This window comes from Agelaius tricolor, unplaced genomic scaffold (genome assembly GCF_023055355.1).
Source record: "Agelaius tricolor isolate 1412-34295 unplaced genomic scaffold, bAgeTri1.0.p SCAF_11, whole genome shotgun sequence".
Lineage (NCBI taxonomy): Eukaryota > Metazoa > Chordata > Aves > Passeriformes > Icteridae > Agelaius > Agelaius tricolor.
The window spans coordinates 9,779,101-9,923,279 of NW_027269271.1; the positions used below are offsets into that span (position 1 = coordinate 9,779,101).

The 144,179-nt window shown below is 39.8% G+C and overlaps 1 protein-coding gene across 1 annotated transcript; it reads left to right on the top strand.

Annotated features, from left to right (window-relative positions):
• The first annotated feature begins 25,321 nt into the window (after nt 1–25,321).
• NR5A2 (nuclear receptor subfamily 5 group A member 2) lies at nt 25,322–108,980 on the top strand. The gene is made up of 8 exons (XM_071435617.1): nt 25,322–25,385; nt 34,873–35,010; nt 37,365–37,483; nt 38,698–38,839; nt 41,545–42,191; nt 73,559–73,678; nt 84,506–84,653; nt 108,733–108,980. Exons 1-8 carry the CDS (start codon nt 25,322–25,324, stop codon nt 108,978–108,980), a joined length of 1,626 nt encoding a protein of 541 aa, XP_071291718.1.
• Nucleotides 108,981–144,179: the final 35,199 nt, after the last annotated feature.

The window sequence follows — 144,179 nt, forward strand, 5'->3', positions numbered from 1 at the left end:
TTTCCCACAAATATCCAAAGTGCCATCAGTACAGGCTAACAGACTTGTGCCAAAATGAACTTGGAACCAAGGCTAAAAATGGATATAAGAGAGGCACTGCCTGCTTATGACACTTTTTGTGTCAAAAGTCTGTACATCTTCTATGTTTAATAAAGGCATTTTATTTCCTTATTGAGACTTCAGCAGAAATGTTCCGGGAATGGGTCACACGACAGGAACCAGTACTTGAGGGGGTTTTTGGCTGTGTCATAGGGCCACTTTACCATCCTAAGCAAGTCATTGGAGCACTTCACACCCTGTTGCACTAGAGTCTGTGACATGACAGTAACGTGCAGGCTCTCTATGATAACTGTTCCTGTTCTACTTGGCTTAGCACAAACAACAATGAAGCAAAGTTATTTTTCTAACTAATTCCAGCCATAGCAAATATTTCCTCCTCCTTTTGAATAAATGTTAATTCCTAACAGTGTAAGATTTACAAGTTACAATCATCAGCTATTCATTAATGAGTTTTAAACCTACGTTAAATCTTGCCTTATATATTAATGTGATTTGACACAAAAATTTTAATTTCCTAAGGCTGTAAGTGGCAGGGGGACAGGTTTTTATTGATAAAGTTTATTTTAGTTTTTATAGTCCTACCCAGAGTAGCAAGCAAGCATTCAAGTGTAATGTGGCCTTCACAGATGCTAGAAGAGTTGAATATATTTCCTTAAAAAAATCATTATAGCAAATGTTTTAAATTAACACCTCTTTCATACTACTTATTATTGTCTATTTCACTGTTTTCCTCTACAACAATCAGAGAGAGTTCTTATAGAAAGAAGAAATGCCTAGTTCACTTTTACATGCCTGTTTAGAGTTAATTTGTAATTTTTATTGATACAAATCCAGGCTTCTGCTTTGTGCATTTACTTTGGTTGCAACTCACCATGTAAAAGCCCAGTAAAGAGTTCTATGAATCAAGCATTTTGTGCTTGAATCTATGGCTCCTAAAGATGCTCAGCATCATGTCACTCCAATAATAAGGTATTTAGCAATAAAGTGCCACCAAAAAAAAAAAAAAAAAAAAACACCAACCAAAAAAACCCCAGAATATTCAGCAGCATTTGGACCCCATTTTAATGGTTTGAGATAAACTCAATGTCATGACATTAACGCCAGTGTCATGGCACCAGCAACAATGACATTGGAAGTTTGGTAGTAAGGTTTAATATCCTTTCCCCTGAGGAATACTTGTTCCTTAGTATATGAAATGGTGTTAAGATGAAAATTATTTTAGGTAGGTAATTTAGTTAATAGTTCATTAAAATGAGTTAGCCATGAAAAAGTTGATTCTGAACTACTAAAAAGTGTTTTCTGCAAAGTAGAATAGCAGTACAGCAAATTATCTGTGGTGGAAACTTGTCTTCTATCTGTGGTGGAAACTTGTGTTCTGTCTGTTCAAAAAGCTCTAGGATGGCTTAAGAACAAAAATACAGCTTCAATTTCTGTATTCAAACACATTATGTTGCAGATCTGTCAATCAACCACCTGTGAATAGCTACTGCTAAGTTGATATCTGACTGCTCATAAACGTTTCTGTTAAAACAAAACCCTAAAAAATGTTATAGGGATGCTATTTGCACACACACCTCATAAACAGGGAGATTATTTAAACACAAAAACTTGATAGTGGACCACAAAGTGGATTTCACTAATAATTTGCCAGGTCCTTTGCCATTATAAGGCTCACCATCGTATTAACCAAGTCATAAAGGCAGGGTGATTCTGACTCAGAGTTCACAGTAGTAACTACACAAAAAGTGTATTTTCAAAAGTGTATTGTCACAAGAAATTCCTGTTTATACAGTTTTTGAAAACTGTCAGCCCTCCTTGGGCTTAGTGGGTGCTTATATGCTGAGATACATTTTCTGCTCATTTGGATTGCCCCATCCCATCACAGTCACCTGCATATGCTCTGCAACATGGTCCAAAATCGATGTGCAGCTAAAAACCAGCAGATTATCATCAAGTCACTTCTGCTTATGTCCTCTCAAACCAGAGATGCTGTCACAAGGTGTGACAGCAAAAGTAATCCATAAACTACAGACTTCCATTGAAGGAAACAAAACCCCATTAAGTAGCAGCATTCACAGCTAAAGACATGCAGGAAGGAAGAGTGATTTGATTGGTGAAAGCCAAGCCTGCAGCAAGAATGCCATGTGCTAGAAAACAAGGTTGGAAACATATCTGTTCTTGAAAAACTGATCCCTAAACTAGATACTTGAGGTTTTCCATACTATTCTGGTTAAAATTTTGCTGCCATCCTGAATAGGCACATCTCTTCATACCAATAACCCATACAGCAAATCTCTCCACACCTGTCTGGTGATTGTTGTAGCTGTGTCACATCCAAGTGCAGAGCTCCTGAAATCCAGATAAAACAGGCAGCATTGCCAGCATTGTTCCTTGTTGTCCTATATTTTGGAGTAATTCTTGCATTCATTTACATGGCCCCAAAATAAGACTCCTCTAGTTACTTTCTGCCTGACCTTCCATTCACGTAGCATAACAAACAAATGAGGGGAAGATGGAAAATTAGAACAAGCATTTTTACAACACAGGGCAACCTTATATAGAAAGCTCTATCCCAATATATCTCTTGTACTGGGGAGTCCTAAGCCCAGGGATACAGAGTCTGAGACATCAGGAGGAAATACTAGCTCATGTGTTGAAATGCAAATGTTTTGAAGAGGAAGCATGTGGCATTTCTGATAGAGTCAGCTTTGGGGAGTGAGGATGCTGTTCCTCTCCCCTACCCTGACTGGCCATACTCTGCCGCAAATGCATTTGATCAGAGCCAAGCAATGTAAAAGTGCTGTAAAATTGCTGAATATTATCAGTCTTTCTTAACAAAATATCAGAAATACATTGTCTTCTAATAAGAATGTCTTGGTTAGAAAGGATGCTTTGGAGCCGAATCAAGCTGAGCACATGGGGATCAGAGTGACCATAATGAGCAACAGAAGGGCATCAGAATAGCTTTGTCCACTGGTAGATTAGAGACAAAACACTAGTTTACAAACAGGGAGATAAGATTTGTTCATTGTGATGCCTCCTCTGCATAGCATTGAGGAACATGGAGTTCTCATCATTTTACATTGTAATTTCCCTCAAGGATACAGTTAAAACAGCATTTAATTTTGACTGTAAGCTACAACCTAAGTCTCCACTGCTTCCTTTGTAATGTCTTAGTTTTATCTTATCAGTGTAGCCAAGTCTCAGACAGTGATTTAAAGAGAACTTGATCACATCTCCCTAATGTCCAAATAAATTTTTCCCTAATCACCGACCCAGCAGATTTTGACAGCTTTCACCTCAATTGCCTCACTGGTGACTTAATGTTCTACACTGCCATCCCATGGCAGAGTACTTGCTCTGTGTATACTTCAGTGAGTCTGATTCATATACATGAATCACTAAAAACTTTCAGATAAATGAAGGTGGAGATAAGAACAGATTCCCAAGGGTGCAGCCCTCTCTACCCATTCACCTCTGGAAAGACAGCCCACTTAGGCTTCAAACCCTTTTGCATGCATCTGATAAGTCCTCTGGAGATTCCAGATGCCCTGGACCACTCCAAAAATCCTGTGAGGAAAAAAGAAAAACACTCTCAGAGCATCTGTCCGGCCTCCCACTCAGAGCAGCTTCAGCACTGAATCCAGAGCAGGTTTCTCAGGGCCTTTCCAATTCCAGAAAATCTCCAGGACTGATTGCACTTGTTCCACTGCTTCATTACACTCCTATTGACTTCTTTTTCATCACACCAAACATCCAGATTCAATTTCTGACCAGTCTTTTGCTTTCTTGCCATGTAGTTCAGTGAGAGCCTGGGTTCATCTTCTGCTGCTGGGTTTCTCCCTTCTTCCATGCTGCCTTCTCTCCAGGCTGAGCAAGTCTTGGGTATTCAGCCTTTCTTCACAGGGCCACTGCTCCAGCAGCCAGAAAGCTTGATGGCCTCCTTTGAACTCACCCTAGTTCAATCCCTTCTTTCCTTTACTGGCCAGGGCCCAAAAATAGATGAAATAATGAGGTGCTCATAGTCATAGCTGCTATTTCTTCACTTTGAGTTATAGTAAAGATTTTAAACCCTTCAGAATCAATTAAACGGGTCAAAGTGTTTTAGCCGAATATTTTGTGATGCTAAATGGACAATGGCTCAAGACTCCATTGTGCTTATGTTTCTGCAGAGCTTAACATCAACAAAAGAGGAGTACAGGCTGCCTGTAAAGGGCTGGCATTTTGACTTAGTTGTATTTTCACATCCTCCTGTTGTAAATGACTCTACAAGGTGATGGTCAATAGCAATTCAGGCCGAGCATCACTATTGCTTTAGAAGCATCTTCTGTTCATCGCACTTGATGGCATCCAGTCTGAATGCTCTCAAAATATGTACAAATTTAATCAAACTCTTGATCGACAGCTTTAAAAGAAATATTGGCTTTGTGTTTGTGGCTTGGTCATGAAAACATTACTCAGTGACAAATATTCTAAAAGTCCCATAAAAAACAATCCTCTAGTATAAATCAAAGAGGGTAAACCTTGCAAAGCAATATCACTGATGTCTATTACCCAGATATGATTGATTAGCTGCTTGCCCCAGCCTCATCTAAGTGCCAATCTGTGGTACCCAATACAACCACATTTGTTCCTAAAAACAGCAAGAAAATTTGCCCAGATAAAACCTGGCACCTTTGTCCTAATAACACTTCACATCTGAATCAGGAATTTCTCCAAAAATAATAGGATAAAAAGAACTCTCTAACAACAGCTATGACTTCTTGCATTGCAATTTAGAATTTGATTAATAAATAGGAGCACAACAACAACGGGATCGTTCCAGACACCATTCAATGGTTTCTGTACTAACTGGACATTAAGAAATCAGAACACTTAACACATCCTCATTTTATCTGCTGAAGCAAAAACAGACTTCTGACTGGAAGTTTCACAGATAGCTAATAGTATCAACATCTATATATTGGAAATGAAGTATTATCCACACATTTGATAATAATCTAGAATCCCAGCAGTTCTGAAGCTGGATCAATGTTATGCACAGTCCCATTCACTCTTGTCCTATCACTACATGACTTTGTAAATATAGGCTTAATGGAAGCAAAAAACCCAAACCAGAGTATATAATATAGTAAATAAAAATAATAGGTAAAGGCTTTTCTGGAAGTCTGACCTCAGTCAATAATACACACACATACCTATATATATATGTATATACACACATGTATATAAATAACAAAAAACATGTCTGAGCACAAATTCACAAAATTTTGTATGAAATTTTCAAGCCAAATTTGAATAAAGTATATCTGAGATATACTGGTGAGAGAACCTTCTCATTCAAAAATGTTGCTATCTCATGACAAGTTAAGGGAACCTGTTTTCCAGACTAACTTTGTTGACTCCTCAAAGTGGAAGAAGAACTGTTTAAAAAAGAGCCCAATCTTTTTAGAGCATGAAAACCTCAGTTATGAAGTGGTGAGACTTCAGTTAAGTGCCTCTAGTCCAGCCTCATTCTCCACAGTGGTAAAATCTGACAGGGCACTTTGGTACAGAATTACACCAGAGTTTGGCACTGCCATGTAGTCAACAGTGTATCAATCAATAGAATTTATATTTTTAAAATAATTATGCTAAAGTAATTTCCTTAATAAAAGTGGTATTATCAAAGTGCATTTTTAAAAAGTTCTTCTTTTAAATTCCTATTTTACCTTCTATGTGATTTTTATCTTAATGTCTTCATAATACCTGTAAAGTGTACAGTACTTTACCAGCTTTGATACACTAAAATGTCCTCATAAATTGTATTAAAATAGGTTTGTTAAGCATTCCTAGTACCATATAATGCTGGTAATGCCAAATGATAAGTGATAGCCTGAATCATAAATGCTTTTCTAAATATGTTAGAATTGGTTTTTAGCATTGGATGTTCTGGTCTGATAAGACACTCCTAAACTAAGGCAATCAGTGGAAATTAGCAATTGGCATGAAAATTACTGTACAAGAAATTGCATTGGGTTTTTCTCCCTGCACTCTCATTATGCCTTTGTGAACTCTGTAAAAACAGATTAAAGTGAAAATTCACCACTAGGACTGATGGAACAGTAGGAAAATATTTTCCAGAATTAACCAGAAGTATTTTAAATTTTGAGATAGGTTTGATACCTAAGAATAATGACATAAAAAGAATTCCTCTTCTTCAATCTTGTATTTCAAAACAGGTTCAGCTGTTATTCTATGCAAGTCACATGAACTCATTGAACATACCCTTTGCAATGGATCCAATCTCTACCAACTTCACTTGGGCCCTCAATTTGCCTTTTTTTATTAATATGATACATGCAAATCTATTTACATATAGGATAATGCAGAATAAGTGAGAGTGAGCTAAGAATGAAAGTTTGGGGATTGTTTCTTTTTTTAACCAAAGCCACTTTGGTCCTGTTACTTTGAAACAGCAAAACCACATACCCCAAGTGAGTTCTGAGACGCTTAATGCTGCTAACCCCACCCTGAATTTATGTTATTTATTGTTTCAACCTCCTTGGGAGTTAAGTGTCATACATATTTTCTGTATCACTACAAGACATACAGGCTGCTGAAGGCATCTGTACTGAGGTACAGTTGTGAATTGAACTATTGATGCCAAATCTAAAATCCATTAATTTTTAATGGCCAAAATAAACTCTTTCTCCCTTGTTTTCTTTCTTAGAACAGATGCACAGTGAACTTACTCTGCATGCTGACAGGTCTTTGGCTGCTTGTAAATCCTGAAAATATTGATCAGTTAAAAATATTCGGACGCTTGCATCCCTCAATTCTGCTTACCACAGCCTTTCTTCCTGGTCAGCTAGGAGAGCACCAGCAATTTTGTTATAATGATAAATGACCCTCATAGACAGGTCACTCTTTTTTACCTAAAGCCACAATTTTCTCCTTCCTTTAGGTCACAACCTGATTTTTCAGGGTGACAGATTTATTACTTTCTTTGTGTGCTAAAAAACAAATCACCAACAATTGCTCAAAATACAGTCCTGTCACAATAACTTTGAGCACTTCCCAGCCAGAATGATGCAACACGAGGTTTTTTCCTGTTTTCAAAGCAGCAAAATCACTTGTGCATTTACCACAGCTATTGTGAAGAGCCATTTGGCTCATTTCATAATATGCAACATGTCCAGGCTACTTGCCAAAAGCTAAAGTATTAAAAACATTATTAAAAGCACCAGTAAGTCTTTCATAATAAGAGATGGCACTTTTGTTTTAAGTGAGGATCATGAAAGAGTAGCTGGCCTGACTATGAATTAAAGACTTTTGGGTGGAAGTAGTGAAACAATATTTGCCAAAAACAAGTGAGCTTAAAGGGTATTTCTAGCACATCCCAAATATCTGGACCACAGGGGCAACTCAGGATTATTATCCAGTAAAATTTGTCTTTCTAGTTCTCCTGTGTCTCCAGGAAGACTTTTTTCCAATGGGTTTGGATAACACAAGGATCTTGGGATGCCAGTCCCATGCAATGTCAAAGATACTAAGACCTCTTTTGGATATGAGAAAAACCCAAATCCTCAGTCCTCCAAACCTTGGCCCAGCTGCAGTTACCCAAAGGCAAACTCAATTTGACTGGAATAAGGAAAGAAAAGAGTACTGCAGCAGAACTGCACGAGGTTCGGTGCCTGCTTCCCACACTGCATGCTGAGGAACACTGCACTGGAAGACACCACAGCTGGCAACTCAAGGACAGTCACAAGCAGCCCTGGACCAGAGACTGACCAGAGCCTATCAACAAATTCATATTTGCCAATATATGAGAGACATTCAGGATCCACAGTACTCTAATGCAGAGTCCACCAATGTCCTCTGTGTACCGTGAAGCCATCACACTGACAGAATTTCATTTCTTATCTTTATTCTCAAAGTATTAAGTCTTGCAATGTGAATATTATGGGGTATATATTTTATAGGAATACAGAAACAACCAGAAAGCAAGCCAGTGTTTGGCCAAAAGTAGGTTTGGGTCATATATACCTGGTACCAGGTAGACCAGCTGTGACAAAAACCAATGTTTGTGACAAAATTGATGCTGTCTAGCAAGAATCTAGGACACAGGACCATAATCAAAAGAACTGTCAGCTTCCCATCTCATATGGTCTTGGTAAATTACTTAATCACTTGGTACCTAGACCTATCCAAGATCCACAGCAATATAGCCCTTGCTTTTACCTTTGTGTCCTAGGATCACAGAAACCTCAGAGAAAATATTAATATTCCTCTTACACACTAACAGCTATCAGAACAGGGACGGATTGGCTTGCATGCCTGGGTGCCAGTTCTGTGCAACCAAAACCAACAGAGAACACCAGAGGCAGACATACATCTCTATTTCCTGATGGAGCTAGCAAATAAATGCATTATTTTCTTATTAACATCCTCTTATGTATCTGCTATCAAGAACAGTTTAGTTGTGTTTCTCAGAGGTTTGTACTACTCAGTCATATAAGAGTCATCATCTGTTTCAGCACCCCTTCATTGTGATGCTGGCAGAGTTATGCTGGCTCCAAAAAGCACCAAAATATTCTTCAAACATCAACAGTTATAAAAATGTTCAAATCATTCCAAAATACATAATTTGGCGCAGGTAAAATTCCATAGTGCTGCCCCTGAGGTCCAGCCCTACAATCCTCACACTGGAAAAGCTCCTGCAGAGCTCAAGGTGCTTCCCCTCATAAAGACAGGGGAAACAATCTGCACTGAGTACATTTTATAGTCTGTAAACTCCCAGAGCTGGTCTATCCAAACTTCACATTTCACACAGAGTTTCAAACCCTGATTAGTTCTGGTTTTCACCTCATAACAATATGCTTTTTACTAAGCTGCTGTCCTCATACCGCGCAGTATTTGTAGTAATATGCCATTAAACATGCACAGTGTAAACACATAGTGCTGGTTAATGCATAATTTAATAGAACAACTTTTGATAACCCGTGTGTAGTACTGTAGAGTTCATAAGGTAACAGATATGAGCACAAGGAAAGAAATGAAGCAGAATTATTTCATTTAGAAACAAGTACATCCTTTGGAATATCTCCAAATAGGGTCACTGGAATGAATAGCATTGCTGACTAAAACTTACATAAAAAGATACTCTGACAGAGCAACTGATAAAATGAGGAAAGCAAGCACTGAGAAGTCCAGAGCTAAAGCAATTAAGTGAGACAAAGAAAAGATTCTTGGGCTAAAAGACCTGCTTCTGTATGTCAATTCAAATATCATTAGAAGTCCAAATACACAGAGCTAGAGAAAACCCCATGTTTGCTGGATAATTAACATGATACCTCAGTCTTTTGGGCACAAATTGAGATGTTGTGGTCCTGTATGGCTTTTTTCTATCTAACTGTGCTTAACGTGCACATGGGGATCCCAAGGTATCTCATGAGATCTCACTTTGTCCTGCTACTTACTTTTAATGAAGATGTTTGCAAACATGAGTCTTTTTCGCCATTCCACAATGTACTTCCCTGCTCCTGAGCTTTACCTTACACAATTTGCAATAAATGCAAGCACCATCTAGTTGCTTTTTAAGGAATTTTGATTGCACTCCCAGCTGCAATCTTGTACATACATATGGCTGCCTCCAGCTGGCAACCCTCCATTTCAGAAGAGCCACATAATCAAACAAGTTATTTCCATTTCCCCCTGATGGTTCTAATGAGTTAATCTCTGAGATGTCTTCAATTAAAAACCAAAACTATATATAACAATAAATAAAATCACACAGTCCTTAGACATGCACAACTTCCACTGATTTCCAGCCTGTTCTGTGTAAGAGTACAGCTTGAGATTCAGATTCTCAGGAACAGAGAGCATCAAGCAAGTTACACACACACCATTCCTGTACTCTTTGCAGGAAAATACAGCCTGGAAAAGGTTGCTTATCTTTACTGATATGTAATGAAGACTATTTTCTCTATGAAGCTTTCTGCATTGTCAAAAGAAATTACTACCTTTTCAAGCCTATCCCCTGAAAGAGTTGGTGATCATTAGCCAGCTTTATTCTATTTACTCAGATAAGGCTTATAGCTCTCATACAAGACAAAACTCTCTCAAACAGCTCACACTAAACTTTTAGCACAGAAATATCAAGACATTAAAAGATGCAGTCTTACCATGACAGCTGCTGAAAGATAGAGGGGCTGACTTACTAGAAGGTAGAGAGATTGACTAAATGAGCAAAATTAACTGAGCTGTGACACTGTTGAGTCAGTTTATTGTCATTAGGTCACAATACTCTTCTTGGCAGACAATTGTTTTGCAAGCTGTAAGAAGACACAAAGTTAAAACTGCTGCTTTCATTTAACCTGTCTTGCCCATATTTGCACAGGTCACATTCTGTGACTATATTTCTCTTTTTTCCCCCCTCATACCTGAGAACTGGCAAAAAACAACCAGTTTAATAAATTAGATTTCTCCCTTTCTTCACATCAGGGTAACATGTGAACCTATACAAGGTGCTTTAAACTGGTAAGTAAACAAACATTCCCACCTGGAGTCATCAGGAGAAGACTTGCAAGCTAGTTTAAACACACAAAACTGGGGGGAGCTTCTCACCAGAGTTGTTCACAAGCATCTCAAAAGCTCATCTGCCAGGCCCTCTCATGATTACGAGCCGGAACGTGCCCATTAGAGCAAAATAAAAATCATACTGTTGTACCAATACAGTGGGAAATGCTAAATTTCCTTGCATGGGTGCCAGCCAGCACAGCTGCTAGAACAAAAGTTAATGTTCAGAACAAAATCACCGTGCTGTAACCTCATTCTGAACATGGCCCTTTCCAAATTGAAGGAATAGATAGACAAAAAAAAAAGTCAAGAGTAGCCATAGGGGCCTGCCCTGCTCCCACCTTTGCTCTGAGTGAAGCAAAACTGTGCCTGCTAATCCAGATTAATCAATGCCACTAAACATATGGACAAACTTGAAAATAGATTTTCCTCAGCTAAACTTATTCCTGTAGAATTTTAGGAATAACTATTGAAAGCAGAAATAATCCTCAGAAACTGCATATGCACCAGCTTTTACCAGTTTAACTTACTTAAACAGAAACCTTGGGAAATGCTGGCATGAGAGAAAAGTGGAATTACAGAAACTTGGGGGCAAGAAAAAATATTTTGGCGCAGTTGCATTTTTGTTTCCTCACAGTAAGTTTTCCCCAATATTTCTGGCTTTTCCCCTTTGACTCTAATTGAGATCACTTCCTTGTAAGGGTGACTTGGTGCCTCTTTGTCTTTAGGAATCCAAAAAAGACAAGGAAGTCCCTAGTTAAAGAAGCCTGGCAGTTAAAATCGTGGGCTTCCTTCCCTGGCTTGTCTTATACATCACTTAATGTTTGACAGTCTTGTTCACTGCTTCCCTTCCTATGATGAAGTTTTCAGCGATTTAATTAAGTGTTCACCAAGCTGTTTACAATCTTCAAATCAAGGCCCAAAGATGTCAGTTAACAACTCTTAATGGTCAGGGTTGACAAGAATTTGTTTCATCTTGCCTCTTTCAATAAAAAACTACATCAGTGCCAAGACAGGTACATTTCCATTCACCTTGCTTTGACTACATTGAAATAAGGATCATGTACATAAATTCTATTTATGATACTATATGCAAATGAAACATTCCCAGAGCATGTTTTTAACTGCAGGTTTTGGTGCACCTTAGGTAAAACAAGCAATTTTGCATTTCTGCAAGAGCCTCTAACCAGTGTGAGGGATTTTTCACTCAGATTCTGTTCTGACTGTATGCACAGGGTTACCTAATGCTTGTTCCATGTTCTAACAATGCCTAACAACAGCTCAGGTGCAATGAGCCACAGACATTTGCACCTACAAATATCTGCTGCTACTTTTAGCTAGAGCACACATTTCTGCCCCTGTCAATCAGCAGGAGCCAGCAGGACACACACTTGAATTGCACAAGACACCTGCACATGCCCTGTGGAGCCAGAATGGTGAAATCCCAGCAGACAGAGATAACCACCAAATGGAAACAGTAGCACATTTAAAGCCCTGCCTGCATACGATGAGGCAGCTTTATCAGGGAAAACTGAGCTTTTGCCAGGACATCCCAGAGCACAGCACTTCCCACCCCCTCATTCCCCAGTTTAACTTCTGCATGCCTACCCTTTAAGGACCTCAGTCAAAGATCACTGATGTCAATAAATTAGAAAAAGAAAATTACTTTTCCATGAAGGATCAAATCACATCAGATATTGAACCACCACAGATTTGCTGTTGGCTTTGTGCACACATAAGTCACTTACCACAGATCAGCTGTTACAGTTTGCTTGTTCCTGAGGTTATGGAGTCATATATGTCAGAAATCAGAGTTTTGGCTTTCATTTAATGGTCTCAAATACAAGTTCTGCACAGTGAACTTAAGCTCCTGAGATGCAGTCCATGTAAATCAAGCAAAATTGCTCAGCTTTTTCCATACCTAAAGCATTATTCTGACACTGGCTCCTTCCACTTGGTCTCTTTCTAGCTTTCACTGTCTCCTCACATGTTACTCAAGAGCCAGTTTTCCTTTTCCCAGGCAGCACAAGCGGGCAATATTTACCCCCTCATCGGTGTAACCCTCTCAGCCTCTTCTTGCTTCAGTGTGTATAGACTAGCAATTACAGCAAGCAAACCTCATTGGAACAACCACACAGATAAATTCACAAGTTATTAAGTAAACAAAACATCTAAGGAAGGCTTGTCCATACCTTTAATGGCACTAGTCATTCAGACCATAATAATATGATGTTAGCCTTTATTCCTGGGCCTTTGAACTCCTTCTTACCCTGTATATCGGATCAGTAAGCACTAAAAAACACCATATTGGGTAGCTCTTTTTTTAATTTTTACCTCCTTAAATCTTCAGTTCTCATCTCTTGGTAAAATCCATTTAAACAGGGCCCACAAGTTAATGGTTAAACTTGTTGTTTGTAGTACCATTAATATAGGTCAAGCAGCACAATAGTTACAACTGCTGAGGGGGAAGGTACATAAAGACACAGTAAGCAGTTCAGGACCTTATTACAACATGTCTATCAAATGCACGGTTACAAACAATGTGCCTGATTCATCAAAAAGATAACTTCTGCTGACAGTACACACTGTTCCCTGGAGTCTCTTACACATGGCTCAAAAATTAAAATTGGAAATGTAAACTACACAGACACATTCTTGCAAACGTGAGAATGTTTCAGCACAGTGAGCGCTTCCATGCAAAATAACAGATACAGGCAATGGGATGAATTCTGCCCTCATTTGCATCACCGAACACTGGAGAAATCAGCAACAGCTATGACTTTACTCTGCATTTTCTCTCAGGTAACCAAGGGAAGAATTTGTCCCACCAGATCCAAGGACACACATTTTTTACCATGGGATGCACATGCATAATGCCTACAAGAGGGATTACCTTATGCTTTATTCAAGAGTATTCAAAAGGACAGACCTCTATGTCTCAAAAAGTTAGTATTTCAGCAGTACTGACAGTAAGTACTGTTTCAAAACTAACAGCACCTTTAAGTTTCACTTAAGCTCAACATCAGTCATTCAATCTCTGCCAGTTTAAATAGACATCATTCCTGATTTGGGTCCCAAGACCCCTGGCCAAGGTTCCCAAATTAAATTCCCAGGTACCTCGTTGGGGCCAAAGCAAACAGAATAGACAAGTTTCAAGACTGACAGAACTCACCACAGGTGGCACTGAGACAGCTTCCTCTTCTCAATGATTAGTGTCATGAGAGCATGTAGAGAGATCAATCCAATTTACAACATGAGGTTAATTCCCCCCAGGAAAACCAAGCATGAAATAAACAGCTTTTCTGACCAAGCATTTGGAAAGTACAAATAGCATTTCAAACAGTTTTTCACTTTTGAACAGAAATACTTCTAATGATTAGACTGAGGCAAAAGAATTTTAAAAACCTCTATTCATGCCCAAAATCTAGTAACTGCAATTCCAAGAGGACAAGTTTGTCTATTGTTAATCTGGAGTGGAGGAACCAGATTAAATTTAAGCAGGATAATTTACTGTGTATAACAAATTACAGAACTGATACCACACAAATGGAAGTCATTGCATATTGACAATGTACACAGTATATTCTTTCAGACTTCTGTGTTTTTCATTGTTGAAAATTGAAGACAATTTTCCTCCATTTATCTCACTGATGGAATACTTTGCATTTTTGTGATACCTGCTATCCCTTATTTCAATGTACTTTATGAACCTTGGACTAGATCTTCAGCAAGTGTGAATCACCGTAGCTCAATACTGAATTTCATAAAAGTGTTTTAAATCATGCTACCTGTAGAGTGATTAAATGATGTTGCACCCTCCTGTAGACAGAGAAGGGACATATCACAATAGCGTGACATTAAAGCAGATCTCAGGCATGAGGTTAAGAATATTTTATAAAAATACCCTGTTGAATTGCAATTTTAAAGCTTAAAACTTTAAAAGTTTTCAACTTAAAACTTTTAGAACTAAAGTTCACCAGAAGTATTTAACAACTTTGTGGATTTTATAGACAGTAACATACGTCTCATCTGGGGTGTTTTCCATTTAATCAAATCATGTCATACAGTTAAAAATGCACTTTTGGCACTTTTCAAATTAACCCCACTGCATTTTATATATACACTACATAATAAAGACAAACCAATAAACTACTCTGCCTTCTCATTGTGTTCATGCTGGTAGGGCAGCCCAGGTTATAAAATTGTTTGCTTCAACACAAATTCCAGCATGATAAAAGGACTTTTATGCATTCATCTGGCCATCTTTTCTATTCCATATTATAGGTTCTCTCTAATAGCTTCATATGTTGCACTTCCCTCAGTGGGATGAGATGTGCTCCACTTTAGCACAGATGTACAGGAAACCCTGCTACAGAATAGTTCCCATTAACAGAGCTGAATCCTTTTTGTACAGAAATTGTTTATATTAATGAAAACACCACTGCCTCACACTATTGTCTTTCCTGAACATCAATAAAGACTTGATTGAATTCATTTGCTAATTTTAAAAAAAGGAGAAATAAAGTAATGCAAGGTAAAAAGAAAGTTCACAGAAAGTTAAGAATAAGAAATGTAAGAGTCCAGAGAATGTGATGTAATTGCCTGTAAAAACACACAACACTGTAGGAAAATGACTGCTTCCTTAGGTACTCAAGGGATCTCTGCCCAGTCAGCCAGGAAGCACAAGGCAGTTGTGCCCTACTGATGTTCAGATTCCTAAGGGAAGAAGGAAGGGGCTTTATCTTCTCCCACAAACCACCACAACTTCACCCGAAGTAGATATCTGCTGAATTTCATCTAACATTTTATTCCATTTAAAATGGGGAAATAAGGCGCTCATAAATGCAGCAGAAACTAATTTAGTTAGACCAATTCTATTAGCCTCTAAAACATTGTTCTGATTACAAAGATCTGTGTTATATTTCAGTGAATTTCCCCTTCTGTTATAGTAACTGTCCTGTTTAAATGCAGTTTTAGGATGGATACAACTTAAGCTGATGATGTTGCTAAAGCATTTGGTAAATGTTGACAAATCAGTACAATTCCACAATAATACTTCCAATTAGGTTAGCTGGGAGGACAACAACTCACTACAGCACTAATTTAACACCACTCTTTCGTGAAACTGGTGTTAAATTCTGAAGACCATTAAGCCCTAGTAAAACCATTTAACAAAACCTAGTACATGTACCCACTTCTGAAACGGGCAGACAGCCCTGGAAATGAGACACTTGGCTGTGAGGAAATGCAGCGCGTACTGGAGCTGCCTTACCCAAAGGCACATGCACACTGTGTGGGGAGGGTCCCAAGGAGTTGCATCTTGAAGTCACAGAGTTTAGTAAGGATTCTCCTCTTGGCTGGCATGCTTGAAATGTGAGAAACCATTCCAAAACTACAAGTAGCAAACTATCCTTTACAACACTTCAGTAATATGGTAGGACAATAGGGCCTTTGTGCTCCAGAGTGACTCTAGGGCTGAATCATATCATCACAGTGGTTCAAAACTCTCTAAATGGCTTCTCAGAACAATGGCATAAAACCATTTGAGGCTTAAGGAGAAGCACAAAGTACCACACACTGCAGATGGCTTTCAACATTGTGAGCAATGAAATCAAATAAGATAAAGTGAGGATCACCTCCCTCACTAGCCAGCCACCTGGGTCTGTCTGCTTTTAGAATGGCTCTTTTTACCTTCCACAAGCAGAAAGCTGCAGACTTTCAGGTCTCTGCCAGATCTCAGTTTCCCTATATATATATATATATATATATATATATATATATATATATATATATATATATATATATATATATATATATATATATATATATATGTCTTGCATGGAAGACTCCACTTTCTTGAAGGTTTCATTTTAACATGTGTAACTTGTATTTTCTAATTAGCTCATCTCAAAGATGATTTGGCAGAATCAAAAACAGCTGTGGTACTTCTGGGGTCCTTAGCTTTTGTACCAGTTGCTCAAACACGCCATTAGATGTATTGACATGGCTGTCTTGAGTTGAAGACTTCCTCAACAACCTTTTGCTAAAGGATCAGGATTAGCTTCAAATCCTATAAAAATCTATTATAAAGCCCCAGAGCTAAAGCTTTCTAGCATTACTGTGGAGTTTGAGGTTTTTACCAACCAAAAAAGTTGTTGGTTATTGTTGAAGTTTTTTTAAAGCAGGCCAGGGCCTTTCTACATTGCAAACCGCTCAGGCTGTAGTGTCACAAACTGTTCTGCTCAAATAGCCCAGACCAGGAATGGGGTCCTCATACCCTCAGCATCCAGAGTAGTCAGAGGGACTTGAAAACCAGAACACTGTGGATTTCATCTTTCCAGCAGAACCAAATGCCATACTGCAATTAAAGCAACCACAGAAGGTAAAGGAATATACTATAAATTCAAAGGTTAAAAGCAATTCTTACTTTTCCAGACTACAGTGCAAGAGCTCAGACCTAGACTGCCAGTACTGCCTATTGTAGTATTGCATATACAGACTATTTACTGTACCCCTTTTTATAGAATCATTTCTACTAACAGCAGCAGTGCTATTACCGCAAGCAGCAAAAAAGTCTAACACAGAAAATCCTCAACATCTGTACAGCAGAAGGTTCTCTGTGCAGGTACCAAGATTTCAGACATATGGGAAGCAGCAGCCAGAGCAAAGCTGTCCACAAGCAGAAATAGTGACAGGCCAGGCAAAGAGTGAAAAATAACATCTACAGCCAAAAGGGAGGGGGAATAAAATCAAACAGCAACAGAATAAAAAAGAAAAGTATTAAAATGTTTGTGTTTGAAGTAACAACCTGTGCTTTTTATTCATGCTGTGGAAACATTGTTAGCTAAAACTATTTCACTTGAATTCTGCAAGTTTCTTAAGTTTGCTGATACTACAGGAGAAATTATATAAGCATTCCACTTAACTTGCTGCCAAAATCCTAGGATCTGTTGCAAAACTACAATAATTTTGCAAACTTTTGAAATCTCAAAACAATATCTCATCTCTTCTCAATATTTTATACAATTATAGTGCCAGTGACTTGACTAAAACAGATCTTACCAGGATAAGTTAGAAAAGGATTCTAGGTCAATATTTCTTCTCATAAAGAAAACCACAGAGTTTGTTGAACTCTCCACCAAATGAAGCCAGTGTCTATCTTTACTTGCCTAAACACTCATCTCCAATCAGAAAGAGCTTCCACTCTATTCCAGCCCTCTTCTGTTATTCATTGCTTGCCATTTCCCTCAGTGTGCTTTGGTCAAATAATTGATAAACATTTATTATGTTGAGCTTAACAGATGCTTGCTCCAAGACAAAAAAAACAAACCAGCAGAAACATACATATATGTTATAGTTTGGTGCTTTAATGAGAGAATCCTATACAAGGTAAGGGTCCAGGGAAGGCAACGAGACTCCTTTCACAGCCAAACAGGAATGTCTACACTAGCATCCTACCCTCACTATCTGACTCAGAGCTTGCCATGCCGTTAATTTGAAATGAAAAATCAATAGCTATTGTTCAGCCACTATCTCCCATCAACTGATGCCCGTGTCAGACATGGCAGTGGGTTAATGGTAAAACAAGGCACAGAGGTTGCTTTTCAGAAGCATGATTGAGCTGCACATTGCAAATGTCCTGGCCCTAGCTTCTCACCTAGCAAGTGCTCTGTCCCCTCTTGGGGGACTAGTGAGCAGCTAGGACGGGCTATGCATCCACACAGCAATCACCTGGCTTGGAGCTACTGCAAGCTTTTCATAGGCAGGATCTTGTGAGGGTCCGTGAGTGCCCTGTCCAGGCTTCACCAGAGGGAAAGAGCACAGCCATCTTAACGGCCTCTCATTGTGAGCTATCAGAGCAAAAACTTCCCCCCTTAGAAAACAAAAGCAATTAATGAAACAGAAAAAACCCCACATAACTATATATCTATAGCAAGAAGCCTAAGACAATCCAACTGCTCTGAAAAGCCTCCACATTCTAACAGAAAAGCACTTCAAGCCCCCAACAAGTCCCTGTGCTTCCTTATAGGAGTACTTATTGCCAGATTGCAGGAAGAGATTAGGAGAGTTCCTACAAAAAGCTTCAGGGTAAAGCAAGAGCCAGTTGCACCCTAAGAGGAGGCAAACTTGGAGCTAAAGGCAGCAAGAACATAGACTGGGTAGGGAGCTCACCAACAGAGCAGAGTCCCGCAGCAGGAGATCCAGGCAAGCAGAGCAGCACCAAGTCCTGTTGGTGCTCCTGTGGTCATTGTGCAGAAGCAATGAAAGCAGCCGAGGTCTGAAGTCACACCAGAAAATCCACAGAACAATTTTGAGAACGTGTCCTCAGGCAGCACAGCTCAGAGAAGGAGCTGCATTCCCAGCCGGAGCTGAAATGAGCAGGTGGCCCCGTGGGCAGGAGCTGTGAGGGGGACCCAGGTGAAAGCGATCAGGGTCATTAAGGCCCATTAGTGACCTGGGGCCCTGACCAAATCTTCCCTTTTTTGTCACCCTACTGTTGCTTTAGTAAAGATCTCCCAAGTGCATACACATCTTTGTAAAACAGTATTTTCCAGAGGCTGTGAGCAGCTCTCCCTCTTAGCTGTTGTCTGGGCCAGTGAAAGCTTTTCAGTCTCACTGGACTGTTGGCAGGAGTGACCAGAGGAAAGAGTAACAATTTGAGAATGAGAATAATGTAAGTTTTTGGTTAATAAGGGTACCTGAACCTCTCTTCATTTTTCTTTCTGAGATAGAAGTATCCAGAAGCCCCAGTCTGAGACACAGAACTTGGTATAGGCACTATACAAACAAGATTTGCATGCCATTGCAAATGCATTAACAGTCTAATTTAAAGCTGGTTTCTGAAAGTCAGGACTTGTCAGAAGTCCCAGGTGCTACTGCTTTCCCCAGGATTATGGGTACTCCAATTCCAGAGCCATCTGCAATTTTTTTACTGTGATCTAAGCACATGAAATGAGTATACTGTCCCACAAACTGTGAGCATATTGTATAAAAGATACAAAAAAATTAATGTTATACTAATCTATTATTCATTTAACTGCACTGGGGAGACGATGTTCTTGAAGGAATTAGTATTTCTCAGATCTTAAGTCTACTTGGTCTGTTTTTTAAGAACTGCAATATTTACCAAAAGTGGTGCCTAGATGACTTGGAAGACAATAAAAAACATGTTATTTCAGTGCTATATATGCTCCTGAAATATATCCACTGGACAGAATACATACAGCCTTCTATTATGAAGTTTACGTGTAAAGTAGTTTTTGTTCAGATTTCAACATGCCTCCAGAAACCAACCACATTAAGTTTCAAATTGCCAAGAGACAGACTAGTGCTCTGTTTAATTATTAGTGCCATAAACCAGAACAATATTTACCTGCTTATAACAGAGCTTAGGAAAATCCACTTATCTCTCCTGCCAGTTGCTACATTTCTCACAGTTATTAATAAAATGATCAGAAATCCTTATTTCTGAATGGCCTTTACCCTACTTTTCTCTCCTGCCCAGTGTCCTTCCTGATGAAAGTCAGCTTGGAAATTGGAACAAATTCTGCACGTGCTCACTGGGAAGACAGAAAGAAGTGGGAGTGCTCCTGTACACCAGATCTGAGGAGCCACTCAAGCCTTGATTTCTCCTCCCTCTGGCTGGAATGTGGCCTGTCAAGTGTATTACACGTGGTTCTGCAGTTCATCAGCCTCCTGACATCCTTCTGTTCCTGGTGCAATAAATGAGTTTCAGCAAGGAGACCCCCTCTGCTTAGACATGAAATGCCACTGAACTGCTCTCCTCTGCCAGTCTTTCACCTTTCAGTAGCATTCAGCTTGCACTTACTTCATGGTCTCAAGCAAAGCCAGTCTGTGTGGTGTAGCACACATGCAGCTTCCTTCAGAAGCAGAAATTAATCAGAAACTCATCAGAGCACTCAGGGTTTTTCACAAATTAGTTTCCTGATGTAAGACTCAGTATTTCCATCCCACCTCCAACTAAGGTTTTGGAAGGTTTTTGTGGTGTGGGAACAGGGGTGGAAACAGAGTTATCCCTATATCCTATGTGTGTATCTTTAAAAAAAAAAAATAATCTAGATACCAAGTTCAGAAGGTTTTAAGTTCCACTTCAGATTCACTTTTAGACTCCCTCGCACCTCTTTCTACTCTCTCCTTTCAAAGTAACAAATTCCTGATATTTTATTAATAGTGTTCTAAGAAACTGTTGTCTGTTCCTGAGTGCTGTGTGAAATGATGGATGAGTTCACAACACCTGTTACTGCTACATACGTGCAAGTCATTTCCCCCTGCCTGTTTCCCTGAAATCTGTTCTTTTCTCACAAACACTCTGCTCCCATTACCAGTAAATATCTCCTAGATAAGCTTTGTAAAGGTCCATAACTATTTTTTAACTTTCTCTTTGTACACCAATAAGATAGATTAGTGGAAAAAAAAGGTGTACAAGAAATTTAAATTGAAGCTACTTACACAGATAGACCAGCAGATGAAACTCCTCAAGCCATGAAAAAGTTTTATCTTTCAGTGCAGAGAGTTAGCACTAAATGTAAGTCCTAACAAAGCTCATGCTATTTCTATAATTAAGACTAAAAGAGAACTTTTGTGATCCACAACTGTATGCTTCCATCTGCACAGAATTGAGTTTTCCTTTTAAGAAATGCTGGAGGTCACCTGATTGCTCAATTAACCTAAAAAAAAAGTGTTCTGTACTTACCTCCTCCTCTAGACATTAATTTATCATCAGAAATATTCACTGAAATAATTTTTGTAATTAGTAAGGAAAAATCACAGGAAGCAATTTTATAATTCCTACATTTCATTATTCATCTCCAAATATGGTTTACATTAAATTGTATTAATCTAAACAGAGAACAGAAACATGAGAGACTAATATATACTGATAAATGTAATCAAGGAAGAAAGTTCATATTTGGACATCCATAAAGAAGGCAGCATGCAGAAGCTTCTGCTCTCCAGAGCTCCTTTCCAATAAGCTGAAAATCCTGAGTAAAGGAGTAGCAGACACTTAAATGTATTTTAATGCAATTGCATTCTACTGAGATGATAAACATCATGTGTAAAATACATACAAGTAAAAAACAAAACTAACAAGAAATTTTAATAGTGCAGTTGTACCATAAGACCAAACAGGAATTAAGGATCAGCTGATGAAAATGCCTTAATAAATTAAACCTTCTATTTCAGTACTGTAACCACTGAAAAATCCAATGGGTAAAGATCATCAGATATATCAGATTCTCACAATTTCTTTTACAGAACTACTAAGGAAAAGGCATAAACCTGTATTTTAATGACTTGGTATTGCATATGTGAAATAAAATTCATGAAGGTGGAGAAAATACACTGAAGCATCCAAAATAATTTTAAATGTTTGTGATAGATATGGAGGAACATTGGAATTACTGAAATAGAGAAAAAAATTTTAAGAGTGATTTCCAGATCAAAGAACAAAGAGCTTGCAAATCTCTTCCCACCTATGCAAAGCTCCAGCTGAAACCAACTGGGCTACTCTCAGGACCAGAGAGCTCATGCCTGGAGGGCACCATGCCAAGATCAATGCCACGTTTCCCTGCACTTTAAGTAGAATGAGAATCATGTCCTTCTTTTGATGAGTGCTGAGCTGAGCACATATCTTTTCTGAGTTGTATGAATAATAAAAACAACAATACATCGAGATGGCATAGAAAATAACAAGGAATATGCTGAATTCAGATAAGCAATATCCAAAATGTTGCAGGAAAATTACAAAATCATGACTGAGCTCACTAAATTTACACTAAGTTATACAAGTCGGGGGAAAAAGCTCTTTGAAAAGGTCATTTTTAATTTCAGTCAGTCCATTTTCAAGGCTTATTTCTTAATATTCTTATGTGCCAAATGAAATGCCACCTGTGGAAATGCCCATGACAAGAGAAACTCATTTTGACTCCATTTTTGTGGTAAATGGTTGCAAAATAATTTGATGTGCAAGAGTCAAAGGAGGGATTGTTGCCAAGCTTTTGAAATCAGGAACAGTTTCTTTGAGGGACATTTGTTAGAGGGACAAACAAGGGACAATTTCATCACACGAGAATTGGCTAAACAAGAAAGAAACTAAAAGTTTATCAATTAATTATCTTCCTGAAAGATCTGAGACAGAAAAGCGTATTTGAAACAAAATTAACTCATCTCACCTTCTCAGGATGAAAACGGGAAGGAAAGAAAGGCAGAGAAAAACAGGGAAATACAAAGTGAGTCTATAATGCTCCAACCACAGCTAGGAAAAGCTGTTCTGGGTGAGGCTGGTGGCTGCCTTAGCAGGGACTTACTCGTGAAAAGTTACAGTTCCAAGCAAAGTAATGAGCCGTGAACTCAGGTACTTCACTGGCACAACTCCTAAGCCTCATTATGGATTCGTTTCACTTGGACTCCAAATGGATCACTGCTAAACACATCGAGCTGCTGGATCACAGGCTGATATAGGCTGTCCTGGAGTTTCCCTAGGAGTTTCTTTTCCCCTACTGGACTAGGTATAAAGAAAGGCAAAGCAAGTCTGTCTGGTTATGCACCTGGCATACATTCCTCTGTCCGTGGAGACAAAGTATCAGAAAGGGAAAAATAGAACATTTTTCAGTGACCCTGACATTTGATACTGATGCAAAAAAGGAAAGGAATTACAGTGTTTGAAGCCAAAAGCATGAAGTTTCTCTATATTTCCTATGATTTAATATCTCTCTCCCCCACATACGGCAGATTCCTTTATAGAAGCTCTTGAAGATGGGCCAACAGCGCTCCAGCAATGTCTCCGATGATACAATGGAAAGTTTCTAACCACAGTATCATTTGCAGCATTTCTCATTTCTTTTATCCCCAGTCCCCAAAGACATGTCTTTTCTGATGGAATAAATGTTTCTTTCCACTTTTTATGAATAAAATTGAAAATCTATTTGATAACCAAACGAAATAAAAGAGACAGAGTCCAACTATTTAGCTTTATATGAAATCTGTTTTAAAAGCTGGCTTCCAGCTTTCACTCAGTCTAAACAGATAAAAAATATCAGTGACACTTTAAAAATACAGTACCTGTTTAAGCAGATTTGTAAGTTAATTTTTTTCCAGTGATAAATATGAAGGTAAGAATTTGAGACATCAGACCTTCCCTCTACAGCTTGTCCTCCTTATTAACAGGGCGTCTACAGGAGGGCAGTACTGTGCAGACCAAGTGATAATTTGGGGTTCCTGGCTGTAAGGCCCAGTCACTGCTTGGTTTGCCACACCAGCCCCATTTTCAGACCAGCTCTCAAGCTCTCATCCTAGCCAAGAGAAGCAGTTCAGTTTGTGCAGGAGCTAATCTGTTTGCCACTGTATTACCAAAATCTAACCACCATGACAAAGTATATAAAAAGGCACATGCTGTTTTACAGCCCTCTGCAAGTATAAAGAGAAAAAAACTCTCACTGACTTCAAGAGGCTTCAGATCTAGCCCACAGTGGAACAGCTTCACTCTATTTTTCAAGAGAAATGAAATGTAAAATATCATCTGATTATTCAGGCTTGAGTCTGATCTCACAAAGAGTATGCAGACTTAATCTATTGGGCTGGAGCTGCAGAGGCTGTCGGTGGCACTGCAGAGCAAGGCACGCTGTGCTCAGGCTGGGAGCTGGCATGCCCTGCCCTTCCTCTGGACAGGGTGAAAGCAGAACCTGACCCACTCCCAGCTGAGCTGAAACATCACCCAGTCATCTGCACAGCTGCCCACTTTTGTAAAAATTGTTTAAAGCCAAACTCTTGACAGCCATTTGACATGCTGTGGGTAGGGTTTGTGCCTCACAGCCTTAGAGGTGAGTCCAATACTCTACGTATCATAATCCTGGGATATCAATGTTTAACCATGTTGTAAAGCTCTTTAGTGAGAAAGTAGTATATGCTTTCAACTAAATGGCTACAACCTGGAGCTACTCTCCAGCCTGAGGACTGGGGCAATAAAATGGTTTTGTGTGACAAACTATCGGGAGAGATTTGCTGGTGCTGTTAGTCAGAGTGTAGAATCCCCAGTACATTCAGAAGCCTCCCTTAAGGAATTAATGCTTGATTATTTTGCCATCCAAAGAGTGTTTACAGAAGCCAAAACAACCATGCTTGCTGTCCACTGTGCAAAGAGGTGATGACATCAAGAAGACAGGTCACAAGTCTGAGTTTATAGACATTACACTCATGTTGGTATGGCTTTTCATCCACTCAGTATGATCTTATGACCCCACAACTTTACAACCTTCCCCTCTCTGGGCTTCATAGCACCTCTCCACTCTAGGTTAATCATTTCTCTGCCATTATCTGCCAACAGTTCTTATCTCTTTTGCTGTCACTTTATAACAGGGTCTCTTATCAAGCTGTACTAAATCACGTGATGGTGCCAAACCTATCACAAGTTGCAATTCTTCTGATTAGAGACTATCATGAAATGGGATACATGGTTTACAGCAGGTCACTAATGCTGGAAAAAGTACAGAGTCCACTCAAAGACATGCTTGTTACTTTCTGAATTCTTGGATATTTTTTTTGTTGTTGTTCATCACGCCGACTTTCACTGAAGGCTATCATAGCCTGGGTCTCAAGGCCAGAAAAGTTTACAGGCTGCACCTCTCCTGTACTCAATGCTGTACCCCTTGTACCCAAGGGTACGGTATATTTACACCTAATAATGTCTTCTGGTTCTCACACAGCCACCATACAGGAATCTATAAAACATGGACTTACATCAGCTGGTAAGTAACAGTTTTCTGTTTTGAAGATTCTGCATAAATATATTAGATTTCTGGGTATCCAAACTGAAAAAATCACCACAATTGGGTGAGTCTATGATTAATTTGCACATATACTTAGGCTAGAGACAATATTACAATAACATGTAAAAATATAAGAAAACAGATGATGATCCATAGAGTAACAATTTTCTCTAGAGATAATGCAATAATCAAATATATATCATTGGATAATTAACAGTATTTTTATCTATTATGATTGATAATAACTGTGAAATTGCGTGTATGCATGTAGAAACATTTGCAAAAATTAAATTTAAATTGCTTCTGGCCTGATAATTCATATTGAAGAAAACCACAGGAATGGTTTCATCTTTTCAGTGATACTGTGGTTTCTGTCAAATGCAGATTCTTTCTTACAGCTGAAAATTAAAATATGTCATTCAGTGGGAGTGGGCTGGGTAATAGAAGTCAGTTAAGACTTCAGAGCAGCAAAGAAGTGAATACTCTCAGTAGCATATGGAAACAGCACCCGCTCCCTGTCAGAACGCCATCAGGCACAGGTTGCTCTGGCTTGCAGGCACAGGGGGCATTGCACAGCCAGATGTCCCAGGGTGTCCCAGGCTGTGGTGGCTGTGGCTGAGCCCCGGTGGGTGCATGTCCTCACCACCTTCCTGCCCTTCTGCACACACTTCCTGTCTCAGGCCATTCTGTCTCTCACCACACACCTGGACTGAGGTGTCTTTCCTTTCCCCTGTCCCACCAGGCTGTGCCCAGGCTGAAACTGGGGCCAAGCAGGGCTGCAGAAGGCTTACCAGAGGAAAACTCTCCGTTATGGAGCAGAAGGTGCTCCACAGGCCAAGCTAGCAGCGCTGCAGGTTCCACAGCCCAGGGTTTTGCAAGGCTGTGCCTCAGCACAGCATTTCCTGGCAGGGATGAAAGAAGGGATCTTTGGCCCACAAGTGGAATCAGGGCACGCTTTCCTCCTCTTGCCCCAAAGTGCGTCATCACAGGGCAGGTGAGGAGTTCACCCTGATGCTGGGTGTGATGTGGGCACCTTGCCATAAAGGGAGGCTTTGGGACCGTGGGGATGGAGAGCACAGCAACAGCTGCAGGAAATAGCCTCAAACATAACTGATCTTTGTCTTCTGGGTAGAGCTGCTGCTTCTCCCAGAGAAGGGCTCCCACCTTGGACCCAACTGTGTTTCACCAGATGTCCCCTCAGAGTCCCTGTGCCACCCTACAGGTGTGGGGTACTCCTCTGCACAGCTCTGTCCCCAGAAACACATGGAAAAGGTGGCAAGTCCAGCTTCCCCTCCAGGTCTTTCTCTAACTTTTCCTCTTTCTGGTTGCCACAGAGGGACCCTCTGGCTCTCTTTCCTGAAGAATAGTAAAATAATTATACATCTCATTTATTTGAAGAGTGGTTACTCAGATAAGGTTTCTTAAGGTGAAAGGATAAAACCCTAGAAGAAAGGAAAATAAGACACTCACCTGTGATGTTTAGACCAATTAAATGCCATTTTCATGCTTTCCAGAAGACTGGCAGTTCTTTCCCAAACTCATGTGGATATGAGAAAACAGATTGCTACAAGGAGTAGCAGAGACTCTTGTCACCATACCACTTATACATGTGCTGCATCACAAAAATACCAGGACAGATTCATAACGCATGGCCCAGAAATAAGCAGGCCTAAATCTTGGGAAACTTTCCAAAATCCTGTGCACTCTGAGTCAGGGGAAGGATTCTGTCCTTCCATGACACTGCTGAGCCAGAGCCCATGGTAGCATCCCTGAAAAACTCACCTAACAGCCTTTTGAACTGATCACCATGTACCCGTAAGGGTTAAATGGAACTCACACCAACCTGAGGGCCTCTGCTTGGAGCTGGGGGAACCAAATAGGAAGTAGCCAGATTCTGTTCTTATTTGCACTGGAGAGTAATTCTTTAGGAGAAAAAGCTGTTCTCCCAGGGTAGAAGTACAATCAGCAGCAGGGTCATAAGCTCGTACAAGTAAATCCTATCCCCAGACTTTTGATTTTGTCCTGTCCCTCCCGGCCTTCTCCTTCCCTTTTCCCCTTCTAACCAAGGCAGAGTGGGTTGGTTTGTGAGGGGTTGTCACAGCCACTGCACCCTCATCCCACCAGCCCCCCAAGGCAGGGACACTTGCTGCTTCCCACCACAGAGGCTGAGTTGCCCTTGTCAGGGAGCACTTTGTGCATTTCCCCACCTGGCAAAAAGTTAGTTTTTGTTATAAACCACTGACATGTCACAGCTTCCTCCCAGCAAGGAGGGCATCTTCCAGCTCCCATGAATGCAAATCAGACTCCACTGATATAAATAGCAGTGCACCTCTCCCTTGGAGGGCAAACACAACCAGCTGGACTGTGAGTGGGCACTACTGGTTGTTGACACCTGCTTTTAGGTTTATAGTCATACAAACAAAGAGACAACCAGAATTCACAAAATCTTAATAGTACATCTTATCTTCCAGATGACAAACACCATATGGACTTATAAATGTTTTTATGGAAGTGCCATGATTTTTTTCTTCTACCAGATTCTGAGGCAATACAAAGATACTTGACTAGTTTTATTTTTCCTCGAATCAGCCTCTTGTCTTAGAGTCATCAGGGACACTTTGCAAATTTTTATAAGCATTAGCTATGACTATTTAACAGAAATAACTGTTTCATTTACTTTTAAAAATGGTTATATAAGAGGAAAAATAATCTACTTGTAGTTTCCAACTGTGATATTTTTCAGTTTGTAAAATACTTACTGCTGTCTTCAGTTTAATGTGTCCTCAGGCAATTAATCGTATTCAAATTAGGGCTCGTGAATTTGGCAAAGTTAGTTTTTATGTTTAGTAGTAATAGGAATAGTAGCATTTTCATGTGATTAACAAAGACAGTATATACTATCTTTAAAAGTTTGGATCAGGATTTTGGCCAGCATTTATGCAGGCAAAACTTTCACAGCAGTGAACAGTTTGAGCTTTGTTAGGACTGTAAGATATGCCATAGGTTATTTTCTTATATCATTGGACTTTTGCTGTTACTCTTTTATTAATTTTCATCCCACTTTTCCTGTCCTCATTTGCTTATACTGCAAATGAGCTATCTACAAAAGGAGCAGTATTTACATTTACATCCAATTTTTTTCTGTTAGTCTGATTTTAAATACCACAATACATGAGGCAAAGATGATGCCTGTGTGAGGGATCTCTCCACTACTGACAAAACGCCTCAAGCTTCTTGTCTGTGAGGGTAATTTAAAGGTCAGCTCTCAAACTTGTCTTATATATATAGGGTGAAAATGAAGAAGTGTCTGCAGGAGGATTTGTGTGCATCTGTCTTGTGGGGAAACCCATTAAAACTTCTCATGACAGATCATTATTAATGTCTAGAGTTTACTCACATATTACATGAGTACATACATATATAACCTTATATATTAATATATATTAATACATTTTTATGTGAAATGAACAGACATGCAAATGTACACAATCCTTATCAAGATTTCTCAAGTGTAAACTATGCCAAGTTTATCTTCTCGTAGTTATTATTTTACATTATGTGTGGATAAATCTTGGGACAGATAGCTGTGTATGGGCTTAAACTTTTTTCATTATAAAGATCAGCAATAAAAATTATTTTTAAATAGAGTTTTCCAAGCTTTGAAACATGAAGGAAGGGGGAGGGAAGAAGCAGACCTAAACCATCTCTTTTTTCCACCAGCAGATCAAGGTCAATTGCCTCAGCAAAAGAAATTTCATTTTTAAGCCTGTCTGTGCAGGATAGAAATCAATTATCTCTTATGATACAGAGACCGGTGCTCAGCCCTGACGGGAGCCTTGCGGTATATACAAATATATTTGGAGTTCTACTCCTAGACTAAGCTCTAGCTTTTTAACCAGAGGTTCCACACTCGGCTCCAAAAGGGCAGCACAGAGAGAAACAAAATCGCCTCATCAGAACCGTAATGATCAGTGCTGGGAAGGGGCGATGGGATGGCGGCGGAGGGGAGCGTGGGGATGGTCCGGGCAGTCCCTCGGCCGCCGCGGGGCAGCGGCTCCGCTCCTGGGCGCGGAAAGGAGCCCCGGTGATGGATTCGCCTCCCCGCCTCCGGTTGCGGGGGAAGCCGCCGCCCCCGCGGCAGACAGCAGCGATCAGCGAGCGCGTTTCCCCGTCGCACCATTAACGGCAACAGGTCCAGGCAGTGCTGAACTAAAGGCGTTTTTCATACAGAATTCATGTCATTTCGGGACGGGAAGGGGAGGGGGGAATTTCTGATAGAGTCCCTGCTTGCAAAACTGGATCTTTAAGTGTTAAATGAAAGAGACCTGATGATGGGATCGATCCAGGGAAGCCGTACCGCCAGCCCTGAGCACGGCTCACCCCGTCCCCAAGGGCGCCCGGGCATGCCTTAGCCCTTCCACGCCCTCCAGTCGGTTCAGCAGAATGTCGGTCGGAAAGCTGCCTTGCAGCAACAAGTGCCGGCCATCCCAGCTGCCAGGCGTGCGAGCCGCCCCGCGGGAGGGAGCGCGCCCCGAGCGGGCGATGCTCCCCGGGGCACGGCGGGGCCCCGCGCCCCGAGCCGGGCGGGACGGAGCAGACGGCGGCGGGACGCGGTGAAGTGTTACGACACCTCACTGATGACTCACTTACCAATAAAAGAAAGGCAATCAGAGCGATGCTTTACCACCCACTTGGCCCTGCTCGCTCCTCTCTCCGAAGTCTCCTGTCATTCTGCATCACGCTGCTGCCAGGTGCTCATGAGAGCAGTGCATTCCGGCGAGCAGCAGGAGCTTGGCCGAGCTTGAAAAATAGCTTTTCGGTCAATAATTGACCGTTTGGAAATGGCTCTGATGCCGGACCAGAGCGGAACGACGTCTCTGTAAAGCAAAAATGAATGATTAGCTGTATAAAATGAAGGCAGCAGGCACAGACGTGGTCCTCTGTGGCGTGCGTTTTACTACAAAAGTATTTCAGTCTGAGGCATCCACTCTGTTTTGCTGAGAGTGATCAAAGCCAAACTAAACTAAACAAACAAACAAAAAAGAAAAAAAAAAGGAAAAAAAGAAGAAAAAGAAGAAAATGAAAAAATGAGGAGGAAGTGAGAAGGGTATTTTTGTGTTTGGAGTGGGTTGATTTTGTAAATTAGGGATTTTTTTTTTTTCTGGGTTGTTTGTTGTTTTGTTCTGGTTTTTTTTAGAAGGGACAGTTTCTTTCCCAAAGCCTGAGTTGGAGGCACTAGCAATCTCCATTTAGTGAATCCCAAGGAACTGAATGCAATATCGCCTGGGCAAAATGATGAGATGAGGAGAGGAGAGGAGAGGAGAGGAGAGGAGAGGAGAGGAGAGGAGAGGAGAACTATATTGGCCACGCTTTTCCTGGTGTAAATAGTCTCGTAAAGTTGGGCGTGACAGGTGTGTGAGGTCAAGCAGCAAAATCGCGTTCTGAACTTTCCCAGCTGCATAGGGATCCCGCGCCTGCCGCACGCTGCCTTCGCCGGGGCGCTTCTCGAGGCAGCGCCACTGCGTGCCCGTGGCAGCGACAGCCTGTGCCCGAGGCTGCGTCCCTATGCCGAGGACAGGATGCGTGATACTGACTCCCTCCCCGAGCCTGGCTGAAGTCACTGTTTTCAATGAGTGATCGCTCAGAGCGGCTCTGCGCCGGAGGCAAACGGGAATGTTCAGCGGGAGAGAAAGGGAGACAAGATGAGGATTTCCCTCCTTAAATACTTCCCTTTAAGTCTTTTTGATCGGTTTTGGATTTAGACTTCCCAGAGGAAGAGTTTCAGTCCTCCGCTTATTTATCTATTTCATTTGTTTCTGGGAAGTTTTTCTTGAACATCTACCTCTCCCCCACCCTCCCCCGCTCATCCCACCCCACAAATGTTTTCTTTCGCTACTTTGCTGGGAAGGTAAATTAAACCTTCTCTGGGACACCTCCCGACACAAAGCTGGAAGAGATCATGCTATTTGTTTCTCATCGAGAGGACCACTCCACGCTGGAAATGTCTCTGCTTAGGGAAAAAGACTTGGAAATCTGCTCAGGTTCTGTGCCCTCTTATAGCCGAAGCTATAAGCAATCAGAGCTTGCCTTGAAATACCATCACACAGAAACCTCTGCCTTGGAAACAAAGAGGTGGAAAAGCTGCAGATTATTTAACATCAGAGAGTGGGGTTTTTTTAAATGTAAATGTACATACATTTAAATAGGGAAGTATAAAGTATTCCAGGTCTTGCTCCTTGTACTAATCAAGGCTGCTGGAAGCTCCCCGAGCCATCATCTTTTATAATTATAATTACACGCGTCAATCAAGACCTTCAGGCAAAGTCAGAACAAGGCAGGCAAACTCAGGAGAGAAATCGCATTAAAAAAAAAGTTTGGAGAACTTGGTAAGGAATGGAGAAGAGATTAGAAGAAAGGGTAATTAAGGCTGCTCAAGGCAATCGTGAGAGCTAGAACTCCATGTTAAATTAAATGTAGCCACAAGGGACCAGGTATCATTTATAATATGTACTGCCCTAAACTGTTACTTCGGAGAAATGTGGATGTGTAATAACCACTCCAAAGTATTTTCATCCATAGCGATAGCTCGCAGAGTCACTTTGCCATGTACAGTTGGAACTCCCTCCAAACAATTCCCTGGCAGAATGACACTAAGCCCCCGAGTAGGAGGGAAGAGCCCGGGACCGGTGCTAGGGCCGCGCCCGCGGGGGAGTGCTGCCGGCTGGGGCGCTTAGCCGCGGTGCCCGCGGGGGCCGTAGCCCGCCTGGGCCCCGCAGGTTTCGGGCTGGTTTCGCCTGCCCTGTCCGGATGCGGCGTTTCTTTTCCCGGCTTTTCCCCAAAACGCAGCTGCCTTCCCGGAGCAGCAGTAACGAGAGCGGCAGCACGGAGCGCCCCGTCGGGGAATCGCCAAGCGGCGTGACCCACCCGGCGGCGAGAGAGAGGGAGGGGACCGGTTGTCCCCGATGGAGCCCAGCGGGCTGCAGGACCCAGGTCCGCAGGTGTCCTGATGGTCTACTGTAAATGCGCTTGGAGCTGTGCCCTGAGGACTCTTCTCCTGCGGGGAAGGGCTGCGAGGAGATGCCGCTCCTCTGCGAGCCGCCCGTCGGGCCCGGGCGGCCCGGTCGCAGCTCGGAAGGCCGGAGGGCCGCGGCCCCGCCGGGAAGCGGAGGCCCCCGACCCGCAGCCCTCTAGGCGGGCGCCCGAGGGAGGGAGCGGAATCGGCGCTGTGCTGCTGTCGCCACCAGTGTTGAGCCGCCCAGCGCAAGGCGATGCTACACGGTGGCGCCTGACAGAGGGAATGTTTGTAACTAATGCACCTGGGAATAACTTCCCAAGGGCCGAGACAGGGTCTTAACACGAGCTACTTCTGCCTAGAAACGGCATCATTCTCTCTAGATGGTTTTCAGCCAACCCGTCTTAGCCGTCGAACTGCTCGGTCCCGCATCTCGCCATGTTGCTGTCCTAAAACTTATTCGCAGAGGACCTGTTTAATTGTGAAACTATAACTTGAGAAATAACGTGTTGGTATCGTTCGCCCGCTCGTGCTCCCGCCCGAAGGCGAATGGCGGAAGGTGAGAGTGGAAGAGACAGAGAAGTCCGGGCCTCTCTGAGCGTTGGATCCATCCCCCAAATATCAAACGCTGCACAGAGAAGAGAAAAAGACTTCTTCTACTCCGGTGGTGCTGATGTTGGGTTGGCTAGGAATCTGCGCTGAGTTAGCAAAGGTGTCACAGCTACTGGTTGCAAAAAGTTAAGAGCACAGCCGAGTTCGCCCTGTGCATGTGGAGCGCCTGTCCCAGCGCGGGTTCACCCTGCGATCATCAGCACTGCTGAATACATTACAACAACAGCCAGTTTTCACTATGACTCTCCCAACCGATGGGAAATGCCATACTCCGCGATGGAGACACTTCCGCGCCTCCCTTTCCATCGGAAGCAGTTTTCACCGCCAAACATTTTCAGCTTCTCCAACACTTTATACAGATTAAAGAGTCAGAGGAGAACGGGCAACTGAGTGCACGGACGAAGGGCTCGGATGCTTTCGAAGGTGCAAATATCGCTCATCCCACACCATCAAACCTATGCGGCGCAGTAGGAACGGCGCGGAACCCCCGGGCCCTCCCGGAGAGCGGGGCGGAAAGGCCAACGAGGGCAGGCAGACCTCCGGCCCGGCTCTCCGGGCGGTCGGCACCCAGTTGCGCCCGGAGCCCCCGCAACGCCGCGCCGCGGGACCGCTCGGCTCTCGCCGCTGAGGCACACACTTGCGAGAAACGAGTTCTTTAGGACAACTTGGAAAATAGTGCCGCTTGCTGCACTGTGAGCCAGGGAAGGGGGGCTCAAGCGATGGCTCTGCCAGGGCTTTGGCTTCTGTGCAAGGGAAGAGACTAGCACTAACCGATTTCGCACGACGCTTAGGGAAGGGAGACCCAAAAAGCCTGAATAAGCACAGCGAGCTCCAACACGGCTCCCGCTTGCTTATTTCAGACTCCAGGGCTGCGCGGCGGCAACGTGTCCGCAAGGGCAGAGGTTTCCGCTGTCCACCCCCGCCCGCCCAGAGGGAAGGCCAGGGCCGGGGTCTCCGCGACCGGCGCTGGCCGGGCGGAGGCATTGCCCCACCGGCCCCACGAGAGATTAAGCGTGGCTGCCCACTGGCAAAGAGGCACGGCCGCTGAAGGCAGTGCAGGCGTAGCCCGGCTTGGTGGGGCTGGTTGCCCGTCGGGCTCCGCTGGGGCTGGAAGGGGAGGCAACAGCCCAGACCCTCACACCGCAGCCCCGTTTAAGAACCGGGTAGGGGTGACTGCACTGGGCCACTGTGTGTGCGCGCTGGGGGTGTTGCTCATCCCGCCTCTGCCTCATTGGCTGCAGCGGCGGTGTCGGGGCCCCCCTCCACCGGAGTCCTCGCTCCCCACAGCCCCCGGGCTCCCGGAGCGCCTCCCCGCGGGCCCGGGGCTAGAGGTCCCGACTCGGCACCTCCGCACTTGTACCGGGGGGAAAAGGGGGAGGAGGAGGGGGAGGGGAAGGAGAAGGAGGAGGGAGGGAGGAAGGGAGGAGGGGGACGGGGGTGGGAACCCTGGCCAGCAGCACCAGCGGCGGCAGAGTGCTCCTGTGCACTGTGCCGCTCCGCATGGATCGGGGCGCCGGGCTGCCGCCGTGCTGAGCCCCGGGCGGAGCTGCTGCGGGCTCCCGGGGTTCCTCCTTCCTCCCCAGCACCCCCGGTCTTCCTCCTCCTCCTTCTCTCTCCTCCGCCTCCCGCCGCCTGCAGCTCGACTACCACTCCGCGGCTCCCTTAGCCGCGGGCACCCGGCGGCTCCTCCCGGCGGCCGGGGCCGCTCGGTACTCCCGCTGCAACTGGGCAAGGGCTGGCGTGGAGCAGAGGGAGGGAAAAACAGGAAGAGGGGGAAGAGGGGAAGAGGCAGCAGCCGCCGAGCGCCCCTTGCTCCAGCTAAATCTGTGCTGCCGTGTCCAGGTGCTGGTGTCGCGGACGGACACGGAGCCCCCAGCCCGGCTCGCAGCCGCCTTGTCATGCTACCCAAAGTGGAAACGGAGGCCCTGGGACTCGCCCGGTCGAATGGGGAACAGGGGCAGATGCCGGAAAACATGCAAGGTAAGGGGGGAGACGCAGGGCGCTCCCCTTCCGCGCACGCTCGGGTTTCCCTCGGCAAAGCGCCGCTTCGTCCTGCCAAAAAGTTTGCGGCAGTTGCTTGCGAGCTGCCCCGTCACCGCCCGCTCCGCACCTCGCCGAGCCCCTGCTTTCCCGGGCCGGCTTTCAGGGTGGCTCGATCGAGTACAGGGGGCCGGGGTGCCAGGGCAGAGGCGACGACAAAGCCCTGCTCAGAAGGTGCAAACGGGGCCGAGAAACTGCCAAGCATTTGGCCGACGCGAGCCTATCCTAGGGTGCCGACGTACCGTCGGACGCTGCCTGGCCCCGCTGCAGATCCAGGGGATCTCGGTCTAATCCCCATTCCACGCAAAACTGCCTCGAAGTTTATGGCATGTGGAGGTACGTGTGGAAGTTCTGGCGAGCACCCCGTGTGTCACACACTGTCCCGAAACGGGACCCGAGGGCTCTGTCCCGCGGGTGCGGCGCCCACAGGTACCGTGCAGGTGGTAGCGGCGGTGTCGCGAAACTTCGCAGGAGAGAGCTCCGTGGGGGATTTGCGGGGTACCCAGGAAGGCAGAGGAATGCCCGAGCTGGGATGGCGCTGGAAATGTCTGTGTCGGGTGGCGGGACCGGGCTGTTCCCGGTGCCGTCCTGGGGGCCGGAGCGGTGCGCGGAGGGAGGCGGCGCAGACCCCGCCGAGGATCGGCTCCCTGCCTTGAAGCCCAGTATGGCCGCCCCGCCCCGAGCGACTCTCCCGGGGCAGAAACTCCCGTCCCGGCTGCTCTTTAGAAACTGTCCCCTCTCCTCTTGGGAGCCTGCTGGGAAGTAGAGGCAGGGTGGGCCGGGAGTTTCGGAGGTGCTGGGAGCGACCCGACCGCCCCTTTTCTCTCCTGTGGAGGATGCTCCGTGCAAGGGCGCGGCGCTCGGAAAACCCCTGCTTTCCCAGTCTTTCCTACGGGGGGGGGGCAACCTCGTCCCAGACCCTGGAGCCGCGACCGCGGGAGCAGAGGGGAGGGCCGGGCCCTCCTCCTCCTCCGCCTGCGGCCGCCCCGTGTCCGCCCCACGCCGCTGACAGGAGGCGATCCCCGGCTGTGCCGAGGTGGCTCAGGAAACGTTTTGCTGGCAGTGTGAGGCGGGATAATGCTCCCGGGAGCTCCGGGAGCTCCCTCGAGCGCCGGGTGCAGCCTCTTGCCTTGGCAAGCAGGGCCGGGGGCTTCGGGCCGAGTCTGGCCGCCCCGTTGCCCCCGAACTGTGGCAGCCGCAGAGTTAAAGACAAAGAGGCGACATCCTAAGCGGTCCAGCGGCGATGCCCAGCGCCTCTCGCCGTGTTCAGGAGTCCTCCGCTGCCACAGTGCTTTTCGAAAAGGTCGGAGGTTCAGCGGCAGGGAAGGGGAAGGAAACCGGCCGTGCACTGAGCAGCAAGGTTTCTTCTTAGAAGTAACCGGAGCGGCTGATTGGGCTCCTTGTGAGGGTAGCCCGGCTCGAGTGGGCACGCTCCGGGCATTCATTCCGCTTATTTTAGCCCCTCTTTGCCTCCTCACCGCCGGCTTCTCCCCGAGCGGCAGAAACTTCAGGCGGCGCCGGCGTGCAGGGGTCACGCCAGCCCCCGTAGCGGGGGACGCCGGGTCCGCCGGCCGGGCAGACCCTGAGCGCATCCCCCGAGCACGGCGGTCCCGGCTCGTGTCTCTCTGCCGACACGGGAACAGCTAAAAAGCGTTTCCCCCGGACCGCGGAGCCGCCGGCTGCGACAGCCGGGGGTGCCCGCGCACAGCAATTGCCCGGGCCCGCAGGGGTGGCGGTCATGCCGAGGTCTTCGGGCTTGGGAGGCGCGGAGGAGGTGGTTTTAACCTGGTTTTGCGAGTAACTAACCTGGATTTCACACGCTGCAAAAGTGCTGGGTCTGTGAGATTCAGCTTTAGTCTAGCTAAAAATTTGCGGGCTGATGTTGAAAGAAAACTTTAACGGAAAATAATTACTTTCAATATACACGTGACAATCTTTTCGTTTTGCTTTTTTAAAGCTTGCACCTGATCATTTTCGGATTTAAATGAATTCTTTCAGTTTGTGATTCCATAAAATAAGGACTAGGCTGGAGGCACTCTATAAGTATAAATACTTAGAACATAAAACTTAGAAGCTGATGCATTTTACTACACTTGCTAAGTACCATGCAGATTTGCTGATGATGGGAAGTTGAATGTCTCCATGAAATTTGTTTTTTTAAATAAAACCTTTTTCTCCCTATTTTCAGTGGTGTGCTTGTTTAAGTAAGCTTTGTCTCTAGATGAGAAAGTTGCAGAATATTTGAGTTAGTAATGTAAATTCTAATTGAATATGCTATTTCTCCTTTCCCCCAGTGTCTCAGTTTAAAATGGTGAATTACTCTTATGATGAAGACCTTGAAGAGCTGTGTCCAGTCTGTGGAGACAAAGTGTCTGGGTACCATTATGGACTTCTCACCTGTGAAAGCTGCAAGGTTCTGTACTAATCAGTCCATAAAAACACAAGTACAGCAAAAATGTTTCAAATACATGCAGAAAAAAAAAGGATAATAAATAAACCAGATGTATAATATTTTGGGTTATTTTTGATACATTTCTTAATATATTCACATAAAATAATTAACCTCCAAAAAGCTTTAAGATGTAGAAGTCTCTTTGAGAGAGACATCTGCACAAATGCAAACAACTTGGACTGTTTTGCTTTGTACTTTTGTCACTGTTTTTTAGTATTTTGCTATCATGATGTAGTTCTAGAACAACTTTCGTTGTTAACTGTGCTAAATACTGGTTTTAGTTGATTTATATTTCTTTTTCTGGAAGATAAAGTAGGAAGATTATGCTTCATGCAGATCAGCTTTGTAAAATCTAATGGAGCTTTCTTAGGATTTTTGTTTTCATTCTTCACTATTGCAATGTCAATCTCTGTGATTATAATGACCATGCACTTTTTTCATGCAAACTCTAACTGTCACTTTGACACACAAAGTCAAGTAACCAATTAACACATAGAAAGATGAATATACCTGTGTTGGTCTGTTGTGCTATAAGGTTTAAATAATTGTGAATTTATGTCAGATTTTTCATGTAAAAATTTTCAGAGGGTTTTTACTGTTATTTAAGCAGTGCACTGTAAGTGAAGCTCCTTTGCCAGAACAATGCAATTTAAAACACTTAGTTGCATGGAAAAATTAACTAAGCCCACTATATTTTCACTAAAAAAAATAATCAATGAGAAGTGAATGACAAGCACTTACTATGCCTCCAGCATGTCCCACTGGAATGTAAAATAGCCAGAGGTACTCTGTACTACTCTTATCTTTGCAACTACTTATTTCATGTAAAACTACTTGAAAAGGAAGACTTTAATAATTCTGCAATGATTCAAGAATGCAAAAGGAAGCGGTCAGTGTCACTATTTCTGCCACTGGTGTTAGAAGCACAGAAGGCTACAGCCTCCCTAAAGCCTCACTTAGCTTTGACATTAAGTCTATAAAACACAGCACTAACACAAGAAAACCTCTGGAATCTGGTGGTTATCTCCTGGGCTCAGGTGGCTAATTTAAAATAAACTATATAACTTTGTAAGTGCTTGAATGGCTTCTGAAAATTATCTTATATGATTTCCATGAAATGCTAAATGAAACACACGTTCAAACAAAACAGGCTAATTTTTGTGTCTATCATACAGGGATTCTTTAAGCGAACAGTCCAGAATAACAAAAGGTACACATGTATAGAAAATCAGAATTGCCAGATTGACAAAACACAGCGAAAACGATGTCCTTACTGTCGATTTCAAAAATGTCTAAGTGTTGGAATGAAATTGGAAGGTAAGAGCTATAGTCTTGTTGATATCTTCAACTATACTATAAAATTATAGGATAAGATGTTAATGCATTGTATTTTATATTAAAAAGTTATATAGTTATGGCTTTGAAATGTTAATAAAAGATTACTTTGTATGGTCAGTGAAATTGTTGCTTTATGAAAAAAATCTAATAAGTAAATGGTAGATCACTACCATTTCGGAAGCAGTCAAAACCATAATCCATTTTGTCATATAAGTATATAGTTTGATATTTCAGGCTTTTCAAGTTTGTGAATTCATGGATGTAGATTGAATAATTTTGCAGCTTTTAAAAAAGACTTAATTTAGATTAAATATAAAACAACTGTCCAGATTAGAAAAAAAATTATTCATTTGCTATGGAGAGTGATATGATTTTATTTGTATTTTATCTAGGGTTGGGTTGTTTTGGTTTTTTTACATATGTTCTTCTGACATCAAGGCAGAACACAAAAAAACAAATAAAATAAGGGTTTTTCTCAGACTGACTTGCCTTTGAGATTAAGGAGCCAAATAATCTCTAAAGTTGTGTCCTATATTTTTGTGATGCTACACCTGCAAGGCTGTTGTGATTGAAAGAGGATAAGGCATTTTGAAGTACACTTTTTTGCTTCATTTCACTTTCTCATCTACAGAGAACAATGAAAAGTGTACAATACCCTTTGAGATAACCGAATGCAAAAATATCAACTTGAATTTGTGAATCATGCATGGTTCATTCTAACTTTGATATATAAAATATTAAAATTCAGATTTCACAGCAGATGACATTTTTCCTTGACCAAGGACAATCTCCTAAATTCCTTACTGTTACAACCGTATGAAATTACATTCACCCTAGACACTTAACCAGAAAAAAATCAGGCCAAGGAGGAAAACTGTAAGCCATGAAGGGAACCAGAAAGGACAAGAGGCAGTCACCAGGCTCTGGCAAAGGGAAGCTGTTGATATAACTGAAGATAAACAGAAAAATCAGCCTCCTGCAGTTTGATTGATTCAATAGTGTTGTATTTGCCCACAAGACTGAGCTAGCACTGACACACTGCACTAAACATCCTGAATCATTGTATGTGCTTCCAAATTCAAATAGTACAATTACAGGACATGTGGAATCCTTTTATCATTGCTGGCATTAAGAAGAAGGATAAAATACATTTGTCTACTCCTACTTTCAACTACTCTCACTTGCTGACAATGATACAAGACTAAACTTTGTCTTCTGTGATTACACGTAGTTCACCTTAAATTTAAGTGGGACGTATACAAAAGCACTTGCTAATTCTATTTGGCTCACAGTTTTTAATTGCAGAGTACCTGTGAGGATACTGTGTATACAGATTTAAAATTAATTACACTTACTAGTGATAAAATTAATTTAATGCATTTTGTTAAAAGTCAGCATTCAGAAGTAATATTGGCAGCTCATTTTTCCTACAAATTCAAGCAAAACATCTGTAGTTTTAAAGGGACTGCAGAAAATGTACTTTAGCTTTCTTATCTACATATCCATACAACTTCTTTTTCACTGTTTAGGAAATTGGAAGAACATGTGTTCTCCTAATTGTAAATACTTTTGACATTTATATGTGTATTTCCCTGATAGTGATATATAAAGCCTTAAAAGTCGAGTTCATAAATTACCATGGACCAAAAAATCATTAAGCGTTAAAGTCCTTACACGATAAGGTACAGTATTATGCGTATCTAGCATTCATAATAAATTTTTAATGTCCTACTAATCCCTAAGATAAAAAGCTCAAGAACTTAACCTCCAGCAATCTCAGCAGTCTCAACATGTCACCAGGCTGTCAAAGGTTCCTCTTTCAATCTAATTGCCGTTGGGCAAGGTGGGCTTGGTGAAAGCTCCTCACTAGTCCATCACATATATCCCATGGTGACAGACACTGCGGTGACAGAGACCACCAGTATGACTCCCAAGGCAGCTGTTAAGTAGGATTTGTTTTAATTATTTCTAATTCCAGAGATATTATAAGCCAGAACAGTGTCAATAGTTTCTGTTTCACTTCTATCTTCCACGTAGAAGGCAGCAAGCTGACAGCTTTCTCTCTGCACATTCCAACTGCAGCTAAACATTTCCATAGAGCTCAGCTAACTAGAAATCTCAAAGTTTTACACCAACCTGGACACAATCATCAAAAGGAAATGCTTCCCTTTTGCCAAGAGAAATGTATTCCTCTTTGTGACTACTGAACATTTCACAATTTACATTTCAGATGTTTTGCTGCGGTGGAAGGCAGTAATGGAATGATTATAATGAGACAATGTGGTCTGCTGGATACGTCTCAGACAAATTCTGGACTTCAGCCCTTGTTTCTTAATGACATAGTAGCTTGACATAAACCCAAATGTACATTGAGATTTCCACATGATCCCATAGCAGGTGTGAAATTCCTGTAGCCATCCATTGTGTTTGTCCCTGTGTCCTAATCAATGTACAGAGAAGTCCTTCTTTTTTAGTAATATATGCATGTGACATTTAAATCACTAGAAAAAAGTGACATTTGTTAAGTCAAAATAAATCCTTTTCCTTAGGAAGAAAAGTGCAACTCTGAATTTGGAAAAAAAATAGTTAAATTTTTACATTTCTGCTCCTTCCTAATATCTGTTTGATTACAAATGTCAATTCCAACTGTTAGTAATGATTTACTTGCTCCTTTCCCCTGACAGCTGTGCGAGCTGACCGAATGCGTGGCGGTCGAAACAAGTTTGGACCAATGTACAAGAGAGACAGGGCATTGAAGCAGCAGAAGAAAGCTCTTATCCGAGCCAATGGACTGAAACTGGAAGCCATGACTCAGGTGATCCAAGCAATGCCAACCGACCTGACAATATCCTCTGCAATCCAGAACATCCATTCAGCTTCTAAAGGCCTACCTCTGAACCATACTGCCTTGCCTCCTACAGACTATGACAGGAGTCCCTTTGTGACCTCTCCCATCAGCATGACAATGCCGCCACATGGCAGTTTGCAAGGCTACCAAACCTATGGCCACTTTCCAAGCCGTGCTATCAAGTCCGAGTACCCTGACCCTTACACCAGCTCACCAGAGTCAATAATGGGCTACTCATACATGGATAGTTATCAAACAAGCTCACCAGCAAGTATCCCACATCTGATATTGGAACTCCTGAAATGTGAGCCTGATGAGCCACAAGTCCAAGCTAAAATCATGGCATATCTGCAGCAAGAGCAAGCCAACAGAAGCAAACATGAGAAGCTCAACACATTCGGGCTTATGTGTAAAATGGCTGACCAAACCCTCTTCTCCATTGTTGAGTGGGCGAGGAGTAGCATCTTCTTTAGAGAACTTAAGGTAGGTAATAATTTTACATTATATTATCATTCAGTCAAGAAAAAAATACTATTTCTTACAATCTTGTACTTCAAGCAGGAAAGCATGAGTTTCGTTTTCTCCCCCCCAAGCATCTCATTCTTTATTTATTTGGCTTGAAGTAGGCAGGTTATTAGAAGGGAAACTTGTTGCTGACTTCCACCTGAGTCTGTAATTAGCTGTAGCAAAGAGATTCAATATTCAGTTCAGCTTTTCTGTACTTCAATATTTATCACAACTATTTTTAACATCCATAGGGCCTCACATAATCCTACTCCTTCCCTGTCAGCATCACTCACTGTCTGGCTTGTACTCAGGGCTGTAAGCATACCTGTTCCACCATTCCATATTGATTAGTGTAATTATTTCATTACCTTATTTAACATATGGGGGAGTGCCATTTCTGTCCACCTCCATTCACTTTATATAAGTCCATATTTGGAAAATTCAGTTTCTCAATGGGATATTATTTTATGCATTCCCGTGTCTTATTAACCATGCAGGCTGAAACCTAAGCAGGATACACACGGAACAGAAAGCAATGAGGAAGTAGATACCTCAAGGACTCCTTTTGATTCTCATCACCATTGATACGTGAGGGATTCCTTTAGTCTAGGCTGCTACAATGCTCTTATTTTTGCTGGAGCACCCAGGAAATCCTCATGCACAGCTTTCTGGTGGACAGAAATTCACCCATTTACGTTTTTCAGACTTATTGTTAAAGCAGCTTTGTGGTCTGAAATTTCAAATCAGAAATTTTAAGCCAGAAATTTGAGATCAGACAATAGGTATGGACTACAGTTTTTAACCACTGTTTCGATACAAAAATCAGCTCTGGAAAGAATAATCTTCAGTCTCAAAAAACCCTCAAAATGGTGAACTAAACTCACATCTGAGTTTCCCTGTTACATTGCTAGTTACTGTGTCTGTCTGCTACAGAGAGAGGTTTTTGCCACATTTGCTATTGATATCTGTAAAGTTTTGTGACTGCCTGTAATTTCTGACTACTTTCAAACTAAGAGAAAATAACTCAGCTTCCAAATATAACAATTACTGTAGGATTTCACTGAGAATTGAATCTACATGAGTTAAGAGCACAAAAGGGAGATCCATTGAAAAGCTGCACTCAGAGAGCTTGCCACAACAGCATGTCTGTCATGACCATAAGGACATGGACACATGACATAAAGCCAGATTACAAGAAAAGCAAGCTGTATATGCTGCATATGCAACTCCAGCTTCTTGCCTTTTTTTTTTTTTTTTTTTTTTTTTTTGTGAGAATGATTGCAGGAATCACTGAAAGCTCAGTCTATTCAAAGAGAAAGAAGAGAGGAAGTTTACTTAGAGAGGAAAACCAAATGCATTAAAGACAGTAAAAGACTCGCACATGTTTGCTATCTCAGTTGTATACAATTTTGTAGTCAGCTATAAGCCATGCTACTCATTTTAAATAATTTAAAACTTGAAATTAAGAACATGTTATATTTCCAGTAGACTATGTGGCAAATATCTGAGACCAGATCTTTCTCTCCATACACTGGGGTGTATTTTAGTCTAGAGTAAGGTACTCTAGAGTTAAAAGTGACTGTCCTGTATATACCTTTCAGTGTACAAACTTTTAAGTTAAAATCTGCCCTAAAATTTCATTTATGATTAAAGTGACAAATTTTATAAGCATTCAACATGCTATACTGGGAACAGTTTTAAAGATGGCCTTCACCTCCAACTTCAGCCTGGATTATGTTCTTCAACCAACCTATATTTACTAGTACGGACACAAAATATGCAGAAATTTGTTTATGAAAATGCTGACCAACTTCTCCTGGTTCTGGATGTATTATACATTACCATGTACACACAAGCTTCTGGAAATACACATATTCTAAAAATTTGCTAGACGGTGTCTTTGGCTTATGAACTGATTTTCACACATTTCTAGAAGGCATTGCTTTCACCTTAGTGTTTGTACCCTTTGTATCTTGGAAGCTTCGAGGCCAGACAGTTTCACACCTTCTGGTATATCCAGATTATTGTTTTTTAGATGGACAAGATCAACAAAATTGCACAGCATTCCAGAACAATAACAACTCATTAAGAAATCCATCCACATCCAAAATTTAGGGACCAGACTATACACAATGCTAAGAACTTTAACCTTTTCAGTGTCAAAAGTATGTTTAGATCAGACCCAATAGCACTGGGTAACAAAATCTCTTTTCCGTTGAGAGGACAAGAACAATATTAAACAAAAGATTTCCAGACCTGTCTTGAATGCAGTTCTCTTCTATCCATTCACGATTTCAGGTTCTTCAGATCAAGGTAGCAAAAACAGATATTTCAGATTGCTCCACAGGACATGAATACCTGTGGGGAAAAAAAAAGCCACCTAAGACTATGACATATTTTAAATGCAGAAGGAAGGGGAGACAATTGTGATAAAAATGCAATTAGATTTTCAGAACAGCTAACTTTGTTCCCTATCTATTCACAGCTGAGAAGTAGGTATTTGCTCAAAAATATATTTTACTCTTATTCCTACCTGTCTAAGCAATGGAATATTGACATGTCTTTCAGATAAGACAGGTACAGTAGCAGATTTCTGGGACTAAAAATTTAAATTATTCAAATAATTAAATAGTACAAAATTGTAAATGTGGTTTGTATGCAATTCATCTTGGCTTTGTCATGATGAGCGATGCCTCGCACAACTGGCTGTTAGTTACTAGGAGCATGTCTACAATTATTTACTGTATCTTTTCATCATAAATTTTGTCTTACACCCTTGTCTCTTCAATTAATATAAAGGAGCAATCATTTTCCTTTCTGCTAAACGTAGAGATTTGTAGTTAGCAGAATTCAGGGGGAGGATATGATAAAAAAATGCTGTCCCAGTCCATCAGTGGTTTAGGCCACAATTACCCTAGAGATAATAACAAAAACCCACCACTGAGCTACAGCTTTTAACTTTCCCTTATTTCTTCCCTTTTGTCTGCAGATTTGTTTTGTTTTTTTTTTTTTAAGAAATCTCAAATGAAAAAAAATCTGGTTTAAAATTTTATTTTCTGAAGCTTTCACCAGTTTAAGCTTTACACAATCTTCTCACTTGTTGATCTACAGATTTTTGTTGCCTCTTTTGGAATATGTTACAATTTGAGGATGTAAAAGGGAGAAATATGGACTGTGTAGAACTACCCACAGCATGCATTGCATTGGAATATCACCTGTGTATGGATTTGAGTATGTAATTTAAGGGTAATTGTCACACTTGCTGGGGAGCACATCCTCTCATCTTCATGTAGGATATCAGAAACTAATGGAAAAATTAAAGAAGCCAACTAGTCAGGATTAATAATAATGTCAGAGTAAGATCCAAAGCAGCCAATTGCAATCCAGTAAATTTGAATTTAACACCTGCTAAAATCTCAAACATCCCTACATGTCTTGTGAAGTCAGAATACTTTGTAAGGCATAATTAAGACATAAATTCTGGGGGTTAATGTTACATATTACTTTTTTATTCATAATGAGATATATTTCTGTTTGGTTCTTTATACACGGATGAAATAATACAGAGGTTACATCCCATAAGACTCAGGATAATAGTAATAGTAATAACAGTAGTAGTAATAGTAATAGTAGTAATAGTAATAGTAATAGTAATAGTAATAGTAATAGTAATAGTAATAGTAATAGTAATGAAGGCCTTTGTTTGCTATTCTGGAGTTGTTGAAACCTCAGTAAATATAAAAGTAAGATATATCCATCTTATCCTCAGCTAAGAAAACTCAGGAATGCCCTGGGGATGCTAGATTTGTCGCCAGCTGTCTTAGTCAGGTGAAAGGTCTTTGTACAAAGCTAAAAAGAAAATATTGCAAGAGTTTCTAGAGTCCAAAGGCTGCCTGGCCCCAAGGAATGATGCAGACAGCTTCTCCGGACTGGTCTTTCCTCATCAGCCCACATCAGGGAAAATTCAAAGACTGCTTCCAGAGCTAACTATTACTGAACCCATAAAAGAAAGCTGTCTCTGCCTGGAGCAGGAGAAAAACAGGACCTGCATTGAATAACAGTCCTCAGGATACTTTCTTCTGGCTGAAGATCAGAAAAAATGAACTGAATGTTGATAGTTACAAAAGGCACTAAAAGAATAGTGACTCACAAAAAAACTACCTTTCCTTATTTGGCTATTTTAGTGAGGATGTCATAGGTCAAAGTACCATGTGAGCACAAACCTTGTAGTGAATGATTGCAGGATGAACCAGTGCACTTCATGGTAAAGAAGCTCATCCTACAATTATTCACCAAGTTTGCAAATCTACACTATTCACTGATGTCAGACTGTGTCAGTCCCAAACCAGATTTCTTGCTGTAAGTGTAAATTTGCTCATGCTTACATTAGCTGTAGCCTTCAAACAAACAGTTGTTTATCACATATCTCCAAAGGAACCTGCAAGTCTATAGAACTTGCACTATACATGGCACCACAGATATTTTGGCAGCTCATAAACTAACAAGGGCCTAGCTTTGTGTTACATATTCCCTAGAAGTAAAACTACATTATCAGAGTTTCAACTTATTTCTGTAAGTGCAAACTTAATGTGAATAGGATTAACAGAACTCCTGGAGGCTCTTAATTTCTTCTGTGAAATCAATTTACATAGATGTAATAATGTAATTCTTATATACCAGCTTTAATTTCAAATTTCAGTCCATATGTAGTTGAGTACCAAGGAATGCATAGAAAGTAAGGAATTATACAATGGAAATCCAACAATTAAATGGAATTAGCACAGAATAGCAAAAAATAGTTTTGGGTTCTGTTGGAGTTTTTTTTTTTTTTTGAGAAAAAGATCAGCATTGAAATACCTTAAAAATTTTCAGGATGATGAAAGGTTGATACATTATTAAGACTTAAGTAATCAAGTGCAATTTGATAACTTGAAGTGCTTTTGGACTTTGTAGTGTGTGTTTATCAGGACAGGAAATGCAACTCACATAGCTGATGAAATAAAATTTCTGCAGTGTTCTTTCAGTTACAGAAGCTGCCAGAAACTGAGGTGCAGGAATACACTTGATTCCAGTAATCAGATTAATTACTATGTTGGCATGTGTAACTGCTGATTTGTAGTCTGGCTTCAGTGTGTCTGGATCTAAGAAAAATATTCCTCGAACACTCAAAAATATAGAGGAACACATTGTTAGAATAAACTTCATGATGATCTGGCTCTTCTCTGGAAAAAGGCAAATTAAACATTGTATTTCAGCATGAGGGCATGTGATTTTGTAGCCTTTCTAAACAGGTTGTTCAGTGCTGGCACTTTTTTAGGCATAAAGAGAAATGATGATAAGAGAAATTACTTTCTCTTATGCCCTTCCATGTCAGAGCTGGTACTTTAATTTCAGTCTGGTGTCGGATGTTATCATCTCTGATAGCAGGAGACTGAGTTTAGTCTCTCTGGATTCAGTAATTTTCTATCTAATAGCCAGTTAAGCATCATGCTGTGACTAAGAATCATGTTCCATGTAGGTGTTTTTTGAAGCATTACCACTTTTGCACCTGAGTGCACCTGCCCCCAGCACTTCACCAGCAAAGTTACTGTGAACAGCCGTGGTGCAGTAACAAAATTTTGTTACTTACAGAGAAAATTTGAGCAAGAAACCATTCAAAAAGCTGCCAGTCCCTAAGTAGAGATGTAATAGCCTGACATATGGACACCACGAATTACAAAGCTACAACCACTCCTGCTACAAATCCTGAAGCAGACACTGAGTTAATCTGAGTTTGAGGTATTGGTTACACAAAACAGAAGTTTAATATTACAGTTTAATTGTTTTCCTTCAAAATGTAAGCTTCCAATTAAAGTTTGACAATTGCCAGCAGTGACACAGAAAGATTACTTGGGTGTGTTAGCAAATATATATCACATTGCTGTAGGGTGAGATGAAAAACCAGTGCTCTTTAGATCTTGCATGCTGAGTAGTCCAAAGGGATGTTAAAGTTAACTCCAACAATAACTCCTGTACTAAGAAACTGAACAGGGAATGCTCAGCCATGTTGACTGACTGTTGTATTTTCATATAATTTTTAGCTGTTACTTTCTGTTGTGAAGGCCTGATCGTTTTGCCAAATGATGGAAAGCTTTACACGTTGAAAATTAAACAATTCCAATCTCTTGGAAAAATCAGATATATTGCCTGATTTCACTTAGTAAGGTCACATTTTTATTGTCAGAATGACAGAGCTTCACTTGCAAAGTTCTCCAGTTTTTGCAAGCTTTTGCCCACAAAACAAATACCAAAAAGAGCTGTTTTTTCATCTGCAAATTATAATATTTTTATAACCAGGCTGTAGATCTTAGAGCAGGAAGAGAACTTGTTCTGTTCCAATCCAGAATTTTTGTATGGTATCTGTATCATTCAGAACCAGCACTTGTATACAATATCTCTATCATATTCCTGATCTATGAGATGGCTCCCAGTTACAGTGGAAGTTTGCCTCTATAAATTTATCAAAGCTGGTCAGATTCAAGGATATTTTTCTGTCAACCTGTAGCCTATAGGATCACCTGCAGTAAGGATGAAATCCCAGCCATACTGAAGTCACTTACAGACTTCCTATTAAGCCCTGCTGAAGCTGCATCATATAAATGGATGCTCTTCTACATAGCCATATGAAAGCCTTGGAGAAGTACAACATCTGAACAAAACATACCTAGGAGAGCGAGAAACTGTATAGTTCCTCACCATAAATGTTGTTGGTGCTGCCTCTAGTAGCACCACAAATATGTTTTCCACAGCACTCAGCCATCATACTCATTATTGCAGAGAAGGCCTAAAGCTGAGAGCTTTCAAACTGTGCTGCAAATCACAGGATCACTCAGAACAGGTTGGACACCTTATTCAGCTGTATAAACACAGGAACATACTAAAGGACTTAAGTATTTTCCATTCCAGCACAGTTTTATTCAGAGCTAATGTCACCTAAATCACAACACACCACCTTAGCCCATTGCGAAATGGATTTGAAACGTTTTCTCTCCACGTGCTGCAGAAACCGCCGGGCACGGCAGCACCATGGCCTCAGCCTTACTGAGGGGCAGAGCCGCCATCCCCCCACAGGACTATCCCATCCCACTCCCTCCCTCACAGAGAGCCTTGGGAGCCCCAGGGACGTGGCAGGATTGGAAGGGACCGGACAAGGACACGCACCGGCAGTGAGGGAGCCCAGGGCCTTGGCTGGAGCTTGAATGCCGCCGTAGGTGGGGCCCAGGTGGGGCCATGAGGGGTGTTGGGGCTGGCAGGTGAGGGAAGGTGAGGGAAGCGCTGTGCCCAGCGCAGGCATCAGCAAATAACACGGGAGAAAAGCCGAAAAAAGCGGCTAACTCGAGCCACGGCTCTGCTCCCCTGAGGCTGTTCTGGACCGAGTGAAGGGGTCGGGGCTGGCAGCCCGAGTTGCCGCCCTCAGCTCTGCGCTCCAGCGCCGCTGCAGCGCGGGCAGGGCCGGGCGTGTGGCGGGGTTCGTGCCCAGCCCCGGGCTCCAGCCTCGAGGGGCTGAGGGGCTCCAGCGGCTCTCCCAGAGAAGGAGCCGCTCACTTCCCTGCGTCCCTCCTGGAGCGGCTGCGGCGGGCACCGTGTCCTTGGCCAGCCCAGCCAGGGGCTCCCTTGTGACGCGGGGACCGGACACGGCGGCGGCCCGGAGCCGCCAGGTGCTCTCCCTTACCTGAGCTGTGCGCGCCTGACTGCGGCCGCTTCCAGGGACGGGGAAAGCCTTGCTGCTGAAAGGTGGAACACCAGTTAGTCTTGCTCTAGCATTTCCAACTCCTGTCAAGAAAGCTGAAAGGCACGCATCAGATTTTTCCTTAAAATGTTCTTTATTTGCTATTTTGAAATAGGGACTGAAAGTCGTTGCTACTGGCATCACTACAGGCACATTTTCAGTGCAACCACACAAGAAACAAAAGGGCAGATTTAAGAAGGAATGAAGAAAAACTAAGAAAGTGATGAAATATGGTGCAGGTGGGAAAGTAAAGATGTAATTTTCTGTAGATGTTCTCAGTGTCTTTTTTCCACTTCTGTAACCTGTGGAATTTGAGTTATAGGTGGTTAGGAAAACATCAGGGTAGTCTGGAAAAAAAAATATTTAACGCTGTGTCTTAGAAACACCCCACTCATTAAAGCAGCCATTACTGACAAAAAAGGATAAATTAGTAAAATGAAATACCAAGTAACCATACGGCAGTGAAAAAAGAAATTTCATTTTGTCAGATTCCAGAGTTTTCTGTCATACTCATCACTTGGAGAGGGAAAGAAACTAAAATCTGTGTTCGGAAATTCAGAAATAGAAAAATGCTTTTTTACATCTAAATACAGCTCTTGCATTTGTTGAAAGAACAGTTACTTTGATTTTTGTTGCTAAATAAAATCTTGGATCAAGTAAAATTAATTTTAAAAAATTAGTTAAGGCAACAATAAACACAGGAAATATACATGAATAAAGTGTTCTAAAAGTCAGGCAACTCTTTTAAGACTATAAATATCACCTAAGCAAGGCCACTATAATTAGCAAAGGGTGAACAAAAGAAGACATCCAGAAATAGATGGGGAGGGGGGAGGCTGGGAGGGTGAAATGTCTTGGTTAACCTTATTTGAGTGTTCTTTCCATAGCATAGGAAATGGTTCCAGCTAGCTCATGAGTTCTATTGGTATGAACTGATTTTAAAAGGACATTTCCATGTTGTCTCAATGCCAAGGAAATTCTTTTACTGGCGTGTTTGCTGAGTACAGGAAACATCACCCTGACTAAGTGACACTGAATGTGAGGAAGAATTGTTTCTTTATTCTGGTGTTACAGTCAACACCATCTCTTTGTTTCATCTGGATACCTTTTGGTATTTATTGGGGAATGCTTACTGCAGTCTCCCGGTTTGTCCTGAGTAATGAGCACACTGGTGGTGCTGAGTCATAATCCCTCACCACTCAAGAAGCAGCTTTCTGCATCTCTTGTGCAACTGATTAATCTGAGGGATGATCCAGCATTTTAGGGGAGGCAGAGACAGGGCTGTTCGGTCACATCTGCTTCATCCCTCTTCAAGGTATGAGCAGAAAAGACTAACAGTGATAGGAACCTTCCTCATCTCCATGCTATGGCCAGAATTCACTGTGCAAGGAAACTAATATGTACCTATAACTGCTTGCTCTCCTAAATAGAGAGCTGAACAAATCAGCCTTGTATATAGAATTTTTCAGTCTAAGTCAGGCTGTGCTTATGGACCCAGTCTTATATTGCATATCAAAAAAAGCTTTACTGTAACCAATGAGAATTTTGTCCAAGTAAGAAGTGCAACATCTTGAATACTGTGCTAGTGCCATGGCCACTATATAGGCAGCAGTAACTGCAATTATTTGTGGCTTTGGGCTCCACTGACCTTTTGCTTCAATCAGTCTGTGGTTTCAGTGACAAGCCCTCAAAATCTTTGTGCACCGTTTCTGGAAAAGGTGGAAATATTTGAGAAAAAGTTTCATGGTATGTGGATCATAAAGGCCAGCTGTCATCATATTGATATTTCTAGAGCTCAATAAAACTACAAAGTTATTTAATTCTAAGTATTAACTTTCCTTCATGTAACAGCTAAAACATGTAGAAAGAATAACCATTGCCCAAAGTTTCTGTTTCTGTTCCTGTTTGTCTGTGCAGTGGTTTTAGGGCAATAACAACCCTGTCCTTAGAATTGTGGGAATGGCAGGGATGTATTAGAGTGGCTGCTAGGAGACATGAGACTAAATTAGGTGGTGGTGCAAATAATCCGGTGAGCAAGTGGAAGCCAAAATTGATGTGTAGCTCATACCCAGGTCACTATAGCATAAAATAGTTTCAGTTTCTTTTTCAACAACTTCACAGTCACTGAGGTACCTTTAATCTACACATGGAGAGAAGAGCAGGACATAGAAAGCCAGCTGCTCACAAATAAATTCTACTGAGTATTGTTTGGGTTAGTACAGATCATACTCATCAAAAACAAGAACAGGCAATTTTCTGCATCTGAGGCCAATATGTGTGTTCTCCTAACAATATTTGGAATATTTGCCATATTGCTAAGATTTTACCTAGAATTTAAAGTCTTTGAGAAATCCAAAATTGCTGTAAGAAGTAGCACTGCCTTTCTGATGGCAGGACTTGGAAAATAATGGTTCTTGCTTATAGAACAGTGAATAAATGACAAGAATATTAACAACAGCAACAATAGTAACAACTTTAGCTAGAAACAAACATACAGCAATTGCTTTACATTGTCCATGGCTTGGACCCATTATTTACAAGATAGGTTCTCATTTGGCAAGTGTGGTCAAGGACAATGTTGCCTCCTGACTAGGAATGAACTTGCAGGGAGAGTGTTCCCAGTAGGAAGGGTTAGACCTCAAAGTGTGTATTTACATGAGTATCTCATTTGGTAAAGTTGAACCACATTTATTTTTAATTTGCATGCCTCTCCTTTAAGTCATACCCTTCTCCTCTTGACTTCAGTGGGAGCTCCACATGTTTTGCCTTTGATTCCACTGCATGCTGGCAACTCTAATTAGTGTTAACAGGAGTTCAGTGGAATTTCTTGCTCTCCTCTCTCTGTAAAAAAGTTTACAGATCAGGAGTTGGAGCTTTATCAAACTGGTACATGGTGCCTATCTAGAATGTATCTTCTTTTCTTTTTCCCAGCCAAAGTGGAACTTAACCTTTTTCTAACAATGGTGGTGTAACTATGAGAAAAATGACATTGATCATTCTAACAAGCTCCCCTTAGTTTTGAAAAAAATGCTTAGTATTGGCTTTGATTTTTTAACAGGTGTAATTTCAGCTAGTTAACACAGCCTTACTGTTTCAATTGCTATCATAGTAAATTGGTGCAGTAAATACGAGTTAGAACAGCTCAGTTCTCTGGGGCTAGAGCCTGCAATTCAAATTAAACCTCAGTCTGCTCTGCCCTATAGAAGCTACTTTGAACTCCAGAGGTATTTTGTATAGGGACACTGCTACCTATTGAGCAAGACTGGGAGAATCAAGTCCTTTTTGCAGTGCTGCTGGTTTTATTAAGAATAAACACCCCTCACCAAACCCTCACCATCAAACATCGCATCTTGAAAACAGAAATACTGATCCATGTTGAAATTTTAATCTCAGACATTCATACCCATGTGTATGAGCACACACAATGAACAGGAGCCACTTTTCCCCTTCTTCCTAAGAACTGTCGCATGCAGCTTTCTGCGCTCACATAATCCTCCTTCCAATATTTCAAAAGACACAGACCTTCCCAGCATGATGATAAAGTTTTCCTGTGTTCCAATAATAAAAGTTGAACATACCAGTAATTTCCAGTTCCTCTGTGGTTGGGCAGCCTGTGAAGACTAAATCAGAAGTAGCCAACCTGCAATATCAGTGTGGGAGTCGGAAACAGATGTTCAGCGCACAATACAATTTGTTGTCACTGTCGATACTATATGGCACTTTTCCCAACAGAAATTGTCTCTAGCTGGAAAGGAATGTAAGGAATGATTCATGCCCCAAATTATTATTATTTGTTATATTACTGTTAATGTTAAATACTTCTTGCTTTACTTTGTTTCAAATGCCTGAATCAGAGAGGCATATCCACTCAAAAATACAATTAACTGGGCTGGTAGCATGCATGTACTATGTAAACCAATTATTTTAAGGCTTTTTTCCCTCAAGACAAGATATTCTGTTATATTATAACCAAGACTCAAATTCTCTTCTTTAGAATCAGCATAATTTAACCTTCAGTTTTATAAAATAGCTCAGCAGATATTTACACAAAAAGCACATGGCAGGAGGTAAATGAGACAAATTATTTCATGTGAATCTGAGTGTGTATCTATAAAAATTAAAATTTACTACATCCATATAATAGTATTTTTATACATATAATAACATTTACAGTAGTTTATGTCTTGGAAATTCTAATAGGCCATTTGGGCATTCAAAACAGATCAAACACTCAAATGAGCAAAACCCTCTATTAGCATAAGATGGTAGCATATGATGCCTAGCCTTGATTTCCAGATTTCATGAATATTACAAAAGCAGATGCACTAGATCATACTTACTGTAAAAGGAAATGGATTGGGTTAGGTGCTTTTGAAATTAAATATTAATTTTTCCAGGGATACATCAAATATATTAAAAAATGCAGAAAGCCTAAGTGAAACCAAAACTAAATAAAAATTAATATATTCAGTAGAAGTGTAAAAGAGCTAAAGATTTGACTGCCAGAAAATTTTATTATAACACCTCTGTTTTACACGAAAAGTAACACTAGGTATTTTCAAAAATGAAGACATCTGGAATTTGACTTGGAGTTCAGTGAAACTGGTGACAAAACTGACCTGTAATTGCTGACTGTTGTGTCTCTGACAGACTTTCTTTAGAGATATTAAAAAGAAGAAAATGTGTGTTTAATCATATGGCCTGAACCAGAGCAAAAAATTGTAGCACTATAAAATCAAACAGCTGTCTTATTTTTACAAATGCATGTGGCAACACTTCACAGTAATCTTTTTGTAATACTAATTTTGTACTTACTGTGTTTACTGTTGCAGCATTCTGCACAGAGTGGTTTACTGCTGTACATCAGGTTTTAGTCAATGGGAAACATGAAATGATTTTCAGCTGTGTGTTTCTTTGTAACTGCTGCACAATTTAGCCTCAAAACCAATCCATTGTCCAACTTTTTTATGCTTTTAGATGTAGTGAATTTAGATATATTTCCATAGTGGAACACAAGGTGATTTCGAGAAAGAGCTTGAACATTGCAAAATTTTCCAAGTCGGCATGAGATGAAGCAGGATGAAATAGCTGATAAGGTAACACTTGGCACACTTGTAATCAATGTGCTGAATTTCTCTGTGTCTGTATATTTTTATATACAATCAGGGTTAAACTGAGTTTTTCATCAAGCAGATGTTGGCAAGTGCCAAAGTGATTTAGGATTAGAGTGGGATTTAGGCTGATTTAGCTACAGTTGTATTTCTCATTTCATCATCATGCCAGGGATACTGTGACAGTTGTGGGTTTTCTTTAATTTATGAAATAGACAAAATTAAATGTCCATACCAGACATACCATTAGGTTACAGGGAGTGAAAGAGAAACACTGCATTAGGCCTTACTCTTTTGTCTGCACTCAGCAGAGAGTCCTGAATGTACAAAACAGCTGGGAGACTTCCTATGTAGCACACAGCTTGAAAAATGAATTCAAGATTTTTTTTAAAAATTACTCTGATTGGGTTTATTTCAAGTGACTGTTATTCTGATTCTGTAGTATATCTCTTTGTAAAATATTAATAGGTACAGAAGTGTGCTATCTGGGTCTATTACATAATTTTTAATACTAACTCTACTCTCATTTTTGCCATAATGAGAGTTGAATCACAACAAATGTTTGAACTTTGAACACTTTTTATTGCAATACTAGAGACATTACTGCTCATACAAAGTTTCAGCACTACTTAAAATTTCAAAAGTTACTTGATTAAAATAGACCTGTTTACAAAGGTGACTAATCCACCCTTTTCAATCATGATGCATTTTTTCATTAATTTTTATCTGCTGAATGACACTTTGCTGTCCCTCCTTGTCAATTTAATTATCTTTTTTGAAAAAAGAGGGGCTTCAGAAGGAGACAAATGTTGATATTCAGGTTACAGGAAAGATTTCCAAAGAGATGAGGGAAAAAGATTACTGAAATTAGCAGCAGTGTGTCTCGCCTGCTAGTGAGGGAGCGAGCAGCACTGGGAGGAGAGGAAACCCTTGGCCACTGCATAGTGTGGCTGTGTACACCAGAGTTACTTAGAGTGCTCTGAATCTCATCTTTTGATCTCAGGCGATATTTTTCTCTGTTATGTCACAGAGGTCACCTGGCTCATGTGTGACAAACTGCCTGCATAAGTCACAGTGCCAGTGGCAGAGATTTGTAACCATGTCCCTGGTCCATTGCCTTTGAATTATTTCGCAGGCCCTCTGCTTTACATTTACACTCTGTTGGAAGATGAACAGGGGAAGGGAGTAAAATCAAGGGCAGGGTCTCATCCTGAAGGACAAGGGGAAACAGGTGGAAGGTTAATGGCCCTGGAGCGTATCCACAAGCCTCTCAGGCTTGATATATGGGCCTCAGGCCTAAAACGGGCATTGGCTTTCAAAGATATATTATTTCATTTGAGGAGAGACATTCTGGAGTTCCTGCATTTGTCTGCTGATAGATGATCCTCTGTCCACAATTGGTTATGGCGTGTGAGTTTTCCTTGGGCCTGCTCCCGTACATAAAAATTCTGCTGAGCTCTCCAACCTTTTGCATGCCTGTGAGAATGGGACGTGTGCGGGCCTTTTGGCAGGCAGCTGGATTTTTGTGGCTGCTATTTTTGTAATTCCTTTTGAAGCGCCAGGCAAGTGGGGGATGAAAGGCACTTCTGTTCATTCATACACGGCCGGGCAGCGGCAGCCTCGCGGGGACAAACACGGGGCAGAAGAAGACGTCAGGGACCCTAATGCACTCATGTGTCTGCAGCCCATGCAGAAGTCCCTCCTGCTAACCCTGTATTTTATACTGGCACATGCCTGCAGAAAAATGAAAATGGGGAAATAATTTGCATAATTTTTATGACCTCCCTTGGTTTATTGCACTAAAGTTCTGCTGGGGTTTTTGCATGTGCTGCAGCTTATGGGAAAAAAACTAAGATAGAAACTTCACATCTTGAAATTTTTGTGTCCTTCTCCGGAATGTTCACCTCAGGCACCTCATGAAAATGAGATGCTACTGCCCACGTCTCAGCAAAGCACCAGAGGCCCCAGAGGTGGTTCTGCTCAGTGTGACAGGACTGTGCTGTGGGCAGGGCACAGTGCTGGTGGGACCTGGCCCTGCCCCATCTCTTGTGGCCAGCTCAGAGGGGTACCTTGGCATGCACAGAGGAGCCTGGTGGCAAAGGCCTGAGTCCAGAGAGAGAGCAAGTCCCAGATTCACTGCCACAATGGCATTCCCATGGCAACTTCTGTCATTGCATGACCATCATAAATTGTGGAAAATCTCTTTAAAAACCGAAGTGCTTAACAAAAACCCCCAAAATCTTAACATATATTTTTGTTTAACATAGCCTACATAACAGCTTGTTAAATTCTCTTAATTTTGACCTGATTGTAGTTACTGTTACAGGATTGTGTATCTAAGGCCTATTACTCCATGACAGCATGATTTTAACGAAATTTGGATATATATTTTGCTATATAAAATATATTCATTTCTATTTGTTTTAATAAAAATTAACTGTCCCGTTTCAGTAGATAGAATTTGCTTGAAAGAATTTACGTTAATTATACTTAAATATCTCCTAGTTCTACCTGGTTTTATTTTTCCTATGCTACTAAAAAAACATCATATACCCTGCATTTACTTTGCAAGTGTCAATGAAGTTTGTTTGCTTTGTTTTTGCAACAGTAAAACTTGTACTTACATAAATTGTAAAAGCATTGTATCAGTACCACGTTGTTTGAGTAATTAGGTTCTTCTTTTGCTGTCACTGAACTCAGTTGCTAAACTCTCAGTGCTCCAGTGTGAGCAAGATAAGGCTCATTCTGCATTTCAGTCAGTTCCTGTAGAAAACATGCTGGTGCAGTGCAATTATTCTTTCTTCCTTCAGTGTTCTGCAGAGTTTAAGTTAGACAAGTGAGCTAGAAACTTGAGAGATATTTAGTGTCTCCTGCAGCCGTAGGAAGGAAATCTGAGGACTTGTTAAAAGGAAAGATTTAGAAGCAGATATTCTACAGAGAGAACAGAACAGAGTGTTAGCAGGCAGGAGGATCTGCTTTTCCACTTGTTGCTTTGATAACGGATAAAAGGCTGTCATGAACTGCAGGCTACCAGCTGGGAGCAGATAGAGTAATCCCAGCAGAGGGTTGGCCCCAAACTACACAGGCATTCTTTTAAATCTTCAAGACCATAGGAAAGTTGTTTTTCCCCTACCATTGTCATCATTATTCATGATGATGTTTTCCACCCTAGTTTAAAATGTTGGTCTAGTAAATCTACCTTACAATACTTTTATGTTGGAAATATAAGCAAATATAAGCAAAAACCACATAGTCAGAAATATTTCAGCTATTTCATTCAACTGCCTGAAGATTCCCAGAATAAATTCCAGAGAACTGGATCTGGATGTGCTGTAAGAAATCTCTGTCATTTGATTGTAAAGGTATACTGTGCCCAACATGCAGATAATCATAGGAACAATTTGTAACCTATGTCTTCCTCGTAATCAACACTTGTGATAAATGAAATCCAGAGGCTGTGTTACTTGTAAGAGAATAGCAACAGAATGTCATTTGTTTGAAAAGGAGCCCGAGTGACCCCTGCCCAGTACAAACACAGGCAAACAGAGTGACAGACAGAGCCTGGCAGCCCCATGCACACATAGCCATGGTGATGTGCATTGTACCACCAAGGTCATGTTACCAACATGCTTAGACACGTGCTTGGCTGGGCCAGGGGCATTTGTAAGCATGTTACATATGCTTGATAAGATGGGGTGTTTCAACCTGCCTTATTGCAGAGAAAAACCAAAAATATTTAAGCCCTGGTTGTCCTTCTATACCGTTCATTTTAATGATATATGTAGGGGTCTAGCTCACTTTGTATTCTTATGTGTAATTACCCATATAAAAAGACACCACTCATTAGTGTTCTGTTCCACTGACTTAATTATACTCCTTAATTAAATCTTGACTAACTGGGGGTCACTGCAGTGTCAGTGGGATTTGTCACTGTTTGTCAGCAGGTGTCTGGTCACATCTATTTCTGGTTTCCCTGTTGCTGTATGCTGTTTAAGAGCATGGTCTTTTTTAAATGCAAAAGACAATTATGCATTATTTTGTCATGGTTTGTGCCTTAAAGAAACATAAGTGAATCCGTTCTGTAATACCAGCACTCTCCCAGTCTTTACGTACAGGAGGTGGGGAATGCAGCAAGTATAAACCTTCTCAAAACACAATTCATTACCTCACTGGTGCTCATTTTCAAAAGCTTGTTCTTCCTGCAATCAAAAGACTGGGTGTTACTAATTTATCAGATAATCTTGTGTTCAACAGGCATAAAAATATATTGCAAATATCAATCCAGAGATGCTACTCCTTTTCCCTATCTCCCAAACAAGAAATGAATTTGAAACATGACCAGCAAGAACGAGCTCAATCAATATTACATGCATAACAAATACTACATGGCATGTGCTGCTATTGCTGTGCTGCTCCGAGTCAGAAGATCGAGGCTCCCGATTCACTGTTCCCTGAATAATTCAGTGGGAGCTCTGCATGTGCAATAAGGGCATAATAGTGCCGTTTCTGTCTGTTTCAAATTTACATGTTTTGGGTTTGTTATTTTACAAAGTTACTTAGGGGAAATATAATTCCCATGTTTACGCATATAATAGGCACCTAATGTTCATCTGAATAATTGATTAGTCAAGTCAGGCTTTCATAATTAGCTATTGGCTTTCCAGTATAAGCCCACAAAGCACTTGTCAATCTACAGACATTTTTAATTTATTAATATATATGTTATCAAAAGAGCTGCAGTACTTACCTAGAAAGCATTATTTATTCTATCGAGGCTGAGGAAGCATTTAGATTCTAGACATGTATTTTGAATCTATTGTAACTTTCCCAGAAGATTATTTTTCTGTTCTGAAAGTTTTCAGAATGTTCTTTGCCTATAAACTCTTGCTTGCAGCAGAAATTGGAGTGGTTTTTTTTCTATCCATTCCTGTGTTACAAAGAACTTAGTAACATGTCTTACTGACTATAATATGTATTACTTATTTGCACTCAGATACATAACAAGCATCTAAATGGACGCCGCTAGCAGATATCTCTAATGCAGCCACAGATTCTGTGACCAGGCAGATGCATCTGTTGATAGCACATGTGTGACAGTGATATTGCAATTACAAGTTGTGAGGCTGTATGGTAAATTGCAGAATCATAAGATAAATTGTATTTCTCGTGAACTTCACAACCTTGTTTGAACTCCACCACGACTGCATTTTGCTTCCTTGTATTTCTGACCAGTTTTCAAGTGGTTGTTTTTAAAGGGAAAAGACATCTGCCTTACTCAAGAAATACATTGTGAGCCCACTGGTATGAAATTCATAAACCAAAATATTTGATTATGAAATCCAGAATGAAAATTGTTCTTTTCTTACTAGAGGTAGGTTAAAACAATTGGACTAGAAATTCTATGGTCATTTTATTGGGAAAAAAACTTTATGTTTCCATTGGGAGGCAGCATTTACTTCCAGCACTTGTTGAGTGTGAGGCACTGAATCTTAAAAAGATAGTGTTGTTATTATTATCTCTGGAAAAGGTGTTTTGGTTCTGTATATGCTATAAGCTTACTTACCCTTGGCCCTGTTCAGGAGAATCACTCTCATTTTAGTGAAAATATTTAATCACCAGCTTCCCATCAGTGAGGTAAGGACAAGAGCTTTCCTGCATCAAAGTTCTTCTGAGACCTGTACTGTTGGATGTGTATTAGCTTCCTTGCTTTTTAAATGGAAAGATACAAATATAATATCAGGATTTTAAACCCCTTCTAGATCTAAAATACTTCTATTATAGAATAGCTTTTTAGTTTGTTTGGAAAGGACATGATGTAAAAACCATAATTTAGTGGTAGGAAAAAGTATGCCCATTTTGGTGGTGAGATTTATGTAACTGTGGCTCACCACTATGAATTATGTGGTCTCACAGAATTCAGACAAGTTCTTGAACAGCATCTTGTGCACCACACATGTTCTGCATACTCTCAGTTTCTACTGGAAGGTAGGAAAAGTACCAGAATCATTCTCTTGAAGTTTGGTAACATACCTCCAATTGAAAAAATGCAAATATATTTTTAAGGATGTCATTATAAAGTCCCTCCTCTCCAGTATATCCTGTACTAATATAACCTTCTGTTATCTATTTTTATATCCATTCCAAAATAATCAAAAATTAAATGCTAGGTTGCAATGATCACATATTTAGTGTCTCTGTAGGATTCAGAACCAAGTTTGCAACTGCCGCACAGTTTTCTACATGACATTTGTACAGTGTTCACATTTCAATCAGTGTTATACCAATATAAGGATTTTCTACTGGGATATCTGTAAGCATAGTAGTTTCTACCTGAAAAGTGTTTAGAATTTAGGCTGGTGTGCCCATTAAAGATTTGAGCTATGTGAGCATTGAAATGTTCACATTCTCACTATTAATGTGCAGAGTTCTCACTGGTTTCCCTATCTGTTACCCTGAGTCCAAAAGCATTTCCCAGTGGTATTGCATTGCTTGGTTCTTCCATTTAGACTTTGAAAGAGCATTGTTTTCAGTAAGTGTTTTACAAGTGGAAATAGATGTGTCTGCTAAAGAAATTTATATTTGCATCATTAGACAGGTGTTCTGATCACAAGGCGGAAGAGAGATCATATACATAAACAATGAATTAAAATCCTGAATAGGATTGCTAGGGCTGTTTCTCTAGGTTACACTAAATGAGGGCCATTATGTGGGCTTTCAGATAAACTCACAAAGCTCTTATCTGTATAAACCTGATAGATCTGCCATTATTCGCAGTGACTAACAGAAGTTATATCATTTAGTTTCATTAAAAATGCATTAATCCTTTTTTAGTAACCTTTTCCTAATTCATTGATTCAATTATACAATGAACAATAAAAATGTTTGGTATAATAAAAATACAGTATTAAAAGTGTGTTATATACATAAATGTTTCATTGCAATGAAATTATTCAGAGTTTAAAAATATTAACAATACTAATATCATGCTCTGAGACAAAAAAGTGTTCTTTTTTTCAGCATCTCTGAAATTATATATGAAAAGAATGAGTCTTTAAAATGAGATGCCCAAAATGGTTTCTTGTAGTATTACATGTGGTCACTTCATTACAGACTTCCTGCAGAGTTGGTGATGTTCACCAGCACAGGTTGACTGGGAGACAGCAGAGCATCATAGAATGTATGCACATATTGCTCATGAATTCTGTGAACCAGGCTCCTCTGATCAGATCAATTCTCCCCAAAGTCACTGGCCTCTGGCCTCACTGAAAGCGGACTGACTCCCAGGGCTGGACCTCGAGTTAATGCAAGTACGGGGAACATTTTGCTTGGTGAAGGAACACTCAGTGCATGGCAGCACTCTGAGCAACTTCCACAGCAGTGGCAGCTCCTGCCATCCCACTTACACCAGCTAAATAATTCAGACCACCAGGACTCCATTCCAGCTCTCAGTCTGGCAGTTCAGCCAAGACCTTAAGTGATTTTGACAGAGCTAGTACTTGTTATCCTGTTGTATTTGGTTTCTGGAGAGCACACTCTCTCAGAGGCTGTACTGAACTGTTCTCCCAAATGCCGCTAGCCCAGCCCGGCTGAGCAGGTGCCTGTGGGACACGGCCAATGCTGCCGGCCGCTGTGAAAAGCTGCCGTGATTTCTGCAAGCATACCAAGACTAGGGGAGCAGAAAGCACTTCATATTTTCATTAGTCATCCCTTTACAGATTTACTTTTAATTCTTTCAGCAAAGCAGATTATTAAAAGCAATGACCTGAGGTCTTCATTCAGATCTCAGACTTGCAATCCTGTATAATGTGCGCCGCAGGGCAGAGGTCACACTGACGAGTCTGTTAATGTAGTCACTCTGGGATAAGATCAATCTCCATACTTCACCATATTGATCTAATAGCTCATTGGCACTTCCCTCTTTGAATTGATTAGCTCATGTGTGAAAAGAGATTGATGGGTTTGTGACCCTGAGGAGTCTGTCAGGGGCACACCCATGGCAGGGGAAGTGCATGTTTTCACTGCTTCATTTGGGCGGCTCATTATCTGGGTGCCTCACGGGGTAGGGTCATAACGTTGTTTTATGAATTATTTACAACAAAATATCATGTTTTTCCTTCATTTGGTGCTCTGCCTGTACTGAATCCATGCTAAGCAGAACTAGAAAAAATGCACATAAATGGCCAAACGTACCAAATATTTGTGTAAGGGGAACCATGACATAAAAGTGACCTTAAAAAGCAATTTTACTAATATAAAGTAATCATAATAGATATGAGGGTAGGAATAGACTTCATGGGTCACCTAGTCCATTCCCCTTATGCAATGACAGAATATTGATGATATCTAGAAATTAATTACATTTTAATCGCATATTCTGGATAAGTACTTACAGTGAATCTAGTTCAGACATCTCAGAGAACTTCATATACACATTGCAGTGTAGAAAGAGGAATTTGAATGCAACATGTGAGCTACAAACTAAACTATGCACATTCTTCATTTGCTAAAAGTAACAACAACAAAAAAAAACTCTTTCAACTCCATTTATCAAATAGTCATATATTTGCAAAATGCATAAATTTGATACAGTATATTGGATTTTGGTGCAGTGTGTGCTCATGCAAGAGGAAATACAAAAGGAGCTGTCTTATGAAGCTGAACGTAGAAGTTGGTTTATGTTAGGGTGTACTTTAAAAATGTGTGCATTATCAAAGGCTTTACAGATACAAAGCAATAAAAGTAAGGACTGGCTCCTTGTAGCCTTTTGTTGAAACCCAGGCATTTTTGTATTTCTGTCTGCATATGAATTGTAGAATCAATACTGAAGACGTTCCTAATGTAAGAATTTCTTGTGCATCATCCACGCTCAGGATTCTGTATAATGCCACAACTATTGGTATTTCATGGTTACATAGGATGTCAGGTTATATGATTATGCCACAGTGCAAAAATTACTGAGCAAAATATTCTCATGGTGTTGTTAAGCTAATGGTCATATTTATGTAAGGAGTCAGTGAGTTTCACTAATAATATCTTGTTGTATTATATAATTGGACATTCTGTGTTTGTTTTGGAAGCTGGCAGTTTAGATTGAAAGACTGATAATTTTATTTACAGAGTAGTGTCCATGTATGCTCCATGCAGTCAGACAACCTTTTTCTGCTATTTGATTTATGGTAACATAGGCAGATACTGCCCAAAGACAGTAATAGTCAGTCCGTCCCTAAAGACCTTATACTCTAAAAGAAACAGACCCTCAGGCAGATTAGCCAAATACAGAATTCAGTCCATTACTTGTCAGTGACACAATGCTGAATATTTGTATAATCTTGCATTCATTTATACTTTTAAATCATTCAAGCTATTCTATGTACCAGGAAAATTGCCCTGATATAGGTTTAAGTAGCCATATTTTTAAAAGTTCTAATACAGCTCAGAAAAACTTATTAGAGGCAGAGTCATCATGCACTCTACTTTGGTAAAATTGGGCTAAACCTGGGAATAAACAACAAAACTTCTTACATTTGGGTGTTATGGTAATCTTTTAGTCATGTCAAACCTTCAATAATAAAATTCATAATAAACCTAATTACAAACCAAACTAATTGATTAATAGCAGATTGCCAGATACTTGCACATAAGCAATGCAAAAAAAAGATTTTTTGAAGAAAATGTTTCCATTTTATTGGAAGCTGTAGCCCATTGGCCAAGCCTCTCCCAGTCTGAAACTTAGTTCCTGCAGTAGAGGTGTGTGGTGCACTCATGGGTGAACAGGAAGTAATTAGAGCAGCCTGATTTTGTTGTTCATCATCCCTGCTGTCATTCAGAAACAAGCTAAGGAAAACCCAATAAGTTAGATACACATACTCTCTCAATTTTTCTGAACACACTAATCAGTTAATCTTCTACTGCATGCAGACATGTAGGAACCCAATTTAGAGACTGACAAGTTTGTATACCTGTGCCTGGCTGTGACAGCAGAGAAAGTCAGGCTGACTGATTTGTGTCACAGTCTACTGTCATTTTTGCTTATAAGGTTCCTACTCATTCTGTGCTCTGCACTGCAAAAGTTCCTCTCATCAACATACCAAACAACCCAAGTAAAACCAGTATCTTCAAAGATATTTTAAAAAATTAATATTAATCCTAATTGCAGAGCTAATGACAATATGGGCAGATCTGTGACAATTGTATTTTAATGATACCTCAGAGATTTCCAAATTAGACTACAGGAAACAGGAAGTAGGAATAAATGAAACAAAGCCAAATGAAAGGATGAATGGAAAAAAAAAAAGATTTTAATACACACTTGCCTGTTCCTTAAACATTCATTCAATCAGGACTTCCTGTGATTTTTAATAACATGGCTCTGTCTGCTCTTTCACACTTGGCTCTGTTGGGAAAGGAGGCAATATTTTGAAGGCAGTGTTCCTAGTTGAAAGGATTTAGCTAGATGGTAGTAGCTGCGTGCTGAGAGCCTCCTGCAATGCTTCTAAGATAAAAAGAGAAGTAGAAAGTGTTTCAGATCATTCCTGTGTACCTTGTTGGATCATGCATCACTACACCTCCACAACCTTCTTGTATGACTTCAGCTTCCTTTGGTGGTGTTTTTAAGCAATTTTTTCTATCAAGTCAGATGGATACTGGTTTAATACATGACAACACCCATTCATAAGGCTGATTTTTCTTTCATTTTCTCCGTTAGCATTGGGTCTTCTTTCTCATTTAATCTCTGCCCCAGTGACTTACTGTTACTGCTGCAGCCCTCAGGATATAAGACAACATTTCTGTATTTTTTCTTCATCAGTATACCATCTCCTTTCACATCTTGACTGAAGATACCGTTTCTCATGATTTCTTACTGCTTTTGCTGTGGCTTTTTCTGGCTGTTCTACTACAAATCAGAGGAGAACACAGTGGAATACATTTGTATGGCAAGTGCAGTGTTCCACAGTAACACCAGCCTCTACTGCCAAAGTGTATTACAGGTGACTCTGTGTCCAGCCCTCAGTCTGGAGACTCTACATCCTTATTTTTCCCTGATTCAAGTATGGGCAGAAGGAAAGACTTGCCTTTCCATAGCTGGATGTCAGTCAAAAGTTTTAAGAGGACTATGAAACATAAAATATAAACCAACAAATTTTAATTCCTGAAAAATATCACAGTGCTATTCAATCAAAAGATAAGAACATTTAAATAAAAAACTACTGATTTACTGATAACTACAAATGGTGTGAAACACTAAATGTACTGGATTCTTTGTGTGGTTTGTCAGTGTCCAACCCTGGCTGTCACTAATACTCACCTGGTAAATTGTTCTTCTCTTACTTATGGTGCTCTAACATTAAAGCAACTTCTTTTTAGTCATGACTTCAGAAGATTATTTGCATATTCCCATTGGTGTAATCGTGAATACAGTCCCACACTGTGTACACAAACCAACATTTGTAGGTGTCACCTGTTAAAAGGGAGTAAGATTACTCTTCAGTTATGACTTGCCTTTTTCCCATACTCCACACCCACTTAACAGTTGTACTGGAAAAAAACACTAATCCTGTTAAACAGAAGAGTAACCACACAGTGTAATTTAAATGAGAGCTGATTTAAGTAACTATTGTTAAAAACTAATGCAAAAAACAGTGTTCTGAGGCATGCAACACTTGAAAGAATGGGACCCTAAGTGTGTAGAGAAATTACTCTGGTTGCCTGTTATCATATTAAAGATTGCTTTCCGAAATTAGCATGTGTCTTTTGTCACAAGTTAAAAATATTTTCTATACAATGCCTATTTGATTGAGTTTTAACAGAGTATTTATTTTGTCCAAAAAATGTTAGTTCTTACTAGAACTTTGTCTTTTAACATTAATAATGTACCCCATATATTGTATTGATCTCTGTTGAGATTTGATGTTGCTGATATCTAAACAATATTTTTAAATGAGAGCTAATATTGGAGTTTACCTGTAGACTCTTAGAATAAGTTTCAGCTGGAGCAATACACTAATTGTAACAAAAATGAAAACATAATTTAACCAATTAATCACCAAACAGGAAAGGAACATTATATAGAAATTAGACATGGAACATTATATAGACATTAGAAATCCTCTGAGGTAATGCTAAAATATATGTGGCTTGGAGAAGACCACAGAGACTTTAATCACAGGCTGCTCTACAATAGAGTGAAATTGCTGATTGAATATATTAAGAATACATTCACCAGCAGTACCATAAACTTTACTAGACTCAGTTTTGTCTTCTGATTCCCCAAGGGACATCACTGTGCAGCCTAAAAAGTAGATCAGACCCACAAGACTAACAATTCATCAGGTGGGCCTAATTCAGATTTTATTGCAAGTCAATGAACTGATATCCACGCCAGTTAAGAGTTAAGAATATGGTCCAACCAATTTTATAGTTAGTTTGTTGATATCAGAAAAAAACAGGTGTATTTCCAGAGAAATTCAAGTGATCAACACAGGTCTAGTACCAAAATTGCTACATAAACTACATAGCTTTATCTAATTCTTTTAAAATTCTAGGCCAAACTATGCATTAGCTTAGGCTGTACTAACATCTGCAGAAATACCCACAGGAGTAGGATTTTGAAGGTAAGTTCTATCAGTCCAGTGCTAAAGAAGGTACCTCTATTCTGTGAAACAGATGGCAAAAATAATTAATTTTCCCTTTTCCTTATCTTTCTATTCATTTTGAGAGGCAAGAAACACTGCATTGTAAGCAAAATTTTCAGTTGGTACTAAAAAGAAATACTTCACTTATTTTCAGTTAAATAAAATAAAAAACACAAACCCACAACCACCCAAAAAAGAACCTAAGAAAAACACATTCATAATTCATCACAAATAATGCTGACTGTGAAATACCAAGTCATTTTCATGCAGTTTGCACTGAGATAAATGTGAGGAAAAGGAGAAGAAATAGGAGTGCTATGTGTCACATTTGATGCCCTATATAATAGATTTATATACACAGAAAACTTATTGTAACAGCCCTTTCACCTGATGCTTGTAGAAGTGAGATTGGTCATTTACCTTCTCCTTAATAGATGGGAATAGTTTCTAAATGGAGTGCAGAGATCCATAAGAGAGATCTTATTCTTTAGTAGGATAACCATCTGCTGCCCTCCCCTACTCCTTCAGCAATCTGAGGCCCCCAGACTCAGGCACCTTGTGTTCTACTCCTGCAAGAAAACAGGATGAGTGTGAGCTGATGCTCAAGGTTGCTCTGTTAAAGAATTTTGACTCTCTGGAGGATCAGCAATGAAACTGGGAAATGTCTGGGCAGCGCTGCTTTGGTCCCCTCTGTCCCAGTAATCTCACAGGGAGCTGTCCAGGGCCATGTGAGTGGAGAAGCTGTGGCAAAGCCATTGCCCTCCCTGCCCACATTTCCTAAGCAGGAAACACTGCACACCTTTCAGAGCATGGGCACCACTCATGCACCCCTCCACAGCTTGGAAGGGTAAAACAGTGTGGGACTTTTCAAATGTTGCTTTGTGCTATAAATTCTTTGTCTATGCCCTGTAAAAAATTCCAAAGTAATTTGATATTCCAAATAATAATGATTCCATAAGCAAGGAGCTAATGAAGCATTTTAGTCCTTTTCTCTTTCTCTTTCTTACTTCCCTGCTGTTGAATAAAGGATGAGTACATTAACCTTTCTTTCAGCGTGGTATTCAGCAGTTACTTTCCTCTGTGTCAACACTGATTCAAACAAAGCATCTAGAAACTTAGTATCTTGGATAGAAAAACTTCCTGTGGAAATATTCTGGCTCTGACTGGTGGATTCAGGAGTTACTAGAGAAAGAGTTACACACAGAGGCACATTCCAAGTACAACTGCACTTGTGTAACAGCCTCTATACAGGCTGCAAAGGAGCAGGAAAAGGCACACACTGAAGTATTTCTCTATTTCTTTTCATTTTCAAATCAAGACAAATGTAAAGCACTACCAAACTTGAATAGATTTATACTCCCTTCATGCTAGAGCTAGATGGAAACAGGACAGTCATTTAACCAAACACAGACTTGTAAAGATCACTCCCTGCCTTCACCTAGAAATTTTTATAACCCACAGGTTTCTAGTAAAGAGCTGGAACAATTATAGTTAATATTAAATCATTTCTTCTTGAACTTTGTAGCATTTTATTACTGAGATTATAGGTAGTAATCATATTTTATTAGGGCATTCACTGATTCTGAAAGTTATGTGCATTCACTTCTAAAATCACATTGGCTGTTACGTGCTGCTTTCTGACAGCAACCTTGCACAGGAGGTTTCCCACTGTTAGCAGCAAGCCATCTGGAGAGTCCAAATCCTTCCCTACCTATATAATGATTTGGAAACCATGCATGCATTCAGGAGTAAAAAAATAGTCTCTGGAGTGCACTTGTCTTATAAAACTTTGATTTGGGGTGATTTGCACCACTATAGCATAAGAAAATGGAGTAACAACTCAAATTATATGTCTGCAATGGCTTGTGAGTGATCTCCTAACTGCATTTGAAAGAAAGTTCAACCATTCCTTGAACCGATGTGCTTCAGGCTGAGCAGTTCAGACAGATGTTTAATCACTTCATATTCACTAGGAAATGGCTATTCAATGGCCATAGAATTTAAAAGTGGCACTATGAGATGAATGCTTCATGTTATTCCATATTTGCATTCCCTATTAGAATCATAAGTAAAAATAATTCAGCTGAATCCAGCACACTCTTATCACATAAATTTCAATTATTGTCTTTTTTTAAAATTATTAGATACCCTTTTAAATTTTTAGTAGCAGAAAAGCCCAAAGCTACTGTGGCAAGTTGATGTAAATGAACAGAGATGAAAAAGGATTCTCCAGCTTCTGAGAAAAGTAGGTGTAAACTGGGTAAAAGGTGAACACATTGTTTAACTGAATCTGCTGCAATAATTATAAGGAAAATATTTAACTTAGAACAACACAAAAAAACCCATGACCCTGAAATTTTTAACAGGTAATTCATCAAGTTTCAGGCTGAAAATACCTCTTCAGAAGAAAAATTGCAATAAATCTGCAGTTGTTGGTTACAGCACGAAATATTGTGAAATACTTTCCTAAAAGAAAGACACAGTGTGGTTTTGATAAGATTAAGGTGAATTTCAGCAAAGCATACACATTATTCTTCATTTTACTGTTTGGCAATTTCAGTGTTGTTCTTCAGAAAAAACAAAAGTTTATAATGATTAACGTTCTGTGCTGTGGGAAGCATACACTCTACAACAATACTACTCTTGTGTCACACTAGCCTTCCTCATCTATAACATCAGCACAAATAGTTTTTCAGATGAGTAACCAGCATTTCTGAGATAAGTCCTCCCTTTAACTATAATTGATAAGGGGTGATTGTGTATTTCAGTGTCAATAGAGGCCTCAGTGAGACTTACAAACTTCCACTGAATTCCATATCAAAAGCTCAGGGCCCAGCTGAGGGGAGGCCAGGGTTTAGCAGGCAGATGTGACACTCCCATTCCTATCTTCTTCTCCTGCCAAGAGACAGTGTTGTCACCACAGTGCTCAGGGTTAGACCTTTCCTCTTCAAACTGAGAATCCATTTCCTCCACTCCTGGAAATACTCAATGTGGCTGTCTTGGAGACAGAATCTTACCTCTTCTCCTGCTTACACTGCTAATGGCAGAGCAGCCTTCTCCGGCTTTGGAGTCAGAAGACTGAAGTCCACAAGAGGATTTTCCTGCAGAGGACCTTCCTCTTCAGAAGCAAACTTGAGTCTCTTTGCCTTCAGGATCAGTTTCAGGCACATTCAGTTTAAGGCACATAATTGTTTTGGTCAAAGGCTGATTTTCTCATTTTGACAGATAACATGCTTCTGCAACACATTTATCGACATGCCACAGAAACACAATGGTGTTTATGTTCTGCAGCACTTACACACTTCATAAACTTTACCAGCTTGTTCTAACATAAGAAGTGGTGCATTACTGGTTTTGCTCAATGTGATCTAAATGCTTTTCCTCATCTACATGACTTTCAGAAGTAGGCTGGAACTGGTCATTTGTGCCACCTTTTAGTAATACACAATCCTCATTAAAGTCATGTTTCTTTCTTCCTTCCTAGGGCAAACTGGAGGCATCTGCTGCCCCACCATCTTTCTTAAAATGGCAAAAGCAGCTGGATCTAATAATCTTCTGCAGGCAACACTATTTGGGATGTGATAGAGCTGGTTATGCTATCCATTTTATGGGCTTTCACTAGTTAAATTAGAGTGAACACAGAGGAGTAGATTTTGTGAACCACTAGCAGATGTTCACTGTGCTACTTTTGTCAGGCTTGTAAAACAGCAGGAACAGACTATGTGCAGAACAATTTTTTGTGATTTTGCCATCTCGCACTGTTCTCACAGCACTGGCTCAGTAATGACAGGATAGAGCTTGGGAGGTAAGCTTTGATTGTGGAGTGACTGCTGTTGGGATCTTCAGAAAGCCAGACCTCTAAAGTGTGGGTTGTTTTCAAAAGCCTGTGGCTGAGACAGCTGGCTTACACTGGAAATATATAGTCATTTACAGTCCAGTCAAGTGCTTGACATCTTATTCAAGTAACAGGTGTTATGACATGGATGCTGAAGGTTTAAACTCTCTCAAAATTTGTTTTCTTTGGATGTAAGCTGTGATAGCTTTGTGTGAAATTCGAGTCACATTATCCTGTTAACATGATGTCTCTGATTTTGTGATTTTTTCAAGAGGAGAAATTTATCAAAGAGTAGTTTCATGTAAAAAACAAGAGTAACAGAATCTGTATATTTCAAATATCTTTTTCAAAGAATTAATTAAACCTGGCTCAAGTGTATCAATGTGGTGATTTCCTGTCCTCTCTTGAGCCAACAAATCAATTGGTTGAAACAGTTTTGTAGTCAAATACATGTTGTGGGCAGAGCAAGAGATTTTTAATACCAAATCAGCCTTGTTCTGTACCTGTGTGGGAAAACATGAACAGTAGCACACAGCCTCTTGTGCCTTTGAAGGGAAGTTAAGACAAATGGAAGAAGCAAAGATTTCACTGTTTCAGATGTTGAAGTCTGAGCCATGTGGCAAATAACTGGAAAGAGAGAGACAATAGTAGGTAACTTTCACAGGTAACATTACGAAAATCTATTCATAAGAAATGTTACTTCCTTCTCTACTATACAACTGGAAGGCAAGCCTGAAAGAAAAAAATTCTAAATTTCATTAGGTCATATTTGATAAAACTTGAAAACACCTACTGCATTATCTAATTCAGCTCATGCAGGATTACTCTCTGTAGTGTGGTTTCCTGTGTATGACAAAATCTAGTTCTAAAGCAATTGAAACTAGATTTATAGCATTCATAGCATTTTTAATTTGTTCAGCAATTGCTGTCTATTCAGGTTCTTAGAGTCCTTTCAATTACATAGGTGCTATTACCGCCCTGAATTTTAGCAAGACGAATTTATGCACCTCTCAATTCTTTCAGGGCACCCATTTAAAGTCAAAGACTTTGATTTTAAAAAGGAATCAGGAAGCTCAGTAAAAATAGGTTCAGAGGATATTGATGCTTACCATGACTTAATTTCATAGTCTACCTTCCACTAATTTGTGATAATTTTTTCTCCCATTTCCATGGAAATCCTAATTTTTTTTTCAGTCTTTAAGTGAAGAAGACTGAATACAATCTAGTTGCATTTACAGTCACTTTATGGATACATTTCTTTGTCCTCTAAGACATAGATCCCAAATAACTTCAGAAAATCTTAAAGTAGGTTCCTTGTTCTGGGTGCCCAGTATGTTCCTTCTGTTCCCAAATCCACTCATGGATGTGTCTCACTGCTCACCACTGACTTGTGCATTGCCCTTTCTTGCCCTACCAGTGACACCCAAAGCTGCTCAGCTTCTGCTTATTAAGAAGTGTTCTCTTTTCATAGCACCACACCCATTTTTAGAGAGTTTTTTAACCTCTCTTCACTCTTGCACTTTTTAATGTGCAAGGGACCTGTCTCTGACTTGGACCTGTTGAAGCAATAACACTTGTAGAATCTGCAGAATCCTTCTTATTTCCAGAAGCTAAGGTTTAAGATGGGGAATAGGAGAAAGTTCACATCAGCATTATTTCCTGCTCTTCTTGTTTTGGGTAAAAATAAAATCCCATTGCCATAAATATACAATTATTACTACTGAGCATAATAGTGCAAAGATCTCCTTCCTAGAATCTAATTCCTAGTTCTGCTTTCCTAGAATCCAATCAGAAGTAAATATTGAGTACATTTTACAGATAAAGGCTACAGCAGTGTTCTGTTTATTCAACTGCAAACAGCAATTTTGGGCATGAATATGTCTAGACAGCATCTCTGTTCTCCTGTCAGCCAGCTGTGTGAAGGAGGGCTGCCTCCCTAGCATGATGTCAGACTTACTCCTAGAGTGATGTCACCAATGTTTGTGTTTCCTTTACAGGTTGATGACCAAATGAAGTTGCTTCAGAACTGCTGGAGCGAACTCTTAATCCTAGATCACATTTACCGGCAAGTGGTACATGGGAAAGAAGGCTCCATCCTTCTGGTTACTGGGCAACAAGTGAGTATGTGGTCTGAGAGAAATAGTCATCTCTTGTTTTTGTAATAATTTTCAAAATACCAGGAGTTTAACTAGATCAGAAGCACTACTGAGTTCTCAGAGATCCTTCATAAGTAGTGTAGGTAAAATCACTGGTGCATTCTGTTTCTAGTCTGCTGATTACAGATAAACCTAAAAAAAGCAGATATAATCATAAGCACTTAGATTTCAAATACTTGAGTAATTGAAAAGCAGCAGATGAGAACTGTTTCTCAAGAAGTAGTATTTCCTTGGGGCTAAATGGTTTCTAACAACAACACTCCCAAACCTAATGCTTTAGGTTTAAGCATGTATAGTTTTCTTCCTTTCAGAATTGTGATTTACTGAAAAGAAGCAGTGGCTGGGTCAGAAATCTAGAGAACCTGCTGCTTATTACCTCAGAAATACCTTGTTTTTAGAGACATATGCACATGTGTGAGAAACTGGGCAGCTGAGACATCTAATCACAGGAAAATTATTCTGTCCATAGGCTATAAAAGCAGATTGTCTCAGGGTATGCACCCTGCATTTCCTGCATGGCTATCTAGGGATTATTTTCTTCATGTGTCAGATACAAGGATCTCCCAAAATGCAAGAGCTATAATGGAGTAAATATAAGAAAACTGCGAGAAAACACAGTGAGAACTTGTGTGTTCTCAGGTGGCACTGAGAACACAAAAGAAATAGAAAGTTTTGTCTCCACTATGCTTTCCAGAGCATAATGATCTTGACAGTAAAACAAGAATCTTATTTCTAAGATTGTTATTCTGCTTTTAACAGAAAAAAAAAAAAAAAAGAGAGAGAGTATCAAAGAAAAGCAAAGTGTGCCTGTACATTATGCTTCTGTCTTGAAGTGAAAACAAATGAAGGCTCTTTGTTATTTAAGTAGCTGCAAACTGAACTGAACTGCCTCAATTTGGACACACATGGGAAAGAGCTCCTTTTCCTGTGCTACACCATTTGTGTCTGCAAGTTGTGGAATCTGCTTACAGCTTTAGCTATAATTTTAAAGATGCAGCCATTTCTTAACACTTAGAATAAATGTTTGTAAGAATCAGAAGGATTCTGATTCTCCTGTTTGCATTTATGATTAAGAGGTCTACAGTAGAAAGGAGAAATTATTGACTTGTTCAAGAAAGGAATTGGGAAAACTCAAATTCTACCTATGGAACAGACTCCTGCACTTTATGGAACATCATTAACCTATATCATTGTACTCCCTAATTGCATTACCAAAAGTTAGTTCAGTTGCATTACTCTTATTTATATTGGTGCAATTGAGAAAATGACTGATTCCCTTTCCATTTCATGCTCTGCAAGATAGACAATTTTACTGGAAATTATTTCATTTACCACACAGGATGCTTGTTTATCAACCTATAAGTACATTGACAGGTTTTTGTTCCTGAGAGAACTGCTAATTTAGTGTCTCCTTTGTTATGTGATTAGCACTATTTTAAAGTTACTGAGTGCCTAAGTCCCACTGAAATCATTAGAGGTATCTAAATACCCTTAAATTCGAACCATTGTCCCCATTTTCCCACAGTAGTAATTTTTACCTCATTAGCCACTTTTATCTTTTCTTGAAAATAAAAACCCCAGCTGTACAGGATCTCGAGGCAAAGCAGAGTGTTTCTTCACTGCTGGACAACAGGTAGCAGGATGCTTATTAAATGTACTGCTTGCAAATCAGCAGCTGGACTGGGAAGCTGTGCATTTGCAGGCAGTCTCCAACTAAGTTAAAACCTGGCTATGTTGGAATGACTGCATTCATTTTTGCCCATGTTTGTAAACTAGTTTTAATACATCCTTCTTTAAATCCAATTTCCCTTTCCTATGTCAAAATTAGTCATTTTGAAGTTGGTGCAAGCACCCCCAGAGTCTCCCATCACCTTCTTTACTTTCCTCTTTGCACTTAGGCTAAGAGCAGGAGAGGTATCACTACAGCAACAAGAACCCTACAGCCAGTCCTTTTTCCCATTTCACAATTCCTAACAGCTGCAAAACATACTGCCATGGATGTATTAGAGATTCTCTTTGAGAAACAGGGAGACACTGGACCTGAACTACAGAGTCTCTGGCTGCTGTTTCTGAAATCTCCCCTAATGCCCCTGCTTTGTCCCAGTTTCACTCAGCTCTGGCCCCACTGGCTCCTCAGTGAAAAGCCAGATTGCTTCCAGGAGCAGGCGCCTGCCCCACCAGTCTGTGCACAGCACATGTTTCACACAAAGGCTGCTGCTGGTTGAGGTGCTGCAGCAGTGCCAGAGCTGTGCCACTACATGGCTTGTAGGCAATTTCTGCATCAAAAGCATTTCCTTTAAACCAGCATCATCTTTTCAAATTATTTTCATGGGTAAAAATAATTCTTGGAAGAAGCTCTTATTTAGATGGACAAGGCTGGGCGAGCTAAGCAGAAGTTTTAAAATATCTAGAATTGCCAGAGCTACAAATCTTAAAATCACAGGACAATTCAGACTGGAAGGAATTTTAAGGACCAGTCCAAACCCCTGCTCAAACCAGATTTCTCAGGGCTTTGTCCAGTTGGGCTTTGAATACATCCAAGAATGGAAACTGCAAAACTTCGTGTGCAGCCAGTACCACTGCCTGACAATCTCCATGGGAAGAAAGTTCTTCCTTGGTTCTCCTATGAAGTCGTGGGGTTTTTTTTTCCAACACACACCCAGTGCTCATAACTCCTCCTCCTTGAGCCCTGATGCAATGCACAAAGCCCAGGAGATCTTGTAAGGACAGACTGAGGCACAGGTGGCACTGAGAACCTCAGCCTGGTCTGTGCTTGCTGCCACAAAATCACCATCTGAATCCAGCTGCAGTCCCACATTTTCCTGGTTTTCATTATCCCAGACTAGCAATTCAACATCCCTTGAAAGTTTCAGCTACAGCTGAACCCTTTTTAACATTATCACTCCATGGCAGTGGACATGGATGGTGTTTCTGCATCACCCATCCTGAGCCACTCGTGGCTTCAACTGCTGTGCACTGCTTTGGCACATCCCTGTTCAGTAGTGAATTACTTTTTCAGACAAGTTGATCCAATACAAAGGTGTCTTTTCCTACCTGTCAAGGTAAACCATCTGGGAAGCATGGACTCAGACTCTTGCACTCTTAGACACAACAGTTGTTCAAATGTATTTATGAAAGGACAATTAAACTGTGTCTGTATCCTCTGTAAAAACTGTAAAATAATTCTGGGAAGCCACACTTCTAGACCTGGGCGTTATGAGTCTTTGCTAGTGCACATGCTATTCCTGCATGCTTTCTGATTACTGTCCTGATCCTTTCAGTTCCCACAGAAGAGACAGGGAAAAACCATGCCACCATTTCATAAAAATTAGTTGATTAAGGTGTGGAAAGCACTCTGACACTTCTGATGAAAAGTGCTCTAGATGTTTTTATTTCTGCTACCAACAAAGCACTATGAGCAAAATTACAGTCAATCACCTGGCTTTCAAAGATAATAACTTTAAACTGAGGACCTGAGCTAGATTGCCAACTTTATTACCTGAGAGATCAAGCTTATTGTCACAAGTTAGCAAATTTAAGACCTGAGAAGCCTCACTCCTCGCTTTTCTTAATATATCCCTCCATAAAAGCTACTCATAAATACTGTCCTTTTTACAAATTGCCATCAAGGTGGAAGCTCTAAGGGGGGAGTTTACCATCCCTTAATTAGAACATATCTGCTCTCTCTACTTAGACTGCACAGCCCCTGTTCCTCAGACACAAAAGCCAAACTTTATCCAGGTCCCCAGGGTGGTACCACTGTCAGTGCTGCACTAGGTATCTAAAAGGGGATAGTAGTTAGAAGAACACTTGATAATTTTCAAACACACTGGCTCAAAACCCATTACTTTAGGGCACTCCTATCACATTTCCATATATCTGCATTTCCCTCAAGCCACCGACTTATGGGTTTTACTCAGTGTCAATCCACTGTTCCCACTTTGATAGGGAAAAAGTGCAGTCAGCAACAAACTAGTAAGCTCTGGACTTGTATAAAAAGAGACTGTGTTTTATTTTATTTTGTTATTTATTTGGGGTTTCATAAATGAAGCTCTTTTGTGTGTATGTGTTTCAAGAAAGCACTTTTTTCAGATCATTACAATTCCTCAGCAGTTCCTCAGAAACAAGTTCCTCCCTGTGCTGCACACTTCATTTTCTGCACTAAGTACTGCCCCTCAGCAGTAGCAATTACCATTTCAAAAGGAAATAAAGTAGCACAAATGCATTTTACAACTCTCAAAATTTCATAATAGAAAACAGCTAAGGAGTGATTTGCAATGTGGTGGTTAATTGTAAATCATTGCCAATATGCTCTCCACATGCTGAGTTTTGTAGGCTTGCCATGTGCCATGTAATTTTAACACACCATTTCTAATTATAGAATTTTAATTCCTCCAACTTCAGCACTTCCCTCTTGTATCTTCTACAAGAGCAATACACTGCCAGCTTCCAAGACCCAGCACACACAAGGTAGATGCTAAAGCTCTGCACAGAATATTGTTACTTGTGCATTTTCCTGCAACAGTCAATGCCCAACATGTGAATTGTAGCCTCATCTGCTCCTTTTGTTCATACCTGCACTCTACTGCCAAATATTCACTCTGCTGAGCTTGGCCAAAGCCTTTCCAATTAAAAAGGCCATTTAAAAATGAGTCTAAATCTCAGATCTTTATGAGATTGTTGAAACTACTGATTTAGTTGAAGTCACCACACAAATGCATCTTTACACCTGGATTTCTATTCTAAAGCATAGCACCAGAGAAAGAGCATGAAATCTTGATGGTGTTGTCAAGAAAGACCACCCTTGCAGAAGTATCACTAAAGTACAAAAACACAAGTGTTAGAGGAGTGGCTGCAAAGGACATCCACAAGTCATAAGTATAGAAAGCTCATGGATATCTAGTGGAAACCTATTACTTATGTTTTTGGAAACTAGTAATTGTCTTTCTCCCATTCAATTTGTGTTATAGTCAGTGAGGCTTCATAGTTGTGGTGGGCACAAAAGAGGTATTGGCATTTGAGGGCCAAATCTATAAATCCTTACATCAGCAAATAAACACAGGATTTGATTCAAGGAGGATACAAATGAGGTCAAGCAATCATTATTTCACTATTCAGTATAGTATTAGCTTTTTTGCACAGTTTCTTATTCTAGTGGTTACTGCCTAAAGGAAAGTAAGGTTGTGGTAGTTGTTAAAAGGGCCTTATGAAGATATGAAGATTTTATGCTGCCTGCTCCTTGGGGATGAACTAGATGTGCTCAGTTAAACTGGGTAAAACACATAAAAATTCAGTTATAACCATGAAGTGCCCTGAATTCAGGTTTTTCCAAATATTTGTTACATATTTTGAGCCTTTCATTTAGCTATGGACATACCCATGAACAACCTGATCCTAATTCACCTGTGCTTTGCTGTGTTGCCATAAAACCATCATAGCACTATATTTTTAAGTCTAAAATCCCTGTACCAGTAAAGGTTCATGGAGAGAGCACCTGACATGAATCCTTGAACACCAGAACTTTCATTTTCCACATGCTGACTCTGTTGTCTTCATGGGAAATACATTTCTTTTGTATTTCATACAAATGGCTCCTATGTGTAAGAAAGAAAACAAAAGTTATTTGCCTGGAGTCTGGCAGTATTTCTCCAAGCCTGTTAGTCCTCCAAACCAGTCCCATGCTAGTGAACTAATCTGTCAACCCAAACTCAGGAAAAATCCCTTAGCTGATTTAAGCTTGCCCAGCAGAAAAAACAAAGTTGTTCAGAAACTCAGTTTGAAGAAAGCACCACACAAGTCTGTCCCAACTGCCTGCTGGAGTAGTGATAGTGATGGGATCCAAGGTGAGTACAGCCAGTCTTACTACACATTGTGGGAAAGGATTTAAAACAATAGAGCAGAAAATTGGGTAAAATAAAGAGGGTCTCTTAAGGGGGAGTGAACTTACATGGTTCGAAGCTCCTGAAGAAGCAGTTTGAGTTAACACAGCCTTGTGAGATGTTACCCAGATATCTGCTTTACTGAATATCAAACACAGCAGTGATTTTGTATAATCTCATCTCAATATTACAAAAACAACAAAAGTACATTATAGCACTTCATAAAGAAATGGATTCTATTGTACTCTGCAGTACTTTGGAGTGTTACTATTTGCATATTATAGTTAATTATCAAGCACTATATCATCCTAGGGGAAAGGGCCACTGGCAACTTAATTCATTATCTTCTATTATTGTGTCTCACATTAAAATGACAAGCATCTTATGCTGCATAAGTCAACAAAATTTTAATTAATATATCCAAACCTGATTACCAGCAGATACAAGCATATCTGTGGGTTTTTTCCATTCTGAAACCTCCTCCATTTTTGTATGTAGGTGCCTCTTCAAAGTGTTTTCCATGTTTATTTGCTTAGAAATGTAACAGAAGCACTGTTTTTAATTAAAGAATTATATTAAAATTAGTCTAATAACCACTGCAGTTTCCAGTGAAACCTGTATCTCAGGAAACAGTGAAAGGTTGCAATAGTAAATGAGCTTGTTTGCCATGTACTGGATGCATGCTTCTGAGATGAGACTCATCCACTGAGCATCCCCTCAAGCAGGGTCAGGGCTCAGAGACCCAGGGCAGGTCAGTGAGGACCAGCCAGGCTCTCAGTGCTGTTTGAAGCCAAGGAGGGGGTGCTGGGGAGCAGCACCTCAGTAGCCAGAGGTGCTGGCCAGGGTTGCACCTATAGAGCAGGAGGAGCAGGATGCTCCCTTTGCTGCACCTGGGCACCCACTGCCTCTGCCTTCAGACCCCAAGCTCATAGGAGTCTAATTTACTAAATCCAATATGAACCCAATCTTTTATTAACTTGGACTGCCTTAGTCTGCTAGATTATACTGAACAGAGCTACAGCAAGGGCTTTATTCCTTACTTCTGCAATTCCTGTCTGGCTGGAAGGAATGGCATTCAGGGACAGTCAGCACCTGGCAACACCATCAACAAGTAAAATCACTCTAATCATATTCTGGAGACAATTTCAAGCTTGCTGAAGCATTGAAAGGGATGGTGCAGTTCGACACAATATTTACCCATGACACCACAGTCATACTCTAGAATAATCAAACACTCTTTAATTTTAGAGGAAAAAAGGAACTTAATTCCACCATTAAGTGTTAGACTGTTTTGTGAGCATAGAGAAGAGGTGATACCAGAAGCGACCTGATTCCACCAGAAAAATTACTATCTAAGCCCAGTAATTTGTCTTCAAAAATCTTTAATTACCATGAAACATCATTTGCAAAACAAAAAAAACCCCAGGTGCTCCCTTTATTTTTGGCCTTCAGCCACAGCATTTTTTTACCCCAGGGTACAGGAGGAATTCACACTTCTGTTTGTGCAGCCATAACTTCAGCTCATTGTTGTACTTCCAAATTAGGCTATGTGGATGCTCTGACAAAGCTGCTGTTTTCAAAAATGCCAAATAACATCCTCAACATCAAAATCAATGTGAAAAGTAGTAGTATTAATTGGGATGCAAGAATATTTTAGTCATGGATTTGATTTTACTAAATGAAATCAATACACAATATGAAGTAAAATGTACAATATAAAGTAAATGCTCTGACTTCATTATGCAATTAAGCATTTTGCACAAAATCCAAGTTGGTTAAATCTTTGTCTTTTAAAAGTGCTTTTAATCATGTTGGAAGGTAAAAGAATTTATACACATTTCAGTATCAATTTCTGCATAAAGGACCAAGCAAGCAGAACAGTATAGTCTTTAATGTGACCACTTTTTCAGAATAGACATTAACTGAGGCTTTTTCATGCACAGTTGCTTTTGTATAAACTGATTGACACCTTTGGGGGTCGTCTTTCCACTGACTCATAATTTTGCTCACTCTTGAAAAAAGCCTTCTGCACACCTACTATTCTCTAGTTAAAGCTGAAAATTCAACTCATCATATTTACACAATTAAAAAAAAAATCCATTCTGCGTTGTTTTTAATTGCAAATCCTACTCAAGGGACCAATTCTCCTGCTTAGGAGGCAGCCCTGTGCCTTCTACTAGAGAACCAACTGCAGTCAATTATGGTAATGAAATGTCAATAAATATAAAAATTTAATACAGCCTGTTCCTGGTGAGTGGCAGATGAGGACTTGCCTCCCAGACAAATTTGCTGGTGCTGCAAATATTAAATGCACCTGAAAGAGGAGCAGGCTGCCTGAGAGCTCTCCAGTAGAGGGATGCTGGGAGATCCAGGCATCTACTGGGTTTTTCCATTATGGCATAATCGCTGCACTAAGGCCACTGATATTCTTGACATTCAGACATCTTAACTTCTCCTTATGAAGTGAGTAGCATATTTTCCCCACAAACTGGAAGCTCAGTAAGGGATTTGGAGCTTCCCCCCCCTCTTAACAGTTACAAAAGAGATATTAAGTTATGAAATTTCATATTTATATGTGACCAGTTTCCCAATATGAAGTAGTTAAACCACATCAATGCATTAAACTTATATTTGAGTAAAATTTATTTGAGGTATGTTACTTTTTCTTATTATTTATATATATACATTTTAAAATACGCATAAATGCATCTATAGAAAGAGTGATAAATAAGACATAAACTAGCAAGTAGTTTTTGAAAGATGGATAGGCTGGGGTTTCCAAAGATCAGATCATAGTTTTGCCACAGATTTCTTTGGCACTGAGTAAGCAATTTAATGTCACTACTTCAAGTTTCCCCAGGTGTAAAAGAGAGCAATAACCCACCTCACAGGATTCTTCAGCATAATCCATTGATTTAAGTGAAGCATGAACTCAACTCTAGCTGCTCCAACACTGCAAGGTGTTGTTATTCTTAACCTCCATTCAAAAAGTGTAACTTCATTTTCTTGTGCAGTTACCTCAAATCAGTTTATAGGGCACAATAAGAGCACAGATAAATGAAATCTCTTATTAAAAGTCAGTAACTTATTGATTATATTAAGGTCATTACCAGGAAAAGTTAATTTTCATTTCTTTTAGTCATCTATCTTTCCTTGCTGCAATTTTGTCAGGTTAGAAGTATTTCAAGTTTTACTGCTGTTTATACTTGAGCAAAATCAATTTAGTAGTTTTAAAATAAAATAATTTTTAAAAAATCTAAATATTGGAAAACCAAAATTTTGCAGTATTGGTTTGTTTCTTGTGGCACAAGAAATATGGGAAACCTTAGAGATGGGTTGAGAGCACTGATTCCATTAAACAAATGACTGACCCAAAGCAAGCACTTACCATTGTGCTTAGTCATAATTTACAGCCAGACTTCACTTAGATGAAGTATGATTAGCAACTTTCCTATTGTTCTGGAGGCTCCTGCAAAAGAAAGGTGATGGTATTACATTTTGAAAATGTGCCACTGACCCATTTAGGTCTCAGCCAGTTGGCCAGGAGTGGTTCTATGGGGAGCAGCAGCACAGCAGGCCATGTCCATGGGACAGTGGCACTTGCCGGGGATGTGGAGCACTCTGATGAGAAGTGGGCTGAGCACTGAAGCTGAAGCTGTTGCTCAGGTCACCCCAGTTCTGATCCAGCAGTTACACCCTGCTCCACACCAGCCATTGCCCTGTCCTGGAGCCAGCCCACCCCAGCTCCTCCCTTCACCTTCCCATCACAGCATTCCCACAGGCTGTGCCCTTCCCCACTGGTCACCACCCTGTGACAAAGCAGGCACACCTTCAGAGTGGCAGGGGCTGGGGCAGTCTCTGCATGGAAACATACCCACAACAGGACTGGCATCAGCTGGAACAGTTTCAGCTTGCTGGGCTTGGGGAGGTTGCCCAAGGTTTGAGGATCACCCAAGGATGTGTCAGCAATGGCAGACCTTAAGCATCCTGTGCTTGTGAATTTTCCCTTTTTGAATAAGTGTATTAACTCCAGCTCTCTGTTGGATCTCCGCATACAAGGAAAGCTCCCAGGCAGGTCAGCCTGCCCGAAGACAAGGGACAGCATGCCCAGGGCAGCAGAGGCCAGCACCACTCGTGGCCCCAGCCCGGGGAAGGAGCTCTGTGCACTGTGGTCACTGCTGGGGACAGTGCGAGGGCAGCTGGGCTGTCACACACCTGCCACCCCTCCTTCCCCTGCAGGGCAGCGCTTGCCAGAACGAGCGAGTTCCAGTCAATTCCAACAAATACAGGGATTTTGTGTAGCTGAGGAGAACAGCAACCACCCACACAATACCTCTGTTTCCTGTGGGAATACACCGACATTTCTGGGCCTGAATAGATGTTTCTGGCCAAGTTTGGACACAGGACTGTTTCCCATGAATATCATTGTGTCCCTCGGGAGCAATACAGCCAGGGTAGGCACAAAGCTCACTCCATCAGTTGTTCTCTGCAGGATCATACTATTACAATGAGAACAGGAGACACCAAAGGAACAAAACTGAAATGTGGACAACTACCAGTGTCATAGGCAGCTATTTAAAGCTTCTAAAAAAGCTAATACAGACAAACCAGCACTCACAGTGATGTCACATACCATTAAGATACATGGTTTAATGTTATTTTCAATATAGACCATCAGGTTAAAATTGGTTTATATATAAAATAATCTTGTCTTGGTAACATCATTAAATTAAGAGATGATATTAAGATATCATATATGATATCTATTATATAATAAGATATTATATATTATATCTATTAAGATAGATATGATTTCTATATCCGGAAATATCCTGCTTGCATATTATTGCTTGAAATATCCTAAAGTGTGGGTATGACAAGCAGATAGGAATAAAATTCTCTTTTACAGGTGGATTATTCTGTAATAGCATCCCAAGCTGGAGCCACCCTCAACAATCTTATGAGCCATGCACAAGAACTGGTAGCAAAGCTTCGCTCACTGCAGTTCGACCTACGAGAATTTGTCTGTCTCAAATTCCTGGTGCTGTTTAGTTTAGGTAGGTACACTCTAATCTTCATACTTACTGTTTTTTCTAAAAAACATTGAAAATATTTTGCTTTTCTTCAATTTTTCATCAAACACATTATTTTGAAATATGTTTAATGAGGTTCACAGTAATCTGAGGATAATTTTTTAATTATCAGCTGCTGGGAAATTATGTATGAGGATTAAAAGCGTGTTTCCATCGAAATTACTCCTAAAACCTATGGAATTTTGTGGAGTATTATAAACATTCTGTATTTTGATAGGTGAATACTGAATTTTCCAGAACAAGGATAAAATTCTATTAGATATCATAGAGAACAGTGGAAAATACAGATTGCCATGTTCTTCTATGCTATTAAATACAGTTATGTAAAGCACATGGAGTGGGAATATGGTTGAAATTTCCCTCTTATTCAAGGATGTCTGCGGTAAGTATAAACAATCTTCTTTGCATATGATGGCTGTCACACTGTAAACCATAAATCAGGAATGTATCTCATAGTTTTTTAAAGTGAAAGGAACTCCTAAACTGCAAATTAATGATAATAGCTTTAGGAGAGATCTGGCTAGGAAATAACCTTTAAAGGGAAGATTGTTTTGTACTAGTGGAGAAGACAGAATGGGAAAGATACTTATGCAAGACAAATCAGTTAAAACAGTGCCCTCCAATAAATCAGTTGAGAAAAATCACTGGTGCCAAGAATAAAAAAGATCTTAGGGAGATGGATTCCTATTGACTTCATGGGAAGAGATTTTTCTGCCTGTCCTCTGTCTCAGGTTTGCACTTTGTTGTAAACCTGGTCTAAATGAACTTTGCCCAAGTGAGTGGCTTTTTTTCTGGCAGAGAGTTGAAAGGAGAAACTTAAAAACATAAATAAGGTCGGGCCCAGCCATTCCTCCATAGCAAAACCTCCTGTTTTACTGAAAAGGTGTTTTTGTCTACAAAGAGAGTAAGTGAGCCAAGGACACCATGAAAGATATCAGCAGTGGTGACATTTAGTAATTCTTTCCTTTCATTTTTAGTTTTTAAAAAATTCCGTAAATTCATCAAATTCTAAAAATAAACTATTGTGAAACAATTGCAAGTAGACTAAAAGAGACACTTTTGGTCACACTGTAGATCTCAATTACAGTCTTAAATATGTCCCTCTTAGGTGTTACAGAATTTGAACTTGCTTGAGAAAATTTTAGATAAAGTTCCCTTTAAATGTAGGGAAGATAAAAGGTCAATCCTTCAGAGGTACAGGGAACAGAACATGCAGAAGAGAGAAAAGATTTTACAAATTATAATGAAATTAGAATGATGCTAACAGGAATGGATCATTCTAAGGTATATCCATTTTGAATTCTAGGAAGAGATGATGGATTTCCTTGGTAACTATTAACATTTTGTATTCAGGGCTTCATTGCTTGAATATCTTTGATTCAGAGAAGCGAAAGCAAACCATTTGTTGCAGAAATTATGTTTTATGAATTAATCTGATGGATAACAAGAATTCATATTTCCTAATTCCTCATAAGTAGGTTTTTCAGTCATTATACAGTGGCACAAATAAAGCCTGTAGCTTTCTTCTTATAAAATATTTAGAGAATTCATGTCAGTTCAGAAACATTTTAAATTAGCTGAATAAATGAAGTGCATTTGGAAAATGCTCACATTTAGGAGGCTTTTTATTTAATGATTTTCATCAGCGGTTCTGGTACTTTTCACTGATTTAGGAATCATTCTCACACCTCTAGCTCTTCTATTTCTGCCAGGTACTGTGCTCCACTTCTGAAGCACTTGGGCAGGAATAACCTACAAACTTGTACCAAGCCAGGTTAGCCAGTTTTTCTCTCATTTATGCTACTGTAAAACAAGCTAATTTTGCTGCTAACAGGAACCTTGTATTCACATCACTTGCCTGTAAAAGTGGTGTAGCTAAGACATGTCTTAGCTACACCTTTGAAATCGATTAGTTCATTATTTAGCATACTGCAAATTCCACTTGCTAATAGTCACAGCTAGACGTTACTCCGCAAAGAGCAAAAGGTAAAGATGTTACCACTTGACCCACAGGACAGAAGCAAACACTTAACTAGAATGATGACAAGACTGAAATGAAAAACACAGATACCTTTTCCAGCTTAGCACTTAAGTTTCTGCCCGAAAGAACAAATGAATCATGAAGCTGAAATTAAAAAGACACCTCACAGCCTAAGAGCAAGTCATGTTTAGAAGACATTGAAGTGTCTAACAATGCTGGTAGGCATTCAGCAGGGCTGTCACAAGTAGCTAAACATCAAATTCTACACAAATAACTGGGAGCAATATTGTACCTAAGTATCTAGTGGATTTAGCACATATCTACATCTCTTAGGCATCTCTACAGAAAACTGGTCCTAATACCAATAATGTATCACTTAATAAAAAAAATATTTCAAAAACCTCAGCTGTTGACAATCTGACCCTGTAATGTTTAATGGAATAAAAAGTGCTTCAAGACATAGCCTTTTTACATTTCTGAGAATGTTCATAGGAGTGTTAACCAAGCCAATGAAACCTCTTACTATTGTTCTTTAGTCTGGTGCTTGATTGAAAAGTAAATGTTAGCTATAAAGCCTCTCAAAGGCTATATGAAGTCAATAATCCACAGAATTAAATTATTGAGAAGTTGTTTGGTTTCTTATGACTGTATAGATATGAGACTGCCTTATAAAGCTGTTTGTTATTCATGGCTGTACTGTCCTGTCTGTCTATCCAAAAGCCAGCTATCTCCTTTAGGGCAAAGATTTGGTTCTGCCTTTTTTCTTAACATTTCAGAAGTAATTATCTTAGCAAACTAAGTAAAGCCATGTTCAAAACCCAAAGTACTTAGAATAATTTTTCAAAATAGAATTAAACCATATCCATTTTGCTTGCAAGATTTTAAATTAAAGAGGTAATTGTTCGTTATCTACTCGTAAGGATTTGCAAAGGCTTTATACAGGAAAATCCTTTTGATTGTTGGCAGCATTAAAGAAGACGCTGCTGAGGCTTAGCCAGATGTATATTATGTGTAGCAGTTGTGGCTGGCAGCACACAACTCCTTCTGCAGTCACACTGCACAGCCTCACCTCACTGTGTGGGACCCCAGGCACAGGAGCACCAGTCCCTTCCCAGGGCCACCTGCTCTGGCTGGGACCCTCTGACCAATACTGCCAACTACAGAATGGTACAGTTGACTCAGCAATTATTCAGTAAGCCAGAATAGTTTGGTAAATAGTCTCTTAACTGTGATATCTCTTAAGTGCTATAAAATAGTTAAATATGAAGAACTACATAATTTTTAAATTCCCCCTCTCAGCTGTAAAAAGCAAATGTCTTTACGGGTAGCTAGTTCTTACCTCTCTGTACATAAAAGTCTTTCATTGCAGTTCCCCTTGCCAACCCTTCTTTGACTGATGTTTACATTATATTTGCAAACCCCAAAGAAAGTCTGTTTTCTAGGGCATCATTTCTGTGATTTCACATATAGAGATATTCTCCCCTTAATTCCACCTTAGGGAGTGAAGTAATCAATATGTCAAACCACAATTTAACTCAGGTATGTCTGCCAATTGTTTTTGCAATCTAAAGATAGGTGGATAACAAAAAAAAAACAAAAGAAAACAAAAAAAAAAAACAAAAAAAAAAAAAAAGACAAAAAAAAACCACAGAAAAATCCCAGCAGCTCAAGAGATATGCAAGCATGGATTTCTCAACTTCTTAGTTGCATTTGACAGGTTTCCTCCAAAGAAGAAGAACCAGCATGGATACGATAATTCAGCAACTGTAGTCACACCACTGATAGGAAGTTAGTGGCCAGGCACAAATTGCAAAAATAGGAAAAAATAAAGAAATCTTTGACTGACTTGAGTGTTAAACCTACTTTTAACACTACTTGATGAGCTCATGTCCAACACATGGAATGCAAACATCTGAGAAAGATGCTGATCACACAGTTCTGTAACTGTTAATCAGATTTATTGTCTAATTCTGGGGCTGAAATAGATTCATATGTTCCACTGGGAGATGCAATTTTGACCTCACTAAAGCCAAGAGAATTTCACTCTTTTTTATTGGAGTCAAAATTTGCTTCCTATCACAAAAAAAAATTTCAAAAGAAATTTTCATCAATTAAATTTGACAAATTACTAAATTTAAATGATGCTTGAATAACCAAATTAGTGCCTTAAATGGAATGTTTTCTGTCATCTTCATTTTACCATCCAGTAGCTTTACAGACTGGTCATTTTACCTGAAATCAGTCATTGTTTTCTCTTTACAAAAACTTCCCATTTGTCCTGCTAGCTTTTATTATGTGAACTCAGCAAGGATGATTTTTCAAACTCCCATCAGAGCAGTTTGTAAAGTGAAATGCCAGTAAGAAAAAGTTAGGCATAGTTTGACCCATGTCCTGGCACTTGTTGGCTGTGGAGCTCAATGCTGGACTAGGCAGCAGCTGACTGGTACTGCTTCCTTACCACTGTCAGGACACAGACAAATGTACTTCATTTGAGAAATAAAGCCTTTATCAATGGACAAATAATTGCAGAGCCACTATTGATCTCACATCCCACTTAACATGAGACAAGAGGGTCCAGTACAAATAATAAACATTTAATTGTGGTGGATATCAAACAATGGGCTCTTGCTTAAGCAACAGAAAAAAAAAACTAGCAAAAAACAACTCAGTTTTTTAACAAACCACAGTCTTACTTAGGCAGAAATTCAGCAGAAGTTCATGTAGATCTGCAACACTCCATTCTCATCTCTTAAAATGAGAGAAATATTAGCAAGTTAAGAGGAATATTAGAAAAGGAATCTTTCCTTGCTTTTAGCCTCTGTAAAGTGTCAGAGCTGAGATGGGAGGAGGTACTTGAAGTCCTAAGCCCCACCATTTGCACATATGGAAAATAAATGTGCCTGTTAAGATGCTAATGCAGATGAAAAAGGCTGAAATGAAGCATATACAAGGCAGACTCTACCCCCAGCACTCACAAGTCTAGAAGGTGTTTCCTTCAAACACGCACTCGGGGAGCAGCAGCACAAAGCCTGCCACTGCTCTGTTCCACCTGGTGCAGCAATTCACATCAATGCAGTTACACAGCAATCTGCAACTGAAAAAAATAGCTATTGCACTTTTTAATGTACTTTATATAACATCATTTTTCTAGTGATTGTTCTATTAGATTTACAGACCAGCAGAATCTCTGCTTCAGGGAGCTTCCAGTCTAAATAGACAGAAAAGATTAAAAAAATACAGCAGCAAACTATGGTGAAACATGAGGTTGTCGATACTTTCACTTCCATACTTTTGCTGAGGGTTTAATATCATACTTAGGCAGACAGGAAAATAAGAGTATAAGCATCAGCTGGAGGTAATATAACAGGGAATATTGACTAAAATTTTGTACTAATTATGATAGTTAAGAGCACACAAACAAATATAATAGGAGGATGAAATGAAGGAATTAGTGAGGCAGGGGTTTTATCAAATCAAAAGGAAAACAGGAAAACAGACCAGAAAATTAGACAAGAATCAATTAATGCAGAATTATAGATAACTAAGTGTGCTACAGATATAAAGGTATAACCTGGCAAATTTTGCATTTAGATCTTGATTGCAGATAAGGATGAAGCAGGTGCTGTGAATTTGAAGTGAGAAGCATTACATGACAGTCTTCCTTGGCAAGCCAGTACAAGTCACTAATGGAGAGCTTATCCAGGCATGGACTTGTCATTACAGATGACTTCTCTCTCATGGGGACAAACAGTACTTAGGGTTTAATGCCTTCTTCAAAGTGGTCACTCTCACTGTTTTTACTTTCAGGAGTATGTAAATACACAACTATTTTTAGTTAAATAGTTAGGTCTTGTTAGACCTCAATAGGTCTTGTTATATATGTGTTGTTTATAAAACACATGTTTAGTTGGGCTGTAATAACGAGGTGGTTTTATTTTAACCACTGGAAGTTTTCTTAGATTCACCCTTTCTGCTACCCAGGGACGCCTATACAATTGCACCTGGTAAACACCAGGAACCAGCAGTCGAGGGGTTCTGGACAGCACTCTGGCACAGCTTTCAGGCTTCCCCACATTACGTCTGAATTTAGAAAAATACTTACTGCCTACCTGTCTGATTCAGGCTGTCTCAACCCTCATGTCCACCCAGAGTATGTACAGGAGGCTAATACTGGCAGAGAAATACTTCCTAAACTTTATGTAATCATTTGGAATTCAGGAAGGACCGATTAGTATTCAAGAGTTGCAGCTGCTCAATATTTATACCACAGAGACTTGGCAGAAGCAAATAAAGGTACATAAAGCTGATGCTTGTCTTAATTAAGTGCAGTATAATAGGTGTTGGGGATATTTTTCTTAGTGAAGAGAGCAGTTTAGCAATGAGCAGATATAACTCATTCTGAAGTTCAGAGTTTAAAACTAATCAATATGTATTTATAACAAGGGAAGAACTAAACATAATTTATTATTAGCTGACAACTAACTAATAGATAAAATCAAGATTTATTTAAGTACCTTTTTCCACATACCAATTTCTGACCAAAAAATTTCTCCCTTGGATTCTGATTGGGTTTTTTGCATTATTTTAAATAGACTTTTTAAAATTATTGTCTCATATGCAGAGTGCCTGGGAGTGAACCCAAAAAAATGGAGAATGAGACATCTAGCAAGGATGAATTTTTCACTGTAACAAACTTAGCAATAGGAACAATTCCTAATTTTATGATGAGGAATCCTTAATGGCAGGTGACATTTTTAAATGCTCCTTTAAAGCACACAGTCTCCCTGTGTGCTGATGAACGGGTGTTGACTGGCAGACAATACAGGGATCACAGGCATAGTCCCAGCACACCCAGCCCAGGCTTCCCTCAGATGTCACTACAAAAAGTTTTGAAAGAGAATGAGGAAGGTGGACAGATAGATCTGGCGTATTAAGCCTGAGAGGCAGAAAGGAGAAAGTGGAAAAGGACTTAGTCTGGAAAGGTGGTGGGTGGAAAATGGAGATGGCATTCTGGGCAAGTCCAGGGCAGAATGTGACCTTGTGACACCGAATGACTGATGACAGATAAGGCAGGAACAGCCACAAGGCCTTGAAACTAAATGTGGCAGGGAAAGGAAAGTTGCCAAGACAGGGAAGCAATGAGATAGGAAGGGTACCTTGGCAGCACCCTTTGCCATTGCCAAAGGATGAAATGCTGGGGCACTGAGATGTGATCTGCTAAGCAACATGTGTCTGTTAAAAAATTAATCAACTAAACAATGTTCCCTGTGCACATCCCATGGAAATCAGTGAGAATACATTTGCAAGATTAGCTCTGTAATATCAGTTTGGAATAAATTGCATTAGGAATACACAAATTTCAAGGTAAGTCTTTTGGAAAATATAATCTCTGGATATAATGAAAGCTCTGCTTCTTTGAATCTGAAGTCAAGATGGTGCTTCTCTAAATTATTATCACAGAGGTCAGTCAAAAGTTACAGACTTGATGCCCAACCATTGGGTGGGAACTTATGGCTTGCAGTGAGCAGAAGACTGAAAGAGGTAATAATGATGATTATGGGGGTCCTTTCTTGTCCCTAAATAGTCAAGGAGTTGAAATTTATCATGCCTTCTAACTTCAGGTTTTACAACTATTTCTGCATTTGAAAAATTCAAATTTGGTAGCTTTTAATGTGAACAGTTGCCAGCAATCTTACATGGTCCCTCACTGCTGTGTGTTCCACACTGCCTTGGAAACCAGGGATCCATTTCTTGCTAGAGATGATGAGGGCCAGCAGAACAGTTAAACAGCCAGCCTGCTCCTGGAACATTTAACTCTTCTCTGGATCTCAGGCAAAGCAGCCAGGCTACTCCACTCTGCCACTGGAAGAGCTATTCCACTTTTCTACTTTAACCCTCTGGGAAAGTAAAGCAAATGAATATGGACAAAACCTCATTTCAGAATAATCTCATGAGGGACGTTCTCCTTTCATGGATACAGCATTGCTCAACAGAGAAATCAACCCTTTTGTCTCTAATTCTGCTTCTCACTCCATTACTTTGAAGTCCCTAAAATAATATCTCAACTGTGCAATCTGGTAAACAAAAGCAATAGTTATCTATCTTTGTAAACAGTGGTAAAATTCAAAGTATTAAAGATACTTTATATAGTACAGGCAGATTGTAACAACACAGTTTGAAATCTCTACAGATTTCATAACAAACAACATTTTAAAATTAATCTGATTTAAAATATCTTGATTAAATTTTGAGAAAATTGGATCCTTTCCTTTATAAATCACTTAACATGAAAGCAGTTCCTTGCTGCATTTTCAGGGTCTAAAACTTTGACAATTCATCTTTTGAGGGACTATTTTAGAAGTGTATTTAGTACATGCAGGAAAAAGTGTTGTTGTTTTTTTTTTTCCTCTGGCTTTTATTTCTTTATGGAAAAACAAAAACAAAGACGTATTCATTTCTCTTACCTGTCAAAACCCATAGCAAAGCCAAACAATTAAAAATTGGTCCCTAAATTTCTTTAAGATGTTAAATGATATATAGAGTGATGACTGTGACAAACAATGTTTTGCTCCTAAGAACATTATTTCAGTGAGCTGACAGGCTTTAGTCCATCCTCCTATGCAGGTTGCACACAAGTGCAGGCAGTATGAAAAAAGTAGGACAGTATCTATCTTCCAGGTATCTGTCTTCATGAAACCTACAATCAATGGTTTGGGGGGAAAAAGCATGTAATAGAAAAGGAATAAAATACAAATTCTGGGGTTATGAGGAACAATCCAAAATTAAACCAATATTTTTTAATAAATAAAATTTTAATCATTCGTCTCAGCCCTGCATGTAGGAGTAGTGAATGATAAAATTCTTCCAGGAATCCCAGAGAAAGCCTTCTGTTTCATGGCTGATTGAGTTTTTTGAATAAACTACACTAAATTATAGAGGAAAGTTAATAATTGCTGTTGATTTGTTCCTGATTTTATTTCATTAAATGCAATGAATGCTGCAAATTCATACCTCATGTAACTGTTGAGTACAATGGCATTATTTGAGGCATGAATTTGATTCAATCTGTTCATTACTTGGTTATGTTGTCTGCTTGTCTGACAGCTGCAAGCCATGGAAAAAAGATTAACCATCTTCCGCAAGTACTTTTCCTTTTCATGTCCTTTTTTTCTAAAATGCATATTTAACAAGGTTTTGAAATAACAATAGGATTAGATGCTTGAGAGAAAATTAGGTCATATATTTGTTAGATACAAATCTTGCAAGTAATTAGAAACATGGGTATCAAGCAATATTTGTATTCTGTACTGTTGCCTTTGTGTGGAGACAGTGGGGATTTCAGAATAGCCCAATCAGTGTGCTTTGCACTTTTTCCCCATTATGTTTATAGAATAATAGTAAGGATGACTTTTAAACACCTCCTATAAGGGGGAAAATTACCTGCATGTAACCCACATTTATAGGTGTCTCTACTTTTGAATAATTTCACAATTCCTTACCATTTTTAGATGTTTAAGTTGCAAGTTTAAATATAATATATAGGTAACAAAGGAAATACAGCTGCTGTTGGCAGAAATCTTTAACATCAGTGACTACTTTTGTTAGTCAAGTACTTACCATAACATGGGAATAAATGGTTATATATTAAAATACAGATAAGTGAATGAATATCCTAAATCTTGGAGCCAGTAATACTACCCTATAGTCTTAATTTGAATATAATCTTAAATGTTTCACTGAATGAGAATAACTTTTTAGTAGTGACAACTTATTAAATACTTTTAAAATCAGAATACATAGACTGAAAACTGCTTCATGTATTCATAGTTAAAAAAATACATTGCAGAGGCTCTTACCTGAGTTTATACATGGGTAATGTTGGCCATTACCGGACATTTACTGTCCATTTACTGGACATGCACTGTAGACCATGGCAAATTTCCCTCTTTGTCCAGCCCCTTTGCTGCTTGTGCAAGATTGAGCACTGAATAAGAAACAAAAGCAAAGTCTGTCTCTGAGGGAATTAAAATAGAGAGGTGAAATACTCTAAAGGAACAAGGGAATTAAAATAGAAAGGGGAAATGCTGTAAAGCAACAATGAAAAGAAATCACAGGTGGAAAAAAGATTCTGCAAGAGGGATGGAAAAAGAATGGAAGAGAAGAGGATATCTGGGCAGATCAGGAACCATGGACAACAGTGGTGAAAAGAAGGGACAACAGTGGTGTGGACCAGAGGAACAGAGAGAGACTAGAGGGCTTGAGATAGAAGTCATGAAAATAGGGGGGAAAGGCCAGGAAGGAAAGAGAAACCATAGAACTGTGATCAAAGCCAAGCCAGAGGTGGAAAGAGAGGAAACAGAAGCAAACAGGAATGAAACAATGAAGGAAAATTCAGAAACAAACTTTATGGCCCAGCCTTGAACACAGCTGGAATCTTGAATTGGGAGACAGAAGGGGACTGTGCAGAACCACTCTTTCGCAAGCTTGTGGCTTGGAGTGTGTCCCAGATGATTTCTGCTGACAGGAAAGAGGTGGAGAATGAAAATTGCAATTCCTTAGGTTCTGGCAATGCTGCTACCAAGACTGGATGAACCTTTCAGAGCAGGAGTTCCTAGTATTGCCCTGGTCCTGTGCAGAGCCATTTAGCATGGGACAAACTGAAAGAGTAAACCCCAAAACAGTCCATGGGGCTTGAAAAAATTTAATTTACACATCATCCTAAGAGCAGTTTAAAAGTCTTCTTTATAGGGTTATTCAAAAATTATTAAGGAAAATCCTACATTTAATATCATCTTCAGTACTAGGAGGGTTTGATGAGTATTATAAACATATTACATAAAACCTCTGCTTGCCAGGTGAAGGAAAATCTCAGCAAAGAGAAAGATTTCAACAACAGAATGGGGAAAGAGACTACAACAGCATCTTTCCTCCCCAAAACCAAAAATTGTAACAGAAATCAGCAAACTGCTTGGGACAAGATAGACAACATTGTCCAGTCTTTCACCAGGGGAAAACCTACAGCCTTAGCAGGACAGGTGTCCTTCAAACCTGGTTGAGGCAGGTTGGATGGGTGGTACCTTGAGAAAGTCCTTTCCTCTTGTCTAGGACCATCCTATTTGGAACACATTTGTCTTTAGAGAATGGAGTCACCAGCAAAGGTGAAAAGGTCAGATATCAAAATCCCACGCTACTTTACAAGTGCTGGAAAACAATGCTGCACAATGAAAATATCTTCCAGAGAGGAACATTGTGAGAGGTGACTGTGGGAGCGGTGTCATCCAGACTGCACACTGTGCTCCAGCTGGCCACTTCTTACGGGTGGCACTTCCTCACTTTCTGTTTTGAGACAGGAAAAAAAGAGCCTCACAATTAATTAAAACCATAGATGAAGCTACAGAGATGAGCCAGGGAGTAAAGAGGGAACAAAGCAATTAAGAACTTTCCTGTTAAAAATTCACTAGGCATACTGTAAAATTCAGAGATTGTTATGCCCCTCAAAAGTGCAGCAGACAGAAGCAGACACTTAAAAGACCTTTCATTACTTACGTGCCTTTGGCTCCCTTTCAGGATACTGTGGAACTGGAAACAGCTACAGTAAATGTATTTTCTCTGCATTTGCCTTTCTTGACAAAACACCTCCAATATTTTGATCTCAAGAATAATCAGCTCTTTTGCATTTCCTTTTCAACTAACTGCAGACTTTTGCAAGTTAAAAATTAATGACAACTTCTCTTCCTCTTTTATTTTTTAAACAAAACCCTTCTATGCTCTTTTCTGGAAAAAAAAAAAAAAGTCTTTTTCCTACAACCTGTAACTATTAGTCTAAATGGCATTCCCACCACTCTTTCTCCCTCCTTTGTGGTAACACACAAAACAAATTCCACCACAGCCACCTGGTTTGGGGAAACCATTATTCTGGAAATGAAACATTGTGTTGTGTCCTTTACCACTATTATGGGCAGTCAGTCTGTTAGAAGGTATTGGACGATTATAGGTTAGTCTTTTCAGAGAAAGCCATGGGTTTTGAGTTAGCAGTAACCATCTATCAATTCTTGAGATTATGCCATGATTTACTGTCAGAGCATCATGTATTCTCTGATTTTCTGCCTCCTGTGAAACATTGTGCTTTCCTTTTCTATTGATGTATCAACTATAATAGTTACAAGCAGCTACAGAAAAATCAATAGTGAACTTTCATTACTGTGCACATAAAGAGTACCATGCTGTGAGAGCACCTACTTCTTAAATAGTCACCAGCAGTAAGGTACACTACAGATGTCTGTTATTTTGGTCTAAATGAAGAATGTCTGAATTGAAAACAACAAATATCTAAGATTTTTGACACAACTGGATTCTATGTCAAGTTTTCCAGTATGTGATTTTTTTTTCCCCAAAGTATCAGGCTTGATTTTTACTTTCTGTACTCTTATCTGCGAATTTTTTTAATATAATGCTGACAGAGGAAATTAATACCAAAACAAATTGCTGGGCTCTGCTTAACTTGGTTGGACAGAAGCAGTAAGAATTGTGTAATCTTTGTGGAAGTAGTCTATCTTATTAGTCAAAGCAAGCTGACTGGTGAACAGACCAATAATCTCTGTGTCAAACACAAATAGGATAGAGTTGAAAGAGGCAGCATGGTGTTAGCACACACTCAGAGGTGCTCTTAGGACTGTGCACTAGGAAAAGCACTGAGTTGCTTTTCAACACAAGGTTTGGAAAAAAATAGGGTGATTTTTGTTTAAAAATACTTGCCTGCCTCTGGGAACAAATTAACTTCCAATTAGCAAATGTAAATGAAGAAAGGCAAGAACAGTAAGCATGTGAGTGCACTGCCTTGAAGGAGCCCAAGACATTCGATGTTTCAGGTCATTTCCCCAGCAACTGGGCAGGAGTCCCTGCAGGGCAGGTGGGCTGCTCGGCTGCAGGAGTTAGTGGTAACTTTGGCACTTTGAGACTATGGTGATTTACAGCTGTAAATGCAGTGGTTGGTGCTCAGTTACCTTAGATTTGAGAGCCTGTGGATTTCCATGAAACTAAAGCATGAGATGCACATGTGTATGCACATCAATTGTATCCTGCCAAATGCTTATCCCACTGTCTGCCGTGGCTCTAAGGCTACAGGAAAGCACAGCTTCTTGGCTAGTCTGGATCTGGAGCCCCATAATTCATGCTCCTCCTGTTAAGCCTGTGACTGTGTTGTCTATGGAAACATCTCATCCATATCTGACCAAAATATTTCAGTCTGAGCTGAGCAGTGAGCACAAATCTGCAGTTTTCCTGCTGCTATTTCTTACTGAGTGATTGAAATGTTAAAATTGTGCTGAGACAGTACCTCACTGAGAGTGTCCAGTCCTTTCTGACCAGGACTTCCTGTCAAGAAATCAGAGGCAGCTGAAAAGTAAAACTCTCTCTCTCATAAGAGCTGCATGTTTGAAATGCAGGTGTAAGAGTATTTGCTCTATTCCTCACTTCCCTACTCTGATTGATGAGTAACCATGCTGCCAGAGGGACTTTCAAGTGGGCTTTTCTTTAGCTTTCATATCTGTATGTTTAAAAGTTTAAGGAATAAGGATGAAGAACACATCTAAATCTTTACAAAAATAGTCCAAAGGCTCTTTTGACACACACTGGGTGCCTCTCCAGTGTTTCCTACAGGCAGCACTGACACTTGCAGTTGGAGATGTCCCTATTTGGCACTTGTAGCTGGAGATCTCCCCATTTGGGCTTCAGTCATCCCATTTGTCAAACCATTTCCACAACTAAGCTCAGACATCTGGGACAGTAAAAAGTGAAATTTGCAACTCCCTCTCAGATCAAATGTCAGAAACAATGTGTTTTGAAATAGTGCAGCAGAAAATTATCTCCCTTAGTTGTGTTCATTGTCCACAAAGGCAATACTGGCAATACTCCTTTGCACGTTTAAGCGAATTCATGGGCTGCTGCAGTCAGGTGTGGCAGTGATCTGGTGACTGGTACACTCCTGCATATGACATTACCAAACTTGTTGGCTCTTTTCATCTAAGCCAGTGTGGTTTTTTGTCAGTGCTAATTTGTTAGGGGATTGAAACAGCACCAGCTTCAGTGTACCATCAATGTCTTGTTAGCTGTCTGCAGCTACATTTACATAGAAGACAACTGTAACTGCCTAGAGGAGAGTCCACCTCTCAAAAATAGCAGAATTCAAGTGTTTGGATAACAGGCATCGTATATTTGTTTCTACTGTAGTGCTTTCAGTACTGAGCAAATAAATAAAAGCATTTAATTTTATGTTATCTCATCACAATTATAAAAGAAAATAGTTCTGTTACTGATTTCCACTTCCTGTATCTTACACAGGCAGAGGTGATTTTCTTTTTCATGTTCTTTCTAAACTAGAATCAGCTTCCACTGATGCAACTTGGTTCAGTGAAAAAAACTTCAAACTGTTAGTGCAAATATTGGCACACAGACCTAGTAAAACCATGTCTTGAAAAGTATCAGAAAAGGGTAAAAAGAGGTTTTTGAAATCAATGACTAAAAGAAAATTAGTTCTCACACTAAGCCTTGTCTGAAAATAGTGCAAGAGGCTTAAAGCTCTGAATTAGTGGTCAATTATGTTGACAGAAAATCATCGCAGAGTGCTGTACCTCTTAGATCAGCACATCACTAAAACACCTTTGCTTAATTCTTCTTCTCTCAATGAGAATATATTATAATAATTTTTGCTCCTGTGGGAATTTAGATTTAACAAAAGAATAAAGCCAAACAATATTCACCCAGTAATAAAAATCTGGTAAGAAGTTCAACCATTATCTGGAAATCACTATAATGATATAATCCAAACTGGCTGGTCTAATATTTTTAACCAAGTTGAAAAAGTTTGAAATATAATAATTAAATGCAAATACAGTTCTGATCCCAAAGACCAGAAGAATGCCTTTAAGCTAGTATTTATAACAAGAGCTATTTGACTGAGCTCTCTTGTAAATTTTATCATACCTGAGGCAGTTTTCCTCAGTCGATTAGCTGGAAAGCTGAATATATCCTGAGGCAAACCAGACATCTAGTACAGGCTAAATTCAACTACTGGAGCTTAAATTTGGCTTAATATATCCCCACTTGGATCTGCCTGTTTTATTCTCTTTCATATGATAACGTTGGTTTATTCATAGTCTGGACTTGCCACCTGAACAAACTGTACCTCATATCTTATTCTAATGGAATAGGAAAACTTTGCAAAAACCACAAAAGTTCCTGACTGAAAATCTAATGCAAATTTGGGATTAAAAACTGTTTTGTGAAGTGACTACAAGATTAGTACAGAGAGATTTTTCCCCTAAGGAGTACTGCTTTTTATGATCATGCATTTTTTATAATCTGCAGAGACAGATGGGCTTTATAAAAGGATAGAGCCTGATACTCAAAAGGGTTTCAGTGGCAGCTGCATTTCTGTGCTTTAACCTCAGTAGAAATTTATATCCTATATTTTTCCAGAAAATATTTATATTTCTTCTTTTTGGACTGTATCACCCCTTGGTCAACTTCCAGGGGCAGCAGCAGAAATACCTCTGAGATTAATCTGTTCCATTATTCCTACTTTAAACAGTACTTGAGTAGCAAGAGAGGGATAGAAAGGGAAAAGCAGATAATGTGCAAGCTTCTCATGAGACCAATAAAGGCAAACATTCAGAAAAGTTACAAATGTCTAGGCAAAAGCAGAGCAAAATTTTTCTAGGTAAAAGCAAATCTCTCAAAAATTTTCATTCCTTACTTTCTAAATATTCAGCTTCTTCTCACCTAAATAATAGATTGGGTTTTGGTCTTCTTAAAATTATACCATACTATTATTGTAATTTGCATATAACACCCTTCCTGCCTCAGTTCGTAACTTCAAGGACTTGTATGATGTCCTATCACCATTCCCAGGAACTTCATAAATATTTATGACATCTTAAACTATTCACACCCTACAAATTGCAGGCATTGACAGATAATTCCCTTAAAACACCAACAGCTCTGTGTGCTATTGAAGATTCAAATGATGTTGCAGAAATTAACTGGGGAAACTCTTTGGTTCAATACATTTCCTACTTAGTCTCATTTTTTAGCTTATCAGAAGCCTAATTCCTGCCTTTATGAAATTTGATACTGTGATACTACTGCTCTGGCAGATTTGCCTGTATGTAAGCATATATACGTATATAAAAAACATGGTGATAGGAGGATAATTAGCACAGTAGTTTTGTTACCAATGCTCATTCTAACTGAATATTCAAAGACAAACATTTACCGCCCAAACATATATTATGGCCCTGGGATGAGGTGAGGAGTTCCAAAAAGAATGAGTTTTGACTCACCTTCTTTCTTGGTTTACCTACGAGACCTTCACTAAATCATTTCTGCCCTAGTTACCAACGTGTGCTCACATACAAATATGACCATGCCTCCACAAGACAGTCGTTACTGATTTTTTTTCCTAGAAAAGAGAGATTTAGATTGAGACATTTTTTCTAGAATTGATCTGTCATTTACCTTAAGCAGTCACTAGATCAAACACAAAACAAGCCTAGAAGCAGGAACCAGAAAGCCACATCAGCCCAGGCAGGTTCCCTTTCCACCAGCCTAGCAAGGCAGGCAGGAAATTTGGGCTTAACCACATTGGGTCAATTTATCCAATGCACCAGCAGTGCTTCAACCTAAAGACTGAAGCACACTTTCACTGAGAATAGCCTGTAGCAAGCAATAGCAGAGACCACCCATTGGCATGGTGAGAGATTCCAGTTGTTTGGGGAATTTCCTTGAAGACACAACACAGCAACTGCTCTCCAAACTCCTGTTCCTCTGTCATGTCTTCAAAGAAAGCAGCAGCTACTCTTTTATATGGAACATAATCCTATCAGTGAATGCTGAAGCTTGGACTAAAATACCTTCAGAACAAACCTTTGGGCCATGGATGGGCTCCCCTCAGTCCCAGATGAGCAAGAGACAAGAAATGTTTCACTGCTGACCCACCAGGCAGGAGCCAGGCTGGACTTCAGCAGGGGCAGAACTGCAGGCAGGGAGGGAGCTTCAGAAAGTGAAAGAAAGTGAGGTGGTAGTGGAGTTTAAGCATGGCAAAGCTGAAATGCCAGCAGTGGAACCAAACCACTGCTTGGGGCTGTGGTCTGTCCCCACATCTCCTGGGCTGGGGCATAGTTTCATCCCCACTGGCTCCCCATGCCCCTGGCTGTGTAGATCTACCACCCCTGGCTTTGTGCCTGAACCTGGATATATTTTTCCCTCCCAAACTGCAGTGAGAAATGCTGGACTTTGTATTTAAGGGTGTAGCTGGCTGTGGAATTTGGGACAGGATCTGTGAGCAACTCTTCCATCAGAGGCCTGGCAGGATCTTGTTTTATTGTGTTTCAATGGCCACCATATCACATATGCTTCATGTGCAAGTAATAAGGATGTTGGTTCCTGGGGTGTCAGGACAAGAAGTGAGTGGAGATTTTGTTTGGTTAACTTCCAAGAGAGTATATGCAGCCTGAGCTGCTGAAAGTCAAGCTGTTTTATTTTCCTGAGTGATGACTCAGTAATTACACCAGTCATAAAGATTCAAGAAATCAAATTAAGCTTTGCCCTTTGTCTTTACTGGTACTGTAAGAAAAGAAACAACTGAAATGTAGTAACCTACTTCCACATTCACACAAGGAGAGGAATCCACCTTTTTGCCCATGTCTCTCTTCCCATTGCAGAGCTAACAGTGCCAAAAGCAATTATAAAATTACTCACAAAATCAATAAACATGGTTTTTAACAGACATCAGGAGCTTCTCAGTAAGAATCCATCATTTTACAATCTTTTTAGAAAAGAAGAATAGGCTTCAATATTTAAAATAGCATTAGAAAGAAGCCTACCACTATAAAGCAATATGAAAATGTTTTAGTTCAGTCTAAGTTCTTCTGAAAGAAACCAGAAGTCTATCAAGATTGAAAACTGAGGGAGTGAAATAGGATCCCGACTAGGAATTGCAGCTTGTTCTCCTAAGTATCTTGTTCTCACTTTAAAAATATATACAGTCTTGCCCAATACTAGGGCATGAATGAAACATTCTGCTACAGAAGAATTTAATTAAGATTTTCAAAACAATGTGCCCTTTATCAGATGTTACGTTCAACTGAAAATGAAAATTACTTTATGACCCTAATAAATAATCAGAGATCGACTGTTGCACTGTTACAGACAGCTTAGCCACTGCCAAAAAAGAATCCTAAAGACAGGAAAATTTTTCTACACATTCAGTTTGGACTTGGGAGTCTTAAGAAAAGTGCTTTTTGTTCTTACAGTATAGACGTTTTTCAAGGTTTGGAAAGTGGTAAATATATGCAGCTTATCACTGATTAAAAAACATCTATCAAGAATTGTTTCCCATGACTTCTAAGTGAATAATATTCAGCACAGTCCTGCTGTAATAAAATTGAGGGGAATTTTGTAGTAAGGAGCTTATCTTTACCATAAATCTTCCTTCATTACAGCATTTTGTCTGTCAAGAAGGCTTAGCTATAGAATGGCATGCATCTGCCTTCATGACAGATGTGCTATATGGAACTGCTGCTGTTGCCCTTAGTTTCAGTGAAGGAGAATTGTGGGTAATTTTCAGAGATGGGCACTTTATCAACCATTAGTACACCTGCCTTCAAAATAATTTTTACCACATGTCAAAAATCTACCTGTGTTTTAAGTCCTATAATGCACAGATTTCGCAGGGCTAGCAGAAAGCAGGAAAAAGTAGTACAAATCTGTTCTAGGTTTGTTACCTATCAGGTTTGATAACATCACCTCAGCCCTGGTTAATTCCCCTTCTTTGAACTATTTTGGGGTAAAAATCTTCATCAGAACTAACATATTTCATCCTCAAGCCCAAATGGGAATTGGCCTCACCCAAAAGGCCGTGATGAGAGCCCCAGCCATGTGGGGAGGCACGTTGTCTCTTTCCCTGATAAAACAGAACACTTCTAGGCAGAGGCAATGCTGCTTCTTAAGCCGTGCAGCATGGTTGGAAAGAACCAGGCAAACCTCTCAGAGGGCAAGCCTGAAGGCCATCCTGGCCAAAACCAGCCTCAGCAGAGTTTAGAAGATGTAACAGTTTATCGATGAGCTACAGTCGTTCCAAAGAGCTGCTAAGTTTAGAGGCATTGGGTTTCAATAAAGTCCTTAAATGATGGGGCTCATTAGCCCCCTCGGGTGAGGGAGCTCAGGCCAGGGCTGGTAACAAGCCCTAGAGCCCGGAGTATCCATGAGACTGGAAGCAGCCTTGTGAAAGGGAGAAATCCTCTTTCCCATGGAGAGGCCCAAAATCTTATTTTGTCCTTGCAATGATGCAAAATGCAAAGAGGCAACTGAGCTGTGTTCACACCTCTTCATGGCTTCATGTAGAAACAGCATCGAATAAAAGACATGAGCAGTAAAATTTAAGCAGCTTTCTCTGGGAAATATTTAGTGCTCCCAAGGAGTTACTATTTTTCAAAGTTAAATCTCTCATTCTGTTTCATTTTTCTTTTCAAAATTCCCAGACCAAAGGAAACTCTCTATAGATTAGTACACCCCCAAATTTTCAGTATTTCATGTTTGGAATATGAGAGGGAGAAAATCTCTCTGAAACCTAAATATTTTTCCCCTCCAAAGACCAGACCCATTTTGGGGGAAAATATGCAAAAGTGTTCTCCTTGGGCTGAATGTTGTATGCAGTTTCAGCTTAACACACGGTTTTATGGCAGATGTGGAAAATAATCAAAATGGGGGATGTCTGGGAATACTGGCAGATCTTTACTGTGACTGCAGAGCAGATCCTGACACACTATAATACTGTTTTTGTCTTAATCGTCAAAAGTAAGCTATAGAGAACAAAAATTCTTTGTTTGACAGAAAAGCAATTGCTATTTCTTGTAAAATATATAATATATTCCAGAAGACCTAAGGGTTTACTTTTCAATAAGGATAGAAAAAGATGCGCGCCCCACTGTGAGCTCACAGTAAGCCTGTTTCATGTAAAAAGTTGGTAATTAGTCCCTGAGTGAATAAAGTAGAAGAGCTAAGAGACTGATACTTACTGTAGAAACACAAAACACTTTTTCTAGCTGCTAGGATTTAAAGGGTGTGTGGGTGGGAGGGGGGGACCTACTCCTACTCATTTAATTTACAAGCATCTGAACTTCAGAAAATGATTTCTTGCATTAAGCTTAAACATGTGTACTTTAAATTGTTACTAACCGATGTAAAGATCGATAAGAGACATTCCAGTTTAAAAAAAATAACAGGAATGAGGAATTATGTGAAAGGATAAGAGATGTCGTGCTGTACACATGAGTAACAGATTTCACACTCATTGTACTGTCTGCCTTCAGCAGCTACACCAGCATTGCTTGGTGTCTCACCAAGTTAACTCCTTAGCAGTCAAAGGAAATACTTGTAAAACCAAATCTGTTTGGCCAGAGTTCCATAATAAACACTGAGCACAAAACCAAACTCAAACCACAGGAAAACCATCTACTTAAACCCCAACATTATTATTTGTATCACTATCAACCAACACTAAGTACCACCAGTGAAAACAGTACCATTTCTTGTTCTACCTGCATAATTTGAAGGTACTGGAAATAACTTAATATTCACATGTTTTCCTTTGTTACTACTCATCTTAACCAGAGCTACAGTTTATGATTCTCTCTCAAAAAAACCCACATTATTTTTATTGCAATTATGGGTACAGCAAATGTATTTTTGACAACATATAACTATCCCAGGAGAGCTTGAGAGATGACAGTGGAGTTTTACACAGCGCTCTCAGCACATGTCCTTTGACTTCTCTCTGTTCAGATTGTCTCATTTGCTTAACTGCAACATTCACTGTTAATGGATATGAGATAAGAACACACATCAAAAGTCATATGCAGAGATCTTGGTCTCTTCACAGAGACTCACCCCAAATCAGGTTGCCTCTATGTCCCTACTATGGTAATTGCAGTCCTGAAGACATCTACACACAAATGAATTATGTAGTGATATCCTAAATTGTGATAACTTGGACTGTCCCTGATTCAGTATAGAAATTCAGGAAAATCTACATATTTTCACTGGTTAACTAATAACATCTTGTTTACAAGCACCGAGCCTCACCACAAATAGCAAGAACTTGTTTAGAGGAAAGACATTAAAAGTATTTTCCCAGGCTGAAAGTGGCACAGGAGCCCAGAACTACTTTTGTTTACTGTTAGTATAAACTGGACTTGTTTCTAAATCTTAGATGCAGTGCTTATGTTGCCACATACAAGGAGCTGTCCCAAGACGAGGAAAGAGACCAGCACAGACCTTCCCCTGCAGTTCTGCAATGCCCATGGGACACCCTGAGGCCACACTGCACCCATGCACCCACTGCCAAAAACCACTGATCCTGGGTTTGGGGATAATATATAATATATAAAATATTATGCCTCCTCTTGACTTGGAGTATGGCATCAATACAGCTAAAACCAGAAGAATATTTGGCTCTAAAAGACATATTAAATTCGCCACTTTTGTAGAAAAATATTAAAAGTTTGCAATTCTCTTTGTTTCTTCCTTATCTCTGTAAAAATTTATCTTGTGATTTTTCAATAAATATCTAATCCACACATTAACATTTAAATAGAGGGTAAAAATAATAATGAACTTGGTTTTCCAAGAAGCCAGCACAATCTCATACACAGTATGGCTCAAAATAGACAGAGAGTAACAGAAAGATGCCCTTTGAATTTAAAGGGGGTTGATTTAGATAACAGTTTGTAAAACTTTCTGACTTAGTTATTTTTACAGAGGAAAAATGTTCCAAATACTGATTCTGAAATCATACATTTTACCTTGCTGTTAGACAGTTTAATCTCCAGCATAGTCCCTGTTTTCTGTGGGAGTTTTTATGTTCTAGCAATTCATTCATGATTATATTTTGCATCTGAAACAACCTATTTAAGCTAATTGTGATAGGTGATACTGTTTCTTTTTTAGCTTTATAAAAATATGCTTAGAACACCCAATTTTTAAACCAGGTTACACTAGGTACAAAATACCTTGGGAGTTTTCTGTAGGTACATAAAATAATAAACAGCTATATTTTATATCAGAAAATGTCCAGTGTAGTACAGGAAAACATGATTATCCAAAGATCTCCAGAGACACTGGCAAAAAGACTTTGGATAAATGAGTTTGAATAGCTAAGGGACCAGGCATAGCAGCTTTGAAGTTTCCAGTCCTCTTCACTTGGGATAATGTAAAGCTGAGACGATGCTTGTTGGACAGCCATCACAATTTCACTATTACTGGCAAGTTCCTTAAGTCAACTAGCAAAATTCTGGTGGATGTTATGTCCCCAGTTCCCAAACAAGCAGCACAAATCCAGGAGTCACTCGCTTCATTTCCACAGTGAAACTGGGACAGGAAAGAGGCAGGCAATAACAAGCCCAGCAGGAAGCACTGGCCCCGGTTCACACAAGAGGGAATCCAGCGTGCAGCTGGCAGCCAGCACATTCCAGAGGGGCTCCTGCTCACAGCCTGGAACTCAGCTCTGGAGGCTCTGCGTGCTGCCACCGGCAGCCACCGGGACCCTTGGCATCTTTCCTATTCTCTTGTTCTAAAGACAATGTTTGCCTCCCCCAACCATTTCCCATATGTTCCAGCACAAAGTTATGTGCAGAAACCAGTATTTGCTCTGTTTAAAGCACTTCTCGGAAAAGCTGCAGTGAGACCCAATTTACCCAGCCTCCCAGGCTCCCGATGGAGTGGGTGACCAACATGTGTTCCTGTTTTGCAAAGGAAAACACTCATTTCCCCACAATCAGAGGCTGGCATTTACAATGAACCAAATTCTGCAAAATTCTCCATCTTCTGGGCTCCAAAAATATCCACAGATGAACAGATTTGTCTTTCTACAAAGTGAATAAGCAGCATAGTTGTGCCCAGTAGCACCATGCTCTAGCCTTACAAGAAAGTGCTACAGTACTCTACTGATGGTAAAAATGATCAAACACAACCAAAACAAGCTCTCCCAGCAAGTGCTCTCTAATCAGCTCCTTCTTCCTGCATTAGAGCAGCACTCTAATTTGCAAGCTTTAGAATAACTTCTGCATTCACCAGACATGTTAAAAGACAATTTCATCCGAGTGGTTTTTACACAGGGGAGCAAACAATGAGAAGATAATATACTGGCATTTATCTTTGACCAGCATTTCCAGAGCTTGAACTTGCTGTATAGAAACAGAAGATAATCAAACAGAGGCAGAGTGAACAAACTGTACCTGCCGTGCTGATGTAAATGCCCCGTTGTCCAATACCAGAAAAAAAAAAAAATCAGTGCTGGATTTCAGAAACCATATGCAGGTTAAAGGGTACCATTCTTATCTAGTATTCCACCCAAAGGACAATGATTTCATTTTATAAAGATCATTAGTCAGTGAAATATATATTTTAGAGAGTTTCTAGTAGGGAATATTATTTTGGCAGTCACTGGAGTGTACCAGATGGTTCATTAACATAGGCTAGACAAGTCAAAGGCTTTCAGAATCATTTTGAAAATGTCAAACAGAAACAAGAGCACTGTCACTTTTTATTAGAATTAACTACATCATACCCTGGACACAGATTTCACCTTGGGTCAGAAAAATTAATACAGAATTATATGAATTGTGTAACATAGTAGGTTAAAGATAGGGCTTCCTCTTGGGACTCATTTGCTAGCAATATATTATGGTCTTCTACTTTAGGAATCCTCAACCTTTCTTTTTGTTAGCTATGAAAAGAGCTGACCTTGCTCAGACTCCATTGGTGTCTAATTGATTTGAGGTATATGCAGAATTTCAACAAGACACTCCACTAAAGCTCTTTTGTGATCATTTTCCCAGGAAAGTTGGCAAAAGGGTTCACTGAATATTCAGCAGCTTGTAAAGTATGCTTTTGTCAGGAGGCAAAAAAATACATCCATTTAGTGAAACACTGACTTCATAAACAGGAATTAAAATGCAACTGATTTGTTACCTGGGTTTTTTTCTGTCTTTTTTTATTATCATTCAGATGTCAAAAACCTCGAGAACTTCCAGCTTGTGGAAGGTGTTCAGGAACAAGTGAACGCTGCTCTGCTGGACTACACCATGTGTAATTACCCACAGCAAACAGACAAATTTGGGCAGCTTCTCCTGCGACTACCAGAAATCCGGGCCATCAGTATGCAGGCCGAAGAATACCTCTACTACAAACACCTGAACGGGGATGTGCCGTGTAATAACCTTCTCATTGAGATGCTGCATGCAAAGAGAGCATAAATTATACCCATTAGAGCTTCTGCTTTCAAGGAAAAGAAATTATTCTGAACTGCTCCAAGCAACACTAATTAAAACATGGTTTTAAGACTTTGCAAAATGGTGTAATAATCAAATACTAATAGTAAATAAGTGATGTATCAGGGTATTTGTATTGCAAACTGTGAATCATATGCTACACATCCCCAAAGGAATCTATATAGGACTTTATACTGGAGTGAACTTACCAAGTGGATACCATCACCAATGTCAACAAGAAAAAGGACAGAATGATCATTGTATATTTAACTCTGCTGATTGCCAACATGAAGAAACCTAGGTGAAGAAAAACCTGATCTGTATTATTGAGCTAAGATGGTGGGGAATTTGAGTGCACTAAATTCCTTCACTGCATAGAACTCATAAAACAGTTACAACAGATGCAAAACTGCATCTACAGCATCTTCTGTCATCCTTACAGGGACCCAACGCTTACTTCTTCTGTGCTAAATGATGTGGCATCCATTGAACAAGCTGTAAGAGAGAGCTGGCCTAGGCCACGTGCTGTGGCTGTGGCCACCAAACCCTCCAAGTCTGGGCCTGCCTGTGGGGCCTGCAAACGGCTCCTAGGAAGAGTCTGGGATCCAGTTAGCTTGGCATTCTTAACTGTGCTCTGAAGTTTGTTTTGTCACGTGTTCATGTTGTTCTACCAGGCAGTATCCCTCTTCTATTGCTCTTATCAGATAGCTGTTAGGCAGCTAAGGAAATATTCCAAAATAAATTAACCAATTCAACTGCATACTCAACCAGCTGCTAAAAGATGGCTCCAGTATATATTCATGCCTGTTTCCAAATAAAGAAAATAGAGATATTTCAGCCATCCCAAACAACACTTTCTTTGACAAGAAAACAGAATTAGAACACCAAATACTGATGCTAAAAACCCAAAAATAAATTTTTAAAAGGATTTTGTGATAAAAGAAGTGACAAGTGAATTGTACAACTGGATGATGCCAGGGAGCTTATTAAGAAATGATCTTTAAAATTGCCAGTAATTTGGAAACTAAATTTCAACTCAAACATCCAATATCTAACGAAACTTCCTGTTTTCAAAGTTAGGTAATATACCTATTTTACGCAAAGAAAGAAGAGTGATACTGCTGTGTCTATGTAGGCCAAAGTCTGCTGCAGAACAAATATTAGAAAAGAACAAACACTTCTCTCTCTGTCCAAATGAAGATATCAGTATTAACATGTAGTGCCACATTTATAAGTCTTGCCTTATTTCATTACCCTTAAAGGTAACTGCGCAGGTGTAGATCAACATACATTTCAAATTAAAGTATTAATCTCTAGCATTAACAAAAACATAGTGTTTACATTCTTTAGGTCCTGTGGGGAAAAACTGTGATAAAATTGCAGAGCAGTGATTTCCTTGTTATTTCTTTTAAATTGGTAATTATTTTACCAGTACTTAATTACTGTATGTCGTGAGACACTAAAATCAATAGGGGTATTTCATTTTTACTTTAATTTTTGAGATTATTGGCTGCACAATCACTTGTAGAAACTGTATAAAATCCTAATACTTTACTTTTTTTCATGAAGATTGCTGGCTTTTGAATAGTTTATTTATATTGTATATGATAGTTTTCACTGTAGACAATTATGATGCTAATTTATTGTTCTTTGGTTTCATCTTTATATAAGATATAGCCAGAATGAAGAAGCCAAATATATGTGTTTACTGTAGCATGTCTTCAAGTTAGTGGAACATAGTTCAGGGACACAGAAGGGTCTTTACAAATTAAAATCATTCACTTGATTAAATGTCTGTAAATCTTCATAATCCTAAATGTAGTTTATTTAAATCTATTGTAAATTATGTGAGTTGTAACTTTTTCTGTTTCATGTGAACTTGAAAAGGTGCATTTCTCTCACTTTTGTCCAACCATTCATCCATTGTATACCAAAGACATCAGTTATTACATCTGCATTAGTACGAAGCACACTATTTAACTGCCTGTATTAATCAGCTCTAATATTCTGTCCATGCATAGGGTACCAACACAGCAAAGCCAAGTGTCTGCAACTCCTACATGCCTGTCTTGTACCACAGCACACACACACTGTCCTACAGACCTCGAGCAAACCGAGCATAGCCCCTCAGCATTCCCCAAGGCAGACAGAAACATTATTTAAATACCAGTGCTCTCCCTCAAACAAGCGAAATTAACAGAATAGTAAAGATTGACGTGGCTGTGAAATACACGAACAAGATAAGTGTGGTCATTCTTTCCTTTCAGAAAGAAAAGCAAAGCATTAATTCAAGTGTTTGCATTCTGTATTTTCTCTTTTTTTTTCCTGTTGAAATGCTACAGTGAACTTCACCAAATATTAAGGAAAAAGCTGAAAAAATATTGCTAAATATTCATAGCACCGTTATCCATATACAGGACAGAAGAATTAAAATAAGAATGTAGAAGAAAGGAACAATTCATGAAAATGCTTTCAGATAATTGAACTTATATTTGCCCATATCCAGGGTTCCAAGAATCCCATCGTATTGCCCGAAGTACACGAACAAAACAAAACAAAAAAAAAAACCACGAAAAGAACCCGCTCACGTTAATTGTTAACTACTTTGCAACCAAGCATTTTCTTCTGACTGCCTTATTGATTACAGGATATATTAGTAAAAGCAGACTAAAATTCAAAAAGGTTTAGCTTTGGCTGGTTTATTATAGTTGTTCTGTGTTTGTAAACAGACAATCTGTAAAGTCTGATTATTTGTATTACAGATGTTCTGCAGCTGCCTTGGATTTAAATCCATGCAACTCTTAGAATGTGCAGTGAGTTACTTGTTGAAGTTGAAGTTCTCTTACTGTATCAGTGAAATACATATTGTCATGTCAGTTCTTGCCAAGAGTTTCTCATCACCAATGGAATTATTTTTTTCAGTATTTCAATAAATATTGATATGCCCGTGCTGATTACTTTATAATTGTCTTTATAATACCATCGTTCCACTGAAATGAAGCATCAGTCAAAAATCAGTTACTCAGAAGAGGAGAGTAAAATGAAGGAGAAATATGAGCACCAAAGAGAATTTGATGCAAGTGGAAGACACAAGTGTAGAGAACAGCACCTTCAAAAGCTCAGACAGCAATGGTGACATTGCCTAGGCTGAAGCCAAGTAAATACAGCTAAAACAGGTTAGAAAAGCTGAATCTCTAACCAGAAAGAAATTTACTGCTTAATACTTTAAATTAATACCTTTGGTCTCATACTGCACACATAATTTTCACTTTACATGTACCCACAAAGAGTTAAGCAGCCAAAGCACCAGGGAGGGAAAATGGCAGAACAAAAGAAAATCAGGTAACAGGATCCAGCAGAGCTCAGGATAACCTCTCAGCAATGTAAATACATGACAGGGCTAGGGGCAAACCCACAGCTTCCAACACAACTGCCAGTGCAGGCTGCCAAGGAGACAGATGTTACTGCTACTAGAGGAAAATATTTTCCTAAAGTTGCCCTCTGGCTCATTTGACTGCTGCTCTGAGAGCAGGAGGTGAAGTGGTCCAAGAGAGCTTGTCAGCTGTACCCTACTGTTCTGAGACCCAGTCCAGTGCTTCCCCTGAACTGCCTGGTAGTAGAAACAGGGCTGTTCTCTCAGGTGCCAAATGTTAACGCTTCAGGGGAAAAAACAGGGCTATAATTAGTTATTTACAAATCCTGCACTTGAATGAAACAAAGCTGGTTTAGTGTTGCAATAAAAGCAGAGTAAAACACAGAGGATTTGGTGGCTTATAAATGAGGAAGGATTATTTTAACTTTTAGGAATCATAACAGAAACCCATGGTTTTGCAGAGACCCAGGGGAGATTTCAGGGTTGATGTATTTTAGATAGTTTTCCTTACAAGAGATATATTTTGGTGAGATATATTTAGTATACACACTACATGTTTAAAGTATGAGGGGATTTATTTTTAACTGAGTTTGACACTGCTTCTGGAACAATCTGCTGTATGTTTTTATTGGAAACATGGAAAGAGTGAGTTCAATGTAACACAGGTCAAGCCAGTACAATACTTGGTGATCTTGACAATTTCCTGGAATACTGAATAACACTCTATTAACCCCTACATTGAAGTCCATAGTCTAAATACATCACAAGAGTTCTAACAATATTTTTACCTTCTCTGACAGAGTTGCTGTTTTTTTCTAGGGAAATTCCATATAGTTACATCTGTAGGAATTTGGAATGGCAAACAGCATTAAACTAACCAACAAACCAAGAAAGTTGCAGATAAACTTTTAGGGGCAGATCCTAGAGCTGTATTACACTATGATACTGGCATGAGCCCAAATACTTTTGTGACAGTCAAGCAAATTCAGTTGCACTTGAGTAGAAAAAAGATTCATTTTCTAAGGGCAACTTGTCAACAAAAAAAAAACAAAACGTTTCCTTAATGACGAAGGCAAAAGGGGACCTGACCCTCAGATGGAGTACACATCTGATGCCTACTCTGATGCCAGTGGATCTCAGCAGAAGACAGCAGCACTAGAAGCTACTTGATAGTTACAGTCTGGTCTGGCACACATTGGTGGGACAAGATGTAGATTCTCTGCATCAAACACACTTTGCAAACCTTTGGGTTTGCTCCAATACATAACAAAATTCTCTCTATTTTACTGACAGTTTTGAAGTCTGGCATGCAAGCTTGGACTTGCAACAATAGGTGAGTTTTCACCATTGCCCCAGGAAGGCCCTGACCCATTTCCATTTCACTGTAACTTCTCTAAGTCCTATGTTAACTACTGTAAACCTGTGAACGTCCTGTGTGTGCCCCAGGGGACAATTCAGACATGAGGTAAAGCAAGGTGGTGGAACACAAGCTCCTGATGCTGTCTGTATTCATGGAGGCCTAGACCACTGCTGCCCTGCCTCAGCAAGGACTGCAGGGTTTACCATTAGTTGCTAATAAAACAGAGGCCAAAACAAACAGCAGTGGAATCCAAATTTTGTTCCATTGACATCTTGCCCTCCTGTGTTCAGGATCAGGGTGTAAATGGGTGAAATACCTCTCAGGCTGAGATGCAGCATGTCAAAATGCTTCCAGTAACACTGATTGCTTATCATGCTGCTGCAGACCAGAACCTTCACAGAGCAAGAGCCTCCCTGTGCGGTGTTCACGTCAATCACCTGCCACTGATGCTGCTGAACATTTGCTGGATACCACCAATCCAGGCTGTCAGTTGCAATTATCCACCAAAACAGGGACTCTGCAGCAGAGGGAATAAAGCCTGTTTGCAGGAAGGACCCCAAACAAGCTGCTGTTTGTACAACAGAAAATGCTGACGGCCATTCAGTGGCTGCTGGCATGCCTACAGACGTGTGCACACCCCCCATGCCACCTCTGGGAATTCCTAAAGCATGCTCAAACATACAGTACTTCTGTTCCTATAGCAAATATTTTATGAGGCACAGCTCCCTGAGGGACATTGAGTTTCAGTCACACACACAGCTCAACTCCTGCTTCCCAGTGGTGTCCCCCCACTCATATAAGCAGAAGAGTGCTGGTGCAGAATAGCAGAGGAGGGAGGCAGGCATTTCAAATCAATACCCTGGTGTTTATACCTTGCACTACATCACGACAGCTGTCCTGCTCTTTACAACTTGATCTTGATCAACATGTATCAAGGGGAAGTTCTGCAAGAGCTCTGCTTCGTGTACCAAGCCAGCACACTACAACTGTACATTAAGAGAAGGTCTGTAGGACTGCCCATGCTTGAATTCAATAGTAAAAAATACAGAGTATTGTGAATGTCTATTATGATCAGTCCATAAACTATGGTAGAGAGCAAAAGAGATAATGGGAGAGGAATAGCTCCAAAAGTAAAATAAAAAAGGAAGCACATGGATGTGGAGGAGACATGAGGATATTTATGTTTCAGAAATATTTAATATTGATTCACTTTTAATCTAAAAGAAAAAAATTAAATAAAATATGCTGGATTATTATAATTGCTTTGAAGTATTAACAAGGCCCGAATAAATTATCATGTATATATTTTAGGGAGCTGCCACAGTAAGCCATATTGGTTTTAATTTTCATTTAATAAACTTTGTTTTATTTTTCATTGTATAAAAATTTCAGATAAAAAGCATGACATGGAATAATTGATTGAATTTTTTTAATCAATTCATGTAACTCATGCTGTGAAAACAGAGGCTTATTATTGGAGCGTGCTTTTATTTAGCATCAAACACTACAGCTGTCTAACAAACTGTGTCAAATTGTTTTTTCAATTCACAAATGCAATTGAAGTATTCCACAGCAATGTTCTACTCTTCCCAAGACCACGCTCCTATGAGTCCCACAATATCTGGATTTGCAGTTGCAGCCTCCCCCCAAGTCCCTGCATGCTTTTGCATACAGAACCTCAGATACTGAAGCTCAGTGGTGCTGAACCCGAGAAGGTGGAGCTGGGACACATCTCACAGTTTTTGTTTCTTTCTTTGTGTCAGTGTCCCTCCTCTGCTCACTTGTGTTATTGAACACCCAGCTGATGTTCCCCACACCCTTCCAGTGAGAGCCCCCATTCTTCAGGGGACCCTTCTGCTGTCTTCCCACTCCTTTTGTACCACTCAGGTTCCCTCTGCCACACTTCTACTTTAATTTTCCTTTTCTTTGTATCAAAACCAAAACTCATGAATAAACTTTACCAACGTATCAGGATTTTCACGAGAGTTTAATATGTCAAGGAGTAGGAAAAGTCAAGGACATAATATTGTCTACATGTCTGAAGCAGCAAAGTGACCACCAATGTCAAAACAGGAAAGCAACTGCTGGGCCTGGTCACACCAACCTGAAGAAGCTCCAGCCAAAAGCAAGACAAGGTCACCAATCAGCCCTCTGTGTCTTGGCTTACAATGACCAGTCCCACAGACCTAAACAACCTACAGTCCTTACCAAACATTGTTTTCAGAGAGGAAAGAGGAAACACACCAGGATTTTAGTTAAAGAACTGCATAGAAATATTAATAGACAAATCTAAACAGAGCAGTGGCATCTGGGCTAGGATTAAACTCTTTGAAGACAATGTTTTTTTCACTAAAAACATGCTTAGCAATATGCAACATAACCAAGAAAATAGCCATTGACAAAAACAGGAAAAGGAGCCAAATTTTGCTTTTTTGTTGTGATTTTTTGATTTTGTTTGGGTTTTTTGTTTTGGGGTTTTTAAATTATTATTTTGTTGGGGGGGGGGAGTTAATTATTATTTATCAAACTTTGACCAAACTTTGCCCCTTGGGCATCTGGCAGAGGAAAAAAAATGAAAAATAACTACTTTCATGACTTTCTGTAGTGAAACATTTGACACCTTTCCTTGCAGTCAGAAAAGCTGGCTGGTACCTCACCTGGTGTGCCAGAGTCCTGCGAATGTCCTGCAGAGCAGCATCAAAGGTGTCTCAGTAATGTCTTTTTCAGGATTGATCAGCAACTCCAAGGAGCCAACAGGGGCACTCACTGGAAGCAAACACTGCAAGCAAACACTGCACAGCCCAACTGCTCCCCATGCCACAGAGCAGCACATCAGTGCCAGCAGCTGCCAGCCTGGAAACACAGGCAGGAGGGAGATTTAGGGAGATTATCTGCAGCTCTAGAACTGTTTCCCCATTTATATACTTGGAAGTAATTAATAACACAGATTCACTGTTTGATTATTGCCTGTGAGAGCTGTGAAGAAAATAACAGAATGTTAGTAACAGGTATTCTCAGATATTTAGACTATAATTGATTTCTTAAAGGATCACTTTACTGATGCTGTTCGCTTCACTCCTCAACAAATTTTTTTAATTTACATTTTGGCTCTGTTAGGAGGCTGATTTCATGTGACCAACTACACACAGAAATAATATACACAAAACAAGAAAAATTCTCCAGAAAGGAAGTGATCACTTCAGGATGATAAAATTGAGGCCAAGAACACAAGAAAAACCCTGTTTTCTTCCTGGTAGTTACTTTATAGTTGTTCTACTTTTTTTTAATGCCTTCTCATGAAAGCCGTAAGTAATACAATACAAAGCAACGTAGCCAGGAAGAAAATGGTAATTTGTTTGTAGTTTAAAGAACTATTTTAGAAAAAAGTGTATATACAGACATGATTGACATGTTCCAGAAGATGGATAAAAGAGCAAAAATTCTCTCCCTTTTAAAAATTATTACTATCATTACCATGATTTTGTATGTATAATTGTGTATATATAATTATATATATATACACATAAAATTCTGTTCTGTTTCAATAGGCCTGTCAATCATGACGTATTTGAACACAGGTCTGTACTTCAGCTTGTATGAGAGTTGTCTTCTGGAGATCCAGAGCACACAACTCAGGAATTCATAACTTTTTTTAGTCACAAACTCACCTGTGATCCCTGAAAATGCCCAGGATGCATTGCCTTGATCCTCCCACCTGCAGGACACAGCCAAGGCTGACCTATATCCTGTGCTGTTCCAGAAACACAACGGTCTAAGTAACATCTCAAACCCGCAACAAACACAAAAAATAGCTGCTAAGTGGCATCAGGACACGACACCTCTGATGTATCCACCCTGAAGGGATGCTGGCTGGCTCCAGAGCACCCAGGCTGCTCTGAAGAGTGGCCTTGGGGAGCTGGATTTACCAGTAGTTTTTGTGTGCATCTCCCTGCACACAAAGTGTGGCTTTGGAGATGTTGTTTTATTGACAGACTCCCCCTGTCCCAAGGTATTCAGAAAGGAAAGAGAAAGAACCAAAAAACGAGGCAAGCTCTCCTGGGAGAAAACACAAATAAGGACAAATTCCCTCTTTCCGTTTCAAAGGAATTTTCTTCAAGATATTTGATATCATTTCTGTGAAATGTAAGCAGAGATTTCAGCATATTTCTTCTGAGAGTATTAGTCTCTCTGACAACTCTCTCACTCTCTCTCTCCCCCCTCGGATTTCCCCAAACACACTATGTGCAGTCGTCGGTGTGATAAAGTTAAGTGTTTCTCCCTTAGGTCATTATTTCCACTCTTTAATTGTTCTTTTAACCTTCTGTAGTATCATTGTTATCCAGACTGTGTTGGTGCTGCTTTCCAAACACAGATGAGTAACAGTTCCTGCCCTTAAGAGTGTATATTCTCGAAATAAACCTTTCCAATTCTCCACCCAAGACAAAACACACCAATTACAGCTGTAACAGTCTTCAAAGGTTTCTCAAAGTCTGTGAATTCCTGTTTCTGACATGAAGCCAAATACACATCTTTTATTAACGTAAAACTAAGCAGGGCCTTTTCCAAGAAACTGATCTTAAGGACATGAACTTCCCCAGAAATAAACCCCCTTGAGTTTCAGACCTTTGCCATGCCTCATTCCCTAGGCACCATCTACTTCTGGAACTACAAAAAGATCACCGTGCCCCAGCCCAGGCTGTTTACAAGCAGCACTTACAAGGCTTGTGTAGAACAGGTACAAATGCTGATGGAAACCATTCTAGGATGCTAAAAGGTAGTTAGCATACCTGTTGCACAGACCAGAAAGAGTGGAAAAGATAAAAGGCAAGGCTTAATGAGAAGCCATGCAAAATCACAACAGAAGTGCAAACAATGTAATTAATTAAAGCAAACCAATTAGAGCAAATAAAGTAGCAGAGAATGACTCAGGGCAGTCAATTCACTTTCTTATACCTAAGTTTATTTCCACAGCCCGTTCACGTAAGAGTTTATTTTGTTTCTGTCCCTGACACACTGCAAATTGGAAACCTCCCAAGCTAATCCACACAGGAGTGCACTTTTCTGCAAGGAAGAGCCAGGAGGGAGGATTGCATGGGGTTGTTAAAAAAAAAAAAAAAAAAAAAAGGTTAGTAATGGGTCTCATTCTGTATTTGTTATTGAAGTTCTGACCACAAAGATGTGTATGGTGATATCAACACACTGTAAAACCTCTCTCAAGCAAACTGATCTTTGATCATTACTTGTATGTTGATGGCTACTTATTCTCCTGATTTGTTTTGCTAGTGTGTAATTTCTCCTAAACCACACTAAAAAATACCTACTCAAGTGATGGGAGAACACTTTCACAGCACTTGATGTGCAAAAATTTTTACTGCTGAGCTGTCAGAGGCACTTAGTTCCCCATGCAGCTACTCACTCAACTGGGTTGCTGAACTGTAATAAAAGACATCATTAAGTGAAGGAGTTGATGAGGGGACTTGGCTCATTGGGCCAGTGGTTACAGTTACAAGGAACTTCTTGTGAAACTATCAGATAGAAAATCTATTTTGATTTCCCAAACCAGCCTCTCTTATCAAAGAAAAAAACATGGCAGCTTCTAGTAATGTACATATTCAGGAAGATCACATTTGCACGCACAGCCAGCACTGGCATCGATAAATTATGCTACAACACTTGCTGGGATCCCACATTGTACTATTACAATGAAAGTTCTGAGAGTTCCACTCATTGTTAAGAATTTACTCTCCAAATCCATTGCAACCTTGCAGTGCAGCCAGACAAATGCACTGAAACATTGCATTCCATTTCCAAAAGCAAGACAACACCCCTTAAAAGTTCCTAAAAATTTGTACTTCATTACGAAGGTACATCTCCAAGGCAGTAGTCACAGAGCCATCAGACTCTCCTCTCTGCCCCACCTCCTCTGCTTTGAAATGTCCCCTCAGGAGACTGCCTGGCTGTCCCTTGCCAGAGCTGGTCAGGACAGCAAGCAGAGCAGGACAGTGCCCAGCTGTCTTTCCCCATGGGAGGAACTTACCAGACACCAAACATTTTAGAAGCATTAAGCCTGTGAAAACAGAGTAAAAAGTAATGGATTATCTTACAATATTAAAGCAAATGTGTCAACAATGTAGTAACTAAAGTCATCTATAGAAGAAGAGACAGGTTCCTGGAACACAAAGTTCCACTTCCCTTGAAGAAAGCAGACAAATCTGGAAATACATCCCTCAGAAAATTCTGCTTTGGACCTCCTGGTTCAACAGGTGAGAATAAGTCCCCTTTGTTCTTTGACTCTGCCAAGGGTTCAAACCGGGTACACAACTCCCGGGGAGGGTCCCCACGTGCTTCATGTTCACAGGTTCCTCAGAGAGGAACCACTGTCCCAGAGAGACACTTAACATTTCAAATACACCATAAGGACTGCATCAACCATAGGACAATGTGATTGGTGGCATATGATTTTCAAAAGGTAAAGCCACAAAGCACAGCTATTACAGCTCTTCCAAAGAGTGCATTTCAAACACTGAGAAGTGTGCTCACACTCCAGCTCTGGCTGATGCAACACACAGGAAGTATGTTAAAAATGAGAGAGTTTTCTATCACCTTGCCTTAGCAGTGAGTGCTTTTGTGCACAGAGAAGTTGAAATACAGCATGTCTACAGCTGAAAGGTACTGCTCTCTAATAATATCACTGATATTACCTCTATGATAGTGTAAAAAACCCCAACCATAATTAAAGAAAACAAAACTCTAATTTCATCCATTACAGAGAAAGCTGTATGTTAATCATTAGCATGACAAAGCCCTGAGCTGGAGCTGAGCCCCTAGCTACTACCACAACAGGCATTTGAAAAGGTTTTAGGCTTAATAAAGGAATAGCAGGCAAGAGACAGCCCTGCTTTCATACTTCTCTCCACTACTACTCTTATGAAACAGTTCAGTCACTTTCTTGACTCATGCTCTACTACTTTAATTATTTTGCCACCTCCTGTCTTAATTTTAATCAGCAAAAGCTAGACAATAATCACAGAACAAAAGGCACAGTTTTCTGGGAATCCATTTACCCATCTGCTCCAAGTCTGGTGACATGTCACTAAACTGTCATTAAAATAATTGCTTCTAATACTAGGTTATACATGACTCCCCAAGCAAAGACTACAGCAACTTGCATAAAACACACTGCTATATGGCAGGAACAAAGCATTGCTTCTCAAACAATTCCTTTACTACTACAAATTCCACAAATAATGCAAATTTAAGGGATGGAACCTACCCAGGGTATTTTAAACAGCACGTTTCTGAAAGGGCAAGGTGAGTCTACTATGGATCTTATTCTGTGGTATCATCAAGCACAAATGGCTTTCACAGCTCCTTTTTACACAGCCATCCCTAAAGAAACAGGTTCAGTCAACAGAATTAAATTCCTATCATCATAGAATGGTTTGGGTCAGAACAGACCTTTAAAGAAGGTCTAGGGCATCACTGAGGGGATGCCAAATTCCCATATCATGCAGGGATGCCATCTAATGCCAGATTTAGTCACACCAAGCTTTGAAGCAGAAACAATACAGAAATTACTTCTCACAACCAGCTTCCCAAGATTTTCTTCAAGCTCTGCACCTAGGCTTTCATAAATAAGCCTATTACAAAATGGAACACAAAGCCAAGGTCATACCAGCACTATTAAAGGACAGCAACATGACTTCTAATATCAGCTTTCATGCTGCAAAACACTATTCTGCTGACCTGAAAAGATACAAATCCATCTACAAATATGCAGATTGCTTTTAACATCCCTAGTTACCTGCTGCTTCTAATGAGAGCTGCCTAGAATACCCACTAATATAATAATATCCTGTACTTATGGGCAAGAGTGATGACAGGATCAGAAGAAATTAACCACCACAGTAACTATTGCAGTGCTTAAGACAATTTAAAAAAAAAAAAAAAAGACCCCAGCCAAGACAAAATGCAGTCTGAATGCAATCTACTAATCACTGTGAATGCATTGTAACAGTAGCTGGCAAGTCCATGCACGGTGTCTGGCACAGGTTATGTCTGGGGTTGCTGCAGGTACAATCTCAGCTCTGCACAGGCAGTGTAAAACCACCCAGCAGCAGGAATCTGCTAAGTAGGCTGGGTCATTTCTGCACTGACTGGGCAGCAATCAGTGAAGGGTATCTTAAAATGCAGCACTTGGTGTGGTCCTAACTCTGGGAACTTGAGGATTTTTTGTCTGATTGGGCTTCTTGAATGGCAGGAAGAAAGATAGGGGCTGTTGAAGGGAGGAGGTTTGATTATCCTCCATCTCCTCCCCACTTACACTAACAAAGCCAATGCCACCTAGCGTTCAAGATACTGTGATGTAAAGAGTGGGCAAAGTTGTGCAAATATTGTGTGCTGTGAAACTTGACAAATGAAACTTTTTCACTGGATGCTTTATGCCTCTCATCATAAAGAGCAAAAGAGTAATTTATACTGAAAATGTTGATTTTCAGTACCCGGAAATGTTCCCACACTTTCCTCTCTATAGATTCAGCAAAAAGTGGTATTTTACATCTGCCCCTGCATCCTTCTCTTTCTAAGCATGGCAGAGGGAGGAAAAAAGTCAACAATGGGCAAATCTTGCACCCAGCTCTATGAATGGCAACAAAAAAAAATCCCCAAGAGATTAATTAGATTAAACAGCAATATTCAAATTTAGCAAATGTGTACCATTGCAAGACCAGAGCAATTGTGAGCTGGATTTTAAACAAAATCAGGCCATTGACTCTATTCAAGGACATACATGCTGTCAATAACATCTGTAACAAGACAATACAACACATTTAAAAAAGGTAATAGATAGAAACTTTTTAAGTATAAACACACACTACACAAGGTCTTTTTATTAGGGAACAAGGAGGTGAGTATCATCATCAGTATTTAATGTACTTTATAAATGCCTTTTGTTCAAGTTTGATATCACTATCAGGGTGAGGGGGATTTATCAGTTTGCTTCTCCAAAGCTTGTCCAAAGCTGGCTATGTCTGGAAATGTTGTATAAACAAACTTTGTTAAAAGACTGCTTACCAGAACTTATCTTGCTTTCTTCTCTGAAACCAGAAATAGCTGACATATACAACAATAATAACAGCTACAACAGAAGTGTTTATATCTGCATAAAACCTATTCAACCTAGTTTTCCCAGAAAGTAAGATAGCAAATTGAAAAAAATACCCTGAAAAAACTTGTCAAGACATTTTTGAAAAATGCTGAACTTGTTCATGTAGTACAGCACATACCACTGTACTCTTTGAAAGGGAATGAAAATTTGTCATTGCTTCAGTAAAGGCAATTCCTTCTTCCCTCCCCATGTTTTCTGTACATTCAGAGATTCTGCAAGCATACAACTCCAGCCTCAGCTTTGGTCCTATACAGCTCAACCCCTCTCTTTAGAAGCTCCTGACTTTCAGGTCTTCCTAACTTTTCTTGCACATGAACTTTCAGGTAGAGAAAAACTACTTCATACACACCCATGCTTGCATGCTAGCCCACCCAGCTGGTCATGTTTGGAGTAATGCATCATAAGAACTATGGCACCCTAACGATGTATTCCATTAATACATCATCAAAGCTGTGACACTCTTATGATATATTAGACTAATAGATCATAGCAGTGCTGTATCTTGGACAAGGGATTACTCCAAAACATAGCAACAACCAGAAAGCTCTCAATAGAAGTTTTGTGATGCTTTCAACTCATTTACATTGTATGAGTTTGGGTGGGGTTTTTTTGTTGTTGGGGGGTGGAGGGGTTTTTTTCCTCTCTTTCTTTTTAATTTCTCATAAACAAGCCTTCACTAGGGACAGAAGGTCAAAACATAAATATTGATATAGCTAAGAAGCTATTTCACAGTCCACTACCTAACCAGCACAACATTCTAACACATAGTGTGGATCATTGTGCCAGGGTACACACAGCTGGGGAGGAGGGGAGTGCTGGTCAAGCCTCCATTCTGCCCTGACCCCTGCACACAGTGCTGGGGTATCACCCCTCTGCAGTCACACCCAAATGCTGCAAACAACCTGCTCCTCCTCAAAGCCAGCAGCAATGGCTCTGTAAAATGAAGGGTTTCTTAAAGACAACCTTACTCAATAAAAGTATTGCCAGAAAAGGGGTGGAATTAATTTTAAAAGAATTCACTAATTTAAATCTGTGCTCACATTTGCAGTGATGTATCAAAAAGTCCACCGAAACAGTGAGGTGTGTTACCACTTATGCACCCAGCACTACCCACCAATCTCCCTTCTCTGCTGGCAACCTATGGAGGAACTTAACAAAATGAAAATTTCATCTTTTTTGTTACTCATTTCATTACATGGAACATAGACCATACTAGTGACATGTGTGTTATACTACTAATAGAGACTATTTACAGAAAGATGGGGGGAACCTCTTAAAAAGAGAGGACTTGCATCCTGTTTCAAATCCCTTAAAAAAAACTTCATCTGATCATCTGTATCATGTATTTCCATGAGATTTAGAGGCTTTGGTCAGTGCAGATAGTACCACCAACCACCTGGCAATACAGGTAATGCTGGTAGAGATAAGCCACTCTTTAATTTCTCTGGCAATACAGTTGCATTTCACTGTTCAGATAGAATAGGTAGGTCTGCTCTTAATGTTTACCTGCATGATTGCCAAAATCACACCAAAACCAGTCTGGTCAATGAGTTTATATATTCACAAAATAAAGCAGATTATGAAGGCAAGCATGTTTTGCGAAGGGATATTTTGCAAATATTCAAGGTTAAAACCAGCCTACACACTGAAACATAACAGAAGAGAAGGTACAAAAATTTAAAATGAAGTGCCTGCAGCAAAAAAAAAAGGCACAAAGGAGAAAACAGAATTATAATCTGAGAAGTAAACAGAAAAAGTTAAAAAACCAGAGAGAAAATAAAAAAATCCTCACAAATAAACTGAACAAAACAAGGAAGTGCCTTCCTCAAAAACCTTTCAGAAAAACTGTACCCAAGCAACATCCACAGAAGAAAACTTCAGCCCCTGAGATTCTGTTGTTGTCACTCCTCTAGCATAAACAAAAGCAGAGACCAGAGTGTGGATAGAGGCTCTCAGACATATCAGTAACACTGAATGGTGTATCTGAACCTCCCTCTTTCACATAAAGTCTTACAAGCTTTCAGGTATTTTGGTATTTGCTTGCCTCCATTTTGAGGGACAAACAAAGGTTTTCTCCCTCTCTCCCATCAGACCTTGCAAGGCATGGAGATGTCACAGGAGGCAGCAGAGCAGAAGACCAAGAGCACGTGTCAGCCAGGCTCAAAGCCTGGTGGCAGTAGGGAATTCTGCACACAGGTTGCATGAGGAAAGGTGCCCATCACTTCACAGACTACTGCCCCAAACCCTGACAAACCATGAAAATTACATGGTAAAAGGGAAATGATAATTAATGTCAGCTACTTAGTTGTTCTTTGTGACTACAGAGCCTAACACACTAAGGTAAAAGCTTAAAAGCTCAGTCCAAAAATATTTTTATGGCCAAAATTAAGTCTTTTCTCCTATTATTTATTCATACATTTTTTCAATGACTTCACTTAAAGTACTTCAAAGACAATTACTGCCAAAAACAATAGTAAGATACACAAATCCTTCAGCCCCACACTCCTTTTCTGGCACCAGAAAAGTTAGACACCAACCTTCTGCATTCAAAGCACTGCCCATTTCCTCAGGGCACAGCTCTTCCCATACAGGAAACATGCATACATTTCATTTTATAGCACTTGGCTGCAGTTCCCACGAGCATCCCCACAGCTGAGGCAAGGTCCATCCTCAGGGAGCTTCCCCCAGTGCTCAACACCATGGCATGTCCAAGGCAGCACATCTGTCCCACTAGAGAAGCCAAGGCCTATTCCTACACCCCCACTGCTTTTCAGAAACTCCAGGCTCTCCATGCTCCTGCAGCTCCTGCTGTGAGAGGTGGCTGCATTTGGCACACAGGTCACTGCTCCTCGACAGCCCTCTAGGGTTACTCCCATGGCCTGTGTGGTGTGTGCTGATGTGTGGGGATCTCTTGCAGCCCCTCTGGGTGTCCTTTGTCCCTGCTTAGGGCAGTAGAGCGGCCACAAAGGCACTGTGAGAATGGCAAGAGCCCAACATTGCCAGTGTTGGCACTCCTCAACTTGGTGGCTCCTGAAGTGCCTCCACCTTCAGACAGCCTTGTGGAAGTCAGCACCACGTGCTGGCATTAGTGCCCACCTCCCTGGGCAGCTGAGCAGACCTGAGACAACGCAAGGGGAGCAGGAACTGCCAAGTAGGGAGTCATAAAACAAGAGGAACATGGCACAGAGGGCAGAGAAGACAAAAAGGAGAGAAGAAGAAAATTCAAGGCCTCTGACAGAAGTTTAAAGTTTCCTGAGTGTTAACTGCAGCTCTGGGATCATCGGCACATAAATTAGCCAATTTTATGAACGTCGACTTGTTTTTTCTGGATTTATCACTAAGATTCTCTACATTACTGTTTTCCAATTGTCAAGTACAAACTGTAAGAAACACTGTTTTCCCTGCCTAGCACACCACATTTCTTACTATTCACACACAGGATAAAGAATAGCATTAGTAAACTACAGTTAAGTTACTTTCTATTAAATTATACTGGCGCTCATTCTAATAATTTATAGGCAAATGTAAGTCTGGATTCAATTTTCATTTCCCTTCATTTGAATCCATTAATATTTTTTTTATTTCTTTTCTACACAGCATTCTGTTTTCCCACAGTGCTGAATCCTTCAGAAACAGAAAATATAAGCAGTCAAAACATTACTGGAAGGGAGGGGAATAAATGCTACTCACATGCATTTGAAAAGTCACAAGTCTTTGCAGAGAAGGAAAAAATAACACACATTCACAGAGTAAGAGATTCATAAGAAAATATAACCAAGACAACAGCAAAAAGGTGCTTAATGTTGAAAGGGTGGGAAAGGATTCATAAAAATAACATTTCTTGTGTCTAAAGTCAATGGCCACAAAACAGAAAAAAAACCACCAACAAACAAACAGTTTCATATAAATACAGTCTCCTTTCCCAGTACATCCAAAAAACATTTCATCTGGATGAATCCCCTTTACAGCTAAGGCAGGGGGACACACAACACACAAAACTTATCCAAATTGAGTGACTTTCAGGAACATTTCAGAGTAATTTGGGCATTGCAGAACAGGAACGGAAAATAAATAGCTTCAGTATCCTACCTTGTCCAGCATTCAGCATAAATCACAAGACTAGGTGGGCCATAGGACCCTGCCCATCCAGCTACACCTGAGAGCAGAGCTGGAGCAAAGGCAGGAGGCTGCGGTTGAGACCTATGCCATACACCCACCAGTGGGCAACCAAGTCCTGTCCTCCACACCTTTTCCTGGGTCCATCCCCACCTCAGATGTTTTTTCTTTGGTGAGCCACCTTGGCTAAAAGATCACTTCTCCATTGACTTTTGAAACCTGCTAACTGTCTGCACGTCCCAGTCTTGCCATAAATACTTCCTATCAGAATAAATACTAATGACAACATAACTCAAGATCTATTTGTGTGAAGGAAATGAGGAACAGATCAGATGCTGAGCTACTAACAAATTACTGTGTCTTAGGAGTAACAGACACTGTGCAAAGATCTTGAGCCTGACATATACACTGGAAAAACTAAAATTATATTAAAACATATTTTAATTATAAGATACTAACCATAAAATATAAACACCTAAGTGATTTGCTGGACTGCCTTTCTGAAGGCACTGACAGGAAAGGTTATAGAGAAAATAACCAATTCACTTGAAGAACTATAATTCAAAAAAGAATATCCCCCTCCCTTAAACATATTGTACAGAACACAGAACGCACAAATTTAATAGAAGAACAGAAGGATTTCTATTTAGCTTTTAGAATAAAAGATGACCTATAAAGAAAACCTAAACATTAACCCAAGCACAGAAATAAGTTCTGCACATCAAGGGTGAGTGCAGAAATAACCTCTGGAGAAGAGGGAATTTATAGCTGCTGCAGAATCCTCCCCCCAGTTTTGGGTTCGTACTTGACACTTTGAGTGCATCACGCTGGAACGCGGCTGTTGCACTGAGGCAGCGCATAAAGCAAAGAGCAAATTGCCTGTTTTTTCATCTGCAGGACAGCAATGAAGATGATAATAGAAAGGAACCTTTAAAAACTGTGTGCCATACCAGAAAATGCACAATTCTTACTAGTGACCCTCTGGGACATTCTAGTACATTAAGGAATATTCAGGTGTCTTTGGTGTCAATAGCAAACATGAACTAGCTAGAGGACTTTTTTGGAGCTATAAAAGAAATGCTTTCCAGAGGATTTTGGATTCATGCACTGAATTCTCCCCTCCTACACTGGCCAGCTAGCTAGGGAGCACAAGGCTCATTTTTCAGTGTGTTAGATCCATGTGAAAGTTGGCATTCTTGCTCATCTTAAAAGGATACTTGCACCATGCCACAAAACCTGTGGCCAAAACTTACTAATATTCTTAACAAACTATATTTAATGATTTTGAATTTGAAAGAAAATTTTACACCTTTTCATGAAGCCATCTATATGGCACATATGACACCAAAACATCAGATAGTGATAAGAAGAATTTTACCATACCCTGTGAGACCTCCTCTGATAATGCTGACCTGAGGACTAAGTTAAACATGGTGCCTTAATTGTAATAAATTCTATTCTTAGTGCATTTGGGAGGAACAATGCACACACTAGAGGTTCTCAGGACCCACATCTACGTCTCTGTGCCAAGGTACAGGAGGTGCTTCCCGCAAAGGAGCTGTGCCCATCCTAAAGGATTCCCTCTTCAGTGGGAATGGTCACTGTACATACAATAAACATCCTGTTCCTCTGCAGTCTCAAAGAACAAAGTTAAGCCATAAAAAGGTTTTGCTGCTCATGAAAGATTCATGTCCTGAGGGATGACACACCAGACTGACGTGGCCAATGGTCAGATCATGACTCTGGCCCGTGGCCACAAGCTCAGCAGCAGCAATGGGCCATGCAAGGCTTCCCCCACTGCAGTCACAGGCCCAGACCAGCACAGAGAAGGGGATGGGACCTGGAGGAAATCTCCAAGCTCCTGCAGAAAATACTGAGTTTTTCTGCATGGGTGTTCTCTGTATTGTAAGCCCAAAGGACATCTGTAACTGAAGTACCACTAGCTCTGCATTTTGTCCAGGCAATTTTCAAACATGACCTAACTCATACAGCAACCAGCTCAGGGAACCTATCAGACAATTCTGCCCAGACGTGATCAAAAATTGTAGCACAACTGGAACCTCCTGAAATTTGAATGGGTTCATGCAATGTTAGTCAACTACTAGTTAGTCAATTTTAGTGGGCTCACATGTGAATCTGAGGTTTTCTTTTTGGGAAGCAATTAAAGTATTTTTCCAAGATCCTAGTTTCCTACTAAAGCAGTTATGTGCCAATCATCTGTAAACAAATACAAAACATAAACAAGGAGAGCCATACAATGGTTATAAAGCTCATAATCTGAACCACAATATTCCAAATAATTAACCAAAAGGTTTCAAGTCCTTGTTATCCTCCAGGTAATTCAACACGTATTTATGCATGTATTTATCCTCCATGTAATTCAAAATGTATCTGGTGCCAGCCCTCCCCACTGTCTTGTTCAGATCCCCACAGGAATTTATAACAAATTTTGCAATGCTTTTGACCTGTATCAGCTTATTAAACTTTTATGAAAAATCAATGGAGTTCAATCATGTTATGAACTGTTCTTCACACACATGTCAGTGGCAAATGGAGAAGTCTATTTATCCCAAAGTCTATAGAGAAGATGTTGAATTGGATACAAGTCTCCATTCATATGAACTTACAAATGAAAATGTAAGAGAATAAAAGATAGGCAACACTGGAGAAAAACGGGAGACTGACAATTCAGAATCAGTGTTTTTGAAGGAGCCGTGAGGTACAAGTTACATAAATGAAATTAAATAATTGCATTACAAGAGGTTGCAAATAGCCACCCTAACAAGGTGTATTTTGATTCAAGGGAAAATAGGCACCTTGATCACATGACCACATCACTGGAAGAAAGGGAAAAGAAGATGGAAGCATACTTTCCCCTTTTCTTTCTCCCTAAGGCAATCTTTAACTAAACAAACAGGGGATATGTTTGTGCCCATGTCTGGGCTGGTTCAAAGGACAGTGCTCTCCTGGCACACACTGCAGTTCTGCTTGGGAAAAGGAGTCCAGGCATCTCAGGAAAGAATTGACAAGAGTGAGACACCTCACACATTGAGGGTAGGAGGAACACACACATCCAGACAGCCTGGTATCACCTGTATCTGCAGGTGATACCAGGCTGTCTGGATGTGTGTGTTCCTCCTATCCTCAATGTGTGAGGGAGCCCCATAAACACCAGCACCTGCAGGGCTATAACAAAAATAAACCAGTAAACAAAATGCCTCTCCAAAAACTATCACCCCTTAACTTGGGCTCTGGACTACAGAGGTTAGTCCAAAGTTAGTCCAGAGCCCAACTATCACCCCTTAACTTGGGCTCTGGACTACAAGGACCATTGCTGACTTACTGCTTTTTCTCCCTGGAGTCTGGGCACACAGACAGACTAGCAGTTTAACTCCATGTTTCAGCTGCAGACACTGAAATAAATACCTAAAAGTCAAATTCTACAGAAACTCTCCTGCAGAAGTTTCAATACTTTAATGTCCAGTATACTGAATATCCAGTGCACAACACATTAAGCTTTAGCAGAAAATATAGTGTCTCTTGTTTGTTCTATTTCTTTATTTTTCTTACCTATTGTTTTGTTTTTAATTTCCGTGAGTAAGCAGTATTGGTATCCTGCTGGCTTCCTGCTTAGCCACAGGAGAAGGAAGGGGAATTTTTGCAATAATTTAAAAATACACTGAAAGTATGAAAAGGTTAAGAATTCTGAAGAAAAAAAATAAACTAAACAAAAGCAAAGCAACCTAGAAAAATTAACCTTTATTAAATGATCAGAGCAGATGAGAATTTTACAAAGAAGAGGCTGTCAAAATTGTGTCCTTAGTAAAAATATGCCTCTGATATTTTAAAACAAAGCTGTGAACATACCATGTTTTGTCTTCCTTAGTTATATTTGGTTGGTTTTTGAAGTAAAATTGAATGGTCTCCAGCAAGCCATCCCGAGGTGCATAGAAGTGAGATTACTATTCATGATTCTCATAATGCAATATTCTACTGCAAATGGAAGAGAAATCTTTGTGGTTATCATCTTGCCAAATCCACAGGCTGTTTGCTTTTATGCCAGTCAATTTTTTTTCCAGAAAGAGACAGCCAAAATGCTTTTTGTAGGCAAAAATTAATTTCGTTGTAAGTAAAAAAAAAAAAAATAGCGAAAAACAAAAGAGAAAAACAAATACCATGTTTTAATACCATTTTCAAAGATTCAAGTATTTCCCAACACTGCTTTCACCTCCAAAATAAAGGAAGGCATTAGGCTCAGATTTATATTAATTTTATTAATTAAACCATCTGGAAAGCCTATTTGCACACCTTCTGTATTTCATCAGAGCCCAAGACTTTCCTGCTGCAAGCATACCTTAGCAAAGACCTGCAGGTTAACTCAGCTAGAGTGGACAGGGGTCAATAGGCCAGCTTTGACCAGCAGCAAGTCTGAAACTCAGGAGCTTTATGCAGAGTAGCATATTTTCATTACATTAGTCTGCAGTCTTTTATTTTTTACCTTGGTAGCCTTCACTGTAGGAAAGTAAGTCACACTACAACACATTGCAAAAGGAACTGGTAGCAGAGCTCAGCCTTTAGCAAAGGTTGAGTTCATGTTGTTGCTGCATCCTCTGAAGGGAATGCTGTTTTGCTGTCTTCAGCCTTGATTACTGTGGGGAAAAGCCCTAAATGGGATATTCTTTTGGCTTGATAGACAAAACATGTGCGTTGATGCATCTCACAATGTGAGCACAGTCACCAAGGGAATTGCTGCTTAACCCTTCTAAAGTTAACTTGGGTACTGCAGGGTGTTTTCATGATCTTACAGGTACTTAGAAGACAATTCAGGAAAAGCATTTAAAATGCTATTTTCTGCAATTTACATCAGATATATCCATAATGTAAGAAGAAAACAATAAATTATTATAAAAATAGAAAAATATAGACAAAGAATAATGATATTACTCAAGATATAAATATTCTCATCAGCTGTTATTTAAGAAAATTTATCAAGACAAGAAGGAATGTCTGGAAAGCACCTTTGACCACACTTTTGACTTCAAACAACATAGGGAACAAACCTGATTGCATTTAGTGACTGCATTTAGTAATTAGTTTAATATCTATTAAAACCAAATTTCTAAACCTCAGCTCTACTCTGTCATTAAATATAACCAAGCTTTGGGAGAAAAGGAATTCATTCAGTTGTGCACATGAAAGATTTTTTTGTGTAATGACTTTTCCAAAGCTGGCTTGTGGATTGGGATGGTTTGTAGGGGGTTTTTTGTTTGCCTTGGGTTTCCTTTTTGTGGGGAGAGGAGAAGTTTTGAATGGGCACAAAGTTCAGAACAAAGATTTCAGGTGTGAATCTTTGATACTTAAGTTTCTAGGAGGAGTGGCTGAGCCCACCTCAGAGCAGGGAGTGGAAACACCAAGGAATTAAGATGTCTCAAAGAGTCTTACACTAAGTTACACAAATCAATGTGCATTAGATTTGCTTAGTTTCAGTCTCCTAAAATGGGAACGAGACTTTTGTGCCTATAGTGGTATCATTAAATTAAAACCCATTAATCCTTGGGAAGTACTTAGATCTCATACCAACAAGAACCATGTTAATAAGCATAGGTAGCCATACCAAGTTTAATGGAATTATGCACAACTAGGAAAAAGTTGATCAAAGGAAGAAATTGTTCATTTTCATTACAGCTGCTATTTTTGCCAGTCTTTATCAGTATGTCAAAGGCTATATTTTTGATAGTGTAAAGGCCAAAAGGACCATTAACTTTCAAATGAGGCCAATTGACTCCAGCTGAAGATCATGTACAATTCTGCTCCTACCGAGTACAGTGAAAATATGGCTCCTCCTAATTCTGTCAAATTTCTAGGTAAGCTGCAAAATGCTCTTTTTTCCCTTGCAATTATGCTGATTCAACATACTATGACTTTTTATTATACACTCACTCTGCTCATGCCATCTATTAATTATTTTATGGCAAAGTTCACTGTTAAACTAATAAAATCCCTTCAAACTTCAATATCATCCTTTTATATGAATCAGTGTAGCATGTGTTAAAGATCTAATTTCTAGCTACAGTAAAGCAACAAAAGAGCTGGAGGGAGGAATATGTAGTTCATTGTCAGTCATTTTATCACATTTGCTTGGAAGTAAGGCCTAATTAGCAATCTCTTTCCTCAGTAACTACCCTTCTTTAGCTTTTAAGCCAAGCATACAGACCATTAACAAAAGCTCTTTGGTACCTATAAAGAAAGCTCATTAAATTTACTAAAACATTACCTATAAAGAAAAGTATGACTTAGCCAATGCAGAACAACTCTGACAGCCCTAACCTGGCTATAATCAATTTTTTTTCTCATTGTGCTCCAATTTAAAGGGAAATGACAAAGCACCATGAACTGTGAGATCTCTTTGGTTTCAGTCCACTTTATTGGATGGGGGAATTAAAAAAAAAATACTATATAGGAGCTATACTGCTGAACAATAAAAAAATTCTTACAGTCTGTCAATGGAGCAGCTTCGTAAACATACCAAGCAAACAGCTCTTCTAAGAATGTCCCTTTATGCTGAAACATGTTTAATCTTATGACAGATGGAAAAATGGAAATGTGTAATATACAAAAAGCTTATTTTTAAATTACTAGACCAGGTTTCAATTGCTGATAACCTCAGGTCAGATATACAATAGGCCAGTCCTCTGTGAAGCAGTAAACTTGGCATCAGTTCTCTACACTCAGGCATAGGCTGACCAGATTTTGTTTTGCAAAGGTCATTTAATTAGTAGTATCAGTAACTCTTACTACCTTAACATTATCTTCCTTTAGCTAATGACACCGTCTTGCATGTGTTAAATAAAACAGGAATTAACAAAATTCCAATGGCTTACTTAAATGATAAATAACAAACCATTTTAAGGAAGAAATCTCCTAGGGAGTGCGGAAAAACCTGCAGCTGAAGGCAAGCGAGTCAGGATGTGTAACTCTGCACAGGCATAAACAGGAAACGGAGCAGCTTGCGTTTGGATTGACAATCTGGCTCCAAAGGCTCATCAGGCACAAAGCTTGACCCCTGTCAAACATGAAAACCATGGCTTTGGAAGATTTTTTTGTCCTAATACCTCTCAGGGTTCCCTTATATAAAGTAAAATATTTTTTTCGCTATCATTCGGCCAGGAATGGTCAGGAAAGGTCTTGCTTAGAGAAATACTGAAGATTAATGATGTCATCTTTATTGTAAAACATTTCCTTATGCATCCACTTCCTACAGTTTTGGCAATAAACTCCTTGGGATGGAAACATCAGAGATTAATCATTTTGTAACGCAGAATAATATTCGGTTCTTTTATTGTCATGTTGCAAAGTAACATAGGAACTAGCTTGGCTTTCCAGGAAAGAAATCTCCAATGCTATGCCTTCAGTTCCACCAGGACTTAACCCTACTTATTCTATATATTCCACAATTCTGATGCACTGACCCCATAAGAATTGAACACTGTGTAACCTCATTATGCAAAACCTTTACCCTGGTGTTTCCAGAGTGTGTCCTGCACACAAACTCACCATAATGCCAGGAGCTGATCTCTGTGCAGAGGGTGCTGTTTACCTACCAGGACAGGAAAATTACCAAAAACGCTCAGGACAATAAGGTGAATCACAGACCTTTCCTGACAGAGAGATGGATCAGGCCCCTTCCATTAGATTCCAGATAACGATGTCTGTAAGGAGTCACTTCATCTCTGAAAAAAACAAGAGCATTGTGGAACTTACCGGAAATTCAGTAACAGCAGTAACTTTATACCTAAGGATGTTAGCCAAGAAAAGGATTTGGTCTTTGTGCAACAGAGTATGGAAAGGAGATCTAGCTGTGCAACAAAAAAATAATGAGAGGAACATGAAAATTTGTTTGTTCTGGTTTTCGGCAACACTTTGAAGAGTGTGAGGGAAAATCCTACAAACAAGATTTTCAAATAAACAGCCTAAAGTTAAATATTTAATAAAGCTCAGAATGAAATGGAACTAACTTTAAAAAGTTTTGCAAATCCAATTTGAATCTGGGAATCTCATATTCAAAGCTTCTGAGAACAGGAATTAGTCTTGTATCAGCTAGAACACAACAGGAACATTCACTATTTACCATATACCCTTTGCAGCTAATAGTGAAAACAGATAGTAAAATTTTATATTTTTTACTTACACTATGGTCACGTGCTGTTGTCAGTGAGGAAAATAGTTCTGTAACACATTACATTCTATTAGAAGTACCTCTGCTTTGTCAGATTTTAAAAACACCAAGCAAGATTCAGACAGTTTCAATTGTTCATTCATACATTTACATCTTCAAAGATCTTCAAACTATAAACATCGTAGAAAGAATATTGCCAGCATACCCCACACAGACCTTCAGAACATATTTGCAGTAGCTCTGTTATGGTGCTGCAGAGCTCCATTTATTTAAAAACCTGAAAGCGTGATGGGATTTCTCTCTCAGAAGAAACAAGCATGTTTTTGTCCATTTTGTGAAAGTTAGTTCTACAACTAACATGCAGGTGAATGACATATGCTGGGATAAGCACCACAGATATTATGAAAAGGTATATGACAATATACCCTAATGTCAATATTAGATTCTTGTGGTCTAAAAATGTTTTTCAGGTTCCTTTTCTTCTATTTTATTATTTTTAGCATGGTGACCAGCAACAGTTAGATGTACAGGGTGAAAACCAAAGAAAAAGTTCTTACCTCAAAAGGCTACAGATTGAATTTGTTCTTCTCTAATGCCTTAATCTGGTGCTTGTGGGGAGAAAGGAAGACTAGTCAGATTTTGATTTAAAATTAATTGAAAAAACAGTTGTTTTTTATTTTGCAAACAAATACTCCAAACAAGGATAACAGCTTGCATGTGATCTTTCACTCACATATTTGAAAGAATATTATATCTCTCAATTCTTTAAATCAATGCAATTAAGGGATATTTTTAGTGCTCTAAGCACTTTTTAGTCATTTTTTTCAAGAACAGTATATGATTAATCAGAAATCACACTTGCAAAACACCGCACTGTTTTGGAATGATTTCCTCATTCACAGTCTCCCTAAAAATTTTATTGCAGCCTCATGAAAAACAATAGACTGACCTAAGCTTGTGTCCCACCAATTAATTTATTTCAGCAAGTAGAAGGCAGGGACGTGGACTTCCAGTAAAGCAGACACCAGGACCAAGGGTCAGAGGAAGGAGGTGTAAAATGTCCGTTTGTCACCTCCACGTGTTGATCACTAATAGGACAGCAGGAGATGCCTCAGAGTGTTCCAGGGATGAAAGCAAACCACACCACGCACCAGCACCTCCATCAGCTGGCCAGGGAGCAGTGGGGGCACCCTGTGCTGAGGCAGTGACACAGCCCAGCCTGGCAGCCACCAGCTGTGCACCCGACAGGCACAGCACGGGTGGGACATGCATGTGCAAAGGGAAGGTGCTGGAAGGAGGCTACCCGGGGGCAAAGCAAGGGGAAATTAGATGGGACAATCAATTACAATATTTGAAAGCATGCAATTAGCATACAATGACCAATTTCCTATTTAAAAGGAAAAAAAAAAGTTCAGTGGCATGTATTTAAGGCATATTCAGAATGTTATTTTAACACATAAGCAACAATAGTTTAGAAATCCCTGCTCTGAACTGAGGATGGAGCTAAGCACCCCAGTAGTGACACAATATAAACTTCAGCACATGAAATACTGGAAGTTGATGTAAACAGCTTTTAATAGCAGTGAACATTTGTTGGCTTTGTTTAGACCATCTGGATGTTCCATTGTGTTCAGTGCAGCACCGACTGCCGTCGGGTGACAGTTGATATATGTTAAGTACAAGCAAAGTGCCTCAGCCACTCCAGGGACCCCGAGGAGAACTTTGCAGGGTTTGTGGAATACGCTGTCAGCCCGCAGCGCAGCCGCCTGCATCCTTAATGGCTCGGGGCCAAAGTCCTCTGGCTTTTTTTGCCTTTTTTTTTCTTTTTTAATCAAAGCAGGGTTTTGCTTTTACTGTTTGAAAGGTTAGGAAAACTATGCCAAAGTTCTTCCAGGCAGCTTGGAGAGCACCAGCTGACAGGAACGATTTTCAATACAGAGCAAAGAATAAAGAGAACTACTAATCCTGAGAGATTCCAGATTTTACTCATTTTACGTGCAATGTGGCTAACAGCCATGGGAATGCCACAAAAGAATAAAGTTACTTATAAATGCACTGATGTAATTGTTCTGAAGATAGGAAATTAACAGTTAGAAGCATGGAGATTTTCCCATGCCTATCCAATCATATACTACATTATATACTGCCTACATTTTGCAAAGTTGGCAATCAAAGCTGTATTTCAGGTACTCTGGCCATTTCACATTTAATCGCTGACTGTGATGAGATTGTGATTGTGAAATGCTTTGACTCCTGAAATTAAAAGTAGAAATTATTTTATTATTGTTGTTGTTGTTATTACTACTACTGTTCTGCATCTTTACATAAACACCCCTTCAGTTCAGTTTTATACAACAAATACTTTTGAAAAGCAGAAAAGGCAGGAATCTGAAAGATTATTTGGATGCATTCACAAACCAAAAAAATTATTTTCAAATCTTGAATAAAAACTGAAATTGTTGTGCTCAGCCTTTTCTTATGGTGCTAATCATATAGTGCAGAACTGCTTTTCCACCTGTGGAAGTATTACTATTTACTAAATCACATAAGACATTTGGAACACCAGTTAAAATATAATTTGATTTTTAAATCTCAAATCAACAGGCACAAATGTATTGAAAAACATGGGAAAAAAAAACACCGTAAATGATCTTAGGATATGATCTTCTGTCTCTTTCACTTATATTGTTACATTATGTCACCTTTTTTTACATTATGTCACTGGCTTTTTCCTGCCAAGTTTAGCTGTTACACTTGTTTGACTCTTACAAGCTGCTGCAGTAGCCTATTTATCCACCAGAAAGGTAGCACACAAGCAGCAACACACCAAGGTTTCCACATTATACCTCAGCTCTGACAGGGGCTGAGAGCACAGATTAGTTTCCATTCTGCTTTAACAGCCTCCTGAAGGCTATTCCAAAGGGTACCAAGCAACACTGGCTGTTAGGGGTACCCATGTTAAACCATCCTGCAAGGATGAATCTTCACTTGGAAGCTACCAAGCAAACACTATGTGCATGGCAATTTCCATCACTCTGCAAATAACATCCTCTTCCCTTTCTTTCCATCTAACCCAAAAGAAATCATTGGAATAGAAATATTTTATTCTATAAAAATTACTGAGATACCCTCCAAATTATATTTGAAATCTACAGAAATTTGTCCTGCAAATTATATGCATAATGTGATCCTTTTCAAATGTAATGAAAAAAAGCAATGTCTGTGAATGAAGTCAGCAAGTCATAGATTCATTATTTAAAGAATGCTCTACAGAACTTCAAAAATATCCACATCTTCCAGTATCAGGTAAAAAATATACATGATCAACACAGTCTGCATTCAAGCTCAAAAACATTATCAAATTACAACATTCAAATATAGACCACTACTACTGCAAAGGAGTCACTACAGCTGGAGTCAATAATATTCAGCTCATTTATAGTACTCCCCTAAATCAATGGGACAACTCAACTCATCCAGCTGGATTTCTGCTAGAAGACAATACACGCACATTTCCAATGTGTAGGTAACTTCTGTACCTTCTGTTCCACTGCTGCAATGTGCTAGCTTTTACAATTCTGCAACAGGAACAGTTAACACAGGATTGCCTCTTTTCAATATTATTTCCAGTTTGGACAGATTTTCAAAGCACAATGCACAGCTAATTAATCATGAAGAAATTCCAATCTCTTTGTAATTTGAATTTACAGTTATGCTAAAAGTTCAAATAATTTTATTAACATTAAATAAGTGCTGCAAAACTAAGAACTGCAACTGCAAACACTAATTTTTATCTAATTTCCAGAAAGATAAAGACAGGCACAGAGAAGGCAACTTAGCCAAAGTGCATATGATATCTACCTGGCTCCCTTCCAGTGAACACCTATCCCAGACACTGCTTGTGCATTACCTTTTTCCAAGTATTATCTCAAGTATTTATTTTCTTTCATATCCCCCCTTTTTTCAGTTTAAAGCCTCTAAGGCTCAAACTGACAGTTCAATAAGACCTGGCCTGAGCTACAAACACATCACATAAGCTTCCAGTTAGTGACAATTGCAACTCACCTGTGATGTTAATGGCAGCTATTTATTTACAGACCAAGAGGTTTATGATCACATATTCTGCCCATTTCCCTCTGCTGTTCCAAACAATATCCTGTCCTTAATTACATTACATCCTTTTCTTAGTTTTTTACTCCTATTTTTTCCCTTACACAGCCTAGTTGACAGAATAGCCCTGCACAGGCTTCATAATCAGTACCACAGGCCATCCTTGTACTGTACAACACAACTACAACACACTGTTATTTTCTTAGCATAATATTAAGGTTTTAAAAAATTATCAAACAATTACTATTATACCAGACAAGAAATCTATGGTAAATTAATAAATCATGAAATAATTTGCTCTTTGAAAACCAATATAATCAATAGTTCTCATGCTATTTTATACAATGATGTACTTAAGCAAGAGAAAAATGCAGACATTATTAAAATGTCTTATCTCAGAAAATGTCAAAGTTTCTGCTTTGTTTTTGAAAGAATGCAGTGGGTATTGCAAGTTTATCAGTATTCACACACAAAATACTTGAGTATTTAATTTTTTGTATTTTTGTAGCAATGTAATATTACAAAAGAAATTTCATTTTATCAGATTCAGAAGAAGTTATTCAATAAATGATAAATGGATGTACTGTAAAATGTAATGTCACCTAGTTAAAAAAGAAAAGAGAGAGAAGATGCTAATTCTGCTGATGAAGATATTGTTTTTCCCCTCTTGTGCCCTATTCATTATGCAAGGCTGCAGAATATGAAGTACAGTGTGTGATCCGGGCAATCTAATGATCTCCCACACCTGCTCATCTGGTACAATTTTAATTAACACTCCAAGGAGGTTTGTCAAGAGTAATCAAAAACATTGTCGCTTATAAAGCTGTGGCAAGAAATCAATAGTTTTCATCAGAAAAGGTAAGGTCTGGCATAACTGAACCATTTAATTGCTTCATTCCAATAAACAAAAACTGCACATTTTAATGACTTGATTTTGGAGATCAATATCTAACCACATATTGCATTGAACAGCAACATGTGGTGGGATATTCACAGCCATTTTAATTCAGAATGAAGCATTCCTCTCTTTTTATTTCATCTGGAATGGCAATAGGTTGCTGAGCCTATGCAGTGCTATGATTTATATCAAATGAGTGACCTCTAGGGCCGTAAGACTAGAACGGGTGACTAGTTCTCAATGGTAAGCTACTGGCACTTGACAAAGTGCATGAAGCAGAATGAATTTACTTCTCTTTTCCTCAATCATCAACAGGCTCTGCCCTGACCCCCATACTGACTCCTATAACAAGATCTCCTGTCTCTGACTGAAAAATTTACTGTCACATCTACTTTTCATTGAGCTCAAGTGAGTACTTCTGTCACCTTCAGTGAACTGAGTCCGTAAAAGATTTAACTAAACACCAGTCACACTTTAAAAACTAAGCAAGAACAACTCATATAAAAAATAACACTTTTAAGCACTTCTATTTCTTAAAAGTGCAGGAGCTGTGCCTTTTTATTATAGTTGTGCTTCTTCAAGTGTCTGTCATTAACCTGTTAAAAGCTACTGCTCCACAAAGAAATGAATTAAAGACCCACGGTATAATGCAAGCACCATAACATTAGTAAAATTTATCAGGACTGGAACACTCCTCCTGGACACAAAGGCAGCCAAAGTTTAAATGCTTGTGAACTATGAGAGATTCAACATGGAATTTTATACATAGAGATAACACCTATAAATCACACCATCATTTAAATTAATTATCAGATTTTTATACAGTGTACAGCATCACTATGCTGAAAACATGTTTATGTATAGTAATGATATTAACTAAATTATTTTGTTTAATTTTAAAGCAGTATTTGCAAAACATTTTTTCCAAATACTTTCAATAACAACAGCATAAAATACTCAATGCCTAGCTACATACAAAAGCAAGAATGGTATATCTTAATAATTTTAACTAGCATTTTACTAGTATTTTAACTTCATAAACTAATAAAAGCCAAGATTACAAAAACCCCATCAACAATAAGGCTATTAAAAGAATGACACTTGATGGTTTATTCCAACATCTCACTAAAGCCTTACACAAAATTTTCACTCCCTCTTTAATTTTCAATTCCTCTACCCTCCCTGCTTCACAGCTTCTGGCTATTGGCTTTTACAATCTGTCCCTAGGGAGCCAGGAGTTATTACCCCTGTCGATGGAAGAGAAAGGGATGTTATTCCCCTGTCACCCTCTCCAGCTCCAGCAGATTCCTAGCTCTGATCTATAGCCTTCATTGGAGAAAAGCGTCTGACATGCTGTTAGTTTTCAGCCCTGTCAGATCCGTCTACCCATGCTACTGGCATTACTTACTGGAGTCAGAGTCACAGGAGTCAGACCAAAAATTTGAGAAGAAAACACTATATCCACTTCTATTTGAGTAAATATAAGAGAGAAATGTCTACTGCAAAGCATGCAGGGTTTCAGGAGGCACTACGTGCCATGTACACTTTGAATCTGAGCTTAGAAACAGCTAAAGTAGTATCTGAAATTATTTATGACTGCAATAGAAATATTGTATAAACCAGGGGGGACCAGATAGACCCAAAGGATACAGAACAGTCAGTGAGATGGACTTAAGCAAGTTTAACAGTGCCTTCAATGCTGTTTTAACAAACTACTGCTTAATTTTTTACTGCTTCCTTTTAATCCACATTCACACGACTGCTACATAAAATGGGCAGGGGAGAGGCAGCATGAGATGGCTGTGACTCGCTTTGTGTGCTGCCTGTCATCCCACAACACAAATCTATACACCAGCATTTTACATGCATCATTTTACAGGACTCCAAGAGTAAATTAACTTTTAATTGTAATCTATAAGATGACTGTATAGATGGCTGCCTTAGTTCCAGTTACACTTCACGTGCTCAGCAATACAAACTGATCTCTTGCCTCAACAGCTGCCCAGCAGTGGAGGGCTGGGCTCTGACCTGCACTACCTTCTCTGGTCAGACACTTCTCTCATTAGGCTACAGCCAAAAACATCATGCAGGACTGTCAAGCAAGAGGTGGTGTTTGATCCCAATACACAGCTATTGCTCACACCATCAGCATTAGTGATACAGGCAAAGCTGGAAAGTGGAAGTACTGCTACAGCAGCACTCAACACCTCTTTGGGCAGATAGGTGCCATCACGCCCTTCTCCTCACCCAGTTCCTCTGGCAAGAGCTTCTCAAGTACCTGTTTGCTGTCTCCCCGCCTGTTTTTTCCACCCCCTTCTCCTTTCTCTTTTCAGCAAGGCCATGGAAAGAACAGATTTGCTTCCCCTTGACATTTTTTAGAGCACAAGCTCCTACCTTCCATATTTCACCATAAGCAAGGAGGGAAGGTGCTGCTGTTTTCACTTCCCTTCTCTCCCCTGTACTCCAGAAGAAGTAGGAGTAATTGAGTTATTACTAGAGCAGATAAGGGATTGGAGTCAAGGCAGTGACTGTAGCTGGCTTGGGATGAGAGCTACTGGACATTGTCCAGGTGGCCATGAAGACCAACAACATCCTGGCCTGGATCAGCAATAGCCAGCAGGACCAGGGCAGTGATTGCCCCTCTGTACTCAGCACTGGTGAGGCCACGCCTCAAATTGCTTTGGGCTGCTCACCACGAGAGACATTGAGGGGCTGGAGGGTGTCCAGAGAATGGCAACATAGCTGGGGAAGTTAACAATGACTGGGACTGAGCTGGAGGTAACCAGAACAAGGAAAGAAAAGGCAAGAGAAATATGAAAATATTTAAAAGGAAATTTAGATGTCATCGACATGAAAATACAAATCTTCAAATGCAGAAGGCAGTCACAGAGAAAGCACAGGGAGAAAGGGTGAGAATTTGGAAGAACTATTGCAGAGAAGACTGAACAGGAACAAGTAACCGTGAAAATTAAGGAAAATGTGCAAAGAACAAAAGAAAAACATTGACTGCAACCTGGAAGCCCAAGGATGAAAGTTTAAAAAGAGAGAGACTACTGTTTGTATTAAAAGAGTGCCAAAAAAAGTCCACCTCAACAGACCAAGCAGATTTTGCTTTGAGGAAGCTGGTATTGACTTTATTCAAGAAAAACGCAATGGTGGTGAAGAGAGAATCTGACTATTCCCCATGCAAAACTTACCAAGAGGAGAAGCAACATCAAGTGCAGAAGAGGCTTGTTTATGTTTGAAAGGTGTAGGAAGGAAATAGGAAAAGTATCTGAAAGCATTTATGAGGTCAAGAGATTTAATTATTTTGGAAAACACCAATTATACTTGAAAGACCATGGAAATTCCCTTCCATTAATTTTATTCTCCTTGTAAATCCCCTCTTATATTACTTCAGCATTACACTGGAAATAACAAAATCTTAGAAAACAGCAAAATCCCCCTGTGAACACTGAGTATTCAGCCACTTCATGGCAGGACAGAAGGCAAACTGAAACTACACTTTTGAAAAGGTTGTAGAGATCTCTATTGCTCCCATCTAGACAGTTTTCTTCCATTTGAGCTTAATTATAACCATCTCTGGGGTTTCCCTCCTCATTTTAGTTCTTAATGATGAACTAAAACATCTTTTATACATTCAACATTAGAAATACATTACATCTCAAAGTTTTCTCAGGTCTAATCAATTTCAGCTACTCTAAACACCTAACAAATTGCATTGCTCTCAGTTCTGCAGTGGCACAGTGGAGTCTCCTCAAGATGATCCTAACCAACCCCAGCTGCGCCCAGCTCCATTACATTACAGCTCCAGCACGCCCACATCTATAAAGAATGGGCAATTTAAAGCTCCCTTTTAAGAGAGCATCAGGGCAATAAAATTCAAATCCCATATTCTAAATCCATTTCTCATCAGCCTTTGTAAGTCACCAAAAAAAAAAAGCTGGTGATTACAGTTGGAATTAAATTTGGGCCTCCTCTTTAA

Coding starts and splice junctions, on each gene's coding strand:
- NR5A2 (XM_071435617.1), top strand. CDS start 25,322: ATGTCTTCTGGTTCTCACACAGCCACCATACAGGAATCTATAAAACAT. Junction 37,484..38,697: donor TCACCTGTGAAAGCTGCAAG/GTTCTGTACTAA, acceptor TCTATCATACAG/GGATTCTTTAAGCGAACAGT. Junction 42,192..73,558: donor TCTTCTTTAGAGAACTTAAG/GTAGGTAATAAT, acceptor TTTCCTTTACAG/GTTGATGACCAAATGAAGTT.